The 144179-nt window shown below is 37.5% G+C and overlaps 5 protein-coding genes across 5 annotated transcripts; 4 read left to right on the top strand and 1 right to left on the bottom strand.

The window, feature by feature from the left end:
- Nucleotides 1-14885: 14885 nt before the first annotated feature.
- On the top strand, nucleotides 14886-21614 carry LOC127647677 (ATP synthase F(0) complex subunit C3, mitochondrial-like). The gene is made up of 5 exons (XM_052132079.1): nucleotides 14886-14990; nucleotides 17049-17096; nucleotides 18938-19015; nucleotides 20658-20845; nucleotides 21302-21614. The coding sequence occupies exons 2-5, from the start codon at nucleotides 17058-17060 to the stop codon at nucleotides 21414-21416; spliced, it is 420 nt and encodes a 139-aa protein (XP_051988039.1). The 5' UTR covers nucleotides 14886-14990; nucleotides 17049-17057; the 3' UTR covers nucleotides 21417-21614.
- Nucleotides 21615-25695: 4081 nt separating this feature from the next.
- On the top strand, nucleotides 25696-38750 carry LOC127648435 (ubiquitin-conjugating enzyme E2 Z). The gene is made up of 7 exons (XM_052133110.1): nucleotides 25696-26370; nucleotides 26853-26925; nucleotides 28921-29108; nucleotides 29366-29477; nucleotides 29670-29782; nucleotides 30193-30283; nucleotides 36794-38750. The coding sequence occupies exons 1-7, from the start codon at nucleotides 25979-25981 to the stop codon at nucleotides 36968-36970; spliced, it is 1146 nt and encodes a 381-aa protein (XP_051989070.1). The 5' UTR covers nucleotides 25696-25978; the 3' UTR covers nucleotides 36971-38750.
- Nucleotides 38751-50606: 11856 nt separating this feature from the next.
- Nucleotides 50607-95826, top strand: igf2bp1 (insulin-like growth factor 2 mRNA binding protein 1). Its single transcript, XM_052132426.1, has 15 exons — nucleotides 50607-50781; nucleotides 51939-51999; nucleotides 81397-81445; nucleotides 83273-83324; nucleotides 84056-84119; nucleotides 84901-85191; nucleotides 85464-85598; nucleotides 88903-89025; nucleotides 89187-89322; nucleotides 90128-90250; nucleotides 90416-90532; nucleotides 91963-92037; nucleotides 92230-92361; nucleotides 94496-94609; nucleotides 94853-95826. The coding sequence occupies exons 1-15, from the start codon at nucleotides 50607-50609 to the stop codon at nucleotides 94997-94999; spliced, it is 1794 nt and encodes a 597-aa protein (XP_051988386.1). The 3' UTR covers nucleotides 95000-95826.
- An 8530-nt stretch (nucleotides 95827-104356) lies between these two features.
- si:dkey-225f5.4 (ZW10 interactor) lies at nucleotides 104357-118155 on the top strand. The gene is made up of 10 exons (XM_052133064.1): nucleotides 104357-104398; nucleotides 105778-105874; nucleotides 105991-106114; nucleotides 106217-106374; nucleotides 109378-109434; nucleotides 109762-109904; nucleotides 111956-112121; nucleotides 114675-114814; nucleotides 116926-117088; nucleotides 117386-118155. The coding sequence occupies exons 1-10, from the start codon at nucleotides 104376-104378 to the stop codon at nucleotides 117449-117451; spliced, it is 1137 nt and encodes a 378-aa protein (XP_051989024.1). The 5' UTR covers nucleotides 104357-104375; the 3' UTR covers nucleotides 117452-118155.
- Nucleotides 118156-120434: 2279 nt separating this feature from the next.
- LOC127647646 (nuclear receptor subfamily 1 group D member 1-like) lies at nucleotides 120435-129388 on the bottom strand. Its single transcript, XM_052132021.1, has 8 exons — nucleotides 128929-129388; nucleotides 124092-124400; nucleotides 123907-123995; nucleotides 123321-123465; nucleotides 122471-123198; nucleotides 122143-122328; nucleotides 121803-122013; nucleotides 120435-121464 (listed from the first exon to the last, which is right to left on the bottom strand). The coding sequence occupies exons 1-8, from the start codon at nucleotides 128978-128980 to the stop codon at nucleotides 121268-121270; spliced, it is 1917 nt and encodes a 638-aa protein (XP_051987981.1). The 5' UTR covers nucleotides 128981-129388; the 3' UTR covers nucleotides 120435-121267.
- Between the last annotated feature and the right edge of the window lie 14791 nt (nucleotides 129389-144179).

The raw sequence follows: 144179 nt of genomic DNA, 5'->3' as shown, positions 1-144179 counted from the left end.
TGTCAACATCAAAAGGATGGCATGAGCCTATATTTACAGGAAGCTGTAACCAAGACTTTCCCTCCCCCATCTCTGTTTCTCTCCCTGTCTGTCCAGAAATGAGCAGCTGGTCAGTGGACTCAAAGGTTTTCTTTTCCAGAGTCAAAAAAACAGACACACGCACACACACACATGCACACACACTATGCCCTCCCACTACATCACCCCCTGTACAGAGCTGGTTATTGTCTGGCTGCACTGTGATCCATCAGAAGAGGTGGTGAGAACAACAACAGATATACAAAATCTGGTGTATTAGGTCTTTGTCTCTTTCTACAAGTGAAATAAAACATAACCTATCTCACATCTATGGAAGTACATCCTCAAAGGATATTAGTGGTAGAGGGAATTGTGCCTGTGGACATGATGCCACTTCATCTGTCAAAATTAAAGGGTCACAAATGACAGACATAAGGTTTGAGAGAGGTAATAAATAAGGATAACATAAGCTCACTGTTTATCAGTGTTGGGTGGAATCTGATTACATTTAGTCAAACATACGTGTACATTTAAATTCAGGTAATCAGTCTAGATTACAGTTACTGACTTGCAATTAAATTAATGACTTTTAAGTACATAACATGGGTAACACATATTTCTAAAAAATTTAGAATTAATTTAAATCATGAATTAGGTTCATATTGTCAATTTGCATTTCTGTGACAGCTAAAGATTCACTCATGAGTTATTGGGAGTAAAGGAAGAAATTATCATGGTGGTAATATACACATTATTTTGAATTTGTTGAGCGGAAGTAAGAAGCAAAAACAAAAGTGATTTAACTTAAAAGTAAAATTATTTTTTACCATGGAGTAATGAGTAGTGTAATAAAAGGATATCAACACATATTCAGGATTGGGTGGAACCAAATGTAATAATTTAATAATCAATCATGGGGGAAAAAACATATCAGTAGACCGCTACTATGAATTTTGGGAGGGGGGCATTTCCCCCGAAATGTCTATGGTGGTTACGGTCCTGGTGTAATCTGATTGCAATCTTAGAGAAGTAATAAATAAGTAGCAATTTATCAAAGTAAAGGGATAGTTCACCCAAAAATGAAAATTCTCTCGTAATTTACTCGTGTATGACTTTCTTTCTTTTGCAGAATACAAACAAAGACTTTTAGAAGAATACCTCAGCTCTTCAGTTTTCTACAACTCAAGGGAATGGTGACCAGGTCCAAAAAATTACAAAGTAGGCATGAAAGTAATCCATATGAATCCATAGTTTTAATCCATGTCTTCTGATGAAATATGATAGGTGTGGGTGAGAAACAGATCAATAATTAAATCCAGTTGTTTAACCAGCCCCAACCAGTAGGTGACTGAATGTGAAAGTGAAAGTGTAGATTTACAGTTAAAAAGGACTTAAAAATTGATTAAGACATTATGGATTTAACCATTGAGACTTATGGATTACTTTTATACTCCTTTTTGACCTTCAAAGTTCTGGTCACCATTCACTTGCATTGTGAGGACCAACAGAGCTAAAATGTTCTTTTAAAAATCTTCATTTGCATTCTGCAGAAGAAAGAAAGTCAGACACATCTGGGATGGCATGAGGGAGAGTAACTGATGTGAGAATTTTCATTTTTCTGCTTGAACTATCCCTTTAAGTAACTTTCTCAATACTGCTGTTTTTATAAAACGTAAATTGATTGTACTGTTTATACAGACAGCAGAACTGAAACATGTTCTATTACATTTACTTGTAATGTCAGCTCTGGGTGTAATAACTGTAGGACAATTTCTCCACATTTAGTACTCAACATAGATCCCATACACTCAGTTACAATTTGTCACATGGCATGGTTGCATTGCAGTGGATTCATTCACTGAGCAAAGACTTGTGCTTGAATTAGCTTCTGCATTTTCCTTCACCATTAATTCTGTCATAATGATCTCCCTCCCATATACTCTCGTGAGTATTGACAGTTTGCTCCATGAAGATGATTCATGGGTAGACCTATGATTTGATGTGCTAAGAGCTGGATCAATGCAGCAGATGTAGTGATCAACATGTTCACGGTCTGTGTTAAAGAACGGTTTGCGTATAGTACCATGGAGAGAACATCATGAAGGCTGTGGTGATCAATTAGCACACAGCCTCATTTGTCAAGGTTGAGGCAGGGAAATAAGCCTTGCTGGCCTGTTAAGAGCCCTATCGATTTTACACTTGCTACAGTTAGAGTAAATTGTGGATAGTGCAAGAACAGGTGAAAGAGGCAGAATGGAGGGTCGGCTGCAGACAGGACAGAGTTCTGTGTTCTATTGCAAAGGCGTAACTTGAAAATTGGACTGAAGAATCACTACTTTGCCATAGTAAATACAACATGATGGATTAGGTAAATACGTGTTTTATAAGAGATGATGCGACGTGAGCAGATATATACTCGAAAATCATATATTACATTTAAATATAAAATACTGTATAACAGTTCTGTGCAAAAGCGCTGTTTTTTTCTGCAGAAACATTTGTCTTAAAATGGCTATTTTAAATATTCTGCTTTTAGTGTATCAGTAGGAAATATCGATTTTAGATTTTAACGTTCCCTTTGCATATGAAATAGAAGCAGAACATGGAGTCCTGCAACAGATGGTATGGTCCCTATTTAGCCCGGATATCAACAACATTGAGTCAGTCTGGGATTACAGGACAGACAGAAGCAATCAAGACTAATTGTATCGAGTCTAAATACATAGACGAACTGTGGCAAGTGCTCCAAGAAGCTTGGAACATCCTATCTGCCAACAACCAATAAACACTGTCCAGGTGCACCTAGGAGAATTGGTGCTGATTTGAAGGCAAAGGTGGTCACACCAAAAATTTATTTAGATTTGTATGTTTACTGGACTTTGAATGACATTAATACATTTTATGATTTTATGATTTCTGAATTTTATTTACAATTTTATGGCATTATTTTTGAAGACATCCTCACTATTTTTCACATGTACCTAAAATTTGTGCACAGTACTGTATATATTTCTCAGTGCCCAAGTCATTTTTATGTTTCTTGATGACGTTGTAGAGCAGAACAAAGCACACATGTTTGCAGATGTGTGGACCAAATACACTATAAACATCTTAAAATAGTCCAGTGTGCAATTAAATATGTCTGGTGTAGACCTGATTCAGATTGGCACCAAATTAGTTTTTGTCTGGAATGAAATTGAGGCTGTAATGGATAGACAGTGCTGGTTAGTGGATTACATCTAATCTGATTAAATAATCTAATTACTACATTTACTACACGTAATTATATTCAATTAAATTAAAAAAAAAAAATTTGATTACAAGATTACATATTAATCAGGCAACAGCAGAATTATTTTTTAATTTTTTATTTATTGATCCCCCTAATCTTTCTTTTTTATATATATTTTAAATTGTTTTAATTATTATTCAGTCTACCTATGATGCCGATTAGTTACAAAACACTGCTGATGAAATATCTACCCCTACATCATCTTCAATTAACTTTACAAAATACACACAAATCAAATCAATTATTATATTTTGATCATGAATTATATATACATTTTATGCAACATTATGTCCAGATAGTTTTAATTATCCTATACTCAAATGCATGTGGCATCAAATAAACAAGAGTTAGGTTAGAAGTAATCCTAAACTAATCCCAAAATAATCAGATTAGATTACCTAAACAATATAATCCAAGAGATTATGTTACTGATTGCAATTTTAGTCATATCATTTGTAATCAGTACCGGATTGCATATCATAAATAATATGCCCAGCACTACGAATAGATTTACACTTTTTAGTGGCATGCTGCATGCATAAGCTTCTAAATCACACCTAATTTTGCCTATATTATTTTTTTGTTGTTGTTGTTGTTGTTGTTTGTTTGTTTTTATTTTTTGAAAGGAATATTTCTAATGTTTCACCAGCTGAATGTATTTGAAGAGACTGCTGGCCTACTTTTATTGCTCGCAGCCTCATTTACATTCCAGTCAAAATGTAATATGGTGCTTCTCTGAATAAAGTCCATTGTTGGTTAAATACAGCTGCACAGAACTTTTGGAGAAGACAAAGTGGAAGCTTTGAGTGGAAATTGGCCCACTCACTAATATGGATACTAATATGGAGTGAGTTGTTTTCTCAATAACCACACCACTAGCAGGATTAATTAATCTGTGACCATTAATTAATCCAGGCCACCTGGATTAAATAATGTGTTTTCAATAGGCCTTCAAATGATGGCGTTGACTTGAATTGTGTGAAGAACGCAATTCAGTTCACCCAATGTACCACTATTTAACCCAGCACTGTGTTATCTCTGTTTGTTACAGAAATATCCTTTTCATATATAGGCTGAATGATAGACTAATTTATACGTATACTAAATAGTTTTTATGTCAGCCATTCATTCATTAAAAGGCAATTATTTCAAAGGATTAAATGGAGAGATTTACAAACTGATAATAAATGGGTGATTAGTTCTTGCTTTATTGTGATGCATGGGCTCATTTTATATTACATATTACAAAAATAAGAAAGCCCTTTAAAATCTTATTGCAAAGAACCACACACTGTCAATGCACTTTACAGATGTACGCTGTCTGGTATGAATCTCATGCTGCTCAGCTTGGGTGCTGCTCCAGTTGCTTTTCAGTAAAGGTGTTCAGCAAGGGCCTCATTAGCTCAGTAGTTCCACATGAGTCACTGTCAGGGTGGGCTGAAGGGAACTTGACACCGGTTAACAAAGCTGGCACACCTTTTCCCCTCTTGGTTTATCAGAATGTCCAGCTAGTGTCAGCTGTCATTCATTTCAGAGCCACAAGAATGCACACATATTTAAACTCATTCATATTAACATGCCTTAGAATGCACAGTATAATAAGTAGGCTACTACAGTGCTTGATTAATGCAACCTATAATCTTATAAAATGAGCCCCAAAACCTGATGGGAAATGTTCCTTGTCATTTAGATTACACTTTTTCATCCAAAGTGATTTAGAGTCTAATAAATCCAGGAAAAAGCAGACAGGGGGATTGGGTACCTTCCTCAAGGACACAATGGTGATAGACTCTTTGATCTCAGTAACTCTCCATTCTCAGATCAGTCCTGCAATATTTGTGTTAGCAGAACATATACTTCAAAACCAGGCTTTACCATCCACATAACTGTAATAATCCACATGTGCATCCTAATATCTGCTGCATCCTAAAGGTTTTCTGAGCATTGAACAATCATGGAGTATCATGAAGGCGCCCCTTACTGGCAGAATTAGGGAATTGATCTCGTAATACATTTTATTATCAGCACCTGTTTCTCACAATATTAGACTAATTAAATACTAATATCACTATACTGATACATATAATCAGTGCATGATCATATTTAGTTGATTTAGCATGTGTGAATGTGTGTGCATTTGTGGGCATTCACATGTTCCTAAAGGAAACCAACACTGACCCATACACACACATATATATATATATATTAATGGGTCATTTTTAATCTCCGAAGAGTTGTTTAACATGTGTACATTATATGTAAGAGCATTGTATGTTTGTTGCTAGAGCTCTTGACATATGTGAAGCGTGTAATTGCAATCACTATGGATGTCATTCTGAATATGCCCAGTGGCAGATCTTGAACATAACTCCACGCCTGGGCCTCAGTTGCAGCTCTTCATGGAAAATCTTGCCAGCTTTAGCTTGTAAAGTGTTTAGAATTTATTGCCCCTGTCATCTGTAAAACTTATCAAATCTACCTCCTGCTGAGAGAGAGAGAGAGAGAGAGAGAGAGAGAGAGAGAGAAGGAGAGAGAGCAATAGCAAGAGAGAGAGAAAGAGAGAGAGAGAGAGAGAGAGAGAGAGAGAGAGAGAGAGAGAGAGAGAGAGAGAGAGAGAGAGAGTGTCTAAACTCTTAGAAAGGCCTGTTTCTGTAGAAGTGTGGTATGATATGTAGGCCTATTTCTACTTTATTTTTTTCTTCTTTTTTTCTCAAATAATACATTATAGCTCCTTAAAGACTAAATCTAGAGATGTTTCCCTGTTATCCTCTATGGTGTACATAGTTTTTCAAATTAATTAATTCCACAAGATCTCAGCACTATCATAGGTGTCATACTACAACAATCTAGATATACTGTATATACAGTATATTCAGTCATACACTGTAAACATTCTGTAATTTTAACAGTAAAACACTGTAAAAAATTATACAGTAAAAAAAATAAAAATTGGTTCAGTAGTTTTAAGTAGTTTTAAATTAGTTACTGTAAAATATATGCTAAAAAATTTAAAAGACAATACATGTAGTTTTACAGTAAAATATTGTAAAATGTTTAGATTTAAAAAGTGTGATTTTCCCATATAATTAACAGTTCAGATGTTTAACAAGAGAGTACATGTATACTTTTTACAGTAAATTATTGTTAACATTACAGTAAATAACTATAATCGGGGCATTCCCACAATTCCCTGTGTGGCCCATTACATTTCATTGTATTTTATGGGAATAGTTATGTTTCTTCTTATTTGTAATATCAGTTACGTACACTGGGGTGTTCTGTGTTATATTTGATGTAATTTAGTTCATGTTTACTGCATTATTTTAATTTCATATGTGTTACCCTGATGGTGTTTAGTGTTTGTGCGAGTGACTCTGAGCGCTGTCTCTGTGTTTATTGGTCATTGCTGCAGGAAGAGCAACTAATGATGAATTTCATGTCATCTTGTGCTCTTCTGTAATTGTTATGTGAATAAAAATACATTATAAAGTGAAAAGCAGATTTCTATGGATGTGATGCATTTATCATTTACTGATATATCGTAAAAACAACAGATTTAAACTGTAAAATTGGCATAACATTTATTACTGTATTTTTTATCATAATTATTCTGGCAACAACAGCTGTCATTTGTTTTTGTTTTTTTTTTTTTTTTACAGCAGGATATTTTTTTTCAGTGTATATATTGTAAATATATGTAAATCATTGCTCAGTTAATACAATAACAGAGGATACATTTTTGTGTTTATACTATGAGCATTGCAGTGCATTCAGGCTTTTATGAATAAGATGAAATGTGTCCCGTTTGAATGCTCTGAGGAAATACTTCTACAATCATTTTTTATCTCAAGCATCCTTTGATGAATTGTGAGCTGTATCTAATGTCTACAATGCATACTAAAAAGCTTTGGAAGCTTTAGATGAATTATAGTGAGCAACATAACACATTTAATTTAAATAAACATTTAATAAATCACACAAGGGATTCACATGGTGTGATTCTGAGACTATTTCACTTTTTAAAATGACACACAAGCGCATAATGGGACTAACAAGAATGGTGCAGAAAACACACTCTAATATGATATGAACTTATCACCAGAGCTGAAATTCATAACAGCTGTGGTGATGATAATGACATATTTAGATATTCATCATCAGTCATTAAACAGCTCTATTACATGTTTTGTGTGCTATAAACATATTTCTGATGGCAGGTTTCCAAGCAAACATGATTTAATCATTGGTGGAGTTCCGTACTGTGGGTACACAGGCACCATATGAAAAAATTGGGAGAACATTTTTTGTTTTCTTTTCCAGCTTTGAGACGGGATTTAGGAGTTGAGAGGAAAGATTTGAATTTGATTTATCGTGCCCATAATCCATAAAGGGCCTTGCTCAGACAGGCAGTTAAAATGATATAGACACACCGATAGAGAGTAAAAGAAACTTATAGAGAGAAAGGTGAAGTTCACACCAGCCAAAGAGGGGCAAGTCTTAACCACAAAAAAAAGTAGCTTTTAGATATACTGCACATCAAATGAATGGAGAAAGACTCACACACATGGCACATTCAGGGGGCATGACCAGGTCATATTCATATACAGGTAGAAAATATGTGTCTATAAATTTTATATTTCTTCAAAAAACAAACAAAACCCCAAAGTAGTTATTTTAGCTAACATCATGAAAACTCTGTATGTTGGGCTATGATAAATGATTGCACTGCTTATGACCAATAGCCTTCTCTATCATTATGCATCATTGTCCTGCATAAAAGCTAATTATATTCCACTCTTGCAAGTTATTAATTAGGTGTTGATTGATTGTATTCATGCAGAAATTGCAGAAATATACACAGTGTTACACGGTCTACCCTAAAAAAATGCTTGCCCCCCAAAAATTCAATATTAAGGATAAAGCAATGAATGATAAGGTAAATTAAATTAACGTATATTTGTACTGTCTGTATAAAGTATTACCACTTCCAAATTTCACACAAGAACGAGCTAGAGCTCTTTGGGAAAGAGAGCCCATGTCGCCCTCTAGAGATATAAAACAGCTATCGCTATTCAGTGGCATTTTAGATGTCTTCCATTGAAACGAATGCATTGATGAAGATATATATATTTTATATTGTTTTATTTATTGATACTTCACAATTATTATTTTTTTAGATGTGAGCTATTAATATATTTAATGTTTTGCTATTTTATTAATTATGAATTGTGTAATATAACACAATGTATGGTGATAAAACAAGTCTATATTAATGGTGCACTCAGTAACTTTTTGTTTGTGTCATCTTGGAGTTACAGTGACACCTGGTGGTGTGGATGCAGCATCATTCAAACTCAATAGTTTTCAGTTACAGATGCCATTGTAGAAATTCACTAATTAAAATCAGCCACGATTGATTAATCCAAGTATGAAAGCACCCAATAACAAGACAGTTACTGAGATTATGTGAGTAGTATTCAGCTGGTCAGTGATTCTAAAATGGCAGCCTCCATGAGGGCACCCCTGCCCCATGTAGAATAAAACAGCTTTTATAAGGTTACTGATATGACTACATTTCTCATCTCATGTGAATGGTCATGATTTTATACATATGTTTCAAAATGACAATTAATTTCTTTAGAAGTAAATCTTTTTAAAGGGGAACAAAATACTGATTGCACCTTTAAATAATGTACAAGTCAAGTCATTTTTGTATAGCGCTTTTCACAACATGCACCATTTCAGAAAATTATGCCATAACAAAAATTATTCTGCACTGCCTGTAATGTCTTACAGAGATAATTAAGACATTAATTAAATACCCACAAAAATTAATAATATACTCACCGTCATGCCATTTCAGCTCTGTAGGTCCTCACAATGTAATGAATGGTGACCAAAATATTGAAGCTCCAAAATGCACATATAGGCAGCTTAAAAGTAATCCATATGACTCCAGTGGTTAAATATATATATAAAGAAGTTTCATATATATATATATATATATATATATATATATATATATATATATATATATATATATATACAGATCAATATTTAAGTTATTTGTTTACTATAAATTCTCCCCTCTACCGTAGGTGGTGACATGCACAAAGAATGTGAACAAAAGAAGAAGAACATAGAAGTGAATGTGAAGATTGATAGTTAAAAAATACTTAAATATTCATCTGTTTCACATCCACACTTATCATATAGCTTCTGAAGACATGGATTAAACCACAGGAATCATATGGATTACTTTTATGCTGCATTTATGTGCTTTGCTTTTTTTCATGTTTTGGTCACCATTCACTTGCATTATATGGACCTACGGAGCTGAGAAATTCTTCTAAAAATATGATTTGTTTTCTGCTGAAGATATAAAGTCATGCACATCTGGGATGACATGAGGGCGAGTAAATGATTAGAGAATTTTCCTTTTTTGGGTGAACTATCCCTTTAAAGTCCTCATTGAAGTGAAAAATGAATTTGAAAATCAAACTTCAAAAATTAAATGCCTTTAGGCCCCCAGTGAGCAAGTCAAAGTCAACTGTGGCAAGGAACACAAAACTATAATACATTTACATTTACATATTTGGCAGACGCTTTTATCCAAAGCGACTTACAGTGCACTTATTACAGGGACAATCCCGCCAGAGCAACCTGGAGTTAAGTGCCTTGCTCAAGGACACAATGGTCGTGGCCTTGGGGATCAAACCAGCAACCTTCTGATTAACAGTTATGTGCTTTAACCCACTACACCACCAACACTCCAATAATATGTTAAGAAGAGAAGAAAAACCTTGGGAGAAACCACGCTCAGCTGGGGGAGCCAGATCCGCTCTGGTTATACCATATAGCCATTATACACACGTAGATAACTAATATTGTCATTATCGTTATGCTGTATAGACAAAAGACAGCATTAATATAATAAATCAATATTAGCAATCTATGTGCAATACAAGTCATACAGTATATTACATTTACATTTTTATTACATAATATTTACATTATAAGGAGAGAATACAATGAAAAGAAATCACCAATAAAAATATAAAAAATTAGGTTTCAGCAAGTTAATATAATAATAATAATACATTTGAAATTTATATTTTTAAGTCTCTTCTTGTAAACCGTTTCCTAATATAGGCGGGATTTCCACCTAGAGCAACCAATAGGTACCAGGGACATGGGATGTGCTTCCTGACTTTCCAGGGATTTGAGTTGTATGATCTTGCAATACTGGAGGCTGCATTTTCAGGACCGCAGTCCTAGGACCACATTTCTAGGACCCTAGGTTTTTATCGACAACGCCACCTACTGAATTAGAGGACCAGTGACCGCATTTTCTCTGGCAACATAGAAAATGGACAACAGAGTGTGAGTACCAAATGTGAATATATTTTTATATTTTTAACATTAAAAACAACTGTGATGCATTGAATTGGACAGCAAAGTTAACGTAGCTGAAGTGACAGAGAGTTGCTAACTATAGTCTTAAATGCACTATTATAGAAACCATCATATATTAGCTTATAATGCTGTAAAACAAACTGCATATTCGTTAATGAAACTGTAGTGCGACTGGCAAGCTCCAACTATGTGTGGACTTAATGACTATGATAATAAATTCTAGCCAGCACATTAAACTTAAAAATATGATAAAAGCATGTCGCTATGATGTGTCTGTCAGCTACAGTAAATGTTACTGTCTTCATTTTGAAAGCTTGTTTAATACTCACTGTTTTACCATTTTAATTAAGTTAGAATAATCTTAATATTGAAACTGTGCTGACTGCCAAATCCAAATTTAGTTTTAAGGTTGTTAGGAAAAATTTATTTTATTTTAACACCTTATTTAACTCTATTTTTAAATAACTAAACCTGGCTTCCGCTATGAATATAGACATAGAATCTGACATGGCATAAAATATGACACAAAAATCTTTTGGTCAAGTACTTCACTGCCCATTTTGCAGTTCAGCTTCGTTTCACCCAACAAAGTTGAGCAAAGTCAAAACCCATTTAGAGAGCCATTTCAACCGTGTAGTTTTCCATGAAGGTAAAGTTTGCAAGCATTTTCTCAGGAAATGCAAATGGAGTTATAATATGTCTATACATGAAAAGCAGCCTGAATGTTATGATCAGTTCCATTTGAGCAATTAATCCAAACAACTGCCTTTATGTTTTGTTTTTGATAACCAGATTCTTTATTCAGATTTTGGGTATTCATAATTTATACTGATGATCATCATCATAATAATCCATTCACAGTTGCAGATTAGATTGTCGACCACAGTGGCATTACCACTGCATCCACTGTCAGTCAATGCCGCTACGTAAACTGGACTTCATGAAGCATCTGTCTTTTTGCAAGGGTAAGCACCCTGCCATAACCACCACCATGCCAGCTCCAACAACTTCCACCATCCCTGCTCCAACAACTTCCACCATGCCAGCTCCAACAACTTCCACCATCCCAGCTCCAACAACTTCCATCATCCCAGCTCCAACAACTTCCACCATGCCAGCTCCAACAACTTCCACCATCCCAGCTCCAACAACTTCTACCATGCCAGCTCCAACGACTTCCACCATCCCAGCTCCAACAACTTCTACCATGCCAGCTCCAACGACTTCCACCATGCCAGCTCCAACAACTACCACCATCCCAGCTCCAACAACTTCCACCATGCCAGCTCCAACAACTTCCACCATCCCAGCTCCAACAACTTCCACCATGCCAGCTCCAACAACTTCCACCATCCCAGCTCCAACAACTTCCACCATGCCAGCTCCAACAACTACCACCATCCCAGCTCCAACAACTTCCACCATGCCAGCTCCAACAACTTCCACCATGCCAGCTCCAACAACTACCACCATCCCAGCTCCAACAACTTCCACCATGCCAGCTCCAACAACTTCCACCATGCCAGCTCCAACAACTTCCACCATGCCAGCTCCAACATCTTCCACCGTCCCAGCTCCAAAAACCTTCACTGTACCAGCCACCCCAAGAACACAAATGCAAAGGGTCTGTTTGAAGCCAGTACTGCATAAAAAATGTCCCATATGCCAGCATCATATGAACCGAATTCATTTAAAAAGGCACATAGAAAGGAAACACACAGAAAAACATAAGGACTTATGCAATTTCCCAGCTTCAGAGTGAATGCATAGATCCAGAGGATGGAGTATATACTGTTCACAAATCTTTTCACGGTTACGGTACACCTCTGCACGTTCAAATTAAAGTCTGGGGGGAAAATCTACACGTTTTCTGTGAATCTGCTGAGTGCCAGGTGAACATGGAGTTGGCATGGAGGAGTGGGTTGAAAGCATATCAATGCGTACACCTTAAATCGTTAACTTACTGCACATCCTATGCCTCCTCTCCTGTACTTAGTGAAGAAACACTTAATGAGATGGTGAACAGCCAGTGGTTTGGTAAGGATAAAAAGAAGGTCTGTCTTGGTCTGCAAAACCTTGCCAACGCCAACCATATACCTCTGTCTATATACTCCCAAACTGAAACACCTCAGTCCAAAAAATACATATCCATTTATGAGCCAACTGTTTCATATTACAGTCGTTTAGGAAGAGTCATGGTGTCGTATGACACAAAAAATAATTCGTGGCACTGTCCTTGTGCAAGGACAAAGAGATCATGCCAACACAAGTATAATGGAAAATGGCTGTTCAGGAATGTCTGGTGCACTGAGGAGGTGGAATCCCAAACATCAACAGGGGATCTTTACATTCCAACAGCAATCAATAAATCAAGTGCTCTGATAATGAAAAGAAAATACCATTATCTATGGCAGTCACAGGCCAATAAAAACTCCATCTGTGATCGGTCACTCACCTGCCTCTCTTAATACATACCTGCCTACCTGCACACACTCTGCCCGTGCACTCATTGATCTCCACCTGAGTCTTCCTCCAGCAGTACTCGGGCAGTGTATGTTCATTTGTTTTGGAGGTTTGGCTTTGAAAGAAGCCCTAAAGGTAGGGGGGTGGAATATTTTTGGTTAAAAATAATTGTGATAATTGTGGCAAAATAATTTGCCCATAGGGTGTACTCAATGGGAAGCCTTCAAAGTGGTTTCCTCAGAAATCCTCTTCCCTGGTGCCTGTCTACCTCGACAGTGAAGAACAACAGGACACCCTTTTTGCTTATCTGAAGTCAGCACTGCATAGAACACCAAAGCAACTGAACTTCACTGCGATCTATTTCCAGAGGTATGCCTAACAATATAATATATTTGTGCATGCTCCTGCACTTCCAAACCTACTGTAAACTATACCCTATGCCGCTTGTGTACAGACCTGTGTATATTTAAATGAACCATTTTCTTTTGATAGGCCATCATATATGTCATGGCAGTGCTTCAGAATTTGTCTTTGCAGGAGGCTGAGCAGGCCTTCTTCTCTGGTCCTGATTATCATCACAGGCAAGAGTAGAAAATGTTTGTTTTTTTTACACAATGTCCAATGTATCCTTTTTAAAGTGTTAACAGTATTTCTGTTAATCCAGCAGTGATAATGTTCTCCATTTAATATTTCAGTGAAGTGGAGGAGTGAGTGAGTGAGTGAGTGAGTGAGTGAGTGAGTGAGTGAGTGAGTGAGTGAGTGAGTGTTACTAAGTTCTTTTAAATATGAAATACAGAGTTGAACATGTTCAAGTAAATGTTCCTTATTTCATTCACTTCTCTTTCACATTCCGTCTTTCTGTCTCTCAGTAGTCGGTGAAGACAGAAGTTCTTTCCATGTGGCAGCTGATGATCAAATGGGTTTTTGTTTGTGTGTGTGTGTGTGTGTGTGTGTGTGTGTGTGTGTGTGTGTGTGTGTGTGTGTGTGTGTGTGTGTGTGTGTGTGTGTGTGTGTGTGTGTGTGTGTTAAATTTGTATTATTTTATCAAATATACACAATCTTGAATCTGCCCCCAGGGTCATCTTTGTGTCTTGATTTGTGGTTGAGATCTAGTGACTGAAAAGGCCATAGCATATTTTTCTTTATTTTACTTGAGTTAATTGTGTTAATTAGTCACACAAATTGCTCAACATGCAGCTCTTAGCAACCAAGTTGAATTGCAAGAAATAAGTATGTGGGTGTAATAAACCTTTAAAACTATAAGGAGTTAGTATTTGGTGGAAATACTGCCTTGGTTGCACTTTTTTCTGTCCTCCAAAGATTTGGTCCTAGAAATGCGGTCCTAGGACGTCGGTTCTCCAATTCGGTAGGTGGCGCTGTCACAAAAACAGGGCCCTAGAAATGTGGTCCTAGGACTGCGGTCCTGAAAATGCAGCCTCCGGAACATACTATTGCCTGGAAAAAAACTTTTTTTTTTTACTGTTCTTGTTCTGTAATTTTTTACACAATTTCATGTAAGACGTTTGGCATGAATAAAAAATAAAAACCTTATGCTCAAATCCTTTTCACCAATCAATGAGCTGCCGCCTTCTTGACAACGCGCACAATTGGGTATGTTTCATTTCTTGACATACCTTATAGCCAATCAGAGAACGACAACGTGACCCCATGTCCAATCAGCATTGAGGACGTTGTTCTAAAGCTGATAAATTACAAGGGAACAGGTTTCCACGGCGTACCACTCATTTCCTGCTGCAAGTTTGCCTCTGTTACCCCGGCCCTTTTGAGCTGCTTCCATTAGGTAAGTGAGGGTTTTTCTGCTTCATGTTTAGAGACATATATTGATGAAAAATCTTCTTTGAAACTAAAAATGTGCGAACGTTTCTGATCCAGCTCAGCTCTCGGCTGCCATTCAGAGAAGCGCATTGCTAAATCTCCGCTAGCCGCTTGTCAAAGTCATTTCATATGAATGAATGAGGGATTCATTCCACGAGCACGTCTCAGCACCCTGAAATGTCGAGTTACTGGTAAACAACGCAAACGGGTTTATAACTTGGTTTATTATTGCATTTTGTATGTACAGAAGTTTTAATCTCGTCTGGCTCGCAACCCGCCTTGGGTGACACTTGCAAAATGTCTGACACGCGCTGGGCCCAAAACGGTCTGGACGCTCGCGCTGCACCTGAACCCGTCTAGTGCATGTGTTATAATATTGCCAATGACACGCAAGTGCAACCCGTGTCATTGCTAGATATGCTATTAGACCGTTCATATGTTGGCTTTCAATAAAGCACCATTAGTTGCCATTGGTGACCTTCACTCTCGATCATGTCTATGCGAGGAGTGACATGCATAGGGCTGAGGTCGACCATTCAACGGGTTAGTGTTTTCTGAATGTCTTCTGGTGCTCCATTTAAGATTTTTGAAGTAAGCAAGATCTTTAAGCCCTGCCTGTTCAAAAGGTTGTGCAAAGGGCGTCCTGACATAGGATGTCTACATGCACAGGTCACTTAAAGGGATAGTTCACCCCAAATTGAAAATGCTCATCTTTTACTCCCCTTCAAGCCGTCCCAGATGTGGATGACTTTATTTCTTCTGCTTAACACAAGGATTTTTAGAAGAATATCTCCGTTCTGTAAGTTTGCTCAATGCTAGTGAATGGTGACCAAAACTTTGAAGCTAAAAAAAGCACATAAAAGCAGCTTAAAAGTAACACATACAAATCATTTTTAACGATCAATCTTGACATTCACTTTTATATATTTTGTTTTTAGCAATTTAAAGTTATTTGTGTATATCGCTACCTACATGAGGATTTACAGTAAAATAAATAATCTATTTATCTGTTTAATTCTCCCTACCCTGTAGGTGTTGATTTGCACAAATGTGAATTGACAAATGTTTGAACTTTAAGGAGAGAAAAATGTTTAGGGGGGGCTGTTTGAAAGTGGAGATTTATATTGAAGAAGAAAAAAGTGAAAAGTTAATATTGATCTTTTTCTCACCCACACCTATCATATCAATTCTTAAGACATGGATTTAACCACTGGAGTCTTTTGGTTTACTTCTATGCTGCCTTTATGTCCTTTTTTGAAGCTTCAAAGTTCTTGATGCATTAACTTGAATGGACCTACAGAGCTAAAATTCTTTACAAAAAAAATCAACATACCAACATTTGTTCTGCAAAAGAAAGTGATACACATCTGGGAGGACATGAGGGTGAGGAACTAGAATTTGTATTAATGGGTGAATTATTCCTTTTAAGTTTATTTTATTCAGTTAAGTGTCACTGTGAATATTTGTATGATTTTCCATCTTGTCCTGTAAAACCTCCTACAAAGATGGACTGAGACTCGCTGTCTTGGACTTGCTGGCTGAAACAATGAATTTTGCTAATTCTATATAGGCTGTATCCTGTTTCGGGAATACATTTGGATGAACGCATCTGTAACACTTTAATGTTAAAGTGGCCTTTATTCTGCCATGTGTTTGACCGCTGAACTGAAGGGGCTAATCGCTCTTCCTAAAGCAGTTTTGCAGCATTAGTGTCTCACTTGCTAAAGACTGATACTAGCCTCGTATGCACCTGCAGTGTAGATAAATAAATGCATGCTGAACAATAAGACAAAATGGCAGTTTATTTACTTTGAAGACTCTTGTGTTGTTGAGTTGTTGTAAATCTTTTCCCCCATCAATAACTTAAGGTCATGATGGCACAAACCTGCCAGAGTTCTGTCTTTGCCATGCTTATTGTCACTATGCACATTAATACCTGGGAATAAGATGCATTCCCAGCCTCTGTGTAGATGACATTGGTGATCTTTGTCTTTCATCTGTCTAATATCTATCTACTCCACAGGCTACAGACATGTATGCATGTGCAAAGTTTGTCACCTCACCTGCTGTGGTACGTATTAATACTGTCCCACTCCATTGGGGTTAAAGTACTTTTCAGGACGGGCATTCTTGTTAGATTGCACCTTGTTGCAATGACTGTTCTTAATTTTAAGTTGATTACTGTGGTCTACATCCATTATCAGGTCCTTTTCAACCCATTTGCCACCTGGTATTAAGATGCATCTCGGGCGATCCGCTCACATGTGGTCAAGTGAGACACATCGCTGTTAAATTCTAGTCATTTAAATAAGTCTTCTCTGACCACTTGGTGAGCGGAATTGGAGTGACTCAATTGCTGTGTTCCTGCATGATGATAAACGACAAATATAAAGTCAGAAAAGACAAAGTGCAAAAAAACAAACGGTGCACTTTTTCTCCCTGATGCAGCTGAAATTGAATCCAAGCACAAAAGCAACATTTGGAGCAGAATTGTCCATTATTTATATGGAGTAGTTGTATTAACTAGTGGTCGATCGATATATTGCGAAGCCGAATTTAATTATCGTCGGCGATTGGTTTAAGGCCTTGAGGCTGCAGAGAATTGCCTGCTTGCATATGGAGCAGCATCTGAGACATGTTAACAACCAAGCTCCATGTTAAAGTGCATCTATCTATCTATCTATCTATCTATCTATCTATCTATCTAATGTATATGTGAAGATCTCTCTATATTCTATGAACTAGGAGTAAATGCCATATTCACTGTGTACTGTATGTACAGTTGGTTTTATTGGGTCTTTAATGAGAATGCGATTTGGTAATGCGCAGATGCGATTTTATTCTAATATATTAACAATTTCGTCATGCAGAAATGGTACAAAAATGTTATAACTAAACAGAAATTGGAAGAGACTACTGTCTACCTTTTTAAAATGCAATTTTTTTTTTTTTTTTAAGAGAATTAAATATAAGTTTATTAATATAACTTTGTATAAGTGTTGTGAAATTAAGTAAATAAAGTGCTAAAGTTGTTGTTGGTTTTTTTTTTAAGCAATGTTACGTTTGATTTTTTATTTTATAAAATTGTGATATATCAGCATTGTATCGGCCACCCTGCAATCTGGATATTGCCATCAGCCATTTAAAAAAAAAGAAGATCTCAGTCGACTAGTATTAACCTGAGCTGCAGATGTTTGAGCTTCTCATAAGTGTCCGTGTATTGACACCAGACACGTTCTCACACACATTTTATTTAAAAAAAAAAAAAAAATTTAAAACCCACTCTTAACTAACAAAGTTTAAACTTGTTTTACCGCTGAAAATGCTTGACCGGCAACGGGTGGTGCTTCGCTGCTGCCGGGACGCATACAGGACAGATTAGTGTTTACACCTCTCATGTGATTCATTCAGATGCGTTTGACCAATTTCGCATGTGGTTTTTGTGATTCAATCGTTATTTAGCACGGACCATGTGATCCGATTACCAAAAACGCATCTTAATACCAGGCAGAAATGGTCTTATTCACTGTATTCACTGAAATGTATTTTTAACAGCTGACCTTTTTTTATAGATGTGCATTTAAATGCTTGTTTTTGTTCAAGTTAACAATTGTAAACCTGCGCCACATGCTTCGCTGCATAACTTTGACTTATACAATGCAAAATGCATGTAAGAAGCTTCTGTTTCTTTTAATCAAAGAAGCTTCAATTGAAGATTTAAAATGTTTATCTAATTAATGGGAAGATCTTGAGTAGTTTTTATTGCAATGTTGTAAGATGTTAGTTTTTGTTTTCTTAAACTACCTTGATCTTGCAATAAAAATAGCCTTTTATGGCATAAAAATGATAATTAAAATATATCATTATGGTCAGGCAGTGGTTGTGTTCTGAAAGGTTTTTCTTTTTCACCAGCTCCGCGGGGGGTCCAGGGTTTTGGCCCGGCCTGTTTCGGTGTCTGTGTTCAGTAGACCTGAAGCAAGAAGTGAACAGGTGAAAATGTCCTTTCCTGTAATTTCAGATGCATGCATTAGAGAGGTGTGGTAAAGTCCAAGCTAAATATTCCTTTAGATATGACATTTTTCCAGTACTATAGATTGTAATGATCAAACTTTGAAATAACCATGTAGTCTCCGGTTTCCTCCTGACAACCTGTGTTTTAGCCCATTGTTTTTTACAGTTACATTTAGTATAGATTATATTGACATGGGCATGCAAAATTACAAGAGCGTAAAGGTAATTTTTTTTTTTTAACTTCTGCACAATCAAACTAATCGCAATTACGATTACGGCTGCCACAATTATGTAATCGTGAAAATTGAATATTACAGCATTAAATTAAAGTATGCTCCTGTTGCATCAATGATTTCTATTTACAGCGTGTTTTTGCAGCGGTTGAGTATTCTAACCAATCACTAACATGTCCGTTGAGCAATGAAACTGCAATGTCTAATCGGAGCCGTTTAGATTAGTCCTCTGTCCTAACAGTAATGACAACTGATCCTAATGCGCAAGCTTTAACCTGTCTGAATGCCCAGATGCTTGCTTTATGGTCTAGCTCTGTTCGCTTGGCACACGAATAATGAAGAAACATCACCTGATACTTGAAAAGAAGCTGTAGAACAAGAGCGGAAAGAACTTTGGATTCATTGCATATTGAACCGCTCGCTTTGAACATGGATGTTAAATACACTGAAAATGAGCAACACGACAACTAAAGCGATCCCGTTCTACAAGGCACAGATGCGGTGTAAATAATTGATTTATTATCAATTGCGAGAGTGTAGAGCATTGTGTGGCGCGTCACTGCGCTCGCGTCGAAATGCAGATCTCAAACGGTGTAAACCTGCAGTGAGTGACCGCAGTCACTGTAATGGGAGAGTTTGTCGCGTTGCTCTATTTCTGTGTACAATTTATAAAAAATGTAAAGGCAGGTTTTTGTCATGTTAATAAGGCCAATGTGAAGTTGATTTGTACAAAATGGCAATAAAATAATCTTAACTGCTCTTAAGTGTGTTTTGGAGGTGTAGCCAACATAACGAATATGGCATATTTCAGGAATCGCCGTCATTGTTATCGCGTCTGCTCTAATAAGACCCATTTGCCACGCAGATTTGTAGATTTTAACATTTTCACGAATCGCAAAAACTCTGATCGCAAATGACTGTTTAATTTCCAAAGTGCATGTCCCATGTCTTGTCACTAAAGGTCTCACTGAACGCAGTAACTTGGTCGATTTAAATCAGCTGTTAATAAGTTTGAATATTGAATATGCCATGTTTACTGTATGTGGACTAATAATTTAAGCAGTAATTTAGCAATATTTTAATTGATTCTATACCATAGATATCAATTTGCAAATTAAAATTTTTCTTACCTTAAACATTAGTACAATATAAAATACAATACCATATAACGCTTAAAAGATGCTTAAAAGACACCGGAGCGCAGCTCATATCCACCATTGAACTCTGAAGAACCACACAGTTGCTTTGTGACATCAAAGTTATTTAATATTTTAATCTACATTTAATAATTGCGATTACAATAATCAACAATAATGCTTTTCCTATAATTGTGCAGCCCTACTTGGTTCTACTCTTGCATATAAACTTGACACATTTTTCCTTTTCAGGCAGCCCTGTTGCCAGTCAGTCAATCGTCCCATCTTAATGTAACCCGGGCATTCCAGACCAGCTCTGTATCCAGAGATATTGACACTGCAGCCAAGTTCATTGGTGCTGGTGCAGCCACAGTGGGTGTGGCCGGATCAGGAGCTGGAATCGGGACTGTGTTCGGCAGCCTCATTATTGGCTATGCCAGGTAATTAATGTTATTGAGGTAAAAATCAGGCATAAGGGAAATGCAGACCACAATGGCAGATGATCTATATACCAGACAATAAGTGTAAAATACAATGCAAAGGAGATGCCAAATTATTTGCATTGGTACAGCAGTTCTGTGTGGAAACTGATCATGGTCCACATGAACCTTTTTAATAAATTGGTGTTAAAAGGAAACAAGTACTGTTGGGTCACTGAGTCCCCTGCAGCTTTAGATGCATTTAAAGGCATTTCACATAAGTTTAACTATTTTACACTGATCTAAAATAAGCTTTCTTTTTGATTGTAAGGAAAATGGCTTTGTTGCACAATCCCAATGGCTGTTTCTTTGTCACTATTGATTTTTGTGCAGAAGGATGCAAGAAATGCATACAGTACAAACATACAGTACATACTTTGAATCTAATTGTTCTTCCTCTTACCTTTTCATTAACAGGAACCCCTCCCTGAAACAGCAGCTCTTCTCTTACGCCATTTTGGGCTTTGCTTTGTCGGAGGCCATGGGCCTGTTCTGTCTAATGGTGGCGTTCCTCATCCTGTTCGCCATGTAATTTTGACATCTGTTGTTCTCCCACACGGTGTCAACTCCCTTGATCTGGAGATCAGAACTCTAGCATGCAGCTTAGGCCATGACATCGCCATTTCAACAAACTCCATTTTTATGTTCCTCAGTACCATTTTTCTCTTTCCGAAAGTAGTATGTAAGAACTTGCTCCATGTGAGACCATCTGAATAAATGGTTGAAATCTGTTGCATTTGGCTCATGTTTTCCTTCTTTGTGGGTGCAGGGGGAGGGGAGATATGAGGGTAGATGGGGCTGATGTTACAGTGTTGGCATCCAAAATCAAACCTGCCGAAGTTGATCAGTGAGTTACACCTGTTCCACAACTTGCTTTATAAAAAAACACTTCCAAAATCTAAACAGGGCAGATCTCTTTGTAGGATATGGGCTTGTTTTAAAAAAAAACATTTTACAAATGTCTTTACAATCCTGGTGCTGACTTGTTTTACGCTTAATAGAAATTTCCCCAATTTTGTTTAGTCCATCAGTTACTTGCTTATCAAGTGCACAATACACTCACAAGAAGTGTCCCTTTTTGGTAACCAGTGTGCCTTGAGCGTATGATGATTGAGAGACCAGTTTCGGGGTTTGGAACTTCTGACCTTAAAATAATCAGCCCATATGAAGCACCAAGATACCATGAACACAACTTGACAATAATTGGGTAATAACATTTCTGACTTTTGGGAAGTTGATTAATCCTGTGTTGTGACATGCTATGTTCAATCTAAAACATTATTATAATTTATTTTTTATTTTTTTTTAAATCACACATTGGGAACTCCAGTCCTCAATTCTTTTTGATTTGGGAAATTTCCCACTCTCTGGGTTTAAGGGTGTTCCTCAATCAGCCACTTGAGTTCACCATGCAGCTACAGATAATGTTGAACTCGACAACCAAAGTAATTTAATGACTGAGGCATTTCTGAACTCAAGGTGTACACTTAAAGAAATTAATATATATATAAAACAACATATTCATGATTTATTTTGTTGAACATTACACTTCAATTTAGTGGAATTTATGAAATTTTAAAAAGTAGGACACCTTTGTTATAGTTTTTTCCTGGCACTTTCATTATGATCCAAATGCCATGTGACCTGAAACCGCACCTTTTATCAAAGGTTTATACCCCTTATACCGTCAAGCAAGACAGGGGCCTGCCCTTTACTTGAAGATAGTTTATTGTAAATATTTTGTTTGACTTCATTTTTAACCCATTTAAATGAAACTTTAAATGATTGAACTCACTTGTTAATACTCCTAACAATATCCAATATGATTGACTACTTATTTTTTATTTTTTACAATTTAAAATATTCAGTAAACATAGAAATTTCCTTCAGACAGTTTTTGAATATATTATAATTTTGTTTAAACATTAATATAAAAGGTAGAGAGCGTGCAGATCCACACAACAAATCATCAATTAAAAAAAAATAATAATGCTACATTAATTTGTATTTCATATTCATGCTACATAAAAATCAATATGATTAAAAACAAAATTCTCAATTTGCTTTCTCAATTACATATAGAGTAAATGCACTGCACTGTGGATGGACTAAACTGCACTACACTCCCATTTAATCACTAATATTGAAAAGTGCACTCAGTAAAAAAAAAAAAATGTGTGTGTTAAAGAAATTTATTGTAATTTTGAAAAATATGCACAGAAGACTCCAATCATATCAGTTACCTTATTTTACATCATAGGGTCCCCTCATGGGGGCTGCCATGCTAGGATCACATGACCAGCCAAATACTACTCTTAATCTCAGTAACTGTCTTGTTATTGGACACTTTCATTCATGGATTAAATTAATCATGGCCGATTGTGAATAGTGAATTTCTACAATGGCACCTGTAACTGAAAACTATTGATTTTGAACGATGCTGCATCCACACCACTAGGTGTCACTGTAACTCCAAAATGACATACACACAAAATTACTGATGGCAATTTGAATAATAAACTCATAACTTAAAATAAATAAAAAATAAATGGACTTATCAAATGAATTGTCAAACAAACTGTTCCTGAAATGTGAAATACTTAATTCCATCATGTACACAAAGGTATCAAAAATATTGATGTTAATAAAAAAACATTTGATTGTCTATTTGGAGAAAAAAATGTATGTTAACAGATACAATACACCAAACATAAAGGTGTGCTCTGCACATTTATAGAATTATAAATATAAATAATTGGTTTGTACATAATTCATGACTGAATCAGAGCAGAGCATAATATTAGGCCTACCCTTATACATTTAGATTTACATGATAACCGTAGGTTCTGACAAAATACCATAGTTATTATTAGCATAAATTATTGCTATTGTTAGTTATTGTTATTGCTGTAAAACTCTAGTAGCCCTATGGTGGCCCAGGAGTGCACAACACAACAAAATGGAAATAATAAATAACACAATGAATATAAGGCTGTGTCCACATTAATCTGGATATATTTGAAAACTAAATTTTTGTTTTTAAACGCTCTCCGTTCACACTGCTGTTTTTAAACTATTTCCAAAAGTTGCTCATCCACACTGAAACGAATAAAAACACTTAAATCCCATTACTGCGCATGCCGGACACCAATTCCTCGTAAACTTCCTGTCACCTTTGAAGGTTTAACAATGAAAAGCTCAAAAAAGCTTGAAAAGCTCATTTTTCACTGTATGAAAACACTGTCTCAGTTTGAACAGAAGGCCTAAACATAGAGGAAAAAGATGCGTATTTAAACTAAATAAATCCTAGCGGCACAACACAACAGAAAACAACAACACAATGGAAATAAACCACAACACAACAAAAGAGTTACTGTTTAAAGGGACAGTTCACCCAAAAACCAAAATTCTCTCATCATTTACTCAACCCTCATGCCATCCCAGATGTGTATGAATTTATTTCTGCTGCAGAACACAAATGAAGATTTTTAGAAGAATAACTTTCTGTCTGTTTGTCCTCACAATGCAAGTGAATGGAGACCAGAACTTTGAAAGTCCAAAAAGGATATAAAGGCAGCATAAACGCAATCCATATTACTCCAGTGGTTTAATCCATGTCTTCTGAAGTGATATGATAGGTGTGGGTGAGAAACAGATCAATATTTAGGTCCTTTTTTACTAGAAATCTCCACCTTTGACCAGCCCGACCAGTAGGTGATTGAATGTGAAAGTAAAAGTCCTTTTTTTGACTTTCAAAGTTCTGGTCACCATTCACTTAAACTCAATTTTGTTGTGTTACAGTTTATTTCATTGGGTTGTGGCTTATTTCAAAATAATCAACATGACTCCCGTTGATAAATAAACGTATTCTGAACTGAAACGATTGATCATTTAAAAAAAAATATATATACACTTTTTAACTACAGATTTTCACTTCCGTCCAGCTCTCGGAGGGGTGAGGCAACGACCTCTCGCGTGATGTAAATGCGTTGGCAAGGTCACACATGGAGGAGGAGGCAGGAAGCACATCATCGTTTACAAGAGACACATGCACAGACCAAGCACCGTCCAAACTAAAACAGTCCAAACAATTGTAAACAACAATGTCGGAGGATTTTGATGTTAGAGGAGAAGAGGAGATGGTGCCTCCTCAAGATGTCGTGGCCTCACCCCTCCCAGAGCTGGACGGAAGCGAAAATCTGTAGTTAAAAAGTTTATAAGTATTGTTTTGTTTCTAAAAATGATCACTCGTTTCGGTTCAGAAGAAGTTTAACAACCGGAGTCATGTGGAATATTTTGATTCTGCTTAAATATGCATTTTGGACCGTCAAAAAAATTGGAGTACATTCACTTGCATTGGTTGGAGACGGAAGCCCGGAATACTTTCCTAAAAATCTTAAATTCTGTTCTGATGAAGAAAGAAACTCAGATACATCTTGGATGGCCTGAGGGTGAGTAAATGATCAGCACATTTTCATTTATAGGTGAACTATCCCTTTAATTTCATTGTGCTATGGTTTCATTGTGTTTTCAACTTGCTGGTTTTGTTGTGTTGTGCACCCCTGGGTCACTGTGGTAGATACATATTTAAACAGCTTCTTATGCTGTTTTGAAGCACTGTATGCATTTTACAATAACAATAATCGTAGTATCCTAATTATTTTGTCAGACGCTATCATGGAAAAATGTCCTCAGAGTTGTGAGGGACTTTCCAAGCCAACCTGACCACCAACAACTCCCTTTTCTGGCTGACTTTCCTCCAGGAGTGCACGGCTAGATGGCAGTATTTCCTCCTAAACGAGGAGGAAGTGAAGAGAAATTAAACAACGTTTATAAACAGGTCAGGCCGAACGGGGAGAAACTACGTTAATGTGTTCTACGGAGTGAAATGCAGTTTAAGTTCAGTGAATACTGCGGTTAATACGTTGATATTGACACTGCGTTTGACATAGGTTGTCCAGCTGAGGTCGGAAGAGAGAAAAGGGAGAATATGTAGGAGTCATTTCTCTCTCCCTGTCCTCCTCCAGTTGCCTCCGTGAAAGGAGAAACAGAAACTGCGAAAATAAATTGATTGATCTTTCAGCTTGTTCGACGATGGCGGACAGCGTTGGAAATGAAGCCAACGGTCAGGACCACGGGACGCAGTTGTCCGCGAGTTTGGCTCATTCTATGCCGGGGCACTCGTCAGTCTCGCCGCCTCCGGCAGCAGCAGAGACCGGCCTGGCTGTGGTCGCTCCCTGGGTCGCGCATACCATCAGTCCCGCCGTAGAGAGCGGGTTCGGTGTGATGAGCCATGCGGCGGATTCCACCGGCCCCTCGGCCCTACCTCTGCCGCCCGGAATGGGCTCGTTGGTCCCGGGCGGTGCGCCGAATCTGGCTGGAGCGGCCCTCCTGTCCCAAATTCACGTCACCTCATGGGACCCCACGTTAAGCACCGACTGGGATAACGAAAAGGCGTCTCAGCAATGCATTCTCCGGATAAAAAGGTAATGTTGGTTCTGTATTTGGTTTCAGAAACGTAAGGCATCTTGTCACGTTATGCGAGCTATCTGTATTTTTAATAAACTTTCATGCCCAAACATATGGTGAGAGTCAGCTATGCATGTGTGTGTGCGCTGAAGCTGAAGAGTAGCCTATATCTTTATATCTGCATGGACGTGAGAATAATTTGACTTGATCATAGACAACTACATAGACAAGTTTTATTTAGCACTAATAATGGAGCTATGGATATTTGGACAGAACCCCCTCCCCAGCTTTGGGTCAGTCTGGGAATGTTTCTCTCCAGTTAAATCTCAGCTCCATGGTATGTATGTGATTGCCATTTCCTCCTTGGGGTTTTTATTTAATTGTTTTAAATATGCATAATATGATTATAACTGAGTTGTGTGTGTGTGTGTGTGTGTGTGTGTGTGTGTGTGTTTAACTAATTATATACTCTTATTCTCCTCTCTCATTGTCTATTCAGGGACATCATGTCCATCTATAAAGAACCTCCTCCGGGTATGTTTGTGGTTCCCGATCCTCACGATATGACCAAGGTAAGCATTGGGAGATTTTTTTTTCTGAAGCATGATGATATTTCTGTATATCCCCCTTCTATTCTGTGTAGGGCTGGGGATCGTTCAAAACATTTAGATACCGATACCTTGACTTTGATTCCGGTTCCTAAACAATACTTTTTTTGATACCAATTTTATGAAATCCGTTTTAACAAGATTTCAAACATTACCTATTTTTTTCAGTTTGTTGACCTTTTTTAGACTCAAAGACTCACCTCCTGAGACTTCTGGTCTCCTCATGCCAGGGTCGGCAGGGGCAGAGGCTATAACATAAGAAGAGGAAAAAACTAAAGCTAAACTGTTAATTCAACCAAACCTAAGGATAAGTACGGTTTAACAAGATAACTAGTTTAATGTGAGTTAAACTTGATCAGTTACTGTCAACCTTTAAGCATTTTTAGTATCGATTTAGCAAGCTATCTATAGCCATACATCCAAACATTATCTAATGTTACATAGGTCCCAGTTTATAGGACTATGTCACCGCACAGAGAAATGTTAATTTAACATGTACACAAACATGTATCACTACAAGTTTGTTAGTTTGTTGGTTTGTTTGCCAAACATTAACCTTACCTGTCGGAGTCCCAGTCATAGCGCCGCTGCATTCATGAGTAGTTTTGGAGGAGGATTCGTGTGGTGAGCATGTTCAAGGAAGCTCTGTGGCAGGACGCTGAGAGGATGACTGCACCGGCTCGGTCTTCTTGCAGTAGAAGACGGAGCAACTTTCTGATCTTAAGTTTATTCTGTGCACTGTCATGTGCTTCATCAGATTTGTCGTGTTGCCAGTCTTGGCAGCAATTATTTTGTCGCAAATATTGCATTGCATACGCTGTTGGCATCGAGCCTGGTGAAATGTAGCCACACTTTTGATCTTTTCCACATCTTTTAAATCTATGGGGGTTGGAACGCACAAACACTACAGCCTCACGTGTGAGCCGCATCTCTGGGTGTAACTGGCGTAAACTAGTGTTTTTCCTTGATGCCTAAACATAGCCAATCACCGGCACTTTTAGATTTGGGCACATCTAGCAATGCTACATGTATGCTTATCACTGACTTTGACGAGATTAACCCCATAGGTATCGAAATTTGGTACCGAACCACAATACATTTTTCGATACTCGATTGTTTGGAGACAAGTAGGTCGGTGCCTAAAATGTATCAAACTCGATACCCAGCCCTAATTCTGTGTTCTCCTTCCTTCTATTGTGATATTCCTACAAAACAATGAAGGTTTTGATTGGACATGCACAACAGTCAATTTGGAAATATTCCCACCAAACCACACAACAAATGAAAGGGATTTCTTTTATATTTTATTGGTATAGGCTAATATAGTCAGTCACACCACAGATGGATTGTCACTTTGCTAGCTACACTAGTTGGTTTGACTCATCCCCAGTGTCTTGTCTTTTGACTGAGTATATTAAATTATCATTGCATTTTTTTTATCATGTTCTTGATGATCATATGGGCTTATGAGGCTGAGCATGTGACTTGTGTTCTTTATTATAAGATGCACTGGTAATTGTTTTTATTCAATATGTACAGTTTCTAGTTACCGGTAGTTGCTTTAGGGGAGAAAGTGTATCTTAAAGGGATACTTCACCCAAAAATTTTAATTCTCTCATTGACATGGATTAAACCAATGGAGTTTTAGGCTGACTTTATGTGCTTTTTGGACCTTCAAAGTTCTGACCACCTTTCACTTGCATTGTATGGACCTACAGAGCTGAAATATTCTTCTAAAAAAATTTGTTTGGGTTCAGCAGAACAAAAAAAGTCAAACACAAACATTTTCAAATCCACTGTTCTAGAGGTTGTCTGTTTTATCCATATTGCAAGTCATCTCACAGTATCCTTACCACCACAAACTCCTGACAATCAAACCTTGCTGCTGCAGTAGTCCAGCTGAGTGAAAGATTTCTGGCATTGAGAAATAAGACCCTCCTCCTCCTCCTGCCTCCACAGATTCACGCCCTCATCACCGGCCCCTTCGACACACCATATGAGGGTGGCTTCTTCCTCTTCCTGTTCCGTTGTCCCCCTGACTATCCCATCCACCCTCCACGAGTCAAACTAATCACTACAGGGCACAACACTGTTCGTTTCAACCCCAACTTCTACCGCAATGGCAAAGTGTGCCTCAGCATCCTTGGGTAAGAGCGGGGAGACATCTGTCTGCAAGCTGATTTGTTTCTGTTTAATGCTGTAATTGGACTCTCACATGTTGCCAAGTTTGAAAAGAGAATTTGAGTTCCTTTGTTACGTAGTGAGCAGCAGTCACACAGTCATTTTGTGTTTAGGAATCTGGCCCTACAACTTGCAAACTATTTGTCATGAGAATTGTATTCTGTCTATTCAAATAGCATTCCTTTATGATCAGAATTTTGGTTGTTGTTTTTTTTCTCTACAGCACTTGGACTGGGCCAGCATGGAGTCCTGCGCAAAGCATCTCCTCCGTTCTTATATCTATACAGTCCCTGATGACAGAAAACCCTTACCACAATGAGCCAGGCTTTGAGCAGGTACTGCAACCTCTGAAAGGCTTTTTTTTTTTTTTTTTTTTAAATGATTAAATCATTGAAGAAAAAAGTATGTTAAATAATCTGCATGGTTTCTCCTTGTCCTGCTGAACAGTATGCTCTCCTGTAAATATTTAAAGTTTTTTTTCACAGTGGATAATGTAGTTTATTCTGCACTTTCATCTGTTCATCTAGGAAAGGCATCCAGGTGACAGCAAAAACTATAATGAGTGCATCCGCCATGAGACCATGCGAGTTGCTGTTTGTGATATGTTAGAGGGTAAAGTGCCATGTCCCGAGGCCTTGTGGTGAGTGACCGCTTCCCCTCCAAAAAGCACCCTAATGCAGCATCGTGGTCCTTTTTAAAGGACGTTAGCCTGTAGCATCAATGTCTCTTTGCTAAAGAAATACAATCCTGAATGTACTTCGTATTGGAGCTATTCTTGAAAAACTAATTTACAAACCGAATCCGCATAACAAGGTTCTGCTGTTATAGACTTAAAGGTATAATTCACCCAAAAATTGTAATTCTGTCATCATTTACTCACTCATGTTGTTCCAAATCTTTCTTTCCTCCGTGGATCACAAAAACAGATGTAAGGCAGAATGACGGTCATAGCCAACATTCACTTTCTTTCTATGGAAACCGATGCATTAGGCTCCTAATTTTCTATTTTGGGTGAACTATCCCTTTAAGAGCCTTGTTTTTGGTTCCTAGGAGTGTGATGGAGAAATCCTTCCTGGAGTACTATGATTTCTATGAGGGGGTTTGCAAAGAACGTCTGCATCTCCAAGGGCAAAACATGCAGGTAATGTTGTTTGTGAGTGTGATTAATTTTCACAATGCCTTCTGCTTCATTTCACATTGTCTTTGCGATTTGTCATCATAATGCTATGAACACAACCTTATGCAACCCTTTTATTTATCATTGTAACATTACAAATATACATATTAGCTGTGGTGAGTCATTCGTTTTAGTATTTGCAGAATACTAATAAGAACAAAGAATCTGACGTAGTACCACGCCTCTAAAGAGAATAGAGATCTTCAGTTGAATCATTCAGGACAGCTTCCATTTGCCTGGAGCTTCAGAGTTATTGTCAAGCCACAGTATGAATTGGTATTCAGGCATTTTGTAGTTGTGACGCACATGGTTAAAGGGAGCTGCTGTACAGATTGTGGTGATTTATTTATTTATTTAGTCTCTGTTTGGTTTGTTCTTTGTTAGTACTTGAATAGTATGTTGTGATCTTGAGTTCGAGTTGGAAGTATAAAGGAAAACATATAACTGCAAAACTCAAAATGCAAGTAGGAAGTGTGGCATATGTTATAATTAATGTTGCCGATTTAATACGTTAATTCTAAGCGATTATTTCTTTAAAATAACATGTTTAAAGTAACGCAATTAATCACGCCCCTTGACTATACGCACATTTTTTTTATAAGGAATTCTCCTACCATATGTGTAATTCAAGCTTTAAGAACCACCTTCATGTTTTTGCAGTCAGCAGGGGGCAGTCAGCACAACTCCACAAAAAACTTAAATGTTGAACAATGTTGAACTTGAACAAAATGAGTTAAGAAACCTTAAAGGGATAGTTTAACCCAAATTGAAAATTCTCATGATTTGCTCACCTTCCAGGCATGCCAGGGTGTATGACTTTCTTTTTCTGCAAAACACAAATGGAGAATCTTTCAGCTTTGTAGGTCCTTGCAATGCAAGTGAATGGATGCCAAACTATTGAAGCTCTAAAATCCACATGAAGGCATCATTAAAGTAATCCATAGTGTGAATGAGTTGGTTTGTTGGTTGTTTGTTTCAAGATGGTGCCGGTGTGTGGCGAGCCATCTGTTAATTGGTCTGTTTGTTTGTGTTTTTGTTATGTTTACGTCTCTTTTCGTTCAAAATGTATCTGCTCTGTTGGTTTATGACCACCAAACACTACTTAACATTAAAAACACTGTTGAAGAGCTTTTGAAACATGCCTCAATAGGACCGTGTATCTACTTTACTCCTGTTCTGTCAACTATTCTGGCAAGACTGCACTGGTTGCCCTGTGTTCTTCCCCTGGAGAAAATGTAGTAGAAGATGTGGAAAGCGATGCAGATTATCCGTTAAGATTAAGTCCTGTCTAGCGCCATCTTCGGTGATCCATCCTCTCCTTTTCCTACATGAACACGAACCGGACCATGGCCTCTTCTTCTCCTGACACTATTGAACCATGGTATCAGTGGATTCAGCCTATTGCTCCTGAATTCTTCGTTGAGCACCTGTATGCATCTTCGTAGAGGTGGAGTGGAACTGCAAAATCTACGCCCAATGTGTCGTGTATTACAGGTGGAATGCGACCCCATCTTTACCAGGTTGGCCTTGGTTAACGCGAGATCGCTACAAAATAAAACATTAATTTTGTATTAATTTTTCACTTCACAACACTTGGATTTTTTATTTGTGACTGATACTTGTTTGGTGATTTGACTCCTTTTCCTGAACTTGTTCCTCTGGATTGTAATTTCTTATGGTCTCCTTGGACAATGGGTAGGGGTGGGGTACTTTTAAAAAAATATTTTAAATATTTTTCATTGCCGGATTTTAACGACTGATGTTTTTTTTTTTCCAGTTTTGAATTACAACTGTTTCAAATAGATTTGCCTGAGTCAGTGTTGTGTGCTGTGGTTAATTGCCCACCTAAATCCAACAAGGATTTCATTCAAGAGTTTTTGGGAGGAATCATGCCCAAGTATGACAGACTTTTAATTCAAGGGGAATTTTAATATTCATGAGTGTTGCCAATCTGAAACTCTGGCTAAAGACTGCTTAAGATTTTTCTGACCATAAGCCTGTTATTTTTTGTGCCCCCTTCTGAAAAATTAAACCCTGTGCCCCTGCCCGCATGTCTCATAATATAAACCCTGACACTACTGAGCTTTTTGCAACTGCATTTAAAAAAGCTGCAATTATTTCCATTCTTGAAAGACCTCCTCACATGAGGGCAGAAGCTTTGCTCAATCTATTTCATTCTTCTTGCTTCAATATTTTAAAAGTTAAGCATGATAAACCCAAATCGGAGCCTTGGTTATATGATGTTACTTGTGGTCTTAAACAGACTTGCAGGAGGTCTGAGCGTAAATGGAAAAAGATATGTGTGATCATACACACCCGGTCCCTTATCAGGCTAATCGACCCGGCCCTGCCCTCTGCCCTGCCACAATATGTTGACAATATGTTGATTCTTGAGACTCTGTGATTCTTGTATTATTGGACCTCAGTGCAGCATTTGATACCATAGATCATGATATCCTTCTCTCCTGCATTGAGCAGTCAGTAGGTATCTAAGGATCTGCTCTGAAATGGTTTAAATCTAACTTGTCCAATAGAAGTTTTTCAGTTAACTTTTGGTCAAGTCTCATCTTCTTCTGCCTCCCTCACTGGAGGGGTTCCCCAAGGGTCCATCCTTGGTCCCACTTTGATTTCACTGTATATGCTGCCCTCAGGGTCCATTTTTAATAAACATGGCATCTCTTTTCATTATGCAGATGATGTGCAAATTCATCTGCCATTGAGAAAAATATTATGAGTACTATAGAATCCTTACTGGCTTGCTTGTATGATATTAAAATGTGTATGTCTATGAAATTCCTAAATCAGAATCTGCTTTATTGCAAGGTATGCTTACACATTTAAGTAATTTATCTTGGTGACAGGAGCTTCCAGTGCACAACAATACAAAACATCAACAAGGCATAGACAATACAAATTAATAAATACAAAATTAATAGAACATAAAGTATATATAGAATACACAACAAGACCATATACAGAATACATACATACACACATATATATATATATATATATAATTATTGCTGAATGGGGCAGTTTTAACTGTTCATGAGATGGATAGCCTGAGGGGAAAAAACTGTTCCTGTGCCTGATGGTTCTGGTGCTCTGAAGCTTCGGCCAGAAGGCAATAGTTCAAAAGGTAGTGGGCTGGGTGAGTGGGGGTAAATAAACAAGCATAAAATAGAATGAATAAAAAACAATTTCCAAACTAATGTGCAAAGTGCTCTCATATTAATAAAGCTGCATATTGCCAATTTTCTTCACGATAAGAAATGCACAGTGACGTATATTATGATTAAATAAGTCGCGAGCAATTGCGTTCTAATCTAGCTACATAAAGTGTCCGCGCTCGAGGCAACTCATAGAAGAGACACCGACCACACAGAGAAATGCCAGTTTCTGAGTTTATAGTTCTTAACATGAGCTGCTTCTGTATTATTTGAACTTTATTAAAGCTATAACACATTAAAATAACTGCATTTAAGATGTAACGCATGTTTCCTTTAAATAAGCTCCGCTTATTCCACAACGAGGCTGCTTCTGAATTTATTATAATAAAAAAAATTAGAATTCCCTAATACTTTGGGGTCTACATAAGATGAAGCTGTGAAAGTTTAGAGTGCATCTGGACTGATCTATCCAGAAGCACTCTTCTCCTCCGTCAGGCGTGAACCGCAGTGCTGCTCTCGCACTTCATTACATTTAATATGATTTCATGTTACGTTAAATGAGATCAAATGACTATTAGACAACGAAACATTTTCTCGACAATTTTGTATTTTCGACAATGTCGACTAAACGTTTCCGCCCTAATGCAAATGATAATATGCTTTTAAACTCACCTGCTTTATTTGCTTGAATAAATCCGGGTGTCTGTCTTTCAGGTGCTTTATTAAGTTTGATGTGTTTCCTCCTTTCGTCAGAAAATTGTGAAGGCAGCGTTTACAAATAGGTTTTTGCTGATCTATGATGTTTCCCTTTTCATCAGCCTCAAATACAAAGAATACAAGAAGTGGCTTTTTCCACTTTTCTTTTCGACAAGATTAAGTTGAGACTCCGCAGCAGCAGCTACTTTGCTTGTCGTCATTTTTTGCTTGTTGTGAGCGTTCGAAAGTTCCCGCCTCTGATTGGGAACCGGGTAGACCCGGTACTCGGTACTCCAATACCATCAGAAATTCTGGTATCATACATTTTGAGTACCGACTTGGTACCAGAGTACCGGTATTTTTGACAACACTAGATTGGGGTGTACCTCCTAAAGTCCACAATCATCTCCACCGTTTTGAGTGTGTTCAGCTCCAGGTTGTTTTGACTGCACCAGACAGACAGCTGTTTAACCTCCCTTCTGTATGCAGACTCATCATTATCTCAGATGAGGCCGATGACAGTGGTGTCATCTGCAAACTTCAGGAGCTTGACAGAGGGGTATTTGGCGATGCAGTTATTGGTGTAGCGGGAGAAGAGTAGTGGGCAGAGAACACATCCCTGGGGGCCACCAGTGCTGATTGTACAGGTGTTGGAAGTGAATTTCCCCTGTCTCACAAGCTATTGCCTGTCCGTCAGAAAGCTGGTAATCCACTGACAGATAGACGTGGGAACAGAGAGCTGGTGTAGTTTAATCTGGAGTATAGCAGGGATGATGATGTTGAAAGCCGAACTGAAGTCCACAAAATGTATCCTTGCATATGTCCCTGGTCTGTCCAAATATTGCAGGATATGATGCAATCCCATGTTGACTGCATCCTCCACAGATCTGTTTGCTCTACGCAAATTGAATGGGATCTAGAAAAGGTGCAGTGATGTCCTTCAGGTGGGTCAACACCAGTCTGTCAAATTATTTCATGACCTCAGATGTCAGGGTGACAGGTCTGTAGTCATTAAGTCCTGTGATTTTTGGTTTCTTTGGGACAGGAATGATGATTGAGCATTTGAAGCAGCATGAGACTTCACACTGCTTCAGTGATCTATTGAAGATCTGTGTGAAGATGAGGCGGATCTAATATACGCTGGTGAAACACCATCTGGGCCTCAAGCTTTCCTAGTTTTATTTATTTTTTTTTTCAAAAAGACAAGGCACACCTCCTCTTCACAGATCTTAAGTGCAGGTTGAGTAGCAGGAGTGGGGTTGCAGGAGGTGTTGGTGTTGGTGTGAAGTGAAGGTCAGGGCGGGTGAGGATGTGAGACTGGGCCTTTCAAATATACAGTAGAACTCGTTCAGGTTGTCAGCCATTTGTTGGTCCACCACAGGGTTGGGGGTAGGAGTCCTGTAATTTGGTAGCCACTCTGATTTCCTTAATTCAGTGTGTTCCTGGCCTGATTGTACAAGACTATATCCCCACCCCTGTAAGCATCCTCTTTGGCCTGAAAAGCTGCCTAAGTTCTGCTGTTTGTTGTTGTTGAAATGTAAATAAGTTCTAGTACTAGTTCTAGACATGGTTTTTGCAGTAGCCACCACAAAACTCTGGAACAGCTTAGCCTTGTACATAATAAATGCCCATTCTTTATACATTTTTAAGTCACTGCTGAAATAAATTGACATTGACATATATCTCCAGTGGTTAAATCCATGTGTTCAGACACTATATGATAGGTGTGGGTGAGAAACAGATCCGTATTTAAAAACTTTTTTTATATAAACATATAAACCACACATTCTGCGGGTTAATGCTAAAGTGCTTCGGTTGTCTGCGTTGCTAATTGATCTGTGCGCAGTAAGCGTGACGAAAATTTTGCATGTTTATCTGTCTGCAAGTGGCCCAGATTTTCTCGAGACATGGACTGTGCACGTCGTTGACACATGTGACTGCTGTTGAATGTACTAAGAGTATCGCATAGTAGTCTTGGTGCGCATGGGTCGAACGTATTCAAATTAGTTCACAGTCAGAAGAGTTTACTTAAAATGCAACACTGTTGACTGGGTACAATCTGATCCGGAACACACAAAAACGAAACATACCCAGGCCTATAGATTAAGCATGTTAGAAAAACTGGGCTGCAAGTGTTCAGTGTTTAAGCACTCTGCTGATGACAAAATTTGCATCATGCATTGCATCCTGTGCGCAGACGCATAGCGTTCGTGTCTAACCGAAGTATACTTTTAATATGAGAACGCATGCTGCTCTGTGTTAAGTTCAAAAAAAGCTGTAGGCCAGTGATGGTTTTATGTTTAACGATGTGGAAATAAATCAAGTAATACATTGACATCTAAAGCCACTTTTTGTATCATCAATGCTTCACTTGAATGCCACAATAATATAATGTTTTTGAATTATCTGAATAATCTCATGTAATTAAATGGCATTTTTAGTTAAAATTAAATATTATGCGTTTTCTGTTCATGGGAAAGCAACTGATTTTTCTTTTTAACTGTGGTGATGTCTTTTACAAGACCCAAGTTCAGCATAATATTCCGAAAAGTTTTGTTCCTCCTGTTTGTGAACTGTCGAATAGTGATATTATATCTGTTTCTTTCAGGATCCTTTTGGAGAGAAGAGAGGTCGTTTTGACTACCAGGGTTTGTTGACCCGACTCCGAGCCATCCAGAGGCGATTGCGGGAAAAGTGCCCACCAGAGGTGAATGACGGCGACTCTGACTCGGACACCAGCTCTTCCGGTACTGATCCGGACAGTCAGGGCAGCTCACAGCCTTAGAGCAACCTCTAGCGGTGCTAAGAGAGCGAGGTTAGATTGTTTCCCTTTAGCTGCAGTTCTGGACTCTCTAGCGAGCACAAATGCGAGGAGAGCCGAGTAAGCCTAGAGAATCTGCTCATGGAGAACTGGGGTTCTCTGAGTTTCTTTCTCTTCTGATTGGTTAAAATTTTCCCCCGTGCTCCCTGTGTGATGGCCAATGACTGCCTTTTTGTTTTGCCGTATTCCCTAATGAAGAAGAGTTTCAGTCAAAAGGGGAATGAAGGCCTTTGCAAATGGTGTGTGTTTATAAGAGAGCAATGTAGTTTCTCAGTAGGTCGACACAACCTCTGCCTTTCAACTCTGTGCTTCTTCATCCCCTGCCTCATCTAGTAGAGCTCCACAGAAAGAAGAAATATTCATACTAGTCAAAAAAAGGAAAAATTATGATAAAATCCCCCTTGAAAACAACCCAGTCTGCTTGCAAATACACAAATCTCACCTATAGTTTGCGAGTTTCCTGGTCTTTTTGTTCCACTGTTTGCTTGATGTTTAATAATTATCGAAACATGTATCTTGTTTCCTAATTGAGTCATTTAAAGGGATGGTTCACCCAATAATTACAATTCTCATATAGTTTGGCATGAGGGTGCGTAAATTAAAAATTCCCTCATCGTTTTGGGTGAACCCTCCCTTTAAAGAAATTAATATGATTATAAATTGTGTTGAATGAATTGAATACTACACTTTAAAGTAGGTTAGAAAAACTAACAGATGCAACTTTAAAAAAAATGTACATAGAATTGTCCATAGAGAAGTTTTATTTTAATGTTCAATGTTCTTGACATGGTATTGAACAGTAAAGTGAAAGTATCAGCAGCCTTCCGACTGATTCCCAAAAGCACTTATGGGAAAGGTTGCCTTTTGAGTGTTGTTGAGTCGTTAAAATTACAGTTTAGTTGGTTGAATTTAATTATATCTCTTAACTGTAAAGCTGTTGGTCAAGTGTGAAAAGATAAATGTGTTCTGGGAATAACCCTGGGGAACTGAAAAGGCAGAAACGTTTGTTGTGTTTGATAATTCCAGTCCTAATGCTTATACATCAATTTCACACCAGCTTCAGCACAGAATTCCCCTCAAACATTGCTACACATTTTCGATTTTGTTCTCTTTACCGGGGATACTGTGGTCACAGGTGTCCTCATATGCAACAGGATGAAGAGAGTACACCAACAATCTTATTGCAATCCTTCCCTTTAAAGAGCAGGTAGTTCCCCGCAGCATGCTAAACATGAATGTGTAAACATGCACTTGCATTTTATCCAAGGAAAAGCAGATGACTTGTCGGTTTAGAGCACTTGATTCTTTCCAAGCTTAGGACTGAATGACAGTTCATGTTCAGTTTAATGTGAACCTACATTAAAAAAAAAACATCTTCAACAAAGTTCTTTTGTTCACATTTTGACAAAACAACACTGTTGGGTTTCTTGATTGGTTGATCTGAATAAAACTTTCACAACATGCTTCTCTCATAGAATGCTCTGAAACAGGAAAGAGCTCCTTAGTTTGACCTTGTGATGTACTAATGCTTTTTTCCTTGTTTGGAAAATGAATTGAGAATGAATTATGTAAATAATAAATGTATCAATGAATTGCAACTAAGAAGATAAAATATATATATACAACTTCTGATTACTTTTCACTGTCTTTGATTAATTCTGTTCTAACAACCCATTGATTTATTTAATCATTTGAAAATTTGTTTCATATTTCACACATAATATTTTACCAAATTTCACGTTTAGAGGTTGACAAGTTTTCTTAATTTTTCTTTTTTCTAGAAGTTCTGGAAAATGTGTAATCCGTCTTTAATTGCATGAGTTTGAATGGAATTCTGATTATACATTTTGGATTACATTTTATTAAAAAATATTACTGAAACGTAATTGCATTACTATTTACTTTCTAAAACCCTTCTCAACCTCGACCAGATGAAAAGTAAAAGGATAGACACAAAACTGTTCTTTTAATTCTGTCAAATAAAACAAATTCATGAACTGGCCAAAGAATTTAAGGGGGCAGCGTTAAATTAGAAAACATACATTTTAACATTAGACGTTACATTTCTATTTTAAATTCACTATTGTTTTATATAGAATTGTTCTATAGTCTACACAGTATTTAACACAATTACATCAGAAGTATCTGTAATTAAATTACTGAAAAATTAAGATCCCTTTACTTTTTTCAATGAAAAAGTAATTTAATTACTGTAATTACTTAATAATGCATTACACCCAACACTGGTTAGAAGTTTAAAGTTCTAGTTAAACCATAGGTTGAATTGGGCATGAATTTAATATAGAAAAATATACTTAAAACACATTTCAATACATATTTTTGATGTTTAATCTGGTTCAAAACTTCTATGAACTTTACACGTTTTTCAAACTTGAAAACACTTAAAGACAAAAGACCTTATGACACATTGAAACATTTCTTAAGTTGAGTAACAAAAGGAATACATAAGTCTATGAAGGTAAATCAGTTGCAAAACTTGAGAGTTGCACATTTGGATTTGAGAAGGTGAATGTTGCAATCTGTGCTCACAGACAGTAAAAAAAACCTGTTTAGAATTCAGAATTGTAGACAAACAGTCACATAAATACAACGACAGACACAAACTTGTATTACATATTTACTTTTGTACTTTACTTTCTTAGTACAATGACAAATTGTAACTGACAACCTCTCAAATCTGCCACTGCAACTTCAAATCTTCCAGCCATGACTTTTGCATCTTTCGAGAATAAACCTGCATCAAAACTCACTTGTGCACTTGTAAACCCAGATGTGAGAGGAGAGAGCAGACTACCGGTGCTGGGCGGGGCCAACAAAGTTGTGACCTATCACAAGAGCTGGAACAACTGATGCCAGACCAATCAAAACTGATCATAGTACTTACTTGATGGCTGAATCTCCCTCCTGCTGCACCTGAACTTGAGAAACAGAAATGTGCATTTTCTGGTGTTTTTAGTATTTGATCATTTCATTCATTTAGATGTCAATATGTGATTTAAATTAAAAGTGCACATGACAACAGTAAACTCAAATAATCATGATTAAAGCAAGTCATTGCAATTAGATTTACGTTTATGCATTTGTCAGATGCTTTTATCCAAAGCGACTTACAGAGCCTTTATTACAGGGACAATCCCCCCGGAGCAACCTGGAGTTAAGTGCCTTGCTCAAGGACACAATGGTGGCTGTGGGGCTCGAACCAGCGACCTTCTGATTACCAGATTACCAGTTATGGTGCTTCGACCACTACACCACTCTGTCGTTGTATTTATGTGAATGTCATTTTACACATTTGTGACTGTTTGTCTACAACTCTGAATTCTAAACAGGTTTTTGCGTGTTGTCTGTGAGCGCAGATTGCAACATTCAACGTAACATTTTTTATTTAACAAGTTTTTACATCGTTGCTATGAGTGTAAAATTCGACTTACCAATACAAATATTTTAAAGTTTTATTATATTTTGAAATGTGTCCAATTAACAGTATAACTTTAGTTATTTTAAAACTATTTGGACTTTGAATTTAAATGTCACATGTTAAACACTAACACACTGGACGGGTCAACAGGACAGTACTAACTCGTTTAATTTGTGCAGTAGCACGTGGAGCTCAAAATGGAACACGACACCCATTTTTTGTCGGTGTGATGGACACTTCCAGTGTAGACAGCATCATTGATTATAATGGGGTTCTATTACTTTTGAAGCAACGCTCCAGTCTGGCTTAGACAGGGTGTTACAATGCATTTGCTCACTCCCTGGTTCGTTCTATTTTTGTGTATTTTTTTATACTAAATACCTTTACAAGATATAACATAGGCAACCTAAATAAACACAAAATCCAGTTTTCAAAGATATACAAAAAAGTTATCCAACACCTATATCACCCATGTGAAAAAATAACTGCCCCCTTAAACTTAATAGCTGGGTGTACCACCTTTAGCAACAACAACTGCAACCAAACGCTTCCAATAACTGGAGATTAGTCTTTCACCACGCTGTGGAATTTTGGCCCATTCTTCTTTGTAGAACTGCTGTAGAACTTAAGCCACATTGGGGGGTTTTCGAGCATGAATTGCTCATTTAAGGTCCTGCCACAGCCTCTCAGTTGGGTTAAAGTCAAGACTTCTGTCATTTTCAACTCATAAGTCCACAGAACATTTTCCCAAAAGGTTTGAGGATCATCAAAGTGATCAAAACAAAAGTCTTTTTTTTAAGGTTCTTCTGGGTTAGCGGTGGTTATCACTTCGCCACTCTTCCATTGATGTCATTTTTGACCAGTGTCTTTCTGAAAATGGAGTCATAAACAGTGATGAGAGCCTGCAGTTCCTTAGATGTTGTCCTTTGCTTTTTTGTGACTTTCTGGATGAGTCGTCACTGTGCTCTTGGAGGAATTTTGGAAGGTCAGACACTTCTGGGAAGGTTCACTACTGTGCCAAGTTTTCTACATTTGGAGATAATGGATCTTTGGAGCCCCAGAGCCTTTGAAATACCTTTGTAACCCTTCCCAGACTGATGTATTTTAGTCACCTTTTTCCTCATCATAATTATCATCATCATCATTTCTGGAATTTATTTCAACCTTGGCATAGTGTGCTACTGGGTGAGACCTTTTAGCCAACTTCGTGCTGCTGAAAAAGTTATATTTAGGTGTTGATTTGATAGAACATATATATATATATAGAGAGAGAGAGAGTTTTTTTTTTTTTTTTTATGTAGTATGAGATATCCACTAAAACACTGTGTTTATGATTCTTGTGGTGAGGGGTGCAGCGAAGACGTGGAATGGTCCATAGGGGGCAATAATTTGTAGATTATGTTACCAGAAAGCATGAGCCATCAATCTCGTAATGCCTGTGTTAATCGAAGCAGAATATTGGGATTGAACCCCAGAAAAAAGTTTTGAACTACCACCGTCACCAGTGCCCGACCATTTCGATTTCTACATTTTAAACACTCAGAAACTTGCATAAAAATATTAATTATTTTTCACAACCTTTCAAGCACATATCAACTAAAGTTTATATTTTTCTTGCCAGCTCCTTATAGGAAAATGAGAATTTAATCTTAACTGTGAAATTACAAATATGAAATAGTTAAATATTGTAAATACATTCACAGTTTAACAGAACTTATCCTTTTCAAAGTATATGATATGATGATACTGGGATTCATTTTTAGTAGATTCTTTGTACTGTAGATACAGGTCTTTAGAAGTTAGATTATATATATGAATAATGTTCAAAAGTTGTAGCACTATATTGAAACTTTGTAGAATAGTGTATGATACACATTTGTAAAACATACATGACAACAAGCATGTAAATTATTGTTACACAAATCATTTAGAAAGGACCATATCTTGCAACCATTCATGTTCTGTCTCAATTATATTCTCGGTTTATTCATTATATGTTAATTATTAACTGAGCAATTCAAAATGATCACCATTAAAACAAGATCAGTGGCAGATTTAAATGTGCAAGTAGTTTCATGATTGTCACTTCAGCTAAAAAGAATTATGAATTGTCATCATTATTATGAATGACCACAGTGTACTCATGGCAACCTTAAAGTTTAGGAAGTTAAAGGACCCAGATAAATAAAGCATTGATTTAATTTTGTTGGATATTTCCTGCTATGTAACTATAGCTTCCTCACTTTTAAGTACCAGTGACCTTTCAATTATTTACTAGTCAAAACAAACAAATTCTTCAGCACCACAGAACATGGCATGACATTTATCATGCTACTATGATATTTATATAACTACATTACATAACTTTTGAATTTACTAGCCTTCCTTTGGTATCTGTGTGATCTGTGAACTTGTTTGCTTCACTTGTTTAAAATTAAGCTGATATTATTGTCATCAAAAATAAAGCCTGGAAGTTTTAAATGAAATGAAAATGTCTCAAAAACACTAACATTTATTTCACTTTTTATGTGGTAATTGTGGTACAAAAAGGCCCAAAAGTAAGTTAGCTCTTTTTGAGAAATTGCCATAAATGTTCTGCATTATTTCAGGGACCATTTTCTTTTAAAGATTATTTTAATGTGTGATAGACAGAAATGATCTCCTTGGATAGGATTCAGTGGTCAGATTGTAATCATTTAAACTGGCAATGTAACTGAATTTAAACAATTCATTCGAATTCAGTTTAAACTGGGTTCCCCTATAAAAGTAAAACCACATTGGCTTTCATAATGACGTCACTATGCGCTCATTTTAAAAGCTTTATTTGTCAACATCTCAACACAAAATCTAATGGATCTGATACATATTTTGACCCATACTGCCCTGTGAATCGCGATTAACTGCGGGTTGTGCAGGAATTCGTTGACGACAACAGCACACCCGTGACAACATTTGAATTCCAGGACAGGGGCGGTGAAAGTTAACGTCTCCTGACGTCACTATAGCCATCCTGTATAATTAAGTTTAAATTCGAAACCGCCAAACTAACCAACAGAATATGGATATAACGACGGAACCCGCAGCGCGGCAACACAAACATTTAAATAACAACAAATCAACACAAAGAGCGGATAAACTACGAATTTATTACATTCAATATTTAAAGTTCCGTTAAAAAGGAATTGTCAGAGGAAGTTAAGAGTGAAAATTACATTAGCCCCCATATTTAGAAAATGGATATCGCGCATGCAATTATTTTTAAGCTTCATTAAAATAAGTGGGATTTTAATAGATTGGGCGATAAAAAATACGTTCATATAAGACATTGAAAACAGTAATTGTTCTGAAAACGTGCATTGAGTTCTGTTTGAGTTTCGCACCTAATGCATTCATTTATGAAAACGAATTATTGTCTCGGACAATTTGATCACTTCAGAACACTTATTGATTTGAATTCGTTCGTCTTTCGTTAAAGCAATTTATTTATCGAGTTCATATATTCATTTCGAAGAGGTTAATGTTTTGATAGTTATAACAGATCGAGTTTGTATTTCACATTTTAATCTAACAATTTTTAAGAACTCGTTAAATATCCGAAGAGCAATTATTAAACCATTTTGATCCATCTTTTTTTTTAACAGTCTGGACTAACATTGTCAATACAACTTCTTTAGCGTGCAACGTCTATAATTAAAGGTGCAATTTTTTGGGTTATGTTTTTGTTTTCTGAAACGTAAATGAAGTAAATAACAATTGCAATAACAGGGGAAATGTTCGGATCAGCTGTGTCGCTTTGCTGAGAATTTCACCGCGAATTAATGACACAATAGCAGCTGTAACACAATAATTAGTTAAAATTTGCATTAGTTCGTTTATTTGTCAGTTTTCGCTTTGTAAATCGTCAACAACAACAAAAATAGACCACACAACATATTTCAGGGATATATTTTTGCCAATTAACATTAGTACACAGGACTATCCACGAAAGTTGTTTCGAAAATGAATCAAGACACACGAAGTTTGTGCAACAATTGTGCAACAGACCTCACTGTCAAATCCAAGTTGCATGTTATGAATGAACCTCGTAAACAACAAAGTTTTCACATCGCACATCTGATCACCCTGGCATAACATTTAAGTCAACGAAATTCAAGAAATGTGACATCAGACCAGTACAAACTTAATCAGACGTTTTGGGAACTGTTTCCATAGTATGAAGAAATCATCACTAGTTCTCATACAATCGAAATATATAAATTGTCTCATCGTAAATTAATCACCACAGAGGCGCTTTGTACTGTAGGCTAAATGTAAAGGGTTAACATAAATATATGAGAACTATATGATCACTTAAAAACAAACATTTCTCTGTGCATCTCAGTTCTTGGGACATGCATTATCTCAAAATGCCCGCTTGGTGGAAGCAGCCACGTGCAAGTCGATGCCCTGATTGGCTATAGCTTAATTCAGATGCCAACAGCTTACTTATCGGTCTTGATTTGGACGATCTTTTGTGTATTTGGTGATACGGATAAGGAAAGTTTCCTCACAGTCTTTACGTTTGATTGTCGTGTAGTTTCCCTTGATCGGAGAGCCAACCGTACACGCTGGTTTTTCCATGCGTCTCTGTGGATTCGCGGGTAATTCAGTGGCATTGCTTTTGACATGGTTAAAAGGACAGAAGTGTCTCGACACAATACGGATATATTCAACAAATGGTGAGGATAATTGTTCGTAGTGCACGCGTGGGGGTGTGTTATATACGTCACTAGCTTTAGAGGCAAAAGGCTTTTCTGATTGGTCACCCCCTCCCCTCTCCATTTTCTGAGAAATCGCATAGTGGCCTCAAAGTTGGAGCTGGACATTAAAACTGTTGCTTTGTTGTTTCATAACGGACAGCGAATATTTAATGTAATATCTACGAGAAGTTCAAAATAATAGAGGACATGCTGATGTGAATCAGTCAGGTAGTTCAACAACAGCGTGTGCATTGAACGTAATTCCTTTCTTTCTTTCTTTCTTTCTTTCTTTCTTTCTTTCTTTCTTTCTTTCTTTCTCTTCTTTAGCTTATTTTATCTTTCTTTTTTACGCTTGTAAGTCACATTCTTTCATTCTGTGAACAAAACATTTGCTCGAAAATCTTGCATGATTAAATCTTGCAGTAATATTTCTTAATTGTTAGTGTCGTTTATTTCTTTTATTAAAATGGTTTAACGCGTGTAAATGGCATATTTAAAAACAAAATGACCACATTTGCTTTTATGTTACATGCTATAATAGCTACTTTGTTTTCTTTTTTTTTTTTTTAGATTTGTTGAAAATGACTATTTTATACTTCGAATATGTTACACATAACTTGTAGTCTGAAGATGTATTTGTTAAGAGAGAGAGAGAAACATGTTTTAGTAAAAATTTATTGGAAGATTGTCTAGAATATTTGTATTATATACGTGATTTTTTTTAACCATCTAAAGGTAATGTAAAATTAATAATTGTATGTAATGACAATGTAAATAAATTCTTCATTTATCACACATAATTTCAACCCAAAATATTTTTTTTGTACATCTACCCACATGCCATCCGGTGTAAAACTGCCAACATTTTTAGAAATGCATTTAACAATCTATATTTTGTAAATAATTTGAAACCATTAAATGTTTCCATATACTGCTGTGTTTTTCCATGTCTTACATGTTCTCATCATGGCTGACTGCGTAGATTAATAAAGCTGGATTTAGAGGGAAGGTTTTTAATTACCCTGATTATATTTTGTTATTGCTAAGACAGCAGAGAGGGGCTCATATCATTTGAGTGGCATCATGGGAAATGACAAAGAACTGCCAATCATTCTCAGCTTTCCTCAAGAGACCAGGGATGACATCACTCTCGACCAGTACTTAAATATTTCAAATATAGGCAAAGGTCAGAACTGCCTTTGCTCTAATTTAATGCCCAATACTGTCAGTAAGAAATTGAACATGTTGTTAAAATTGAGAAAATATTAATTAAAATGCTTGGTTGTAATTTCACAGAGAAAGCACTAAACAGTGGAATTGCATTCCTTTTCCCAAGGTAATCAGAATAGCAAGATAATTATGGTAGTTTAAAATACAATTTAAAAAATGTATAATCAGGTCTGATGCTTTTTTGTGTCCGCAGCAGATGACAATATAAGGCTAAGATCAACAGGCTTTTTAGCATTTCTGATTTCAAATTCAATTGCCAGTTTGCACAAATTATACCAGAGTTGAAGGGGATACAACTGTCTATTTTTAACTGATGAACTTAATAGTTAAAAGTGCAAATTAACTTTTTGCACCAGATCAGGAATTTACATCATTCACCATTATGTGGTATTTTTTTAGACTACAATTCTATTCACAATTGTTCTGAGCCAGGTATATATATATATATATATATATATATATATATATATATATATATATATATATATATATATATATATATATTCAGTTGTGTTTAAAATATATCTGAACCACAGTATGTAGCTTTTAACCCAAAACATTATACTGCAGGTCAGATCAGTAGCCATAATAAATTATTTTCTTTTTGAGATCCGGCTAGTAACTTGAATTTATTATTCAATAACTGTTAGAAATAAAACAAACTAGGAAAGCATTCAGTATAAGGCAGGAGGAAACCACAAGAACAATGAAATCTTCACCTCTTTTACTGTCTTCTGCAAAAGCCTTGAGGTGATCATGTGGGTTGTGCACATCTGCCCTACCTGTGATAGAATAAATCATGATTTCACCCCAAGGAAAACTAAACGAAAAAATGTGAGACTAATTTGATTCTATAGAGTTATAATTCTAATATGAAATGCAGGTAATTTATGCATTAGTAATGGTGTGTTACTATCACTAATGCATTTCATGACAAGCTGTCATGATTATAACTGGTTATGTAACTTTTTCTTACTTTTTCCTTTCCATATAAAAAGGCAGATTAAAAGTATTTCCCATTTTTACATAAATAGTGATTAACATCTAAAAATGTTCAGCTAGTTTTTAATTTACATTTTTATGACTGACTTTACTTGTGGTCTCTTGTATATAAATGGCTGTAGCTTTGTATTTATTTGCTGTTTTGAAAAGAGTTAAAATGCCTTGCAATAGCGCAATTACATACATAAGAATGTAAGTCAATAAACAGTCCTATGACATGTGGTCAGACCCTTACCTCACTTACCTCATTTTTTAAGCACTGTCTTTTCCACACATTGAGCTTTATATCTATCAGGGGTATTACATTATTATGTTGTGTCTTTCTGAACTTCCTTCCTGCCCACTGTAGCATGCTTTGTTGTTCCCCAGACCAAGATCCTGAGTTTTTCTGGTTAACTTCCATGGAACAAATTGAATTGATAAACAAAGCTGTAGTTCATACCTTATAGTGTCTAAAGCACCTGCTATCAATACAAGAATTATTTAATATAATAACAGTCATATACCAAGGGAACACCCAGGGATGATTTTCACTGAAGCACCATTAAAGTCTTAATTCCTTGTTTTCCTGGACAAGTTCCATTCCTGTGGTCCCCCTCACCCAGAAGAGATGCCCTACCCCCATACCAGCTATTCCCATCCCCCTCACAGTGTGTGGTCAGGTCGCAATCTCAAATCTGAGTTCCTCTTAAACTCACAGGGGGTTGTACTGACATGCCAATTCCTTCATAGGACCACAAAGTGCACCCCGTTGCAACACTGTTTATTGAGAGTAATAGGACTATAAAATGAAATGCATATCCCATGCAATGCAATGCAATACATGAAAACTGTATTGCATTCTGAACTGCATTCATGCCCATATGTTTGCCAATGGGAGGTTTATTGCTGCAATTAATATAATGTACATAGGCAACATGTTTGGCCTGGTGCCTTCAAAGCCCCTAAAACACCACTCAAACAAAGTACAACTTTTAGCCAGTTGAGTTTAGGCTCATGCCATCAAACCAGTAACCCCATCAGTGCTTTATGTCAATCATGACATCGACATGTATAAGCTGAGTAGCAGTAATATACAATGCATAGTCTGATCAAATTCACATTTCAAAAAAGTTAAATGGCATTATGCTTTAAAGCTACGTGTGGACTGAATCCCCATGAATGGCCCTGAGTCACGTCAACGATTATTGGTTTGTGAAGACTTGAATGCAAGCATTTTTTCAGGACACTTTTGGAGTAACTGCTTTACCCTCCTGGACCAGTCTACATGAGCACAGATCAGTCTTTATTGACATAAAACTTGCGAGAGAATCGCTATAGGCTTGCGAGCACAGTCTATTAGGACACACGTGAACATCCTTTGTTTGTGTTCACAAATCTAATAAAAACTACTGACAAGACGTGTATACAATAAATGGCGCCACGTTTGTCAACTCATCGTAATCGTTTTTGAAACAAGGCATCCTTGCGCCCAAGTTGTGCGCGTCTTCAGAGCGTGATATAAAACTCAGACCACGCGGATCAAATGTATTTCCTACAGCGTCTGCTTCTTATTTAAGTCAATATGTTGGCAAATATATCTCATCGCGGAATAATTTTAGAGTTCCTTGTATCTACGTGGCTGGTGCTGGGAGATCAACCCCCACTCTTACTACAATGTAGGGGAAGCCATTTTCTGACAGTCGCCACGTGTACACTTTGAAGATATGTGACAACATAACCGCTATAAATCTGCGATCAGACTTGCGTTGAACTGATTTGAATAGAATTTTAAGATTGTATATTTCGAAATCATTTGCAATGAAACATCCAAAAACAGTGTGTACACTCAAAAGGCAATGCAACAGTTGCTCGCTTCCTGTTGGGAGGCGGTATCCTTTATGCTAGGCCCCATGTCTCAAAACACCCCATTTTGATTTAGTTGTTGAATCTTCTCGTGACTCAGGTTCACGCGACATGGAGGTGAGTTTGAGAACTTCCGAGATGTCAGTGGAATTAGAAATTACTCACTATCTAGGAGACCGTGCGGCCAAGTTCCCAAGAGCCTAATAAAAACAGAAAGGTTTGCAGTGTTTCACTAAAACCAGCCATTGAATAAAAGCGTTGCTACGATTCACTCCACGTCAGAAAAATATATACCATATACTTAGTTGGCTGTAAAACTACACTATAAGGTAATATATTTTGCTACACTGCCCTGGTCGTGACCCACAGCTGATATCATGCCCACAAAAGCGATTGGTTTTAATGCTCGAAATACGTGATTCATTAGCAACTTTGGCCATTTGCGTAACTGGCAGCAGGCGAACCAACGTTAAACCAGGCTATAGAGAATACTTCCATCAGAGGGGGTTTGTTTACATATATAATCATATAAAATGTCAAATGACACCAATAAACTTCATTTTTTATTTTTGTCTATTGTGCCTCAGTGGAATCCGAAACATTGTATCCACTGTGGAAACAAAGGGTTGAAAGAAATTATTGCAAACGTGATTTATAGTACATGAGTTAAACTGAAGCATGTGTGGGCCTGTATGCATGCACGCATGCATGAAGAGTAGCCTATATACGTCGCAATATATAGAACATGTTCACGTCTTTCCACGCACAACCATCTAGAGAGAGAGAGAGAGAGAGAGAGAGGGAGGACCGGCCCCTTCTCTAGCTAGTCTGATACCACGTGGTTTCTTCTTTGCAAACACATTTTTTTTGTAAATTCGACTCGGTTTTAGAGGCGGTGCCATCGCCCAGCGGTAGGATCTGTGTGACAGTGCAGGGTACAGCTTTAGGTTGAGGGAAAGCGCAAGGAAATAATTTCTCCCGATCCCGCTTTACTCGTACCACTATTCCATCGTAACAAACATCAGATTAAAGTGATATCATTTCAACACCGTACTGGGAATTCGCGAGGGTTGCTACAGTGAAGAATATTTGCCACTCGTCTGCGGGACTTATTCAGACTACAACGTAACAGTTAGTCGAACTTTCCCTTTTTATTTTGCAGTGTCTTGCAATTTGATTTCCCCCCGTTTTTTTTTTTTATTTTTTTTTTTATTCCAACCGACTGGCATCAGATTATTTGGTAATCTGTGGGTGTTTTAGTCCCTTTTCGAGATTAACAAGGTTTTGACGAAAAGTTGTATTTTCATTTCTATTTTGGGGGGGGGGATCATTAGAGTTTTCCGCGATGAACAAGCTATATATTGGAAATTTGACTGAGAACGTGACCGCAGAGGACTTGGTTAAAACCTTTGAAGATTACAAGATTCCATACTCTGGGCAGTTTCTCATGAAAACTGGCTATGCGTTTGTTGATTGCCCGGACGACCAATGGGCAATGAAAGCGATTGAAGCATTTTCTGGTGAGTAAATTGGTTGTAATGGGCCTTTCGTGACCGGTTTACATCTTAGCCTGCTTTTCTTAAATAACTTACTTTGACTGACCTCCCATAACCGTTCTGCTCGTTTAGAATTCAATCTGCACTTTTTTTTATCTTCCTCTAAAAATGTGATGTGTTAAGGGAAAGTGAATCAATGTTTGTACTATTCCCATTTCATTCAGGGCAATGTAAAACTCTAGTGCAAAGGTGCTTGAGAAAGTGAACTTTTAAGAACAAGCACAGTAAGCATTCATGCACACATCACTCACGACTTTACTTTCGTTACCCTGGCAGGTTTAGCACGTGCATTGTATTCTCCTGTGATTAATAACTAAATGTACCGTCATTCTAGCGACATGAGACTGTAGGACGTGGTTCTCTAAGCTCAGTCTTTAGGTTTAGGCCATCCTACCCGGCACAGCTATAGAATCAGGTCCCACCCCTCCCCCTTTTGGCTAATAGGCCAGTACAGCTAAAATGAAACACTTTTCACGTAGCCTGTATTGAGTTAACAGGCATACTACAGGGGAATGTCTTTTTGCTTTTAATATAACTGGCCAAGTAGCATTCTGAAATACTGACTTAATGCAATTTCATCGCATCTGTCTTGCTGACCACAAAATATGTCTCTCCTCGGTTCTCCACATATGTAGCATGTGACGTGTGCTCTACATAGCACGAAGGTCGCCATGCCGATAAGGACCATGTTAAAACTATCCACCAAATGAAGTCACGGTCAAGATTAATTCATCTTCAGCTGTTCATTTGATCGCTGTTAGGTCTCAAGTGGACAGGCACAACAAATAATGCCCTACACCTATAGATTCTGTCATACAGTTGACTAAAATAGTTTGGAGCCCTGATCAGTGAACCAGAGATTGTCCTAAGCATTTTGCTGTTTTTAAAAAGACATGTCGTTTGTAAACAAGTTTTTGGGGATGCATTAAACACACGGTCACTTTTTACACAGGAAAGTAGTCAGTAACGAGGCATAGGCTATATATAATTTTGTGGGGCCAATTTGAAACGTATATTAATCTATTACGCGTGCTTACGTTATGGGGGCCAGTTAATGTAAGTTGGTGGTCATATTTGTGAGTGGGGAAGGGAAAAAAAAATCATTTGTTTCCTTTTTCCAGGTAAAGTGGAACTTCACGGCAAACGAATTGAGGTCGAACATTCTGTCCCTAAGAAGCAGAGGTATTTGGCTTTATCTTGAATAGTATAACAATTGTTTGCTTTCTGCATATAAAAGCTGAATGTATGTCGTGGCGGTGGTACAAATATGTATACTGCCACCAAGCCCTTGCTGTGTGTTCGCTTTGGTTCTGTTGGATTGAAAGAGTTGTGCAATTGTTACTTTTTCAGACGTTATTTTGTGTATGTTCACGGATATTCTACAGTTCTCTTCATGTGTGATTCTAATGACTGTTTTAGTTCTGGGTGTTCATGTGGCATAAGCAATAATCATTCCACCACGTGCTGTTACATTTATAGTTAGGCTTTATGGCCAGCTCTCTCCTCATATGTTAGAAATATTCTTGCGTATTTGTTTAAACATGTAGCAACGATGGTCTCCACGTCATTTCAATCACTTGTCCTCTGTTGGTCAGGCCTTGGCCTACTGCGAGGCCTAGGCCTCAATACTTTGTCCGTTTGAATGATTCATGCAATACAGATTTTGTTTTCTAGTTCGATGGTTAAAGCTGTTATTGCGTTGGGATATTATCGATGTCCGTACTTTTGTAGGGTATTGAGAGTTTTTGACTTTGTAAACAAAACGTACATGTATAGGATGTATGCTGTAAAGTTTTAAGAATTGTTGTCTGCCTTTCTAATGCCTGCGTTTATGGCGACAGCATTGTTTTAAACGATACATCAGTACACAACTTTGGCTCTGAAATGGAAATTAGCGCCAGAAATGCATTTGTGTGTGTGTGTGTGTGTGTGTGTGCATGCATTTGGGGGGCTCAGTTTGCATTGCGTGCAGCAGGCTGTTTGTGTGTCACAAAAAATATCATCCAATTCAAACTACTTTTTACCTCTTTATACTCGAAACATATTTTGAACGTCCACCAAAGTTTCACCTGGTTTGTGCATCGCTGATAGTGTTTTAAAAGGTTGCACCCTACGAAAAATCTATTTGACGGCAGGTGATCCTTTGTGTGCGCAGATATGTGTGCGCAGTAATTTAATTGATGTATTATGATGTTTGAATACTGTGTCCGGTACTGTTTTTAAATGTACCTGTACTGAGGGCCCTTTCATTGACTGGTTGAACCAATGCTTTGTGTTTGACCCGGTTTACGCGCTTTATCCATATGTGTGGTGCTGACGGGTTTTGTGAGGAACATTTTTAGAAAAACTGTATATTTTGCACACTTCTCGACGTAAATCTTAATGTTTCACTAGGCCAACGTACAATACATGTTTGCAATTCAGATACATTATATGTCAGTATTCAATGCATGCCATATTTACGTATAAAGCGCACTATGTTTAGTGTGATTTATTGTTTTGTTGTTGAAGATACACATTTTAAATTGACCACAATTACATTTTATACATTGGGATTCGTATTGGGAGGCCAGTGTTACACTGATAGTGTGGCACGTGGTCGCCATCAGTGTGAAGAGTAACCAACGTCAGCAATTGAGAAAATGGCGCACAATGTCGACCTCTGTCGAAGGCTCCATTTGAAAGCACTTCGGCATTAACGTGAATAGGAGGAGATACATTTTTTTTTACACACCCTTTTGATAACGTTGTAGCACCATGTACACATTTCACTAATCCCTGAGCTAATCCTCAATATAATGACTAGGTGAGGTATTATACTTGGATAGCAATATAGACGTTTTGCACTTTAACTCTAAAATGTTTGCCATTTCTATGTTTATGCTGCAAACACTTACTTGAGGGACTTCTTTTTCTCCCTATGTTCATTTTAGAAGTCCACTTTGGTGAGACGCTGTGGTTCTTTTGATTTGAAAATTCCATGTAACCAGCTTACATAAACACAAACAGAATTGTGGAAAATGCATTAGAAATGTTAATTAGAGTGAAACTGTTTCTGGTCGCCATTTTGATAAATGTCTTTGTGGGGCTGGCCTCTGAGGTGCAGGACGTTTAAAAGCAATGCACGCCTCCCAGGTTCTGCGTAAATGTTGTTTTGGCCCTTTGTTATACTGAATCCTTTGGAGCTACCGGTCACCCAGATAAAATCAGACTTTTTTTGTAAACAACACATATGTATGCCAGTAAGACACAGTAAGATATTTTGCAATTGCTTTAAATTTGCATTAGTTGTTTTGGAGAAGAAAAAAATAAAATATGAAGTTAGCTGCGGTCAATAGATTTGGAGGGTGTGGAGGACTCAGAGCAGCTCCTTTGCTATTGTGCACACCCCTTGCATTTGGTAACATGGCTCTGCTGTAAGTGTTCCTAACTAAAGTCAGACATGTGTTTTGATGAAGACATCTGATTGCTGAAATTAAGTCTTTGAAGGACACACAAAAAAAAAATTGGGTCAAAAAATCCAGGCTAAAAAAAGCTAGGGTTTAAGCATTTATTTACTTGGTAGTTTGGAGTAAAAGGTAGTTATTGGTAAAAACTGAGCTTATACATGTGCAAGGAATACAGTGAAAACCATATAGGGTGTAGTGAGTAAGCCATAATGTTTTGTGCATAGAACTGTGGGGCTGGCTTTGTCTCATGCCTTGAGTTTCTCTCTACTTTATATAATTTTGCATTTGTATGACAGGACAATTTGCGATGGCTTGATTGGCCTCTTTTGAAGTTGTGAGGCAGGAGACAAGGAGAAGGGCCGCACCTTTATGACAGCACTGGGTGATAAAGTGTAACAATGGCCCTTCCCCCCCTTCCTCCAGATGCTACTCTGCACGCTCCCTTTCCCTTGTTAGCACCTTTCAAAATCCAAATGCAACAGGGTCTTCGCTGCTTATACAAAATTCTTGTAGACAGTATGACGAATAATCTCAAAGGCAAAGTAATTGTGAACTAGCCTATATAATACAGCAGAGAAAATGAGAAAAGCTTGCGAATTTTGCAAATGGCTAGTGCTGTGCCATTTAAAAAATAGTTGGTTGGTGTAGAACCACAATAGAAATGTATTTATTTTAGAAGTAGGCTATTTGTGATTCTAGCCGCTTAAATACTTAAACTAGAGTAACTGTTACCTAACAGAAATATCATACTTCAACATTGAGGCAAACAGTAGCACATTAGTTGAATTGGAATTATAATTTCAATCCAAAATGATAGCCATTCATCTGAATGCATGTGTGTGGTCATGGATAGACTTGTTACTGTGCAAATTGGAAAAAAGTTTACTGATGTACAGAAAACCTGTTGTAAATGAGGAACTCTTGCCTTCTCGAAACTGACCAATAAAGGAATATGTGCAATTAAGAGGCAGTTTCACTGATCAATAACATTAAGTTATATTATGAGGACATACCAAGATGGAACGCCCACCAACACACTCAAACAGTAGCATATTGGTGGGCTTTCCCTCTTGGTATGTTCTCAAAATATGCCTTAATGTTAATGATCAGTGAAACTGCCTCATAATTGCACATATTCTTTAACTGGTAATTTTTGAGAAGCTAGAGATCCTCATTTACCCATGTTTGGTGTCACACGTATTGTGAATAAATTAGAGTAGAAGATCTTTAAAAAAAACTCTTGATGTATTTTTTTTATATTATATATATATATATATATATATATATATATATATGACATGGAAAGTACTGCAGACAATGTCCACCAAATAAAAGGGTTGCTTTGGCTGAAGGAATAACTTATTTTTGAAATAACTGCAATTTTGATGTTGACATTTAGTAAGGATCTGTGCATTCAAAGAAGCTGGTACTAATAATAAAAAATATATTTTAATAGTGTATTCAGTGAGAAATGGGGGGAAAAAAGAGCTTGGGTTTTATTTAAATTAATCCTAGCATTTTACTAGGTAAATAATTGTTGTGATTGCATGCTCAGGCACTCTGAAGCCACACATGCTTGCTCTGTCTTCTCTCCCATGGTATTTCTCTTGCTGGCTCCCTCCCTCCTTTTCTCTGTCATTTTCTCTCTTCTTGTGATCGTAGTACTACAAAAGGCAGGGGGAGGGGTCTTTATGGAGGAGGTGCGACCAATCAGAAGGCCAGGAACACCTGTGTGCAGTTTCTCAGAAGCCGTTGACTGTGCCGCACAAGAGGCAACCTCGTTCTCATTTTTCTCTTGTTCTATTTCACTAGCACGCTTGTTTGCTTGCTGTCACTCCCACCCACCCCGGCTTGCAATTTTACTCTTATCGCTGTGTTTTTCTCATCGCTTATCTCTTATCTCTTTTTCTTCCTTTGTCCCTCTGTACATTTGCTGTCCTTCTTTCATTTGCAGCAGGACACATGCATTGTTATTCATTTCCACATTCACAGGACTTTTCGGCAGGCTAGCAGAACATACAGGCATGTAAATTTGGTGATATGATGTTCTGCTCACTAGGCTTGCCTGAGCAGGAAGAGGGAGGAGAGTAGGGAAGAGGAGAGGAGGGGGGGTGGGGATTGAGGGGAACGCACAGCAGCACTTCCTTGTGGGCTTCCCTTTTCTCCCATTACGGAGGCAGATTTTCTCAAAACAATTCTTGTTTTGAAAAAGGCAAAAACAGATGGAAAAAGAGGGACCGAGTGAGTGAGGTACAAAGAAATATCGGCATGTCACGTAAAGATGCTGAAAATGTGAAGGTTCAATGTGCATTGTGCCTTTAAGAGAACCACTCCCATTTTAACCCCCTACCAATGTGTCTTCTCTCCCTTCCCTATTTTGAACCATCTGTGCTGTTTTTTTTAAAAGGATCGAAGTCCCTTTACCTCTACAAAGGAGGCGGCTTTAAGTACCACAAACACACATATGTTCATGCAGTTGTATCTTTACAAGGCTTTTAGTATAAAATGAGTTCATTTGGCATAAACTGAGGGGAAATATAGGCCCTGATAAGATAGAATTGTATGTTGTACTTTTGATTAAGGGGTTTCTCCTGCTAATAATCTTTGATGTAGAGAGTGCCTATGTTTGGGGAGGATTTTAATTAATAGAGTTAGCGAGAGCTGGTTGTTGTTCACTGGAAGGTCAAATAACTAGTAATAATCTAAGACCATTCTCTCTGTTACCGTCCATTGAGAGCTTTCAGAAACCCTCTTTCAAAGATGAATGTTGATGTCAATGGACAGGAGAACTACAGAGTCTTGCAACCACAAGGCATTATATGTGGGCATCATAAACAGGTTGGCATAGGACTTTGCTTGAAGTTCAGATCAACAGTTGGTGACATTTTGTAGCATGGTTGCCCAAGTAGTGGGACAGGGCTCAGAGTTTTCAGTCCAGGAAATCATGCCAAATTCAGATTCTTTCTATTAATCTTTGACAGCATATCTCTTAAATGGAAAATTTTTGCAAATTACATTGCTTCGGAAAGCTTATGTAATTGTATAACTTCTTGTTTCCCCCAAATTATTTTAAAATGTTCTTGTGATCAATTCACTCTACATGGAAGTTATTGAAGCTTTAACCCTCTGGTGTATCACAAAGTAGGCATACACTTGGTGACTGGCATCCATTTTAGTAAAGGGGTCAATTTGTCATGTATGATAAATACTGAAAATCAAAAGAAACAACTGATAGGAGTGTACATTTACTGGGTGTACACCAGGGTTTCCATAGGCATGGAAAACCTGAAAATATCTGAGAAGTTTGGTTACCAGGTGTGGAAATGTCATGGCAATTTCTGTAGTGAAATATATATTTTCTTATTTTATTTTATTTTTTTCTTCTGGCTGAAAATATCAACTAGTTATGAGATAAATGTTGCTCTTATTTAGATTAAAAAACGTACTCTCTTGCCATTGAAAATTAATCTGAACGATTACTTGGCACATCACTCTGAATCGACTTTTAAATCTGTATCCAAATGGCTGAAAAGTTTATGGAAAAGTCATAGAATTTCATTGGTCAAAAAAGAGTGGAAACTCGGGTACACGATTTTCATGTTACTATAGCGTACAGTTGGGTCCACACTACGATTTTTACGATTGTTGCTTGATAGACTGTACAATACAATCCCAGTGAGATTTTGTGTAAAATTCATGTACAACATTATTTCAGACTGTATCTTTTTCATTACATCTGGCCATCTTATGAGCAGTCACACTGCATGACAGCTAAGCAAAATGTCTGACACTGCCAGAGCCGGTGTAGAATTGGGGGAGACAGGGCACACCCCGTCTCCCCTTTTCATATGAGATATCTTGCAATTGTGTTGTTGTGAGTCTGTCATATCGAGAAAAAATCTATCCAGTGTAAAACGTCTCAATGGATTTAAATGCGGATGAATGTTGAATTCGGTTTTGAAGCGTCAAGCTCCCCCTGCAGGAATAAAACTCATGACAGTCAGTGGCTGACAATGTGCAATTTTGGTCTTTAGGTCTGTAACCCACACAAAATGTTCATAGGAATTTAGAAAACACGAAATCCATCACATGAGTTATATGTGGAGTCAGTGAAGATGTTAAAGGTGTCCATAGAAATGATCAGTTGTTTTTCATGGTGAGGAAAGCAGACAGGCATTTCAGATGATCAGGAAATAATTGTAATTTTCTGAAAGGGTAAATTATTTCTTAAACATTAACCTAATGCTTTTTCTGAATGTTTGATATGATGCAGTGTATAAATATTTAAGAGAATTCATTGAATTAGGGATGATGAGATTATACAGTTTTACTATTAACCGTGATTAAAAATATGGTTAACTCAACCATAAGAATTTACAATCCATGATTACAAACCGTGAAATGCATTATTTACACTTGACAAAAATGTTATATATAATTTATAAATGTATAATCTAAAATAATTTTTCGTAAGATTTTGTAAGCCTAAATGGAAAAACGATTGTGCCTGTGTAGGTTCTGGAGCTGTTGCTATGGTTATGGATGGTGGCGGCGTGGTGCTTAAATTGTCTGGTGCCCTGAACTGAACATGAACATTCATTTCACGTGAAACTGAAATTTAAACACACAAATTCCAAAATATAACAAGAGGTATTTGATCTAACAGATTCATATCCATCAAAAAGCAACTTAAATTGGCTGTTTTGCAGCATTTAAATGACTGACTGAAGACAACGGATGTAAAACAAGCAGACAGAAGTCCAAGAAAGACATATTCTACAAATGGGACAGGATGCTCCTCTAGTCATCCAAAAGTTTAATATTTTTAGCTGTGGTGATTTTAAAGTGGTGAACTAAAGATGCCACTTTTTGTAATGTTTAAGCATGCTGACAGCACACAGGGTATTTGCGTGCTGTCAGCGGGTGAACTTTGAAAAGTTGTGTCTTAAATCATTTTTTAAAGCAATGCTTCTCTACAAATTCACTGCATTCAACAATACATGTCAATTTTAGTCACGATCGGACTTTAAATTACCTGCTGTAAGCAATGTTCCCATTATTATGCATAGTCCAAAGGTTTATTTGTAAGGTGTTGTGGACAGTATTTAGAGTCTGTTGCCGATTCTTTATGTTGGGGTGTCTGACAGAACAACAGATTGCTTTAATAAACTGATGCAGAAGAAAAAAATGTTTAATGGCATGAACTACATGTTGTGCACCCACAATAATCTTACATTTTTGCACTCAGTTTACACTTATGAGCATCCTGAGCTCAGTTATGTGCTTAAGCAGTGTGGTGCCCTAGATTGGAACATCTCTTATTACCTCCTTTATGTGTGTGTTTGTATTTATCAGTTTTCTTATTATAGGGCTTCCCTTAGCGTCCACATATCCCCCAGAAATACGTCCACTTAGACGTTTAGCCAATTGTTAAATTATATTTATTTTTTGCATCAGTGCTGTTGCATGATAAGAAAATGTGCATATAATTGTAAAACCGGTTAACTATGTTTTTTATTATTATTTTTTTTTTCTCAGATGGTAATCTAAATGTCAAACTCAAACACAGCATCCCTACATTGAATATACCTTTTAAAAAATGTATCTGTGCATTCAATTGAGCTGTTATTATGCATTGTTGTAATGAAACATTGCAAATCCCCCATAACCCACATTTGGTCCCTCTCAATGTTCAAACCAAATCTACACCATTGGTCAGACCAATGACCAATCGGTGATAATTAGTTGCAATTATTCATGTTTTATACCTGAATCTTATATACCCAAAATTTCAGTAATGTAAAAAAATAAATAAAACAACATTTGAAATTGTTTTGTATTAAATTGGCTTTTGTCTCTCAGATCCCAAACAGAATATAACGGGAAATAGCAAATAAGTTAAGGTATTCACATTGGAAAGCTTATTGTTCTGGACAAATTGAAGAGTTTGAGTGATTTTTGAATGTTTAATTTGATATTGAATTAATATTTCATTTTGGCTTTAAAGATGAGGCGTGTGGGTATGTTGTGTGTGTGTGTGTTTTTTTTTTTTTCTCTGTGGAAGAGATGTGAGACTAGTGGAGTTCACTGTGGTTTACCCATCTGATGTATGGGCCCCTGTCTGCCCCATGCATGAAGGAAGGGAAAGGCCCCTTCAACTTAAAATTCTTTACATTTCTCTACCTCCTTTTTTCTCCTCCTTTTTTCCCCCCAAGTGGGCTAATGAACATATGGAGTGCCGAGGTCATGGCATTTAAGATGATGACACAAAGTAAGCATTGTTAGCAGCCCATCACAAGCAACATCTTGTTCTGAATACTATTACTTTATATTCATTACATATTTGACTATATGCTGCATGCATTTACAAAGAGCGAAACAATGAAGTGTGATTAAAACGTGTTTAGTTGCACTGTAAATAATAACGCTGCATAGTTCTTCCTCTGGATGTGTTAAAATGCTGCTGGCTAAGATTCCTGTTATTACCTGTACTCCTGATAGTTCTTGTGAGAAAAGAACTCAAGCAGCGCAAATAAAAAACAATTAAAGGAATAGTTCACCTAAAATTGAAAATTTTCTGATAATTTACTTGCCCTCGGGCCATCCAAGATGTATCGAGTTTCTTTCTTCATCAAAACAGAATTTAAGATTTTTAGGATTTCCTTTCAGGCCTCCTCCTTTAAACAATGCAAGTGAATGGTCTCCATTTTATTTGACTGTCCAAAATGGAAATTTACGGATAATCCACACGACTCCAGTTGAAAAATAATGTTCTTCTGAACCCAAACGATTGATTATTTTTAGAAACAAAACAATACTTATACTTTTCAACTACAAATGTTCGCTTCCGCACATCTCTGTGACGTGCGCTCGAGAGGGATGACGTAATCTTATTGGTAAGGGCACACGTCATGTGGAGGAGGAGGCAGTAAGCGTGTCATTGTTTACAAGAGAAACTTGCACAGACCAAACACCGTTCACAAACCAAAACAGTCAAAGACAATATAAAATAAAAAATAATTTCCAAATAATAATAGAAATGTAAGCAATGACATGCTTCCTAAGCTAGCACTAGTTCAACAATGCATGCAATTCACTTATTTTTGTCATTTAATTTCTGTGTCTACTTGTTGACTCATTCATTCCTCTTTTGCTTCTTTGCAAACAGATCCGCCCACCAGATCCAAGTCCCTAGGTGTCACCCAAAGCAATCCCATTTTCCAGATCACTTTTTTTTCTTCTCTCCCTCCCAGTGTAACTCAGACATGGCCAGTAGCTAACAGAATTATTTCAATGATTTGTGGAATTAAGTTACACTAGAATAAAACTGGACGTAAAATGGTAAGAAAATAGGTATTTTGGGATGTTTTAAACACAGTTTTGGTGTCATCTTCCACCACTAGAAAAAAAAGCTTTAAACCTATCTTCAGGAAATTCCCACAAGCTTGTCCCCATTTGTGAATGGACATCATACAGCAAATAATTGTTCCTTGCCGCTAGAATTAATGAATTAACAGATTTTGTACATTTGTTATATTTTAAAAGTTCTTTCACTTTTGCATTTATCATTTAAAACTAGAAAAATCTTAAAAAATTAGATTACTTCTCTGTATTTATCATCACAAGACCGTTAATGCGCACATTAGAACAGAGAAAATATATCAGATTATTTTTTTTTTTGTAACAATTTTTGTATGTCCTTTATAAAATGTGACCTCGTTTAGGAAGATGTTTTGATCCCTTTTGAACAACGTTTTAGTGTGTGTGTGACTAAATATCAATCTGAAATCATCTCACAATTGCTGCCTTAATTCAATCGTTGCTTGCATTGAGGTGGATTTTGATTGATTGTTTTTAGCTGAGGAAGGGTCCAAACATGTTCGTAGTGAAATCCACATGCCTTTGTTACTTCTCTTCTTATTCCATAGTTCTCCTGTGCAGACATACGTGCCATCAGCAGTAGAGGAGCAGGACATTTGTCCATATAAAGAAAAAAAAGTCCATGGTTTTGCCACAATTATGTGCATAGATTTAATTTTATGGTCACTCACGAAAATGTACCCCTTTACATTTTCACCATAGGTATGGACGCAATGAAAGTGACAGAGAATCTATCCGTTGCTTGTTTTCTTTACCCATTTCCCCTTCATGGGTCCATATAACCCCAGTAGAGATCATTCAACACTGTTCTTCTCTCTTATGCTATTTTCTCTCTCTATCCCTCCTCCTTCTCTTCCTTCACATTGCACCTCCCTCCTTCTGAGTCTAAATCACTTAAAATGGAGTCTCTAGATCACATGACCTCATAACAGGCATGTGCTGGTATGGTCATGCTAGCCCTCTTACACACACACAGACACACACACTCACATTCTAAAAGCATAGAGAGGGGGAAGGGGCTGCCAAACCTCCTAGACCTACATGGAGTCATTCCACCTTCCCCTTAACACACAGAGACTCCGGCACATGCAAGGAGCATGTAGGCCTTCTCAGGAGGAGGAGGGTCTTGTGCGTATACATATAGCATACATAGGACATTTTGGTTATGCCCATGATATTTTGGTTTTACACTACTCCCTGTACTGAAGTGATATTGCTTGTCATTTAAAACATTGATGTGATGGTGGTGGTATTCCTTTTGTTGCTGAAGCAGCCTTTTTTGTGGACTTGGTGCTATACTGGTAAATTTAGCATAATCGAACAGCGCACCCAAATAATGAGATACTTTATACATTTCAAAGAATGTGAGCTCAACTGGGTCTAGTTTCAGATTTAAAGATTGTATATATATATATATATATATATATATGTATATGTATATATGTATGTATGCGTGTATGTATATTATTTATTTTTACATCTGTGTGACGAAAAATGGCATTTACTTTAGTCTCAGAAATAATTGTTTTGTCTTGTTTGTGCATGATGGTATTCTAGTTTCATTTTTTAATTCTCTCTACAGAAAGGGTTGTTTAGAGATTTTTTTTTGTTGTAGTTTCTGGATTTCTTATGTAATCTTGTTTTATAAACCGTATTATTTGCCTTTGTATTTAGGAAAGGCATGCAATCCCGTTGTGACTTAAGACATTTGAAGCTCATTGTTTTGACTTATTACAATTTATTTTGGTCTTCCCAGCAGTATTATCTGTGTTTACTCAAGAGGCCTGTGTTCTGTGGACTACTAAGCATTTAAACTTAATTTTTAACTCTTTTGGCAGACAGAAGAACTCTCTTTACATTCCAAACCTGCTGTTTCTTTTAACGACAAATCACAGAATTTGTCTTGGACAAACATCAAAGGGTGATTTCTGATCATTAATGATTTTAAGCAGGGAAAGGTAAAGACAACGACATGAAGAGGTGGGACGGTTGTTGTTAGCAGCAGCAGTAGTGCTTCACATCTTTAACATTCTTTAGGTTCTTGGAGTTAGGTGATCAAAAAGTACTCCGAGTCTGACGTCACGTTCTGGAAGAATGAAGAGCACTCGTTTTGAAACTTTGGGCTGGGTCTTACATTTACATTTATGCATTTGGCAGACGCTTTTATCCAAAGCGACTTACAGTGCAATTATTACAGGGACAACCTGGAGTTAAGTGCCTTGCTCAAGGGCACAATGGTGGTGGCTGTGGGGTTCAAACCAAGGACCTTCTGATTAACAGCCCTGTGCTTTAGCCACTACGCCACCACCACTCCTGGTGTGGGTCTTCTTTCCCTTGAAGGGGAGATACTATGAGATCAAGAGACATTTGCTTGATTGTCTTGAGAATTTTTAAAGGACACCAAAGTGTTTCAGGGTAGTGACTTTGTGACTATAAGAAAAACAAAAAAAAACAAGGGACTGGTTTATTAGGCATTCACAAAGTAATTTACAAGGGTTCCAAGTGGTAAATACAAAAACACAGTTTTTTCCCCACTTAAAAAAGTCATTTTAAGATTTATCCATTTCAATTTCATTACAAAATTCCATCCAATTTAATTGAGAGGAATTTTTAATCAAATAATAATCTTTAAGTTTGATTCATTTTGTTAAACATACACAATTAAATTTGATGTCATTTTGTTATGAAATTGAAATGGGTCAATTTTAAAAATAGGCTAAAAGATAGTTTTATTAAGTTTTTTTTTTTTTATACACGTCTATTTAAAGTGAAGGATGAAAATATAAGATAAATTATTCAGAGAGAAAATGGGATCTTTCAGCTCTTAAATCCATATCTTAAAACTATTAAAAAATAACCTTTTAACCAGGCAACTTTTTAAAGAGACCTCCATTTGTTGTTTTTAAAATGAGTTAATGTCAAAAGTATTACTTAGTTTCATTAATTTAATTTAACTAAAATTAATTACTTAGTTTTTATTTAATGAGTCTCTTACATTTCATTTTAATAATAAACTGTTCACTGTAATGCTACGTTTGCAGAATACTCAAGGTCTTCCATTTTATTTTTAAGTTTTTTATACATTTATTTATATAAATATGTACAATGAATATTCTCATGAATCAAAAGATTTAATTTGTTGGAAAATGTCAGAATATGTGAATTGAACTGGAACCTTTTAATCAGTTCAAAATGTATAAATAATTTTTGAAAGACCCAAAAATTTATTTCACAGTCATTATAACTGTCTGACATCAAACACTGTAAGGTTGACCTGAGTGTTTTTTAAATGTTTGGTCTTGTACTTTTATTTTTAATGGTTTATAAAACCAGATAATTTGAATACAAGTCAATATAAATGTGCAAGAAGTTTTTCTGTATTCAGGATTTGTTTGTTCAGCTGTATCTGTGCATGCCAACATTTAATCGGGGTTTTAAAGATTATTTTTTTGTTTTTGTCTAGTATAGCCTATCATGATGACGTTGGCCTCATGATTTTGGACATATGGTGTTGTACTCTGTGTTCAGTGTAGACGTGAAGTGAATGCAAAGTTTACTTTTTCCTTGAGGTAATTTTTAGAATATAATTATTTGGGAGCAAGAAATTGAAACTACTCATGTTGACGATTTTACTAGTGATTTGAAACGTATTTTTACGAAGCACATAGTCAAAACAAATATGAAAACCTTGCATTATGTTCCTCGACAGTGTGTATGTTCACAAAGTGCATTTACCAAATACTTGTTAAAATGCACAAGATACTATCAGACTTTCTAAGAAGAAAAGGAACATGCTGATTTTTAGGATTTTCGATGCAATCCCAATTAAAGGATATTGCTGAAGTTAGTCTGTGCTTCAAATCTGACTTTTTAGTCCTCAAGAATGAGAGCCATATGATTGTTGAAAGATTTTGACACTTTAAGGGTGAAAAATGCTGTGTTTGGCCATAACAGTTTTAGTAGAGCTGTTCTTTGAGGCAGCGAATTATTTACGGTCGAATTAATATTCATGATCAGGTTCGAATGGAACGAAATAATTTATTTGAATTTTTTTAGAACGCGTTGTATGACCAGAACATGTCGTAACACGATGGAAACTATTCATTTGGCCGTGTCTTTGCTTGAAGAAAAATGCAAAGTTAAACCCATAGTCTACTTTCATTATCCACGAGGTTTGCTCCTCAGATAGACAGCAATTTGAAACGAAAGCAGAGCAAAATGACACAATCATTAAATAATTACCCCGGTAAGTATATGTAAATGGTGTGCTGCCATTGTAGCACTTCCAGTGTGGATGCTTGGTTGTGTATCTAAGACCGTTTCGGTTCCGTTCCACCCCCCATTTCCTCGTCAACTAGCAAACCTCCTCTTCTCGACCAACCCCCTCCGCTTCTCCGGTGTGGGCGGTGCATTGACAGCGCGCGCCGCCTCTTTCACGGCGCTATAGTACTCTCGATTAGCCCGGTGACTTTATGAATGAAGGCAGGTCTCCCCTCACTGCCTGCGAGAAGCTGAAGCCACAGCGTCGCGTGCGTAAAGAGGAGTGATCCAGAGTAGCACGAGAATCCGCTCGAGAGCATTTGCCTCTGCTGCACTGCAGGCGTTCATCTAAAGGCAAATCCTCACGTTCGACATCATTTGACTCAAACGTGACGATTTCCGTTTACAGTGGAATACAGTAGGCTACTTTATTGCTGTGAGAGTGCATTTAAATCGCATTGTGCACGTTGGATCTCATTGCATTTACAAAAGCATGATGGTACAAAACAAATACAGCCTAGTGTAAATAGGGAGAGATGTTATTAGCACTATGCACTACATCAAGCCATTGTGGTTTGTTTTCGGAGCGCGTGCCTTGAAATTAGGATTTTCTCTTTTGTGCATTTTTGCAACAGCCTTATGAAATGACAGCCCCACATTTCATCACACTTCGCTCTATGCTGACATGAACGCTTATCCGGCTCCTATATGTTGCCTATAGTGTTCTAGCACATTCTGCGCCTGCCCATGTGGCTGAGATTCATTGTGGTAATTGGGCGTTGTCTGTGGAAGATGACTGAACGTATAGGCTACTGGCCCACATGGTTGAGACGTATAGGCCCATGTTACTCACACAGGACAAGAATTTCCGGCTGGTTTTGTAGTGTGACGGGGAAATCGAACTATGTTCTGTCTGCAAGTGTTTGCACAAATAATGCTATTACAACTTGGCAAACTTAAATATGTAACCCACAACAAAAGGCGTAATCTATAGATACACAGCGGTACATTTCAGTGTATGTTGTGCTTTTTTTACCCATACTTATTCATGACACACATTTTGAGCTTTATTTTGGTCCTTTTTATAATGTTTGCTTTGTTTTAGTGTCACCCTCCGGTTGGTTCTAATTTGGGTATGATTCTCTTGTACACTATAACTCATATGCACTCAATAGGGAAGTCTTTTTTTATTAACAATTTAAAGAAGTTTTTTCCATTATCATTAAAATATATAATATAAATGTATATTTAAAAATGTACTGGGGGTTTGGAGGGTTACTTTTGTCATGTATTCCACTACAGATTACAGAATACATGCTGTAAAATGTAATTTGTAACATTCCATTAGATTACACAAGGTCAGTAACGTAATCTAAATACTTTGGATTACTTCTTCAGCACTGGTAGATTTTTTTCACTTGTTTTGACTATAAAAACTGCCAGTACAGTGAGACAAAGCACACATGTTAAAAATACATTCTCTGAAAAACCTGAATATATTATGCGGTGTTGCTTCTAAAACAAGATAAACAAATTAAGTTGTTTTAAGAATTTTTACATGAAAACAATACAAAAATTATCTTTTTAGCATAGATGAATATCTATATAATTGAACAAGATATACATTATATAATCTTTTAATATCAGTGAGTGCACTGTCTAGAAATGTATATTATACTGGAATAAAAAGGAAGTTTAAATTGTATAGCACAAGCAATAATAATAAAAATAAAAAATAATATATATATATATATATATATATATATATATATATATATATATATATATATATATATATATATATAGGCATGTTTAAAAAATGCTTTAAATAAATGTCTAGAGTATTTATTTTGCAAACTAATCAAAACGATTCAAAATTAGGCAAAACTTACAATACAGTGTTAAGAAGTTTCTAGTAAGACCTTTGATTTTTAGGGCAAAAATCGTATTCTTGATAATAATAATAATAATTATTATTATTTTATATATATTGTGTGATATTTTTACCACAATGCATAAATACGAACCATTACACAAATAGTCGAAATTAAATACATTTTCCACCACTGCAAGTCAGTGCCAGTAAAAACGCATTGACAGACACATTTAAAACACTTTTTTTTTTTAACATAAGTGTCAATTAAATTCAGTGAACACGTATGGAAATTATTATTATTTTTTTTAAATGTTTGTCCTCGAAGCATCTTAATAGGAATCTTGACTTTTGTGGCTGAACAAGTGTCTTCAAGTGCAAAGTGCCATTTTATTTCTCCACCCTTGGCTCTCGTGAAATGGCGAACAGGCGAGACGGGCGGAAGGAGATATAATTTTATAGAGATTTATTACATGCTTGCTGTCAGAAACTTCTTAACACTATAATGTTAGGGTAATTTATATCTTATTCATTAGTCTAGAAAATAAGTAGGCTACTCCAGACTTTTATTTAAAGCACGTTTAACTGACTTCATTGTAGCGCCAGTTGCCTTAATATAGCTTACCTCTCTTGATTGTTCTTTGTAATGGAACTTTAATGTGTGTGTGTGTGTGTGTGTGTGTGTGTGTGTGTGTGTGTGTCAAGTGATAAGTTTCATTATGTCCCTTGTTTTACTACTCAAAATGGAGGCGCACGAGCGCTCTTCCATGTTCTCCACGTTGAGTTGGGCAAAGCAGAGCGAAGGGTGAACTTTAACCCAAACTAAGGGCATATCGCCTTTGTAAACTAAATGCATCCCGGGTCGATACTCTCTCACATACCACCCGCCAAACCAACCCCACCCGAGGGGAAAATGCCACATATGGAATTTTAAGAAAGACGCAAACACGCTTGAGCGGCCTCTCTTATAGACCAGCACTGCGTTTAGTACATAACGTCCGACCTGACGATAGATGGGCGCGATAATGTGTGATACTAGTAAAACATTTAGACACTACTACCCACTATTGCTGATAAATTATAATTCAGACAACGCCCCTTTTTCCACCAACGTCATCACTTGCCTGAGGTCCTGTTTAGATGAACTATTGAGCTCCATTTTTTATCATGTGACCTCAAATATTTAGTCTATTCATTGCACCTCAAAAATTCAAGAACTTGTTGTATATTTTATTTTGATGCAATCCCTTCCCCCTTTTTAACTCAGTTGGCATAATCTTCAGCCTCTTTGAAAAGTTAAATTGTTTGCTAGCAACCCCTTGCAGTCCCTTGTCCTGCCCTGTCCTGGCTCTTTTAAAAATCCCTGCCAAAGCATCCTTATCCACATTGGGGTCAAATGTTGAGATGCAGGGTTGAGAACTACTTGCAGACAAAACTCTTTGTCCATGTGATGAATTGTCTCTCTCTCTCTCTCTCTCTCTCTCCCCATTCCCCATGGCTCCCTGTCTCACTCAAATGGTCAAGGGAGAGAGAAAGGGAGGATGACGGATGAGAGGGAGGGGTATTTCACATGATAATGCAGGAACAGACCTCAGGTTCTCTTCACCCACATTGGGGGTTTCAGAGGCTTTGCATTCCTCAGCTGAGCATGTCGCTCCCTGCAGACTTTGACATGCTTAAAAGAAGCAGAGGTTTCCCCACGCCCTACCCAGCATGGGCCCATATAAACACACTAATGCAAATCCAAATTCTTTTTTTTAGAAACTGAGACCATTCTGAAATATTTAGAGCATCTATTGTGTAAATAAACTGTTTGTATTATCGTTCAGATTTTAACAGATTTAATTGTGGTAGATTTTTTTTTTTTTTAACTCTTCATAAAGATTTTTTTATATCTGTTTTTCAAGCAACCTGGCCTACCTGTTCTTTGCTTAACGTGGTATTGAGTAAGTGCTTTTCCAGATAACTAACTGAAGTTTCTTTTAATTACAACTCTATGCTTTGCAGGCAAAAAATAAATACATAAAACTTTAGTATAATTTTTTATAAAACTTTGAACTTTTCCCATAAACTGTTAATCTTCAGTTCAATTTCATTCATCCGAGAAGCAGCTTCAGACTAAACTGTAAACCAAAAGTATTACATTGTTTACCTTTATTTATATATATATATATATATTAAACAATTGGCCACTCTACTACATCCTTTTCAAATGTAAAACTGTTTTAATGAATGTAAATGTTTGAGCTTGTTGCACAAATCTTTTAGAAAGACGTTTTGCAGTCACTGGCCACTTTTGCATGGACTATGAAATATTTACTCTGATTTTCCTGCTTGCCAGAATCATAAAAAATTTAAAGTGGCTCTATAGCACTGGCAGTCTATGAGCTTCACAATTTTTTTCTCAGTGTCAGTTTATCACATCTCCAACTGCCTGTTCTCTCCTGTTACATTTGAATTGTGACAATCATTTCTACTCTTTAATATGTCATCAAATTGTGCCGTTGAAGTGCTGTCATTTTATCCATGAAGAATGGTGATGATGTTATTAATTGTAATGAAGAATATGATTTTGCTTTGTGAATGTTTAATGTTTTATTGTACTTGTCTGCAGCAGTTCTAAAGAACCAGACATGTTCAGTTGCTTGTTTGAGGGCTCATCTTTTGATTTTAGATGTCCTGGTTACAAAAACTGGAGAACTTTACTGGACATTTTTCAAACCGTTGTGACACTGAGAAGCAGAAAAATGTATGTATAATGATATACTGTTGTCAAAAACTGTATGTCTTCTATTTTGTTCTGTGAAATACAAAAAGAGATGTTAAGAAGATTAGTCACCATTCACTTTTATTGAATGAAAAAAAATTATGCAATGAATGTGAATGGTGACTGAAATAACATCATCTTTAGAAGAAAGTCATGTAGGTTTGAAACAACAAGTGGGTAAGAGTAAATTACTATTTTTTTTTTAATATTCTATGAACAATAACTATTATGTAAAAAAAACAAAAACTCTTTCTCAAAGTTTCTGAGGCTCCGTTCGGTTGTGAATACCACTGCCATCAGTGTTCAGAGGCAAGAAGCAGCTTTTAGACAGAGTAGATTTATTTTTATTGGTTTCATTGTTGCACAATTGTATGACCAGGCAAGCAAAAAGCAATATATTGCCCCCTTTCTCTCACAATTTTTCTGATATGTTAAGAATTGCATCAACGTGTGTTGATTGCTGAGCTTGGGGAGTGACCTTTCACCTCTCAGAGGAATAGGGCAAGGAGAGAAAAGCCGAGCGGAGAGGGGGAGGGAAGGCCTATCAGGTAATGCAGAGCAGAAAACTCCGCAGGGAGGATTGTAGAAAGAGGGAGCGAGGAAAGAGAGTGAGAAGAAAGCAGGAAAGAAGGGGGATGGGACATCTGTTTTTTCTGGTAAAGTTGTCTTACCATTGCTCTGTATCAAAATGATTTATGGTTTAACTCTTGCTGTTCCATTCAGTGCCTGGAATCATAGCCTCTGATCCCGTAGGGCGAGAGGGTATCTCACGGCCACCAAACTGAACTGTGGCCTTTGGGTGTGTTTTCATTGACTTGAGGAACCTCCACGTCCATCTAGATCTAAGCAGCTTACAAGTTCTCTCCGTGGACTTGTTACGCAAAGAGCGGGAAAGGGAGGTGTGTGGAACTTAGGATCCACCCCTTTCCCCTCCCAGACGTGCCCGCCATTTTCAGTGTTGGCTGCACAGGCCTTGCTGTACGAAACTCGACAGTGCATCGCCACTGGCAGTTTGAAGTTGTTTCATGTTTCTATCTCTGTCTAACCACAGTTTGTCATGTTGAAAAGAAGCATATTGTTGATGTGATCTCATCCCTTAAATCAATTACTTTAGTGTTATTGAATTCTGTTTTGTGTTGTCAGGAGATTTATGGAAATAGATATGCTTTGGATTTCTATATGCTATCTATTTATAATAGTTTTTATATATACAGTATGTAAGTAACTGAACATATTTGCCCACTGCCCAGTGAAAAAATGCTACTCAGAAAAAGCAAACATTTTTGTTTAGCTGTAAAAAAATGATATTTTATGTAGTAACTACCATTGAAATAGTAGTAAGTCAGTATAATAGTTGAAAAAAAAGAGACCAGCATTTGGTCCTTGTGGTTCTTTTTTTATGTGCAAATGTGTGGCAAATATTGGTGAGCTTTGAAACAATTGTGGAACTATATAAATATACGTTTTGTCTGTGCTTAATAATTCCCTTTATCCTTTTTAGAGTCATGCAGAAAAATTGCTAACTGTTATTCATTTTTTTCCAGCATTTTTCTTATACAAATTCACAAAGAATATATTTTTGAAATGCTCTTGGTTTATTTAAGAAAGCAAATGCCCCACTTCTTTAAAAACAGGGTCATCATGGTCATTGAAAACCTGGAAAAATCTAAATTAAAATTAAAATGGTGATTTTTCTGGCCTGGGAAAGTTGTGGAAAATATTTCAATCTTAAAAGTCATGGAAAAGAGAATAAAATGTTTTCTGGTTGCATTGTAAAATATGTAATGTGCTAGAAACTGCTCTTTGTGAGGACAAGCACTATAAAATTATTTTAAAATGACTGGAAACGTAATGGAAATATCATGAAAATTAATTGGTCAAAAAGTGTGGAAAGCCTGTAAAAAAAGTTTAGCTAATTTACTAGCTAAAAAAGGAAGCTAGGAAAATATAAAGTTCAGTGCAGAGTGGTTATAGGGACTGACCCTTGTGTTTGTTGGTCTAGTGACACAAGTCTATTAATTTAGCTGTTGCTGTCCTCAAATACATTTTTGTTGTCAGTCAGACCAGTGACCGTCCATTTAGCCCAATTAAGAAGTTCCAAGTCTTTCACAAGTAATAAATACATTTGTTTATGTGTAATGTACATGTTGCAAAACTGGTAGAACAGTATCTGTAACTCTGCATGCGCTGGATTTGCTCTTGCAGGTCTGGTTCTTTTTAGATGCCCATGTGTTAAAACAAATGCATTTTTAACTCTATGCAAGTTGATTATCTAAATATATCACTATCTGAAGATGTGCAAAAATGAGGAGAATAACATAACTGTTATTATACAAGATATTAACATGCTGATATGCAACTTATACCATGCTCCTAGTTCTAACAATCTTCAAAAGTGAAAGGTCTTTCATTTAAAACAGGATTCAGTCAAGGTGGGAAAGGTTTTCTCTTGATCTGTACAAAAGGGCAGAGTGTAGACCCGCTCTGTTAATCAAAATCAGAAATGAGATCTCTAAAGATATGTTACAATCTGTTTGCCATCAGCCTGTGATTAATGCCGTTATTCAAGACCTTCTTATATGTAGGTTGGCTACCATGATCAGCTGGAGTTTGTGTGTAATGGCGCTTTCTCTGCAAAGAAGGGGTTTCACCTAAAGTCCATGCTACTTAAGGAGGTAGATCGGATACACTTAAAAATAAATAACTTTCACTATCATTAGGTTTACTTAATCTTTCCTTGTTCATGTTACATTTAACCAAATGAACTGAATTTAACCGAGTGGTTTCAATGGGAAAAAAGTGTACTTGAAACCATTTGTGTTGGGACAATGTACATTTTTTGTTTGTTTGGTTAACTGAAACGGGGCAGGGGATGTCTAGGTCCTAGCATGCTTTGCATGAGACTTGATAGGGAGAGTAAATGTTTAAATTAAGTGTTATTTTATTTGTTTTTGTGCAAGATGAATATAAAGAGGGAGAGTTGGTGTTTAATGTTCATGTTGAGATGTAGAAGAGTTTCTGTAATGTTGGAGTTTTGGGGGGTTACCTTTATGGTTGGAGTGAATCTTGAGTTTAGGATGAGGACAGGAACGTGTGATCTGTGATATTTGTTGTTCTCTTATTTAGCAATTGCTGTGCAAACTGTAGCAGTTAACAAGCTGCTTTCTGTAGTGCTTCACTTCATCATGTAGTCTATTTAGCATGTTAACATTCACCATCACTAGCTAGTATATAATGAAATAAAAGATTCATTTGAGTTACTTTGGTATGTCTAATTTTGTTGGGTTTACACAATTCAGTTAGGTTCCCTCTTCACAAAGCATTTGAGTTGAGATTACATAGTAAATTTATGTTAACAACTCTTTTAAACATGTGGAACCACTGTCCACAATTGAATCAAATTCAGCTAAAGAGTTATTGTTTTGAGCGATATTGTCAGCATATTGTTTTACGTTTTCCTTCATCTACTCATCCTCCCTTTGTTGTATCATTTCACCTCTGATTGGCTGAGGCAGAAATGGCTGCAAACAAGACAGGAAGATACTCAATGAGGGTTGCTTCTAAGAGATTTCTGACTTCCTGTGTGCCCAGATTCCTGTTGGATCTTTCATTGTACACTGTGGGTCTCATATTATTCGGGTTAGGCAGACACTGCATGTGAGAGATATTTTAGTTTCTGTAGTTCTTGATCAGTTAAGACTGTCTTTGTAGTGGCATTGATGTCTTTATTCTTTCCCTCTGTTTTTATCCAAGGTTATTCCATCAAGTTATCTGCCAGCGAAACTTGACTTGAGCAATGACTGTCCAACAAAGTGATTTGAAATCAGAGTTGTTGACCTAATCTACGATTCACATTAACTTAATGATCTTTATTATGACATAACAATAATTTGTATCATTTAAGTGCTTAACTCTTTTAGAAGGTCTCTGCACTGCAATCATACTCTTAACAAGTATATATTTGTCTTTATTTTCCAGTAATATATACAGTATATAAAGCCTTAAAACAAGATGGATTCACCAGAAAGTGGAACTGCACAGGATATAAAGACCTAATTTCTCCAGAGAATGCATCTTGAATGCAAGTGTACTTTGTTTTGTAGCACTATCATTTATTTTCTTGTTTTAAGCATAAACAATAATAAGAAAGAACAATTCCCACAGGACAAATACACTTATATTCAAGATATATAATCTGAAAATGAGACTTATTGTCTTAGAGTTTTGCAGTCGGGTAAATTAGTTTTTTTCTAGAAAAAAGAAACAAATCAAAATATCCTTAAAAGAAGAATTATCGCTAAAAAAATCTTTTTTTCAAGGTATTTCTTTCCACATATATAAACATGCAATTGACAGAAAAGGATTCCCAGCTTCTAATGCAATCGTAACGCTTGTAAAACAGACGTCATTTATTTTTTTCTTTATTACAGTGTATCCTTTGAGAGTAAATGGAGAGATTTGGGAAGCATGTTTAATATGCTGGACAACTCACACTTCCAGATACGTGTCTTTTCTTATTTGACGGTCTCCGTGTAAAACTCACGAGAATAGGTCGGGTGGATTTGTTTTCATAGAGACATAGATATACATTTGGATGCACCTGTGTGAGGCTGGTGGTGTGGTTTGACTGCATTTAATTTTGTCAGTGTCACACGTTTGTGCCCTGCATTCTTGAGACTGTTTTAAATGTGAACATTGTGGGTGTATTTGTGTATGTGCACGGCAGGAGCAGTTTTGCTGATATGACTTGATTTTCTTCTACAATGCATTCAAAGACCTTCCAGATGTCTAGTTAAATTGTTCATATTGTTGATCTTTCAAACCATGGCCCCATAATACTTTACTTAAGTCCAAATATGTTTTGTGGCCACTGTCTCCGTATAACACTGCAAACACTGTATGTCTATTGGTGTTAGTAATAGAATAGTGATAGAAATAGTTTATATTTCTTTATATTACATTAAGAGATAAATACATTTTCAGTGTTTGCTTTTGATGAAGTGGAAGTGTTTCTGTGAGTGTTTATGAATGTAAGGTATGGAATGTGTATCATTATGTCTTCATCAGATAGATGGAGTCCTGCTGGTTCTTCTAGACCAGCTAAGACTATTCCATCTTGTATCTGGAAATGCTGGAGGTCTTGCAAAGAGGGTAGGGGTGTACCTGCTTTATATATAAGAGTGAGAGAGAGAGGTATTGTGCTTGTTTGTGAGTGGAGTGTGTGTGTGTGTGTGTGTGTGTGTGTGTGTGCATGGTGTGGAGGAACTGAATGTTCTTATTTATTTAAAAAAAAAATTGCTCGTGATGTCAGCTGCTGTGTTGAACTGATACGGTTTCGCTAGATGTTTCAGCAAGTTTAGGATGAGATCTCTTCACTGAGAAATGTACAAATGTGTTTCATTGATTAACGCTTAAATGGGCGTTTCGCCAAACATTATTACATACTCTGGTCTTTAGCGACTCTGCACATATATCTATCACAAATGGATCTAGTTAATGCCCAGTTAGTGAGTATTAGAAAATATTAGAATAGGTAACATTTTTTTTTTATTTATTTTGAATTGTTTTATTTTTCATATATCAAAGTGATGATATTTTAGAACAAATATAGAACACGATTCAATAGTTTCACACTGAAATTTCATGAGATGCAACTGGCTGTCAAACATATTGAGCTACAAAGAACACATAAGCTACACATTACAGTAGATACACATAAGCTACACAAATGTATTTTCTCTGGCACTTATTGAGTCTAAATAGAAACATAATTTACATAATTGCAATAATATACCCAAATGACAATAGTCCATTCATACTGTTCATGTGTTATGCTTGCTATAGTTTACTTCCACATTGCTGCTTCCTCAAATAGCAATGTCAACTGTAAATCAAGTCAATCACTGAAACAACTGTGCCACCTTGAGGAACAAATATCATGCATAATGTGTACATGCATGTGGAATACTGATAATTTACCATTGTCACACAGAAAATCAATGTGATTTAGCAGTCATTTGAATGAATGTAGTACACATTTGTCTTGTAATAAACAAGTTAATATATATACCCAGTGATTGTAAACATCTAGATATGAAATAATGATAAAGTTATGATTTATGAAAGCATAAAGTGTCACTATTAAATATCTAGGGTCTTTCATGAAACATTTTTCTTTCTTTTTCTTTTTTGTGTGCAATTTTAGCTTTTTGTGTGTGGGCATGACATAAAAAAAAAAGAAAGGATGATGTACAAGGGGTGGAATGAGGTTCCAAGCTATTAAAGACCAGAGGTGTGCATTTAATGGTTAGAGGGATCCCAAAATGAAAATTCTGTTCTATTCATTCATTTTAACACTTGTGTCATTCCAAACCATATGTATTTCTTTCTTCCATGGAACACAAAAGGAGATGTGAAGCAGAATGTCAGCCTCAGTCACCATTCGCTTTCATTGCATATTTTTTCCATACAGTGAGGGTGAATGGTAACTTGTGGCTAACAATGTGCCTAACATCTCCTTTTGTGTTTCCTGGAAGAAAAGTAATAAGGGTTTGGAACAACATGAGGGTGAGAAAAAGATGATGAAACCTTACTATAGTCCCTGATGTATCTTATCTCAACTTATATAGGCCTAGTCATATCTACGTTTTTCTTTCACATTCACAAGTCCAAGATAGGAGTGCATTATTAATGCACCGGCTGACCTTTACCACTCCTATAGGACAAAATCGGATGCCCACCCTAACACACACACTCTCACATACCCACCCTCCCCCTAATGCTATTCATCCTTTGAGCTTGCCTATAGACTCTTCACCTTTGACCTCACCTTTTTAGTGGCTGAATCTACTCCCCCCCCCACTCTTTTCTGGTCACGTTTTATGTTTTGAGATTCCTGTTTTTACATTGATTTTATTTGCTAAGCCAAAAAAATATGGCAAAATACGGCATGTTAGCAGATTTTAACTCATCCTGTGTTCCATTAGCTAATAATACTCCATAGCTGGACTTGTGGCCCGCTACACAAGAATTCAGTTCAGATATTTAAATTTGAGAATGTTTTTCTGACATCATCCCCAAACAATAGAGGAAGAAATCCCGAAAGGGACGTCAGTCCTCTTTTCTAAATTCCATTCTTTCATCTTGCCACGTTTTCCATGGCATTGACCAACCAGAGTGGTCAGGGCCTTAGTGGGTCAGGGCCTTGGTGGGACGTGACATGGTGGATTCAGATGGGTTCAAAGGTGCCAAACAATAGGGATGATTTCCAGCTCTAGGGGGTGGGGATGAACCCTGTTGAGTTTGTGTGGTGAATGTGGGTGGGATGCAGAAACGTCAGGTTGGGGGATGGGTTTTGGAATGAGGTGACTGATCAATGGGAGAGTGGACAGATTGGTGGTCTCACCCAGTATGAATGAGACAATCATGTTTGTGAAGAATTGTCCTGTTTGTAATGGTTTGTTGTAACTTTTGGTCCATTGGTGGTCTTAATTTACACAGTAGATATTTTAAAGGATAGTTCACCCAATAAGGAAAATTCTGTCATCATTAGTACACACCCTTTTGATATTCCAAACCCATATGACTGACTTTCTTCACCTAAAGGAGATGTTAGGAGGACTATCTCAGTCCTAGTCTTAGTCACCCTTTACCTTTATTGAATGGGGAAAACAGACGCAAAGGAAGTTAACAGAGACAAAAATTCTGCCTAACATCTCCTTTTGTCTTCAATGAAGAAAGTAAGTCATATGGGTTTGGAACAACATGAAGTTGAGTAAATGACAGAAGTTTCATTTTTGGGTGAAATATCACTTTAATTTTCTTTTAAACTGTACCATGACATGGTAAACATGCCAAGTTTCTCATTAATTTTGACCGGATCTCCAACATTTAGAGTCCTCAAATGCAACTTCATATAACTGTGTTCCAACGGCCTCCATATCAGCACAGTCATTTTCTAAATCTGACAATCTGATCACACTGCATGATTTCAGGTGGGTTATTTTCACCTATCCATGCATGTATTGCTGACCTCTGTAGCGTGAAACACCCTTGCAGTATTCTTTGATGCCTGATTGGCCATTGGGTCCGCCATTTGCAAGTCTGGGTGGTTGAAAGCGGCCAAATGGCGCCATTTTCTCTACTAATCAGCCAGTGGGCGTTAACCTTCTGGAGTTCAGAGGTCTTTAGGATTCTCAATCACCAGAGAAGGGTTTCAGACCCCTCCCACATGACCCCTGCATCCATTTCCCTCCTTGATCCTAAATAGGTGCCCCTCACTGCATTAGATATTTGCTGATACGCCCTCTAGAGGTTCCAAGGTGCTACAGTTTTGTCTAGGTTTTTCAGGCTTGTGATTTTGTCATTTTTGATGATGGTCAATTTCTTTTGGTTTCATTATTACAGTGTCATCATTATGTTGATGGAGCAACTTCCTTTCTCGCGCTCTCTCTCTCTCTTTCTCTCTCCATGAATTTGGAAGGTTCAAGGGCAGCTGGCTTTAAACTACATCAGTGTTCAGTTTCAGTATACCCATTCAGTCTCCTCTCTCTCTCTCTCCTTTGCCCGTCCTCTCCGCCTCCACCAACAGTGTGTAGAATTGGTGCTCCACAGCATCTTTACAATGTTTAATCTACTTAACTATAAATCGTATGTGATTCCAGACTGCTATAAGATGTTAGAAACATTAACATATTCAGACTTTTCTCTCTCTCCCTTCATAAGGATGATTGTGAGAGCTGGAATTGTGCTTACTGTGATAGTAGATCTTCACAACTAAATAAAAGAATCTAGGTTTTGCCATTCTAGAATTATTTGAATCGATTTTGGAATGAATGGATTCTTTGTTGAAGTTTTAAATCTTCATTTACCTACATAGTTTGCATGTGCACACATACCAAGTTTTGGACAGACTCCGGGCTAATATTTCAATCTCAGAAGCGTCATGTCTATACAAACTGATTTTGATCCAAGTTGAACTTCCCACAAAATATATATATTTTTAAAGGGGTCATGACATGTTTTTTTTTATTGTATTATTATGTTCCCTTAGGTGCAATTATAGTATTAATATATTTTTTTTTAAGAAAAACTTTTAAAATCTAGTGATTTATGACCTTTTCCCACCCTGTTTCTCATCCTCTAATTCAAACAGTCTGTTTTGGGGGCGTTTTCCATTTAAGACTTCAGTGTTAACGCCCACTGTTATGATTGGCTAACGTCAGTGCCTATGTATCAATTATTGACGCCCCCAGCCAGAACAATATGCAAGTAAACTAAGTAAAAACACTGTGATTATTCATAATGAATGAAATTGCGCTTTAAAAAGTAGTTTAAAGTTTAAAATAGATTAGGCCTACTTACAGTTTGCGTCGTCGTTGTTCCCAGAATAGTCGGCACGGACTTATCTTTGAGCAACAGTTTTCTGGCAAAGAAAGCATTATATTGAGATTTGTTCTCAAAACAGTCATCCTTAAAATGTACAGAACAAACGCTTAAGTTAACACTGCCGTGACTGGAACGTCCGCAAAAAATAAACTGCATCCATTTTTCCCTGACGTCTGGATCTTTCGGCAGCTTATTCAGAGGTTTTGTTTGACCACAGCCAGGAACAGCACATCTGTGTGGCATCGTAATTTTCCTGTGCACAAGTAGTCTCTGTCAGAGCTCGCTGTCCATCGACTGAACACTTGTGAGGCGCACGGCGATACGAAATGAGCGTAGTTGTCTTGCGCTTAGAGCGTAGTTATCTTGTGCTGGAGGCGGTCATATGCAAACGCTGTTACGTCACTTCTAACCGACACGTCACTTCTAACCATGAATCCAGAACGAGCTGTATTTTGAGCTTGATTAAATAAATGATTCGTTTAGAATGGGGAGGACGTCTTAAAATATTAAACTTGCAGGACGTTTTAATGATACAAAGACCTCTTATATACCAAAAGATCAAGGCAAATTTGGTTTCTCATGTCATGACCCCTTTAAATTCATCTTTAATAAATCAATTTACACGTTTATTGTTGTTCAAAAATGGTCTAAAATGCTGTGGCAAAAATAGTCCATTTAACAAATCAGTCATCAATCAGGCATTCAAAGCTTGAGCAAATTTTGTGTGTGACTGTTTTCCCAAAGAAGGCAAAAGTAGTTCTCAAAATGTCAAAGCTGCTCTTTTCTATGCAGTGAACATGCTTGGTGATTACTGGCTGTTTCAATTTCAGTTTTGCTTTGTTTATTAAAAAAAAAAAAAAAGTATACATTAGGTCCGGATTTGAAGTCTCTTGCATGCTAAATGAAAGTCGTACCATTAACACATCTATAAGTAAGTACTAAGAGATCTGGTTCTGGTCTTTAGTTTTAAGATGTTGTTGTTTTTACTACTTCATTTATTAATTGGGAATTACACACTGCAGTGTCAGTGGAAATTTTCCTGAAGAATATGATTTGTATCTTCTCACGTCATGTTAGTGTTTTAACATCAGCGCTAAAATGAATTAACCGTTGTCATGAAAGTAAAACATTCTAGTGAACTGATTTATCCCTGTTCCGGCCTTGACTTTCACCTTTTTGTCTGCATCATTTTGACATAGCTGAGACTGAGACCTTTCTTAACACCTAGCTGTCAGCATACTTAAAAATCACCATCTGGATGACATTGACTCACCATAAGTCATCAGTGTATTTCATTTCTGTGTGATTGTGTTTGAGACATTGAGAGTAGATTTTGTTTCTATAAGCACACTATACAGTAAGCTTGAGTTTTGTATGCATATTTTGCCATACATAACACTTTTTCTAATGCAGTTGGTGAGGTAACCCTCTCTAAATCTAATTTCTCTTTATTTCTCCTACAGGACCAGAAAACTCCAGATCAGAAACATTCCGCCACACCTACAGTGGGAGGTGAGTCTGGGCGTGTCCATATCTGCACTGGCACAAAGTCTTCGATCATTGCTCAGCAACACAATTATGCAGTTTCACCCAAATGGTATGCCCAAGAGGCAGAACTCTAAAGGATGTTTTCCAGACATAGATTAAGCCTAATCCTAGAAAACTATGCTCATACCTTAATGTATTTTTTAATTTTTTTTCCAACCACATCTTTAAAGAAACCTGACAACAAAAAAGTGCTAAAATTGTAGTCCAAATGGAACTGAAATATAGTGACTGTTTTCAAACGGGTTTCTTGAACACTCCCACCATCTGCCATTGGGTGGATAAATAGGCAGTCCTGACCCAAACTTGAGCCTTTATTTGAGCCAATGTTGCTTTGTCAGGCTGTCTGGATGCTCAAACAAACAATGTTTTGTAGGGAAGTCAACTTAAAGATGGCTTTCTTCTTGTTCTTCTAGCATAAAAAAAATATACAAATGACCTATAAAATCAATAATTACATTATAATTTTTTTTTTTTTACCAGGGACATATCATGCCTTCATTAAATAATTTCAACATTTGTATTTAAAAAAAAAAAATTCTTGAGGTTAACGTTAATATTAGTAACGTTTTTTGCACACACAAAAAAAAACTAATATATTTGGAAACATGATAATTTTCCACCATCATTCTGACCCTCAGTCAGAAACGCTTGGTTTTGGTGCTGCTTCTCCTTTAAGACTTGACAGTAAACGCTCACTGGAAGTACATCGCGCAAAATTCTTGATCTCAGGCATTCCCATCGAGATGACTGAATTTTGCAGTGTGATGTTAAATGTGACCGCACCTTTAGTCAGTTCTGTGCAGCTGTCAATTTTGTGCAGAATGTTTACAATGCGTCCAGCATTGAATCTGTCTCATAGCAAAGATTGAACTTTACATGCCCTGGCAAGGGTAGTGTCCTGTGTTGATTGAAACTCGTGTGGATTGTTTTGTCAGTGTCAATCAGGTTAGGTGATCTGTGTGTGCTTATGAGATTACACCATCAACATACAGTTTCTGAATGTGCGGGTGTGGTACATACAGTGCGTGCTCTCCCATGGTTTTTAATCTGCCTGACTGTTCTTGTGGGGCGGGGTGTATCTTGGCACATTTCCAGCATGTCCATCCCACATCTGCCAACCAGTTGTTTTAACCTCAGCCATTAGGTGGCAACAGTGGCACAACTGTTGACAGCTGGCACCAAACCACTGATGCCAAAAACTAATTTAAAATACAGAGATATTTAAAACTTGAAAACTAGTAAACGTTTTTCTCTAAAAATCATTTTGAAATGATTAAATTCTTAGGGTTTTTTTTATAATGATCACTGTGCATGCAGCTTTTAGGATCTCATATTAATTCAGAGATTACATGGAATATTGAACTAGTAAAGGCAAAATGGTGAAATACATTAAGGAAATGGTGACCAGTTACAGGACCCAATATATACACAATTCCTTATACTTTCATATACATTTTTAACCTATCATCTTGATGTTGATTTAGAAAAACTCCATGGACATTGTCAGCAATTAAGCTCTCATGTATGAAACTGATTCAAAATTAGTTGGAGCATTGCCAGTTGATAATTTTGTATTAAAAATAAATAAGCTCAGTTGGATTAGTTTCTTTGGCGTATGATAGAGAAAAATCCACCCCTTCTTTTCCATATTAGCTTCCTGATGTTAGACACAATGGGTCCATTTAAAGCTTTCACACAAAGTATTATTTGAATGTAACTAAGAATATGTCCTGAAGCTCTTATAATCACAATTTCTATTTTACTTTCATTCTCTCTTTTATCCATTGTTAGGTTCTTGATGGTCTACTCGCCCAGTATGGAACTGTTGAAAACTGTGAACAAGGTAAATTACCACGAGTGCCGTTTTTGTTTTGAATTGCCTCACGTGCCGAATGTGCACTAATGTGACAGGATTGTGTCCAAATTAGAAATAATAATGAAAATAATAATAATTTTTATTTTGTTTTATTTTACTTGCAATTACTTTTATTGGTCTGATTGTTTATCACACCATATTTCCAAGATTTTTTTTTATTTTTGTCTGTTGTTTTACAGTTTTAAAGTTTTAAGTTAATTGCAGTTACTTTTATTGGCATGATTGTTAAGCAAACAAAAATCTATTGTTTTAAAGTTGAGTTAATTGCACTTAATTGGCATGAATGTTTCTCATAAATTACTTTCAAAAATATATACGATTTGTTTTTTCAGTTGCTTTACGGTTTTAAAGTTAAGTAAATTGCAATTACTTTTATTGGCATGATTGATTGGCATACAATATTTCTAAAAATGTATGCAGAAAAGAATACTTAATTTTTTCATCAGGTGTTTTAAAGTTGAGTTGATTGCAAGTACTTGGCATGATTGTTTAGCTTACAATATTACCAAAGCATTAATTCATACATGCACTCACACAAAAACAAAAAACAAAAAAGAGGAAATAAAACATGGTGTCATGTTCATAATAGAAGTATAGCAATAAAATATATATTAAACAAAACACAATATAATAATAATGAACTTTCAGCAACATATAAGTGGACATTGTCTCTCACGCTCTTTCTCTCATTTTCATAGTGAACACAGACAGTGAGACTGCAGTTGTGAACGTCACATATGGGACCCGGGAACAGGCTAGACAGTGAGTGAACTTTACCCTCCGACCTTAATTAAAAATAGCTTCTTATTTTGTCTTTCTGTTATATCAAACCAGACCTTCATCACCAAATCATCTTCTGGTTCGCAATGCAAAGAAGCACTTGAATCAGATCCACGTTTTTCATTGCTCACTCCTGACACCTTCTGGTGATTCAGTTTTTTGCTGCTTGACTAAATTTGAGATGTAACTGCTCATTTATCATCAGATTAGTCAGTAATGTTGCTTAATAACATTTAGGTACATCACTTTTGTTGAACTGTGAAATTATCCATCATTTTGACTTTGCAGTGTCAATGAATGCTAACTAATTATTTCCACAGTGACGTTTCCTCACGAGATATTTAGAGATCCAGACCTTATATTCAGAGTTCCAAAGTCTGGAAAATTAAAGGAAATTATTAAAATCTTAAGAGGTATTGAAGTTTTTTTGATGAATATGCATTGTACAAGTTAAGCTCTACTCCAGAATATTTAATCAGCAAGATGTTGATGTTGTGTATAGCTTGTGTGACGTAAAACTTGTTTGCAAGCCATAGTATTTTTCAAGTTGTGGGCAAATCTTTCTTTTGGGTCTCAATGAATTGTTCAAATTCATTCACAAATTGGTGAATAATACATTAGCAATTCAGTCTGAATTTTTTTGTAATCAGTATTCAGTAATCACAAATGACTGGAAAGGTAATGGAAAAGTAATGGAAGTTAATTAGCCATAAAGTGTGGAAGCACTGTATTAACCACATCATTTTAATGTTTCCTCCCAAAGAGCTGTCCAGAAACTCAATGGCTACCAGTTTGAGAACAATGCTCTGCGCGTGTCATACATCCCTGATGAGAACTCTGAGGTCGACTCTCAACAAGGCCCAGACAACGGCCGTCGCCCTGGATACGGTCCACGAGGCAACTCTCGCCAGATGTCGCCCGGTTCTGGAAATCCCTCCAAACACCAGCATGCAGACATCCCTCTCAGACTGCTGGTGCCAACGCAGTACGTGGGTGCCATCATCGGCAAAGAGGGTGCCACCATCCGCAACATCACCAAGCAAACTCAGAGCAAGTATGTGACTGACTGCACGTTTGAGATGAAAGGAAAAAATTATGTAATAATAAAAACAAATTTAATCAGAGTTCCCCCAAATATTAGAATTCTGTCAGTATTTACTTGTGCTCATTGTATTCAAAACCTGTATGGTTTGTCTTTTCCCATGGAACACAAAAAAGTCCAAACTGATCAGTAATTGGTTTTTCATTTTTAAATCATTGTATCTTTTATTCTCTGATCATCCATAACAATTTACCATACCTCACTCTCATTCTCTCCTCTCTTAGGATTGATGTGCATCGCAAAGAAAACGCCGGTGCTGCAGAAAAGCCCATCAGTATCCATTCGACCCCAGAGGGATGTTCAGCTGCCTGCCGTATGATCCTGGAAATCATGATCCAGGAGGCAAAGGACACCAAAACGTAAGAAACAGTCGGCCTGCCTGTCTGTCTGTCTGTCTGACTATCTGTCTATCTATTTGTCTGTCTGTCTATTCATCTGACTATCTGTCTGTCTATTAATCTGACTGTCTGCCTGTCTAACTATCCACCTGTCTGTCTATTCATCTGAAAAATAAAAAGAACATGAAGGTAGTTTATTGAAAGAGGCTAAAGACAGCTGCTCAGGTGGAATTAGACAGGTCATTCCACAAGCGGGGAACATTTAAGGTAAAGGTCCGTGACAGTGATTTTGTGCCTCAATGAGATGGCACCACGAGGCTCTATTCACCCACAGAATTCAGGCTTCTGGAGGGCACATAAGTCTGAAGTAGTGAGTTTAGATAGTGGTGTGTGTAGCTAGTGGTTATCCTGTAAGCAAGCATCAATGCCTTGATCTAGACGCGAGCAACCATTGGCAGCCAGTGCAATTTGATGAAGAGAGGCGTGACGTGTGCTCTCTTGGGCTCATTGAAGACCACTCTCGCTGCTGAATTCTGGATCAGTTGCAGAGGTCTGACAGTACATGCTGGAAGGCCTGCCAGAAGTACATTGCAATACTCCAGCCGGGATAGAACAAGAGCTTGGATGAGGTGTTGTGTAGCGTGCTCCGATAGGAAGGGCCTGATCTTCCTAATGATAAACAAGGCAAATCTCCACGATCGGGCAGTACTTGCGATGTGGTCAATGAAGTTCAACCGATCGTCAAACACAACTCAGATTTCTGGCTGTCCTGGATGGTGTAATCGTTGACCAGTTTAGCTGAATTGTGAAGTTGTGATGAATTGCTGGGCTCGCTGGAAGCATGAGTAGCTTTGTTTAAGCAAGGTTGAGTTGTAGGTGGTGATCTTTTATCCAACACGAAATGTCAGCTTGGCAGGCTGAGATTCCGGCCACTACTCTCAGATCCTCAGACTGGAATGAGAGGTAAAGATGTGTGTCATCAGCATAGCAGTAATAGGAAAAGCCACGTGCCTGAATGATGGATCCTATTGATGACATGTATATAGAGAAGAGGAGTGGTGCAAGCACTGAACACTAAGGCACTCTAAGCTAGTTGGTGAGACTTAGACACCTCTCCCCACAAAGACACCCCGAAAGACCTACCTGTTGACTGGTTTCTGTCAAGCAGGTTGTTATGTGTAAGAAAAGATGAGACTTGGTTGAACACTCGTTCATGTGATTTACCGATGAATGGGAGGAAGGATACTGGTCTGTAGTTTTCAAAAAGCGCAGGGATTAGGGTGGGTTTCTTAAGCAGTGGGGTTACCCGAGCCTGCTTATGTGCAATGTGAAAGGTACCAATGAGAAGAGATGTATTAATGATGTGAGTGAGTGCAGGTAAGATTGAAGGAGATGGAAGGGGCTAGGATCAAGAGGATTGCTGGAAAGGATAAGTTTGGAGACTTTCTCCTCCGAGAGGGGAGAGAAAGACGGAAGTTTGAGTGTGTGTGTGATGTTAACTTGGGTTTGTGGTGTGGAGACTTGACCGCTGATGGTTTATCTATGAAAAATGTGGCAAAGTCATCAGCTGTTAGAGATTATGCGGGAGGGTAGTAGGTGGGCAAAGGAGAGAGGAAAAGTTTTGAAAAGTGTGCAAATATCTGAAGAATTGTTCATTTTGTTGTGATAGTATAATGTTTTTGCATGTTAACAGATAAGGAATAGAGGAGTGACTGATACATACTTAGGTCAGCAAAATCTTTCGATTTACACAATTTCCTCTCCGCTGAGTTTAGAGCAATGTTCATGGAGAACGTCGGATAGCCAGGGGGTGGAGGGTGTATCTGTACCTTCGATAATTTCATTAAATAATTATTCCATGTAAAAAAGAATGTCTGTGGCAGGAATCTTTATTCACATGTTTGAATTTCATCAGTCCAAATCCAATCGAGTCACGTATGTTTTGCTTTATGCGACTTCCAGTCGCTGCTTCAGGGATCGCATTTACGGGAAAGGTCGGGCACCAAGGGAAAGTGTGGTGTTATGGTAATAAGAACAAATTATTGCATCACTAGAGTTCAGTTAACATTTGCCAACTGTCTGATTGCTGTGGTATGGTCAATCAGTGTTTTTATATAATCTAATATATTTTATGTTGATGTTTTTGATTGACCGGTCGCTGTTCATTTACTTCGGTGCTGAAATGCATTTAAAAGGTTTTGCTGCTTCTTTACATTCTTTTCTTCATGTTTAAAGAAAGCAGTGGCGTATTATTATTATTATTATTATTATTATTATTATTATTATTATCGTCTTTCAGTGTAAATCCTCTCCTTACCAGTTATTATAAAAACTTTAAGTATCAAAGGGCAGTTTTACACGGTTCCTCTGTATTTTCCATGGGAGAGAAGTGGTGGGCGGCTGAACAGATCAAAGCGGCACTGTTTGTGTTCATAAGAGTTTGTCACTGCGCAAGATACAAATATGACATTTTATTCATGGCTGCTGCGTGTCATTGACCATCTCGCAAATATAACTTTATTCAGCTGGCATTTGTCTTTTATTTATTTAGATCCCTTAAGCACAGTTTGATCTGATCGATCGCTCCCACTGATCTATAATATATCAGTGATCGCTCACTATTCCCATATAGTTTGTTTTCATTCTGTTGAGCTGAAGCAGTTGCGTTTATGTTGCCACTTTTTGCACCACCTGTTGTGTTGTGTATGCAAAATGCCTGCACACAAAGGTGACAAGATCGCAAAACAAAAAATGTAACCACCTGAAGATGTCAGACACCCACTCCACCTCAAATAATGTAGCCAAATGCAACCATCACTGATACGCATTTCTGACAAACACTTGTTAATTTATTTGTTGTATCAAATAGGTGATACTGTGTCTCGTGATTTATATTGGGGTTGCTGACCTTGGTGTCCCCTCAAAGAAATAGGTGTAAGACGTCCCTGGTCTGTCTATTCATCTGTCTATCTATTTGTCTGTCTGTCTGTCTGTTCATCTGACTATCTGTCTCTGTGTCTATTCATCTGTCTGTCTGTTAATTTTGACAACACAAAACAAAACAGACAAAAATTTTACAGACACTTACAAAATGTATATTTAATTAATAAAATTAGTGATTTCGAATGAAATGTATAGCATGGAAAACATGGGCAACATGTGCAGCTTATTGGGCTCAAAAATGTGCATACAAAGCCCAAGAATATATAAGCAAATGCAGTTGACAATACCCAGAATTCTGCTCATTTTTTTAGTCGTTCGATTTGTCAGTGCTGGGTCACGTCTATTCTCAGATCAGTATTAATAGATTCTTCATTTCTATTAGTGCTGATGAGGTGCCTCTGAAGGTTCTTGCTCACAACAACTTTGTTGGACGTTTGATTGGCAAAGAGGGACGCAACCTGAAGAAAGTGGAGCAAGACACTGATACCAAGATCACCATTTCACCGTAAGCAATGAAGTGCTTAAACTGCACTGCAACACCACATAATAAATAAGATACTTGACCCAATTTTATTCACAGTTTTCCTAATACATAAGTGGCAATCTACTTGATGTGTTTTTTTTTCTGTTGCGTGTTTTAATATCATGAATGTCGTTTGAATGCAGACTGCAGGATCTGTCCCTTTATAACCCAGAGAGAACCATAACAGTGAAGGGTTCCATTGAAGCGTGCTGCCTGGCGGAACAGGAGATCATGAAGAAAGTGCGAGAGGCGTATGACAACGACATCGCTGCCATGAATGTGAGTTTGACTTATCGAAAGCTGTAAGCACTTAAGTCTTTAGAATGTTCTCGACATATCTTAGATAAATTAAATTAAGGTCTGTTTACACGAGACGGTACACAGGGATTTCTTCAATTGTTGGTCCATTTACACATGCGTCTCACTGTTTTCCAGCACCTCGCCATGAACATTGAGTTTTTTAAGATGCTGTGTCATGTTCAAGTTAAATTGAGTTAAATAAATTGAATTCATTTGATAATCCCTGTGTTCTGTTCTATTACATTGTGCTCTGTCTAGCTGTTTTTAACACAAGAATACATACTGTAGCGATCCGCACACACTCCGCGATCCACGCACAACTTGACAAGTGTCCCATTGAGAGCGAGAACCATTAATTTTCGACCACGAGGAGGTTACCCCATGTGACTCTACCCTCCCTAGTAACCGCGCAAATATGGTTGCTTAGGAGACCTGGCTGGAGTCACTCAGCACACCCTGGATTTGAACTTGTGACTCCAGGATCTGGTGGTAGACTGCATCAATACTTTCTGAGCTACCCAGGCCCCCAAAGCTTAGTAGCTTTAATAGTAGCTTGGGTATACAAGCGTGGTGTCTTTGTATTTTATATTAGTGAGGTTCAAATGCAGAAAAAAATATAAACCCATTGAATAAACCGATCTATAACCAATATGTTCATCTCCTACTTCCCAATTTTTCCCAACAGCAGTTTTAACTGTACATTTTAAAAACAAAAGTGAGAATTGCTGTTATCCAAGTATCCAGCACTGACCACTGTCACTGTATTTCCTTTTTCCTTATCCAGCAACAGACTCATCTGATCCCTGGACTAAACCTAGGAGCCATTGGCCTCTTCCCACCAACCTCTGCCATGCCTCCGACCGCCCTCGGAAACTCAATGCCTGGCCCCCCTTATGGTCCTGTTGGCGTATGTACAATTTCCTTGCTATTCATTGTTTTTAAAAATCATAGTAACTGCAGTCACATAACTTGCCCTCAGTGGCATCGTTTCCTTTTTATAGTCTGTTATCTATAGTGAACTAGTGACATTTGTGATGTTCTTAACGGTTATTTGTTTTGTGTCTCCCAACAGGCCTCTGAACAGGAAACTGTCCATGTGTACATCCCAGCCCAAGCCGTGGGAGCCATTATTGGCAAGAAGGGACAGCATATCAAGCAGCTGAGCCGTTTTGCTGGGGCTTCTATTAAGGTAACTCTTCTGCTGAAATTGCACACACTGTGTGTAATGCCTGTGAACTGTAGGTTAAAGTCAGCACAAATGTATTTTAAATGTGTGTAAAAAAAGCCTGCAAAGCCGACACTGAAACAGAAAGGTTTCAGTTTTTGGATTGTGGATTATAAAATAGTCTCACTACATTTTTTCTGAATCTGAGCATAATTGAGTGAAACCTGTCGGTCACAGGACAAATCATAGTCTAAAGGCCCCTGCACACTTCCTGCAAAATCGAAGAACAAACGGGTGTGATGTCATTTTGAACAATCTGTATATTGATATGTTTTTGAGTTAGATTCGGCGGTTAGTAACAGACATCTTACTGGCTGCTAAAGACTTTCTAACTGCCATTGGTCGTGACCTGGATCTCCACCTACTTTGAGGCCGACAGCTAATTCCTGTTCAGTCAGTTAAGATCCTTCGCGATCGTTCGCATAGAGACGTTTTCCAAGAACATGTCATGCGGTTTTTATTAAAATTTTTTTTTAGACTACAAAAGTAAACAAATATACTCAAATACTTCTAAGTGCCCATTAACTTAAATGCTGTCTGCAGAATAAGCCATTCACACATTTGTCTATCATTGTTTTTTGTCTGTATTCTACCAATTTACACTCTTTTATACACCCATCTTTTGCAGTAGTATCAGTGTCATCTCAAATTGCAGTGTAATCAGTGCATATTATGGCTGCGTAGGGCTTTAACACCATGATTGCAAAATGATAAGCATTCCAATTTACAGATTATATAGTGCATATCATAATTTAAATAATAGAGTAGTTAAAACGGCTTCTTATATTGAGCTTTTGTGAATTCTACTCATAGGCATGAAGTCATTGATAACACATTTGAATGTTACATTAGTTGATGTTTTACATGTAGTCTTGAGTGTCCGCATTACTCAGCTGTTTCAAACTATTTGGCTGAGTGAATTTCATTAGAGCCAATTTAAGTTCTGACTTTGACAAAATGTGTTACTGTGTTCTGCATTTGCAGGAGGTGTAGTTTCCTCAAGGAAGCATTTTGTTGGTTGTCCATTGCCCTGCAATGTTTAAAATATAACCATAAACTGGATTTTGACTTTTAAGGTGCAGTGAGTCACCACCTTGAGTTGTTCCTTTGGTACCAGAAGAATTGTGTTTACTATTAAACTGTAACCAGTTCCTGCTATACTTATTATATTATGGCTTATAGCTGAAATAAGCCATATTTTTGATTTCAAGATAGTCTGGACAAACATATCCATTGCTGAACTAAACCAATAGATCATCTTTGATCAAATATTGTGTTGTTATTATTGTTTAATGTCACCAAATATTATAAAGAGGTTTATGTGCCTCATCGCTGATGGGCAACGCTGGTTGTGTCAAAGGCTCACCTGAACAACTCCAATTCATTTTCTTCAGATTGCACCTGCAGAGGCGCCAGACTCAAAAATGCGAATGGTCATTGTTACAGGACCACCTGAGGCCCAGTTCAAGGTTAGATGGTTTCCTAACCGCATTCTTTTTTTTTTTCAGCATTTTGATTAATATTATGTACTCTATGTAGTGTCAGATTGATCATCCACAAAGAGAAGCCAATGACAAACTTTTAATATGTGACAAGAAATGTCAAAGACTGATGGCCTCAACAGTGAAGCAAGTGTTTTAAGACTTTCACTTGTATTTTAGGCTCAAGGCAGAATATACGGTAAGCTGAAGGAAGAGAACTTCTTTGGGCCCAAAGAGGAGGTGAAGTTAGAAACTCACATTAAAGTAGCAGCTGCTGCAGCAGGAAGAGTCATCGGAAAGGGTGGGAAAACCGTAAGTCAGGCTGGTTGATATTATTCTCATATTGGTATTACTAGATGAGTTTCTTAAAGTCACTGAATAAAATGTAGGGGACAGATGGGAATGTTACTCGCCGTGGAAATACTGCACTGTATATCAGAACCTTTTCATTAACAGCCATAATAAACATTTTCAATACTTTTTCTGATTAGAGTGATATTGGAAGCAGATAATATTATAGCTTATTTCTTTTCCCCAATTTAAACTGTGTACTCTTGCTTGGTTTCAATCAGACACTAAAATAAATGTTTTTTATTTCGATTAGTTCTGAGCAAAAACTGTATTTTTTGTTCCAGTTCAGAAGGTCCGCAGCCTCCTTTCCAATTGTGTACCGGTTAGAATAAAATAAAAGAACGGTTAATAATGATATTTTTAAAATGACAGTACTCTGTGCTAAGGGGTGAGTGAAATACCAATTTCAGTGTTGCCAGATCTCGCAAGAGGAACAAGCAACCTGGTCTGAGAAAAAACAAGCTCAAAATAAGCAATTAAATTTGTTCCTGTGTGGTCAATTAATCAGCATAGAAATCATAACAAGCATACTTTTAATTAATTAACAATTAAGTACAATTTTAATTACAGATCTGCTTCTCAGTCAAAGCCTGACAGCATCAAATCTGTATTAATGCATCATATCTAATAACAATTCAGTGATGAAACAACTGAGAAATTTACTTTTTACTTCTAATAATGTTTTCCTTGTATCTGGATGTGCATGTACAGTATATGCAGTAATTATACATAGTTATTAAAAAGTTCTTCATACAGAGAATATGACATCCACAACAACTGTGTGATGCAGTGTGATACACGCTTATCCTACTCAAATGCTTGTGATTAAATGGAGGAAACACATCAGAAGTAATAATTTCAGGTTTAAAGCTCATGTTTCATTTTTTCTGGCAACATGATGTGATGTAGTTCCAAAATATACTGTGATAAACCCATTGGCCTTTAGTTTCATGAAAAAATGATCGGAAATAAATTAACCAGTTATAACCGGCTACCAGCATTTAAATATAATGTTTTTACTCCGGAACAATTGAAAATCACTTTATTCCCGTTTTCGGTTACATTCTGCAAAACAATTAATTATTTTTGGGTTTCATTCCTTGAACCGTTTTTAGTCCCTTGTTTCAAAAGCACAAAATAGGTATTTTGTATATTTATGTTTTCCTCTTTACATTTAGATGATTTAATGCCTAATTTGATTTATTTGACATTTTAGACATTAAAGACGCAGTATAATTTTATGTAAAGTAATGTGTACTGTTAAAAGTCTTATACAAATAAATATGTCTTGAGTTGACTTGTTTAAAAACAGGCAAAACAATGTAGACAGTGCTGGATAGATTACTTTTGAATTGTAAACTGGTAATGATTACAAATTGCATGACAAAAATTGTAGTCAGTAATTTAATCTCTTGGATTACATATTTTTTGGAATCTAATCTGATATTTTTGCATTACTTGGATTACTTCTGATGTGTTTGAATCAACATCACAGAAACGATGTCAAAAAGCACATTCCTGTACAATTTTGAAGTGGAGTACAAAAGCAATTTGCAAAACTAAAACTAACTTTACTGCACTAATGCAATCGGTTCAGCATATATGTGTGGACTACCGCTCCAAATTCAGTGTTATTAAAATTATGAACGGTTTACTGCCTTGGCCTGATTAATATGTAAAAGTAACTGTAATCTGATAACAAGTATTTTAAAAACAAGTTATTGATTTTTGTAATCTGATTATGTAATCCAGAGTACATGTAATATGTTACAACCAGTAGCGGTTAACCACCATGCAAACCACACAATCGTGTGGGGCCCCGAACTTCAGGGATGCCCCGCCCCAGTAGGAAAGCTCCGCAAAAAATATAATGCTTGAGGGGTGACATGTTGTTCTGGGTACATGCGCAAATACGCTGTTGTCATAACAATGATTGGCTATCTATATCAGACTAATTATTGTTCTTTGTACTCACATTTTGAACTTGAAATCTCCTTTCATAACCCTTCAAATCAATCAATTGTGAAATGAATTGAGCAAGACTGTCCTGTTGATGTTTAAAGGGTAGCATTGTGCTTCGACCGCCCCCTCTTAGGTGAATGAGCTGCAGAACCTCACTGCTGCTGAAGTTGTGGTTCCCAGAGAGCAGACCCCTGATGAACATGAACAGGTTATCGTCAAAATCATCGGACACTTTTACGCAAGTCAGGTTAGTTGATTTGGAAAGGAGTGCTTTGATCAAGCATCGTCTTTTCCCCCTTACTGCTTTCTTCAGTGTTGCCTACAAGTCATCTAAAATGTGCATGGTTTGTAATGGACGAGCAAAACATTTTATTTTATTTATTTTTTTGCCTCGCATTTTGATTGAAATTTGTGAAATTATAACAGTAAACTTGACTTAAAACTCTTCCTGAATAACTAAAATGCTGTTTTTTTTTGTTCCCTCTTTTAGCTGGCACAGAGGAAGATCAGGGATATTTTGACACAAGTTAAGCAGCAGCAGAAAGGAGGAATGGGAGGTCCACCGGGACCCCAACCACAGGGCGTGTCTGAGATGGAGCCCCCACAGGGGCTGGAACAAGAACCCAAGAGGAAGTGAGAGGCCGGGGCCCTTAGCCAGTCAGACGGACAGACAAATGGAGGACAAACGAGAGGACTGACTGAGAGAGTGACACACAGACCCAGCGGTAGAAAGGGAGAAATGAGCATCAAACTGAGAGGGAATTAAAAAGAAAAACGAAAAGAAAAAAAAAATGCCTGAGAGAGGACAAAAGTCTAGAGAAAATGAAAAGGAACAAGAAATTAGAGTGATTTAAAAAAAAAAAAAAAAGAAGAGAAGAGAGATAACTAGAAAACAGAAACCAGATGCCAGGCCAGGTGGAGTGACTGAGGATGACAAGGAGGTGGGACGCCCTCTAGTGAGAGCTTTTTAGATAGCAGCATATTAGGAAAGCGCAGATCCCTCAGAAGGGATGTGTGCAACTTGGGATCCTCCGCCATCAACAGTCACTTCAAAATGTTTAACTATGTTTTAAGATAGAGATATATGTATAGAAATGTTTATTCAGAGGTATTATTAATGAAATGCAGTTAGGTAGAGATGGGAGAGAGAGAGAGAGAGTGGAGAAACCAATAATTCGGTGGGCGGAGTCACCAATCAGGTGACTTTAACCTACCTATCAGAGACAATAGGAGGGGCCAAAGTTGTTAACACTGCTCTTGAAGTCCCTCACAGTAAAATGTGGGGGTTAGAAGATGAAAAAAAAAGATGAGGTTGTAAATATAATCTTCATGACTTGAAATGCTGCACGTTTAGCTGCCTGCAATCATGCACCTGGCTTGAGAGGATGTTTTGAGTGGTTAGTGGCAATTTTTGAGGCTTGCCTTTCAAGCTGGTTACTGATTGGCTGGCAGGGCATGCAGTGAGAGTTCAGTAAGTGTGTGGGCTTAAGATGACCTCTGCAGTTGTATTGCAGTGGCTCAGCTTTGAGATGCGGAAACACACCCATCCCGCCTTAAACCACGCCAGCGATGATCGCTGCTGCGTTGCCTGCACCCAAACGGCATATTTTATATATATTATATATATATGATATGTGAGTTAACCTGGCCCCTCATTGCATTGGAGCAGGCAGGAGGAAATCGATGATGTGGAGTGTGGGGCATACCAGTAGGCCCAGGCCATCTTATTGTAGAAGTGTATTAAATTTTAGGAACGTGTGATTTACATATTTGCGATTTTTAAATGGCAAGAATTGTCATCTGTAAACCTGGCCTTCAAACTGTTTGCCGTTAAAGGTTTCCCCTGAGAATAACTTTTTAAATATGTTAAAACAGTCGGAAAGCCAACTTTGGCTTTACTGGGATCATTGAGGCCACAGTATACTTCAGTTTTCTGTGTGCTGGTATGTCTTGCGAACAGTGCCTGTGGCGCAAATTTTGTGGGGGAATATGGTAAAACTTGTTATTATCTTCAAGTAGGAGGTGGGAAAATGAAAAGTTCAGAGTTGTCTGGATCTTATCACGTGGTTGTCTCTTTATCGTGGTCACCTCTTTTGACACCCACCTCTTGGTCAGATAAAGAGACAACCACGTGCCCACCCTAAAGATCAAAATGCTAAGATCCAGACAACTCTGAACTTTTCATTTTCCCACCTCCTACTTGAAGATAATAATTGGAACACCGCTCAAAGTCAGACATCCGACTTGTGAAATCAGGGTTGAGCGAATGACCCCATCTTTGGAGTCAAGAAGCGTCATTTGATGCCATTTCCATGATGGCGGCGACCAATGAACATAACCCGGTACTGGGTTTTGTGAGACGTAAAAACAAACTCTTACATTTTTTTACTGCATGAAATGTATCCAAATGCAATATACAAGAACACAAGCATTTTGTGTTCATGACTTTTTTTTTTGTTGTTGCTATAATTGGCATAAGAACACGAAATGTTCTGGTTGAGTCATGGCGCCATCTTGTGGTATGTAAATGTGACAGTCACTTGTGTTTGACTGGAACGCACTGAGGTTGGAAGTGGGAAATTTCAACTCGGATATTCACAACTCTGACTTTGCGGCAGAATTTTTTGCGCAGGCAGTCGTAGTGCGCATGTGCTGAATGTGTCCATATGGGCACGCGATTTAAAGAGTATAATTTGAAAGACTAGAGCGCGAAGTATGCTTTGGTTTTTTACAAGATGGATACAGCCCCCTCTCTCCCAAACCTGCCTTTTATGTCATTGGTTAACAACAGTTTGACAGCGAAGTGGTTTCTGTGCTCTCTCTCCCCGCTTTGTTCGACTTTTGTCGGTGAGGTTTCCAGAATGCTGGCCTTTCTCACTGAACCTAGAACAGATTAGATAAAAAATGAAATTAAGAAAAAACTAAAAACCTACCTCAGGGTATTGTTACCTCAGTATTCCTAGTTTCTTTTTTCTTTCTTTCCTTTTTCTTTTTTGCTTGCTGGTGTTTTATATGAAAGCTGATAGTCTTGAATAATTATTTTTTTAAGGAAGAAATATTTGTCTTTTTTTTTTTTTTTTTTTGGTTGCATTTTTTCCCTTTATTTTCAGTATGAGTGTGAGTGTAATTGTGAGGTTTCTTCCTTACCTTAGCTCAAAAGGACCTCCAGAAAAAGCAATGAATTGTTTGGTGGTTTCAGGGCCTTTAAGCCCACCTGGGGGTCCTTAGGGAGCTGCACTTGAAATCAATGGTCAATGGGAAGTAGGACAATTCATGCCATCTTTTACTGGTGCATGAATGATGTTGTAATACCACAGATTTCTAAGAATGAATTATGATCACGTATGTTTGTCATACAAGCTGTTTAGTCAAACGCCTGACCATAGAAGGCTAAAAATGGTCTATGTGCCATCATTTTTGCACCTGTGGTGTGATCTTGATCATTTTGCAAAGAAGGTTTAGACTCTGATTCCATAAGCAATTACTTGAACAGCATTGGTTGACTTATTTGAGTGGGATTTATAGATGAGGTCTCCTGGTACCTACCTTGCCAAATAGCTTTTTCCACAACGAAACTGAAAAACTAAAATATTTTGACCTCGTCTGCCCTAAGGCACTGAATGTAAAACCTAAAAAAAAAACATTTGGTTGGAGTCTTCTTCCCCATTGTCCTGTGCAAGTGTGCGTGACTGTGTTTTCTAATTGAGTTTAAGTGTTAAATCTTTTGTTGGGGAAGTGGTTTGTGTGTTTAAAAAAGGCAGAAAAAATAGAAAAACACACTATGGCCTCGGTCATACTCATTTTTAAAAGGTACCATTTGAAAAACGGGAGCCAAAAAAATAAAGGAAAAAAACACAATCATAAATTATTCTTATTTTTTTTTTATAAAATACTAATTGGATAAAGAATGGAAAGTCTTAACTGTTAAAAGATGGATGGACACTGCCAGACTGCATATTTTTCAGGTTCTCTGAACTCTGTGAAGAGTTTTCCCAAATGTTCAGGTGCTTTAAAGGGATAGTTCACCCCAAAATAAAATTCTGTCTTTATTTACACATTCTCATTTTGTTCCAAACATGTATGACTTTCTTTCTGTCCTGGAACACATAAGCAGATAAAGTTATTCAGATTTTGGAGCAACATGACTGAATCTTCATTTTTGGGTGAACTATCCCATTAACAGTTTAAGGTCTTTGTTTTTTAAGCTTCCCTTTTTCACAATAGATTGCAGGCTTTTATTGCTTGAGGGTAAATTTGTCAATGACTCATCAATTGTCTCCATGGAGACGCTATACATACTACTCTTCAGGCAGGAAATAAGTGTCTGTCCTGTTCCTTCCCATAGATTTCTGTCAGGCACCAATACACACTCACACACACTTTTGCTCTGTTCAGACTGCAGCAGCCATTTTATTTTAACTTTACCTTTTTGTTTTTCTTAGACAGCAAGCTTTATTTGGACGACATCTGGTTGCAACCTGTTTCGTCAATAAAAGACAAAAAATATGTGAAAAATTAACATAAACAGCAGTTCTGCATTGAACTTACACAATTGTGGCAAAAATTGAAAAAGTAGATGTGTTATTGTAATTGCATTTTTGTGTTTTGATCATTTTTTCTGTAATATAAGGGTGAAAGGTATAAGCGATGAGAGGGAGATGGTCTGGACAGTTTTAATGGGGATATGGACATTCTTTCAAAAGCTAGTTTGCAAAGAGACCTTAATGTATTTGCTTAAAGTGGTAGTTCACCCAAAAATGAAAATTCTCTCGTCATTTACTCACCCTCATGCCATCCAAGATTTGAATGACTTTCTTATGCAAAACACAAATTACTATTTTTAGAAGAATATCTCTGTACGTCCACGCAATGCAAGTGAATGGTTGCCAGAACATTGAATTTTCGAAGAGCACATAAATGCACCATAAAAGTAATCCATATGAATCCAGTGGTTAAATACATATTGTCAGAAGCAATACGATAGGTGTGCGTAAGAAACAGATCAATATATGTCCTTTTATACTATGAATCGCCACTTTAACTTATGCATTCTTTTGTTTTTGGCGATTCAAATTCTTCAAGCATATCGCCACCTACTGGGCAGGGAGGAGAATTTATAATAAAAAAGGACTTCAATATTAACCTGTTTCTCACCCACACTTAACACATCGCTTTTAAAGAAAAGGATTTAACCGCTGGAGTCGTATGAATTACTTTTATGCTGCCTTTATGTGCTTTTTGGAGCTTCAAAGTTCTGACCACCATTCACTTGCATTGCGTGGACCAAAAGAGCTGAACTATTCTTTTAAAAATCACAATTTGTGTTCTACAGAAAAAGTAAGTCATACACATCTGGGATGGCATGAGGATGCGTAAATGATGAGAGAATTTTCACATTGGGTGAACTTTCCCTTTAATTTAGATGAATTTTAGATGCCTCATACATGATCCCCATCCCGTTTCCATGTTGTTCCTTTCTCCTTTCATTACTATTACGCCATTCGCGACCTTCATCTGCATTTTTGTTTTCCTTAAATTGTGTTATTTAGCATTCATATCGTATCAGTTCTGGAGTAAAACCTCCTCTCTCACGCTGGCCTTGTTTGTGACTGTTTTCTCAGTTCAGTTCAGTCGTTTGATGATTAGTTTCTTCTTGTTTTATTTGAATTTTTCTCTGGCTTAAATGATTTCCATTTCATTTAGTTTGGATTATTGCTATTTTTCTCCGTCTTGACACACACTGCTACTAGTTCATTTAAAATACTAACAAAGAAATCCTCCTTCATGTAATACCTGTGCCCAACTGGGGTTCTCTTTTTGTCTCTCCTGTATTGTGCTTCAGGAAAAGGAACTAAGATTTGTACACCGTTAGGTATTAGGCTGATTGGCTGATACATTGTTCCCTAAGTACTACGAGTTCAGCCTCCTGTTTGGCACTTGTTTTGTTTTCTTTTCTTTCTTCTTTTTTCCTCCAAGGTCCTCCACACTCGTTGTCTGTGGCAAGGGCTTGAACAAATAGTATAACAGTTTCGTTAGCATACTTGAGCTTAAAAAAAAAGACAGTATGTTTTTACTTATGCAAATCTGTGACAAGTCAAATGAATGGCTGTCGTTTGTCGCAAGGACTGTTTATTGTCCACTGGGAAACCCATAAGGAGGACGTGATCACCCTATCTGTTGCATTGCAGTGCATAGATTTACATGTAGACGGCAGATTGAATGAACCTCAGCTTAGTTGGGTGTGATCATCGTATTGACGTTGCATGCCACTGTTGTATCTCACTGTGCTAGTTTCTGCCCTCTCCTTAAAGAAAAAAACATTTGGGTGCTACAAAGATGACTCAAACCTCACATAACTAGGAACGCTACCTCAGGACTTAGCCATAAGTTTGTTTTATCAACCAGACGAGAGTGAAAGTGCATGTTACATTACTTTTGACTTTTAATTTATTTTAGCTTCTCTTTAGACGTTTGATTAGAATTTACTACTCCAGCTTAGACTCAAATTAACAGTGATGGCTGAACTTTTGGGAGGGGGGCAGGACAGTAAATGGATGTGCGGTGTGATGGTTTGCACAGTGCGAGGAGGAGGAAAGTGATTTAGGACCATAATTAAAGTGATAGTTCACCCAAAAATGACAATTCTCTCATCATTTACTCACACTCATGCCATCCCAAATATGTATGTCTGTCTTTCAACTGCTGAACACAAATGGAGATTTTTAGAAGAATATTTCAGCTCTGTACATCCATAGAAAGCACATGAATGTTGACCGAATCTTTGAATCTCCAAAAAGGAGATAAAGTCAGCATAAAGGTAATCTATACGACTCCAGTGGTTAAATCCATATCTTCAGAAGTGATCCAGTTGGTTTTGGGTGAGAAACAGAACAAAATATAACTCAGTTTTCATTATACATCTTGCCATTGCAGTCTCTAGGCACGATCATGATTTCAAGCATGATTACACTTCCTAGCGTTTGACACACTTAGAGCTCTAATTAAACTAGTAATCGAACTTGAAATCATGATCACCTAGGAGACTGTTGATATCAAGATTTATAGTGAATAAGGTCTTTTTTTTTTTTTGTCTGTTTCCTACCCCAAACCATTTTGGATTGCTTCAGAAAACCAATGGAGTCTTATGGATTACATTTCTGCTGCTTCTATGTGCTTTTTGGAGCTTCAGATTTTGGTCACAATTCACTTGCATTGCATGGATCTACAGAGCTAAAATATTCTTCTATATATATTTGTTTGTGTTCAGTAGAAGAAAGTCATACACATCTGGGATGGCATGAGGGCGAGTAAATGATAAGATAATTTAAATTTAATTCTACCCACTTGATGAAGTCTTACTCAAACCCTAAATAAGAACCTCTGTCCATGTAGCTAACTATTAGGATACATACGGCACAAACTTAAATAACTGTCGGCATCAGATTTTTTTTGATACCTCAGTGGACGAAACACACAATTGTGCCTGTTCTGTTGTCCTCTGTGTCTTTTCCCACCTTGATGGCGCTACACTTCCTCCATGCCTTGCAGCCTTGACCTACCATTTCTTGGATGTACCCATTACAATTCTCCCATGGAAGCTGCCCTTTTCATGCTGATCTCAAAACCAGTTTCACCATTTCTTTTTCGATAGCTGTGGGTAGGATGAGTGAATCTAGATTTAAGTAGGCAATAAAATGGCACGTTCTGCCTAGAGCTTCTACTAACATTCTGTCCTCGACTTGTAATCCCCTTTTATGATTCACACCCTGAATCAAAGGGCACAAAACCTGTAACCATGTTTTGTTTTTTTTTTTTGTTGATCTACCTCCTTAGAAGAAAAGAAATCAAACAAATAGGACGATCATAAAACGTAAGGACACAAAAATATCTACAATTTTAAAACTTAATAAATCAATAATAATAAAAAAAACTTAAGCAACTGAGTAGCAGCATCTCCATATACTGTAGTGAATAGAAAACCTTTACTTCCAAAGACGAAGTTTTTCTTTTTTCAGTTGTTTTGAAATTGTTCTGGAAGACTTTGGAAATGAGAGAAATTAAAACTGGGAGGGGCAATATAAAGAAAATGTCAATTTCACTATCCAATCTTTATTCCCCCCATTATTATTCAACTGACTTTCATTTTTAACTTACAAATTCGCCATCTTTTTATTTGACTTATATTTCTGATGGCTTTTAAAAAATGACATAGGATTGTATCTCTTATGTTTGCAATAGAATTCGCTCTCTCTGTGAACCGTGACATAATAGTATCTTTTCAGGCTACACAGAGCAGTATGATGTTGGAATCATTTTCATTTTTATTGTTTCATTTCACCTGTAATGATAGGACAGGAGAGTGAAGGTCTGTTTAATTGAATAGGGCACATTTTTAGGAGGATGAGAAATGAAGACTACCTTATCCCTTCACCCTTCTTACTGCAAGTGCCACTGACATTATCAGGACTTTCAGCCTCTGCCTGACTGATTTTCTTTGATTCTCGTCCACAGTTGTTTTAAACTCCTTGTAAAGAATACAGAGCATAGATATGAATGTGACAATAAAAGATGAGTAAACCGGTGACCTGTGTTTTGTCTGGGTTGTTTTTGTATGTTTGTCTCCATTTAGAATGTGTATCTGCCTTCATCTTTATAGTAATTAAACACTTTGAGATGCAATAAAGATGAACTGGCTACATAACAGGTTTAGAGACATTTTCATGCAATAAGCACCTTAAATTACTTGACACTTAAATTAGAGGAATAAATGAAATCCATGGAAATTTACTGGTAATTCTGATGGGAGTAAATTGGAAAAATGATATGAGTAAACTGATGGTAGATTTATCTAAATGTATTAGTTGTGGGTTTGTTCAAGCCAATATTAATGTAGGCACAGAATCAGTTTCATCCAATCATTTGTAGAAAACAACAAACTTTACCAAGATAAACTAAAAAGAGATGTAGGCTGACCGTCAACACTAAAACATTCTTAAAACACACAATATATTCTCTGAAGAATGTTTGGCATCAAAGGAATATAAGAAAACCTAAACTATAGGCAACTCCTCACAAAAACTGCAAAACAAAAGTTTTCTGAGCTATGTATTTTGTCTTTCCCCTGCATGTTTCATTACAGAGGAGCTGGTATAACAAATATAATTGGTTAATAGATAGGCTACATGTAATTAATTATACATCTAAATCATCAGGAATTAATCAATGAACAAACTATGTATTTATTTGTTCACTTGCATACTGCTAGTTTCATTTCAGGATATCTTTTGTTGGAACATCTAATTGTTTTTGTCTCTATGCACGTCTATTCCTACTTAATATTTGAGTTAAAGTGCTAAATTAAGCAACTGAAATACTGTTTCAATCGTGCTTGGTATAGGCTACTCAATAGCAACGATATAGATAGATTTGTATACGTAAAATAATATCCTTCATCTAAATGTATAGCTACAAGTTTAATTTATTGGATGTTATTCACAACCTACCAAATTTTCGCCATTTTTAATTGTAAATAAAATTATAAACAAAAATATTGTTTTTAATAATTATCTTAATATAGTGGTAATAAAAATAACGATAGTATATAGCCTAGTTTAAAAAAGGCCTCATTCACGCGAGCGCCATTTTTAATGGGAATGACAATGAGGCTGTGAGGAATAAACTTGACATCTCTTCAATGGGCTGTAATGCAGTTTAAAGTGTTTTTGGATCGTCCCGTGGACAAAACATTGAAAAAATATATGTCCAAGAACGTTAAGTACACACAGAATTCCAGACCACGTGAGTTGTGGATCCGATGTGATCAAGGGGCATTTCGTGCCATTGAAGAGATGTCAAGTATATCCCTCACAGCCTCGTTCTCATTAAAAATACAAAACGGAACTAGCGTGAATAATATCAGTGATTGGTTGACGCTTATGACGTAAACACAGGCTTCCGTCTATTAGTCACAGTTTTGACCAATCAGCGACGGGCGGGTAAGTTTCAAAACAGAAATGGCGACGGAGAGAATCGAGGCGTAAGTATTGTCTATGAAACCGTGAAGAAAATCAAACATTTACATTCAAAATACGTTTAAGTACCTGTTATAGACGTACGCTTAAAATGTTCTGTTACTTTGTTCAATTTTTTGTTGGCAGTTAACGAAGCACTTAAAACGTTTCCACCCTTTGAAAAATTCACCATGGCAACCATAGTTTCCGCGAAAATATCATCGTTAATACAGTTATTGTTACTTGAGTGGTAAGTGGTATTTTAGTATGAGTCACCACTGTTATCACATTAAACAAAACGAAATAAATATTGCGAAGTCCTTTTACTGCTATTAAAGGAGATAAGCTGCGTCCTCCGGAGGTCGCATTTGTCGGCCGCATACGTCATCGATGCCGTCTCGTTTCAGAAAAGCGAGTAGGATACTTCGAATGCGACCTTCTTTCAGGGGAATTCGGTGAATGGGTGTTTCCTTCGTTGGTACTCACAACCCACAATTCTTTGCTTCAACGGAAATGTCTAAAAAATAATGACGCCAATTTGCCTGTAAATATGATTTTCAAACGCAAGGGATGTTAATTCCCAAGTTGAAGTACCTCAGTAGATGGGTGCAGAGTATATAATATGCATAATATATATATTACCTCATTATAACTCCTAAAATGTATTTCATACATTCCATTTCAGAGGGACTTCTCACTCAAAGCGCAAGCGCTTGTTAAAGAGTGGCGTGTTGTCATAGCAACCATGTACCTTCCGTTTCCTTTTGTCCTACGAAGGCCGTCGCGTTTAAAGGAGGGCACTCGGTATACTGCAGCCTTCAAAGGACGCATCCTTCGAAACGAGACACAGCCTACATCATTTATGTTGATTTTACAGCAGTAACAATAACTTGAAACTCTGGAATGGAGTTAGTGGGAACTGTGGTTGTCACTGTAATTTTTATGCACATTAATTAACATAATGAGATTTAAAGGTGTACTTGGAAGCTTTTTCTTCATTTAAGAAGTTTAACTTCTAAAGAATTTAAATGTAATTTTAAAATGTATGTATAAAATCATGAACACTCATGTGAGATGAAGAGTTCAGTCATATATAAGCTATATAAGCTGTTTTATTCTACATTTAGATGGTCCCCCCATGGGGGCTGCCGTGTTAGGATCACAAAACCAGCCAAATACTACTCGCTTAATCTCAATAACTGCCCTGTTATTGAATATTTTTAACTCTGGATTAAATTCATTATGGCTGACTATAATTAATACATTTCTATAAAGGCATCTGTACCTAAAAACAATTGCGTTTGAATGACGCTGCATCCATGTCAGTGTAAGTCCAAAACGACATGCTCAAAAAAAAATAATATTAAGTGTACCTTTTAATATACACTGAATTATCACATTTCAGACTGCTGGAAAGGACTGCCCCTTCCTTCTTGAAATCATGCAACACCACCGAACTGCAGGAAACGGGAGAGGGAGAAATGATGGCCCCTTATCTAATGGTAAAATTTAGTTCTGTTTTATGTAACTTTAGTTAATGTCAGGGTCTATATTGACTTGTTGTAAATAATTGACCTTACTGGTCAATTACATTAATAAAATCTGTCTGTCTGTGTAGGACTGCAGACGCAAACAGAAGCATATATTCAGGCAGCTATGTGTGGTGGATGATATGATAAAGCTGCTGGCAAGCCTGGAGTCAGTGGATCAACTGCTGAATGAGCCATGTCCTCAAAACCCAGGTAACACATATACACTACATTGATAACTGTGTATCATTGTTTGATAATAAATTTTTGCAAACCAGTGAAACGATGCATTGATTTGGGTGTGTGGGCACACAGGCAATGAAGCTCGTTCTGCATGGAAGGCTTTAAAAGCAGAATATCAGGACAGAGTTCAGGAGGTGGAGGGATTGATCAGCTCTCTCCAGGTCCGCATGGAGGAGCTTCAGGGCAAACGACAGAAACTGGAGACTCTGCTTTCTACTCTGCAGATAAAGGTAGCTCAGACTCAGACTCTTTTCAACTGTGGGTGACCATATTTTTTGTTTTGAAATGATGGACCTCTGTTATGAATAATTTTAATGTCATTTCTTGATGTGGTCAACATATATGGGTTTTTCTGATGCAACATCTAAAGTGGCTGATGATATAACGTCATTTGATGATCGCAAAGTTGCTATAAAAAAAATGCACACACATATTTCTCAATTCTATTTAAAGGAATAGTTCAAATGAAAATTATCATCATTTACTCACCCTCATGCCATCCCAAATGTGGATGAATTTCTTCTGGGGAACACAAAGATTTTTAGAAGAATATTTCAGCTCTGTAGGTCCATTCAATGCAAAATAATTGTGGTCAGAAATTGTAAGCTCCAAAAAACACAAAGACAGCCTGAAAGAAGTCCATATTACTCCAGTGGTCAAATCCATGTCTTCAGAAGTGTTATGATAGGTGTGGGTGAGAAACAGATCAATATTTAAGTCCTTTTTTACAATAAATTCTCCCCACACAGTAGTTGGCAACATGCATAATGAATGCAAATCGCCAAAAAACCAAAAGTTTAATGTGGAAATGAAAGTGGAGATTTATAGTAAAAAAGCTTCTGAAGACATGTATCTAACAATTGGAGTCTTATGGAATACTTTTATGCTGCCTTTATGTGCTTTTTGGACCTTCAAAATTCTGGCAACCATTAACATGCATTGTGAAGACCTGCAGTGCATAGATATTCTTCTAAAAATCTTAGTTTGTGTTATGCAGAAGAAAGAGAGTCATAAACATCTGGGATGGCCGGTGTGTGTGTAAATGATGAATACAAATTTTTTAGGGTGAAGTATTCCTTTAACAATTGTAATATTGGAAAATTTCAAGTGACTACAGTTATTGGCCAATGCTGCTAATTTCAAAATGGTCAGATATTGGCCAATTAATTGAGAAGGGTCTGTCTGCATCCTGCAAAACTACTAAAAGGTATGCCCATTACAAGTAAGGCCCCCTTCAAATAACCAGTGAAATGCTGAAGTCTTGCAACAATTGAATGTTACATTCATACACAATATTTGTTGTGTATATTTGTTGAGTCCCATAGCACCCCTAAACCCATCTCTACACCTAACACTAACCCCCAAAAAAGAAAACAGTCCTACCGTTGTAAGACTAGGTGGTTACAGTGAGGATGAATATGATGAAAATAAAGAGAAGAGGAGGATGTAACACTGTGTAGCTAGAAGGATAATTGGCTAGTGGTACAGTGGGTACTGAAAGTATTCAGACCCCCTTAAATTTTTCACTCTTTGTTATATTGCAGCCATTTGCTAAAATCATTTAAGTTCATTTTTTTTCCTCATTATTGTACACACAGCACCCCATATTGACAGAAAAACACAGAATTGTTGACATTTTTGCACATTTATTAAAAAAGAAAAACTGAAATATCACATGGTCCTAAGTATTCAGACCCTTTGTTCAGTATTTAGTAGAAGCACCCTTTTGATCTAATACAGCCATGAGTCTTTTTGGGAAAGATGCAACAAGTTTTTCACATCTGGATTTGGGTATCCTCTGCCATTCCTCCTTGCAGATCCTCTCCAGTTCTGTCAGGTTGGATGGTAAACGTAGAGTGGACAGCCATTTTCAGGTCTCTCCATAGATGCTCAATTGGGTTTAAGTCAGGGCTCTGGCTGGGCCATTCAAGAACAGTCACGGAGTTGTTGTGAAGCCACTCCTTCGATTATTTTAGCGGTGTGCTTAGGGTCATTGTCTTGTTGGAAGGTGAACCTTGGCCCAGTCTGAGGTCCAGAGCACTCTGGAGAAGGTTTTCGTCCAGGATATCCCTGTACTTGGCCGCATTCATCTTTCCCTTGATTGCAACCAGTCGTCCTGTCCCTGCAGCTGAAAAACACCCCCACAGCATGATGCTGCCACCACCATGCTTCACTGTTGAGACTGTATTGGACAGGTGATGAGCAGTGCCTGGTTTTCTCCACACATACCGCTTAGAATAAAGGCCAAAAAGTTCAGACCAGAGAATCTTATTTATCACCATCTTGGAGTCCTTCAGGTGTTTTTTTAGCAAACTCCATGCAGGCTTTCATGTGTCTTGCACTGAGGAGAAGCTTCCGTCGGGCCACTCTGCCATAAAGCCCCGACTGGTGGATGGCTGCAGTGATGGTTGACTTACTACAACTTTCTCCCATCTCCCGACTGCATCTCTGGAGCTCAGCCACAGTGATCTTTGGGTTCTTCTTTACCTCTCTCACCAAGGCTCTTCTCCCTCGATAGCTCAGTTTGGCCGGACGGCCAGCTCTAGGAAGGGTTCTGGTCGTCCCAAACATCTTCCATTTAAGGATTATGGAGGCCACTGTGCTCTTATGAACCTTAAGGGCAGCAGACATTTTTTTTGTAACCTTGGCCAGATCTGTGCCTTGCCACAATTCTGTCTCTGAGCTCTTCAGGCAGTTCCTTTGACCTCATGATTCTCATTTGCTCTGACATGCACTGTGAGTTGTAAGGTCTTATATAGACAGGTGTGTGGCTTTCCTAATCAAGTCCAATCAGTATAATCAAACACAGCTGGACTAAATTGAAGGTGTAGAACCATCTCAAGGATGATCAGAAGAAATGGACAGCACCTGAGTTAAATATATGAGTGTCACATCAAAGAGTCTGAATACTTAGGACCATGTGATATTTCAGTTTTTCTTTTTTAATAAATGTGCAAAAATGTCAACAATTCTGTGTTTTTCTGTCAATATGGGGTGCTGTGTGTACAATAATGAGGAAAAAAAATGAACTTAAATGATTTTAGCAAATGGCTGCAATATAACAAAGAGTGAAAAATTTAAGGGGGTCTGAATACTTTCCGTACCCACTGTATGCTAAGATAATAGGCAATACATTGGTTTATTACTGAAAGTCCTAGCTTTACAGCTCAACATGGAGCTTTACAATGTCTGATTCCTTCTTTTTCACATAAACTTACTAATCTCTTTTTCAGAAGGAAGAGTGTAAAGAGAAAGAGAGAATCACAGCTAAACTAAATCGGAGAGCTGAGGTAAGATGTCTAATCTAAAAATGCTCCAAAAACTTGGAGAAGGATATTGCTGCAAGCCAAGCTCCTAACAGGGGTGGGAGCTCTAGCAAAGATATACAGACCCCATAACCTAACCCTAACTGTGTGTGGATGTTTTACCCCCTTTTGGAGTTGGCCTAACCCCTAATGAAGTAACCCTGCCCCATTCTGGATTTACCACACATTCTTTTGTAGTTTCCACCCCCCTTTGGAGATCTCTGTGCTGCAACAATACCTACTTGAAATGTCCGCCTTTTTCAGCTGTGGGACAAACCTAGTTTGAATTTTCACTTTTTGTACAATACACAGAAACAAATCAGCTTTCAGCTGGAAGACTCCCTGCAGGCAGCCCAGAACGCCTTGAATGTGTGTGATTTGCAACTGACTAAACTCAAGGATGAGGTTAATAAACAAAGGGCCCATATCAGCGACTGGACACAATTAAGGGAGGGGTGAGTCTGTACATAAACACATATACACTTATAACCCAACCAATGTTAAGTAATCTGGCAGATGCTTTTATCCAAAGTGACTTACAAAAGAGGAATAAATTATAAGTAAATCATCTTAAGGACCCAGTGGCATGAAAAGTGCTGCATTACAAAGTTTCACTAACATCAGAATAGTAGTACCGGTATTCAAGACAGATTAAAGTGCAGCAAGACTAGTATATATAATGTTTTTTTTTTTATGGGTGAATCATTAAGTGCTCATGGAAAAGATGTATTTTGGCTGTTTTTTGAAGACTGAGAGTGAATTTTAGAATTCTGCTTCATGGATCGAGTTGGGAAGATAATTCGTGGTACAGTGAAAACAAAAGTTCTGGAAGGTGTTTTGGTGCCCCTTTGTGTTGGTACAACAAGGCGTCACTCATTAGCTGACCGTAGGCTTCTGGTGGGAACGTAGCTCTGCAGAAATTATTTTAGGTATGCTGGAGCAGACCCAGTGACCTTTCTGTATGCCAGCATCAGAGCCTTGAATTTGAAACCTGTAGTAATCCAGTCTAGTTATGACAAGTGACTGAACAAGACGTTTTGTGGCATGTTCAGAGAGGAAGGGTCTTCCTGATATTGTAGAGTGTAAATCTACATGATCATGCTGTCTTTGAGATATGTGAAATTTAATTGGTTATCGATGGTTACCCCTAGATTTCTGACCATTTTGGAAGGCGTTACTGTAGTTGAACCCATCTGCATGGTGATGTTGTGTTCAACAGCAGGGTTTGCTGGAAAGACAAGGTGCTCAGTCTTCACTAATATGTGCACCAGTATTAATCTTTGCTGCCTAAACGTACCATGTAAAACAGTCCTTTATAGTTTCAATTTGTATATATGGTGGAAATGATTTTAGATTTCTCTGATTAAAAACGAATCAAATGTTTTTAAAGTTGTAAAACTTTAAGAGAATTACTAGGCGGCCACCTCCGTCAAATTTCGTGCCGCCTCCGGCTGTCTACAAAACTCTGGTGGGTGTCTTCATGGAAAACACTAACAAGCATTGCACTCGGTGGATTGTCATTTGTAATTGCAAATCCCAGCAATAATAATAACAAAAATGATGTTGTCGAATAGTCGCTTGATGTCATTTAATGTAACTTGAGATCATATAAAACTATAATGATGACACGCGACATGAGATGAGTGCTGCAGCTCGAGTGTCTGATAGAAACATAGATCACAGCTTGGCGATATATCTTTATTTCATCCTTAATTAAAGCCATGTAAATAAACAAACTCCAAAACTGTCATTTTCTGTGCGGTCAGAGCTGCTTCAACCAGTCGTTGAAGAGACCCAATCTGAGCGGGAGTCGAGACTGGGAGAGATGTAATGTTCCTCCGGCTGATGCACACTCTTACACTGAGATGCTTGTCTCTCACCCCTGCTGTCTGCAGCTCGATACGTCATCATCATGAGATCATCATGATAATATCAATCTTATGTGAAAAATAACGCTAAAATGACAACAACAATACAATGTGTGTGTGTGTATGTATGTATGTGTGTGTGTGTGTGTGTGTGTGTTTGTGTTTTGGATAGACTAGATTGACAAATGCTTATCAATAATACTCTTATGGCTAAAAATGTTTACAGTGTTCAGTGACTTAAATATCAATATGACTAATTTTTACTAAAATATGACTAAAATGTCAACAGTTTTCATTGACTAAAACCACATTAAAATGCCCAGACTTTGTCAACTAAAACTTGACTAAATAAAAAATGATAAATAAATATGATAATAACTAAAAAAGGACATTTGACACAGGACTAAGACTAATTTAAAAAACAGATGACAAAATTAACACTATTATTCAGTTGCCAGGTCATTAGTTGTGTATTAATGCAAAGCCAATATTTACGTGTTCTTAATGTCACTTTTTTGATCCGTATGGTACCACCTCCGCCTCATTTTGAGCAAGGAAAAACCCTGACTTGGAATTTGCAGAGAACACTAAACTCTCCTCTTTTTTTTTTTTTCATCTGCATTTCTTTTGTCTCTCAGACTAGAGACCTTGGTCACAGTGACTCAGAAGAATATGCAGTACAGACTGTTGTCTGTCAGTCCCTCTGAGCTGTGCCTTGAGCTCTTGCCTCGTGCTGCTGAAAAATCTCTTGAACCGCTGCGTGTCTCCATCACCATGACAACCAGCGATCACTTCCATCTTCAGGTAATATGTCCCAGTGTATATATTTCTTTGTAGTGGTTCTTGGTGATGTTGAGAGCAAATAATTGCCTGATTTTAATGAGGAAATGCAAGGAAGGAACAGACACAGCAGCAGCACATACATAGCATGGACATTGACCATAAATGCCCCTTTACATCTATTTCATGCACACATATACAGTAGTTAGCAAAACCTTTAGGCATTTGGAAAAAAAATTGCATAGTGAGGATGTCTTCAAAAATAATGACATAATTAGTTTTCAATTATCTATTAATGTCCTACAAAGTCCAGTAAACAAAAAAAAAGCTAAATCAGTATTTGGTGTTACCACCTTTGCCTTCAAAAGAGCACCAATTGTTCTTGGTTGTTGGCAGATAGGATGTTCCAAGCTTCTTGGAGAATTTGCGAGACAGTGAGAGACAGTGCAGCACCGACCAGTACACATTTGTAATCGAGTAGTGCAAAAAGATGACAGTTTCTAAAATGCTAAATGTAAACATAACATACTATGAAATAGTGTTCTATGGCTGTTATTGAGGTAGCAGCCAGGTATAAAGTGACAATGAATTAAAGTGCAACTCTAGACATGTAATCTCAGACTGACTCAATATTCAGTGGGGGGCTCTGTGGGGACCATGCCATCTGTTGCCAGGCTCCCTGTTATTCTATTCTATTTGCAAAATAAATGTTTGGGAGTCTAAAATGTATATTTCCTACTGACACACTCAAGCTGAAAATATAAATACTATGTGCCTAAGTCTTTTGCACAGTACTGTACATATTTACATTTATTCATGCTTCATATACAACCCCTATTCTGAAAGGGTTTAGACACTAAAGGAAATGCTAATAAAAACAATATGTATATATAATATATATATATATATATATATATATATATATATATATATATATATATATATACCTACCTATCAGCCACAACATTAAAACCACCTGCCTAAAATTGTGTAGGTCCCCCTCGTGCCACCAAAACAGCGCCAACCTGCATCTCAGAATAGCATTCTGAAATGATATTCTTCTCACCACAATTGTACAGAGCGGCTATCTGAGTTACTGTAGAGTTTGTCAGTTTGAGCCAGTCTGGCCACTCGTTGGATGTTTTTTGATTTGGCAATATTCTGAGTAAATTCTAGAGACTGTTGTGAGTGAAAATCCCAGGAGATTACAGTTGCAGAAATACTCTAATAAGCCCGTCTGGCACCAACAATCATCCATGCGATTATCTAAGCAGCCAATCGTGTGGCTGCAGTACATAAAATCATGCAGAAACTGGTCAGGAGCTTCAATTAAAGTCCACATCAACCATCAGAATGGGGTAATATGTGATCTCAGTGATTTGGAGCACGGCATGATTGTTGGGGCCAGATGGGCTGGTTTGAGTATTTCTGTAACCTCTGATATCCTGGGATTTTCATACACAGCAATCTCTACAATTTACTCAGAATGATGCCAAAAATAAAAACGTCCAGTGAGCGTTACTCACATGCTGAGAGTAAAAGTTTGGTTTGGTTTCCAAAGATGAGATCCACACAATCCATTTGTAATTAAATAATGTCTCTTTTAATATCCTCTCTGTTCTTTACAGTAAAAACAACAATAACTTTTATAAACATTTAATTCTAATTATGCATAGCACGGATGTAGTCAAGAAATCATTAAACTCCACTCTTGTTCATTTGCGTGCGCTCTTAAAGAGACAGTACCGGTTTTTGGCACTTGTTCTAGAAATCAAGGTAAATACTTAATAAATAAAGTATTTATAAAGTACTTTGGCTGCAGTGAATAAAATCATGCAGATATGGATCAGGAGCTTCAATTAATGTTCACATCAACCATCAGAATGGGGGAAATATGTGATCTCGGTGATTGGGAGCACGGCATGATTGTTGGTGCCAGATGGGCTGGTTTGAGTATTTCTGTAACCTCTGATATCCTGGGATTTTCATACACAGCAGTCTCTAGAATTTACTCAGAATGATGCCAAAAATAAAAACATCCAGTGAGTGGCAGTTCTACAGGTGAAAATGCCTTGTTGATGAGAGAGGTGAACAGAGAATGGCCAGACTGTTTCAAACTGACAAAGTCTACGGCTAATTGGTGTATGTGTATATAATAATTATATATATTTTACATTTACAAGGTAAAACATCAAATAACGTGATATTTGTAGTGCTTTTAATATCGCACAGTGTGAATAGAATTTTCAAATCACTCCTTTTTGTTTTTATTAGCATTTTCTTTAGCATCCAAACTTTCCAAATCTCAGTATAAATGTCACTTTGTACATATATAAAATATGTATTTACTGTCACAGTTGCATTATATACACATCAGAATTATTATGATGCGTACCTACCTTCTGCCTAATCACTCTACATGTCTCATATTTCCTATTTGATTTCTGTCACCGAGTCTTTCTGGATGGAAGGATGTGTTAGTGACAAACGTGGCACAAAAAGTTGATATGTAAACTTTTCTTATTATGTCTGTCACCTCTCTACATTTCTCCATCCCTTTCTTTCTCTCCTCTGCAGGTGTTTCAGGGGACCGCAGGTCTTGTAGAGGAGGCTGTGGATGGCCCTCTTAGGCAATTGAGCGCCGCCCTGGTGGAGGTGATGGAGCGGTACATTAGTCAAGGAGAGATGCTTTCTGAGATTCAGACCCTGCACTCCAGGTAGATGTTCTTAACATATAAGCAACATACATTTGAAAATGTAACATATATATATGGTACACTTAAAGGAATACTTCACCCATTAAGGAAAATGTTGTCATAATGTTGTCCTAGTCCCGTATGACTTTCTTCTGCTGAACAGAAAAGGTGGAACTTCAATTAATATTCTGGTCCATCTTTTCAATACATTGCCGGTTTCTAGGAACTCACATTTAAACATTTAATTCTAATTACGCATAGCACGGATGTAGTCAAGAAATCATTAAACTCCACTCTTGTTCATGTGCGCTCTTAAAGTGACAGTAACGGTTTTTGGCACTTGTTCTAGAAATCAATGTAAATACTTAATAAATAAAGTGTTTATAAAGTACTTCGTAACTAAAATAAATAGCATAAATTATAAATATAAACAATTCAATTGTAACAAAATACATATGCATTATATGCATCAAAATGGATTTGTACATTTTTAAAAAGCTAAAATATGACCAATCCGATGAAAAATTAATGATAAATATAATTTTCATACAATTTTTTTTTTTTTTTTTTTTTATATTTTCACAATATACTTAGTTAGAAGGTTCCCATTATAATTAAAAGCATTAGCTGGTAGAGAATAGCTTTCATATGTAAGCACAATGGACATTATAACTGAAATAAACCCATGTGAATCGGAATCAAATCAATTCGGGAAATCCATTTCAACATCCAGCCCTATTAATAAATGACCCCAAATTATTCTAAAAGCAGTATGCAATGCAAGTTTCATATTCCAAGTCTTCTGGGGCCATATTACAAAAAACTTTCCTATCTTAAGTTAAATCCTAACTTAACTGATCAGATTATTTACAAATTCATATTACAAAAGTAAATCCTAACTGTAGTTAAAATAATGCACTTGGGAATTTTATTCTGTAATAGATTTTGTCCTAAAGGAGATATAACCTGAAATTGCCATGATTACCAAGCAGATAAGATAGGATTCTAAAGTTATGATCTGAACTATACGATAACATTTTGTATGCTTATGAGTGCTGTGAGAACCTCATTCATAGTGCCTCACATAAGGGGCACCACTAGTAATCTTCTGGTTGGCAGCACTGAGCTTTCGCCACTACACCCATATATGCATCCATTTATAATGAGTAATGTTCTGGAGAATCATTTAAGATTAAATTTTGACTACTTGTTTATTGCTTTATTGCTCCTCAGCAGCTGAGGACATTTCTTTCGGTTATATTGACAACATTGTAACTGACCTACTTTTTTTTTTCTTTTACATGTAAGGCGTTTTGAAAATGACCCCCCAGAGAATACATGTTCACCCATGTTGCATGTCTTAAAGAGATCACCCATAATTAAACTTCTCTCATCATTTACTCACCCTCATGCCTTCCCAGATGTGTATGACTTTCTTTATTCAGCAGAACACAAATTAAGATATCTAGAAAAATATCTCAGCTCTGTAGGTCCATACAATGCAAGTGAACGTGTGCCAAAAGCCCCAAATCCACAAAAAGGCAGCATAAAAGTAATCCATACGACTCCAGTGGTTAAATCCATGTTCAGACATGATATGATAGCTATGGGTGAGAAACAGATCAATATTCAAGTCCTTTTTTTGTCTCAAATTCTCCTCCATGCCTATTAGGAGGTGATATGCAAGAAGGGTGTGAATCACCAAAGACACAAGAAGGAGAATGAGACCGAGAAAGTAAAGTGTAGATTGACTTAGCAGGAAGGAGAATTTATATATATAAAAAAGGGACTTAAATATTGATCTGTTTCTCAACCACACCTGTCATATTGCTTCAGAATATATGGATTTAACCACCAGAGTACTTTTATTTTGCCCTTATGCTGATTTTGGAGCTTCAAAATGTTGGCACCCATTGACTTGCATTGTATGGACCAAAAGAGCTTAGAAATACTTTTAAAAAGATTTGATTGTGTTCAGCCGATGAAAGAAAGTCATACACATCTGGGATGGCATGAGGGTGAGTAAATAATAAGAGAATTTTCATTTTTGGGTGAACTATCCCTTTAAGATATGATAGAATGTGCACCCTGTCTGAGTCACTATTGTTTGGTTTGAAATTGTTTTCCCTCAGTTTTGCAATTGACTGGTGCCCAGCTGAAAGGCTTCTGATCTTCCTGAAGACTGCGACCACAGTGTGTCACCTCAGGGTTGAAGAGGGTTATCCATCACATGGCCGAGCGACTCTTTTGTCTGTACGAAAAGATGGCAATCTGCTTGATATTGCCGATATGCAGGTGAGCAGGGTTTTTCACTTTCTCGTAGGAAATTCATGCAAGAAATTTGCTGGAAAAGTGAGGTATGTATTTGAGATTATTGGTGAGGTCAGGCTAGTTATTGGCTATTTACAGTATCTGATGATTTTTAATCTAAACTATTAACATCAAACTTGTCTTCCACAATGGTGATTGTCCTTACATTCAGATAATCCAGGGATCAAAATGGATCACCCTCAATTTTAGTTTTTACCATCCCAGATTATTATACTTTTGAATGCCAAATAAATGTATTCATTCATAAATCACTGCTTTCAGCCCACAGTAAAACATCCAGTCCTGACAGAGTGGCTTGAATTTCTCTCCACCAATCCCAACATCTGATGATTGTCACAAAAGTCACCCTAGAGTCAGAGGGAAATCAGGAGTGTCCACTGCGTTTGTCATGAACTGAATGAGAGTATTACATATTAGGCATCTGGTTTGTATTCTGTTGATGCTGATTTATGAATAAATGTTTGTATTTTGTCTGTGTTTATTATGTGTCAACATATTTTCTCAGTTGAGTGATAAATTCAGTCTTTATCTTACAAAAATTAGTGTATCATTACTATTGTTGTTAATATTATTTGCATTAAATGCAATGTCTAGGCAAATAAGCATTTCTTCATTTTCATTTGAAGCTCATTAAAAGTATAGTTGAATGAAAATTCTGCCATTTACTCCTGTTGTACTTTTCTTTTCTTTTTTTTTTGTGGAACACAAAATGTTGGGCCGAATATTTGCCTCAGTCACAATTGAATGGGGAAAAAAGATGCAATGAAAGTGAATGGTGACTGAGTCTAACATTCTTCCTAACATCTCATTTTGTATTTCACTGAAGAAAGAAAGTCATGCGGGATTGGAAAAACGAGAGAGTATGTAAATTATGAGAGTATTTTCATTTTTGGGTGAACAGTCCCTTTAAATATTTTCAAACGTAAAGACCTCTGCATTGTACATTCAGTGATTGCAGGAAGATCAATATTCTTTTTTGTAAATTTCATGTTTGTGTCTTCAAAACAAAAATGTCAATAAAAGTGATCTAAAATCTGCATTGCACATGCCACTAACTGTATACTTTTACCGTCAACTCTTTTTTTTTTTCCACACTAGAGGGCAGCACGTATTCCTGCCAGTAGTGGCACATGCATTTTGTTGCATCTGATGTTCTGTACTACATAACATGTTAGGTAACATTTAAACTAGACTGTGTTTGAAGCCTCAGGCTAGTTCACATGCAGCCTAGATATTAATCCTCCTTTTTTACTATATAAAATATCCCCCACCCTGTATCCAGACACCAAACTTATGAAACAAGAAAAATAAATCCTTTCAATGGTTGATCTAACATACTCTACTTGGCACTTGGAGCATGACTCTATTTTCTGTACCACTTATCTACCCTCTAGTGCTGCACGGCAGTATGCTCTTATTGGCCAAAAGAGATGTGAGGTTTGTTCTGTTCTTGGCCAATGGGATACAGTAAAGCACTGATTATGCGAGCACAATGACCCAGTTCTTGGTCCATGTGTGTAGAGGGCTCTTAACATATTGTCTGTGACTACTTCTGATCTCTGCAATGAGGAGTTTGAAGTTTATGTGGCATGCTTTGATAATTGTTTTCATAATTCAGACTTCATGTCCTGGGGAGGGGGGATGCTTGGCAAATGATGGCTTTTTACTTTTTGAGATAATCTATTGCTTACTGTGCCTCAGCTTATATTGATAAAACATTTGTTTTATATTTATGGCATGCCTTAAATTACTTGTACAGAATATTTGTTATTTTTCAAGCATTGATGATCGAACTTGCCAATGTTGACATTTTCTTTTCTTTCTTTCTTTCCACATTGCTGCATCCTATATAAGCTCAAATCTGCACATTTTTCAAGACTGCATAATGAGTTGATGTATAATGAATCATCAATTTTTATAACTTCTTGATGTATTTTTTGTCTTATTTTTGTATTGGTATATATTATGGTATTTCATTTATTTTTTTCCTTATTGAGTTCCTTTAGATTTGCAGTAACATTTGTGGTTGGAAATTTCCAGTACGTAGGTATATCTGTATTTAGTTTTATTTTACTTTTGTTGTGTACATGGCATGCGATACTTTGCGGTCATATTTAACAGCAGAGCTTATAATATACTGTATATGCCATAATTTCCTTTCTTAGCAGACATATAGTACATGTGAGCTCCCACTAGAGGACACAACCTTGACTTAAGAGAGATAACACATTTCACTAGTACAGGGGTCTTCAACCATTTTCAGGCCAAGGACCCCTTGGTGGGTAGAGAGATGGAGCCAGGACCCTCATTGCATATTGTATAACATTGAGTGTTTGAGTGTATAAAAACATGAATACCATATTATTGTATGTACATACTTCATGATGTTTACATTGCAAAGGGTGGTCTTAGTTGTTCCTCTTAGCTGGTCAGGGTGGTCTTAGTTGTTCCTCTTAGCTGGTCAGGGTGGTCTTAGTTGTTCAGACTGATCTTAGCTGGTCAGGGTGGTCTTAGTTGTTCAGACTGATCTTAGCTGGTCAGGGTGGTCTTAGTTGTTCAGGCTGGTCTTAGCTGGTCAGGGTGGTCTTAGTTGTTCAGACTGATCTTAGCTGGTCAGGGTGGTCTTAGTTGTTCAGGCTGGTCTTAGCTGGTCAGGGTGGTCTTAGTTGTTCAGGCTGGTCAGGGTGGTCTTAGTTGTTCAGGCTGGTCTTAGCTAGTCAGGGTGGTCTTAGCTGGTCTCCGAGCCTGACCAGCTGAAATGTGTTCAAACCCCCTTTGAAACCTGCTAACTGACCAGCCTGGCTATGTTGGGCGGAACCTAAAATCAACCAAATAGCTTAAGCTAGTTTTAGCTTATCTTTTCAGCAGGCGTCTGCAACAGTTTTGACATGAAGTGACATTTTCAAATAATCCTGTTGTGTGACTGTTGATTTAATTGAGTAAAAAAATGTAATGAGGAAAACAATGACTGAGTGCACCTTTAATTATGGTGATATGAGAGTCACCGTCTTGTGTGTCTGGAACGTCAAGGACCCTGTGTGCCAGCTTGATAATCTCAGCGGTTACTTTATTTACACCAGGCAAGTAAACTATTGTTCTGAATGCAGGCTGTCATCTGTTCAACCGCACAGCGCGACCAACGCAAAGCTGACGCGTTTACTCACGCGACACTCCACTGCAGAGCTGCCGAACCTGATGTGTGTCGCGCTTTTATACAACTTGAATTTAATCAAGACAAACACAAAATTGAAAAATGCTGATTGTTATCTATGTACTTAAAAAAGACAACACACTTCACACGTTTCGTAGAATACCTTTATGAAGTAAAAGACATTTGAAATACATGGCTGCATATTCAATAATATTCATACACTCTACTTATATGTTTGTGCCCAGATATATATATACATACATACTTTATATATATATATAGTTTGCATTGAGCATGTGAAGTTTACAAAAAAAAATATATATTATACATTTTAAAACAGTTTAAGTATATTTATATATCATATTTACACTTATTTTACAAAGTCACAGGGATGTAAAAATGTCCGGAGGATAATACCACATAGACTGTAAATTGTCATTTGCATTTTATTTTAAATGATCATTTAATCTCTGAGCATGTGTGTAGCAGGATCCCAGGCCTGACTGGGTATGAGGAGACATCTGGTGTAATCTGCATATTCTGCAGCTGGTGTCTTCTATCCCCTCTCTGGAAGTGGCATGGAGATCCTTGCAAGAGGCATTTTGCACTTGTTCCCTATGGTTTGTCCTCTCTGACGAGGGTCCCATACTGTATATTTAAAGTTCTCGAAGACAGAATCATAATATGTCTCTGCTATGGAGCTGTGGCTTTGTTCTTCTTTTAGTATTAACCTAATTTTGCCACCCATTTCAAGTATGTCTGATAAAACAAGTGGTACAAGAACCCTTTTAATTGCCCTGACCATGAAGGCTATTAAGTGGCCATTAGAGCCTTTTTTCACTTCATTCTAAAGTGTCCCTTCAAATGTGTCAAGTGCTTTGAAGTCATCAGTTTTCTTTCTGATGGGTTCTCTTGGAAAGGGTACCAGTGTTGGTATCATTTTTGTCTTTCAGCCAAACTTATTGTGCTTCTTATGGCAGCAGTCTTTGAGCTCATGCATCAATGCGGAAGGATAGCAACTTCTCAGAGTGCATGTTATTCAGTGTGCGCAGGTCAGGAAGTTTGAGCAGCAGCTTTGTGAATCGGGAGCCGTCTTCAGGGGCACTCTTGCTGATGAGGGATCGAAGGGCCCGGATTAGACTTTCCTGAAGCGTCTCCACTGAATTCACATTTTCAATACCAGAGCGATCTGGACAGAAATGGATGAATTGAGTAGGAATTACAAAATGGGCACATTTTTTGGATTTTAAAAGGATAGATCACCCAAAAATGAACATTCTGTCATAATTTACTTTCCCTCATTCCTCAACACATAAGGAGATGTTAGGAAGCCTATGAAACCATTCGCTCTCATTGAATGTAAAAATCCAGTGAAAATAAATGGTGATACGAGGTTAACATTCAGCATAAATTGCTTTTTGTGTTTGTGTGTTCCAGAGAGGAAAGAATGTCATGCAGGTTGAACTATCCTTTTAAGTTACTGGTAAATGATGATCCTCAAGTCATTGATGCTTATTTGTTACTCACCTGCAGATACAAGCACCACAGCAGTGAAGAGTCCCAGCTCTTCTGATGAGAGTTCTAATGCATTGAGTTTTTCACTGAAGTCGAACATGGTGCCCAGCAGAATTCCCATGCCCATGCTTTTCAGTGCATCCAGGCTGTAGGTGGTGCCAGAGATGAATGTTACAGTCCTCTCTTTTACATTGAAAAGAGAGCAGAAGCGTACCATGAGGACCTGCGGGGAATATTCAAAGATAAAAAACTGTTACTCCATCCAACGTGTACAATACGGTGAGGTAGGAGACTAAAGGGATAGTTCAATAAAGCAAAGTAAGATTTTTAAAGTAAGGCACCAATCTCTTACCTCAAATGTTCCAGCCTTCAGCAAAGTGACCTGGTCATTTTGGGATAATGTGCTGAACCCTGGGATGTGTTTGGCAAACTCCACCACCTCTCGAACTGCTGGTGTGAAGCTCAGAGAGAAGTCTTCCCAAATTTGCTGGGGTGTTTTGTTGGGGTCTGCATAAGGATGCATATTCATTGGACAAGCCTGGGAAAAAAGCACCAGAAAAGGTTGAGGTTACTTCCAAGAACTTTGTTTTTTAAGGATATACTGAAACTACTTGAGATGCTAGCCTAACAAAGAATTCTGTGCTTTACCAAAATCTGAAAATATCAATATAGCTTCTTACCAATAAAATCTCTTTGTGTGTTTTCCATGGACAGTTTTGACCCTGGGAACTGCTGTTTATCTCCTGACCATTGTGGACTCCGTAGAGATTACTGTTTGGAGGCCACTGCCCATTTTTATTTTGCACCATTCCATGCTGATGCTGTCCAGGTGCTGGGGAGGCCTGAAAATGGTGGCCATTTTCTGGTGGTGACTCAAAGTTATTATGATGATGAGCGACATTATTATCATGGTGGTAGATGGTGTTATGGCCATTAAGGTGGAAACCAGCCATGCACCGATTGCTGCTTCGGTTGTCTAGCTCAGTATTGTGAGGCAGCAGTGCTGGACCTAATTTATCATGGGCATAGACGAAGGTCTCACGGTGTGCCCTGGTTATGGCAGCAATGGTTGTGTCTACATCTGGGCTGGCGCACAAAGGTGGAGAATAGGAAAGGGGTGGAGGACTCTGAGCTTGCTGCTCTGATGGGGAGGCTGGTGCAGTGTGGGAAGGTGATGTTGCTACAAGCACTGCAGATGGTTGGGGCCCTATTGTAAGACCAGGGCACGGAGATGAAGAAGAGGAGGAAGTGGATGGAGAATCAGAAGAAGAACAGTGGGTGTTGGATGTGATGCTCGCCAGCTGAAATTCGTTCTGCAGCTGATTGTTCACCATGTTATTCATTGCGTTCTGCATCTCGGCCAGCATGCGCTGCTTCTCACGTTTTGGGATACGGCCAAAACGAACAGCTGGGGATAAAGAAAGGACATACAATTTATCACATGTCCATTTCCATGACAATATTATGTTTAAAAACTTTTCTATTAACATTTCAATGTATTTCTCAATGGTTGGTTGAAAAGATGCTTACCATCGCGGGACATGCCCACAGACAGACACTTCTTGAAACGGCACTGTTGGCACCTGTTCCGGTTGATCCTCATAATAGTACAAGTTTCATTCTTTAGGCACTTTTTGTACTGGATGTTCTGCTGGATGCTGCGTCGAAAGAAACCCTGTGGACAATGGTGACAATGTAAACATTAGCCATTTTAAAAATGATGTCCTACAATCAAGATCATTAGGTGCTTTTCCACCATCGGGCCGAACAGTTCTCACTGCGTCTGTCCTGAGAACATTTAGCTAACCATGTAGAGAATTTCGGTCCGGTTTGTAATCGTACCATACCAAATTAAGTGGAAATGCTACCGGAACCATTACTCATTGAGCTAAGAACTGTTTGGCCCGATGGTGGAAAAGTCCTTTTATTCATTTATCTTGTGACATTACGGATGCCACTTCTACTCCATTTAAAGTGGTCAAAAAAGTCCATTGAACTTATCACTGCATGTTATAATTTTGGTACCGCTTTGAGTTTTTTTATTTCAAAATGTGAGCCAAAACTTGCATTTTAAATTTTAGTGGGTTGAACATGTAAAAAGATGCAACTTTCATACCTTGCATCCCTCACAGGCATGGACACCATAGTGAAATCCAGACGCCACATCCCCACACACCTTGCACAGCAACACCATTCCATTCAGCTCTGAATGGAGATAAAGACAAGCATTGTAGTCATTCCAAAGGCTACTTTCCTATACAGATCAGACAACACAAGTGAACTACTGATATTTGTACTTACTAGTAAGGGTGGCAACTGATTTGTTGGGTGAATTGCGTGCACTTCCACCATCATCACGACCTCTTGGGGATCCACTGGAGCATGATGAGTTTCCGTCCTCACCTGATCCTGAACTTGAGCTGCTGCTACTGCTGCTGGTGTACATATATGAGGAATCTTGGGATCCATTGGGGGAAGGTGGGAATGAAGAGCCGAAGCAGGTTTGGGTAAGGGAGTGCATACTGCCATTGGAATTTTCACTGTACATGGACACAGGACTGGTGCGGCTGGGAGAGCCCCCACATGATCCAATGTATGATATTACCCCACCTAGTGATGAGAAAGAAAAGCACAGGGAAAATTGGTTTAGAAAAAATAAATAAATAAAGATACTTTATATAACAGCAACTGGATTCTTTCCTCTCTGATGCACTGGGGGAGCACTTGAAAACAGAAAGTGAGGCCCACTGAGAGGGAGTTAAAAAATTTACTATGATATTTTAAAGGCTCTAGTTCTTTGGCTTAGAGATTCACTATGGTACTGTGCTAAGCCATGTGAGCAAGGAACATCTCCCTGATGTTATTTACTTGCTAGCTCACATGCACAGGCATGTGCCATTTACAACAGTGTTTGTTTTGATTAGATCCTGTTTATTAGTGCCTGTATGCTCAAACCAGATAAGATCAGTCAACTTTGCTCTTGAGGAACTACACAGAGTGCTACAGTTTACACCTTTGGCATTGACTGTGGTACGTATTCTGTTCCTTAGTGTCCAGTACTTCCTTCGCTCTCTTTTGACCATTACCAGCAACATGCTTCATTGAGTTTGATGAAAACCACAGATTTATGATTATCTTGTCCTCTATACTATTCCATCTTTCAAGTTAGAAAAGTGAGATATGCTTGAAGATATTTATAGATGTCTTTTGCTGTTTATTATTTAATTCTTAATCACCTTTTTAAATGTTAAGAATAATGTTTTGCAGCAATACTCCATTCCAAATGCCAGAGGCAAAGAACACTAGCGATGACATAACTACCGTTCACTACCGTTCACTAGTACACAAGTTCAAAAAGTCACTGTGTCAGGTGGAGCCACAACAGGGAAACGTGCTGTTGCTTTGCTTCCCCGCATTCTGCCTCAAATGCCCCTGAACAACTTACATTTATCAAACTTTTATACAGGTTTGGGGAGTAACGGAATACATGTAATGGGATTACATATTTAAAATACAAAATATAAGTAATTGTATTCCACTACAGTTACAATTCTAATCATTGGCATTTAGAATACAGTTACATTCAAAAAGTATTTTGATTACTGAAGGGATTACTTTGCATTTTATTGTCATTTGTTTCATTTAATATTTAGTCCTTTCAGATGGAAAACATTTATACATATAAATGATGTGATCCAAAGTGCATTTGAACAGCGGTGAAACACTTTTAATATGATGTGTTACATTCATACGAGCAGACAGAGAAGTACGTTTGAAGTTTGGAGCACAAGAAATCCACTTTACGCTAAGCTAAAATGCTTAGCGTAAAGCTATTTTGCATGAACTTTACGATCAAATATTTTTAACAACAAAATCAAGTTGGATCACAATTTAATTTTCTAGTAAGACCTTTGATATTAGAGCAAAAATCATATTCTTGATAATATTTTTTTTATTGTTTTCCTGTATAAATATCTAAAAATCCTTAAAACAAGATCAGTTTGATTTATCTAGTTTTAGAAGCAACACTGCATAAGATATTCAGGTTTTTCAGAGAATGTATTTTTAACATGTGTGTTTTGTCTTACTGTACTGACAGAGTTTTTATAGCCAAAACAACTGAAAAAATCTCCCAGTGCTGAAGAAGTAATCCAAAGTATTTAGATTACGTTACTGACCTTGAGTAATCTAATGGAATACGTTACAAATTACATTTAACAGCATGTTTTCTGTAATCTGTAGTGGAATACATGTCAAAAGTAACCCTCCAAACCCTGCCTTTATGTCATGCTCTACTCTTTCTAAATGCACCAAGAATCCTCAACAAGTTATTGGAAAATTGCACAAACTGCATCAAACAGTGAGTTCTCATCCTGGCTGCTGACAGATTTTTGTGTTAATTAACCACTTAGACTTCCCCTGAGTCCATTATTAAACATTCTGTCAAAAGCAAATAGGCTACTTGTATAAGCACAACAGGGGTGCGTGTGAGCTGTTCAAGCCTATCATTGGGAGAGCACGCCTCTCTTCCACGTGCGCCACACATAGACAGCCCTTCAACGAGACTCATTGCATTCAAAACACATCCAATTTTTGTTTTAAAATTTTCCACCATTCATTCTCCTTTTCACACAAACCCTTACACTACATAGAAATAAATACTATCAACTTTTACCTAGTGGAATATAAACAGTTACATTTATTTATTTATTTGTTTTAAATTATAAGATTAAACATTTCTATTGCTGTAGCTGTAGACTGCAGATTGTTGTCAAGCAACCACATAACACTAATGCAGTAATGTGTGGTCACAAAAGCTGAATTTTTACAGTGCTAATATGATCACATTAATATAGTATGTGCTATCACAAAACAATGCGCATGTTTACCACGTGAAAATAATTGCAATAATGTAGTGTGTGCAGTGACAAATGAGCATTTTTTACAATGAAAATATAGTTGCATTACTATAGCGTTTGCGGTCACAAAATCGGATTTGTTCGACACTAATATAGTCGCATTACTATAATGTCTGCAGTCGCAAAATCGCATTTATGCAACGCTAATATAATCACATTAATATAGCGAGTGCGGTCACAAAATCGCATTTGTTCAACACTAATATAGTCGCATTAATATAGTGTCAGCGGTCGCAAAATCGCATTTATGCAACGCTAATATAGTCGCATTAATATAGCGTGTGCGGTCCCAAAATCGCATTTGTTCAACGCTAATATAGTCGCATTAATATAGCGTTTGCGGTCCCAAAATCGCATTTGTGCAACGCTAATATAGTCGCATTAATATAGCGTGTGCGGTCACAAAATTGCATTTGTTCAACACTAATATAGTCGCATTAATATAGCGTTTGCGGTCCCAAAATCGCATTTGTGCAACGCTAATATAGTCGCATTAATATAGTGTGTGCGGTCACAAAATTGCATTTGTTCAACGCTAATATAGTCGCATTAATATAGCGTTTCCGGTCCCAAAATCGCATTTGTGCAACGTTAATATAGTCGCATTAAAATAGCGTGTGCGGTCACAAAATCGGATTTGTTCAACGCTAATATAGTCGCATTAATATAGCGTGTGTGGTCACAAAATCGGATTTGTTCAACACTAATATAGACGTATTAATAAAGCGTGTGCGGTCACAAAATCGCATTTTTACAACACTAACATAGACGCATTAATTTAGTGTGTGCGGTCACAAAATATTTTAGCCTATATGTACTTTCACAAAGTACCAGTTTTTACAACGCTATTATAGTCGCATTAACATTGGGTGTGCGGCAAGGGCGTAGCCAGGAAACTAATTTTGGGTGGGCCTCAATAAAAATGGATAGTCCAAGTTTTCGCCCTAATTTTTAAAAAATGTCATAAATATATATTTCAAATATATATATATATATATATATATATATATTTATATAGAATAAAGTATAATCTCTATTGTGCGCCAGGGTCGGGTGGACGCCACAAAATCCTATTTTTACTTTTTAAATGTTTTTGTTTATTATTATTATTATTATATACAAAGGCGTCGAACTCGGCACATTGAATTTTGTAATGACAATCATTTACACTAATGACAATAAATCAGTGATTAACGTGTAAATTTTGAAATGTAGGCTGCCAGTTTCTTCTCTTCTTTGTGTCATAAATTCAGGTTAGGCACCATATTCGGTTTAAAATCCAAGACAATTCTGCATGTTTGATAACAATAACTTAAAAAGATATAAGCTGGGGTGGAGATATTTGGTGACGCAGTATTCATGCCAAGAAAAAAAAAAACTGTTACGTTAAACTGGATCAGTTTCATGTCCCACTTTTAAAGTGAACACGAGTTAACGTGACGTTCAGCCCCGCGTCTCAATATTCGGTCCAATCGCAGCGCGCACATGGCTCAGCCTGCATCGTCACACACGGGTTCGCGCTGGGAGGGCAGACACGGGAACGAGGCGGTATTATGTAATGAGCGCCTGTGCTTACCAATAGATGTAGGCGGAGAGGGGAGAATGAAAACAAAAGCACATGGCTAGGCTCGGCTGTCCATGTGAAACGACGCTCGCCTGCATCATAGGGATGTCCGTACACCTGACTTTTCTGTTATGACCTAGTTCGTCCTTAACCCGTGACGTCCTTGCCCTAGTCCGGCATCCAGATTCGATCTATATCTTTAACTTTTCTCATTGGAAATAAGCTACAATATGAAATTGCAAATTAAACGGCGTTCTTCCTCATTTCTATATGTCGCAATCAATCGTGCCGTTAGTCACGCGCATATAGGTCTACAGATGTTATAAAGCATTTGCACACGAAAATGTAATTTACACACCATTAGAAAACAACGAGACAATTCGACGAGCATGAACGCCTCTTGATAGGCTACTACAAAATGTCATTTAACCATGTAATGTTTGATAGGATACGTAAGAACATATGTCCTATTTGACTACACCAATCAATGGTTTTATATCAACTTTACGGATCCGTGTCTTCAAACCACAGTAGCGCGCAATGCAAACAACTCAATGGCATGTCAACGCTATTAATTCTGTTAAAGCAAGCAAAAGACAGAAATAGCTAGTGACACTGATAAACAAGACTGTTCTAAAATGATCATGTGTCTTACCTGTGTTGTTCGTGTCTACTGCTGTCGTCATATTGAGTCCCAATAAAGTCATGCAGATATTGATCAGAGAATCTCGAATGCAACACCAAGAGGAGATGTTCTCGCTCTAGATGCACTGCTGTTTTTTTTTTTCTCAGAGATCGATGCTTCTTTAGTATATAGTCATAACTGTCAAGTAATGACCCTTCTAAAATCGCAAAAAGTAATTAAGCATCTGATAGATGCATGCAGAAATAAAATGACGAAGGCTGAGTTACGCGTAATGTGTCAGTGAAATGTGGTTCATTCAATGAAAGTGTATCATACGCCGGTGCGACTGTCCTTTCTCTCGCCCAATCTGTGTCGATCTGAACAGTTCTGTCAAGTCGACCCGGTTTTGCTTCGGCTGCCTCGTTCCAAAGCACATGCATAGGTGAGATGAGCGCAGGCGCACCGGATCCGCCGCCGCTGCACGAGGCTAGAAATGTGTCCATGTGACCCCGGCAACAGCCTCGTGGCCCAGTGACACAGTTTCTCCCGAACACATTTTAGGTCCGAATTCTAAACCTCCCCGCGCACGTGGCTGAGTCAGTACTGGGAAATATAGCCTAGTTTATATCGAAAAGTTTGAAATGGTCTGATTGGAAGATGAAGTGTTTGTACGTCTGTACCTGGTGTCTGTGCTTGAGTTACACGCGTAAAAGGTGCTTTTGGATAAGGGGAAGTTGTAAGTCAGGGCAGCGCAAGTGGTGTTGTTAGCCTACAAACTAGTCGGTAGATGTGAAACTATTCAGCCCACATTACATACTCAGAATGTGTCAGTTTCTATGAAAGACCTTTACTGTAACTTGCCTTCAGTAATTGTCAATGTGGTAATTCATTATAAATACGCGTAAATTACAATGCAAAGAAAAGTGCATTGGCCAGTTGTTACTTTAAAGAGCTATTTCTACCTGATATGATTATTTAAAGATATTGGTGTAACTTATGTAATCAAGCTGATTCAGACCTATTAAATCAGAGCAATATAGAAAAATAGAGCAATTCTATAGAAAACAATAGTGAATTTAAAATCTAATTGCAACATCCAATGTTAAAATGTATGTTTTCTAATTTAATGCTGCCCCCTTAAATTATTTGGCCAGTTCATGAATAACCTATTGGATTTTATATGGTTTATTTGAAAGAATTAAAAGAACAATTTCATGTCTACCCTTGTATTTTTCATCTGGTCGAGGTTGATAAGGGTTTTAGGTGGAGGTGGTGTAGTGGTCTAAACCACAGTACTGGTAAATTGGTAATCAGAAGGTTGTTGGTTTGATCCCCACAGTCACCACCATTGTGTCCTTGAGCAAGGCACTTAACTCCAGGTTGCTCCGGGGGGATTGTCCCTGTAATAAGTGCACTGTAAGTCACTTTGGATAAAAGCGTCTGCCAAATGCATAAATGTAAATGTAATAAGTAATGCAATTACTTTTCAGACAGAGTAATTAGTACAGTAATCTAATTACACTGTAGAAGATGTATTTAGTAGTTAGTAATTCATTACTTTTTAGAGTAACTTACCCAACACTGGATACCACCACTTTTTGACTGTCACAGAAGCATCAAGAAAATGAAACTATAATGTTTCTTTTTGAAAATTGATGAAAAAATCACATGTTTATTCATATGGATTAAAATATGACATTTGTGGCTATTTGACTGCTTGATGAAAGCTTCAGTCTCCAGCTAAAGTGTGCATAAGATGCTTTTATATGTGTCTGTTTTTCTTTTCGAACAGTTTTTTGTTGCTATTTTCAGGCTTTCATATTTTCAAATCAATTCACTCCCAACATAAGTTTTCACTGTGCCCCAGATCCAGCATAGTCCTTGGAGATAACTGTCCATCTCCAAAGCAGGCACGTGCCTAAGAACAAAACCATGCTACAGGGGTAAACTAGAGATATCGTAAATGTACATGGATTATTCGCTGTTTGAATAATCCTTGAGAAGCTGTTTGCCCGACATGTTGCCTGATGATGTGAATGGACAACACCATTTTTCTAACCGTCTCGTTTATTGAGCTGACACGTTTCTGCAGCGAATGTATTTTTGTGCCAGTTGTTTAGACTATCAAGGACGTGGGATAATAACTAAGCCTTTGGATAAGTGAAGCGAAAAAGTTTTCATCACGTTTGAACATCACGTTATCTGGATCAAGAGACCGGGCGAGTGGTCTTAAAGCAGCACGCCTCGCGATTTGTAGCAAGGGCAGTGTGTGTGTGTGCACGCCTATATTTATCACATGCAAAACACCTCCACCCGCATTACAAGGACCGTGCCTTATGTGACCGCACATGTCACGCGCACCGGTGTGTACTGTAATCTCACAAGCAGGTCTCTTAACACCAAACGAACTCGCTGTATCTTGGTCAGGGTTAGGTTACAGAGGCAAAGCAAACTGACCCGATAATCTGAAAACGATTAACTATTAACATCTTATATATATATATATATATATATATATATATATATATATATATATATATATATATATATATATATATATATACACACACACACACATTTCAGTCATTATTTTCAAATCACAACAGCTTTGTGTTGTCTGGCGCAACAGCGCCCGTGCTCGACAACGTGAGGAAGTATTTGCATGGTGACCGCTCATTAGCCTCTCACTGCTGCTTTCGTCTCTATAGCAACGCCAAAGATGACAGAGGAGCCAAGATCATCCAAATGTATTCGTGAAATATTGACTACACTCTTTTCTGTTCAACATTGTTAAAAATAGCAGTTTACAGCTTTGAGCCACAATTGTAGGAATGAATGACAACAACAATGCAAATACAGAACATTCCCTTAACGTTAGTGTAGGGTTCGCATTTTGTTATTTTTTTTGGGGAACCATGCCCTAACGTTCCGTGAACGTTGTTTTTAGGTTTTCTATTGGCTAACCATGAACTAATCTTCCCAGAACGTTGAAGTGAGTTTGTGTGAAAACCTAATAAGAATGTATAAAGAACATTTCTTCATGGTTATTGTTAGGTTTTATGTCGCAGAATCATGTAATTTTGTAATTTTATAAGGTCATATTTTCCACAAACGTTGCAGAGATGTGTTTGATAGACAACAATGACTGACATTAGTAAAGCATTTTATTAAAAGTAATTGAAATCAAAGTGATTTGCAGTCAAAATGCATTATAACGATACTGTTCACAGCTGAAAATATGAAACCAGAGTTAAGCGTTGTGTGAAAAGCATGCAATAATCATACATGCTTTTCCTTTACAGAATGACTATTTGGACAAGCACCAAAAAAGGTCAGGATTCGTATGACTTTTCTCAATTTGGCTAATTTGTATGATAATGTGTGCCTGCACTCATTTGAATTCCTACGACTTTCACTACAGCCAATGACGTCACTGGACATCGTTTCCATCTAATATACCACAATTACATGCTTCTGTTACACACAACAGCTTCCGATCATGTTTACACACAATACTGATCGGTTAAGGTTAGATATAGATTTGGGTAAGGGCAAAATATTAATAAGTATGTACGCCTCAGGCGCGGAACTCACGATTACTTACGCATTAGACATCCGGGAATTTGAACGTGATGAAGTCGTACGAGACCATATGAAATAGCCAACTCGTAAATTATGTATGAATTTCCATGAGATCGGGTTTATTTGCACTAGTTGTAAATAGCAACTGCCACACAGCGTGGCTATTTGCTCTCCAATAGTCAGGTGGAAACAGAAATCGAAGATAAAAGGGGCTTTTAACTGCAAAGTACAACTCAACTCGACTCTGCTCGTTTTTGGGGGGGGGTTTCCACTGTGGATATTACCTGGTACCTGACTTTTTTTTAGTACCGCCTCAGTCCATGTTCCAAGCGAGCCGAGCCAATACTAAATGTGACGGCAAAATCTTGCAGATCACTGATTGGTCAGGGAGAATCGTCACTACCAGCGTCACTGGATTTCTGACACGCAACATCAACCCGCTAGTTTTAAAGTTAGCAACTGCGATAGCAGTATAATTTGTTCACGCGATATTCGAATTGTGAAAAAAGAAATGGCTGTGCGCAAAACCACGCCATGGTCAATAAATGAGCTGCAGACGGTCCACTCGTTAGCGATGAGCGAAACGAAATAGTCTCTCAGGAAGTGTCTCAGCTGTTGGCCGCATACGGCTACCACTGGACCTACCAACAGTGTAGGGAAAAGTAAAAAAAAAAATTAAGTGACAACAGAACCATCAAGGAAAAGTGGAAGAGGTTCGTGGGAGAGACTCAGTCTGTACTCAGACAAGATGGAGGATGGTATGTTTTGTTATGTTAACTCTATACTCTGCTTGAAAGCTTATTTAGTTGACCAGCTACTGGAAGCTTGCTTCTAAAACAACCAATTTAACTGTTACACTTGTGTAAAATCACCATGCAACAACTGCTTTATGCAGCACAATGAGCTAGTAGCTAACAGCTAGCGGTCATGTTATTGTTTTGGTCAGTTTAATTGTGTCATGTTTAAGATGATGTCATGGCAGTAGAGGCAGCACAACAATGACGATCATCCTATAATCCCACCCACGCTGATGAAGCACTAATCTGCAGTGGAAATGCAAGCTCGGAAAAGTACCATACCGTAACGTGCAGTGGAAAAGTGCCAAAACTGCACCCATTGAGTCGCTGCACATGCGGACAACACAGATTCAACACTGCTTTTATGTCCAACTTTTTTCAATCCTGTTTCCTGTCACCGCTCTAAATATTTCCTTAAATACGACTTATAATAATAAATACAAATGAATGTAAAGGTTGCTTTCCTTGCAGTGATTTGGTCACTGTGAACGTTGGGGAGTTGAGAGAAACGTTTGATCCGGGTAAAATTAACCATGGTTTTACTATATGGTATAAAATTGTAGTAACCATGTTTTTTGGTGAAAGCCATTATTTTAATGGAATTAACCATGTTTTTACTACAGTGCAGATAAACGATGGGCACGAAGGAGGCGGGAACCGGGTAAACAGTAAACAGCGTTTAGTGATAAAACACAACATAAATCTTAAACGAAAAGACACACATGCAGCGTGACCGCGTGCATTCCCCTCTCTCGAACCGGCGTCTCCAGGCGCCCTTTATCTCGCTCTCCCACTGATCATCTGATTAAGCACCGGCCATGCTTCATCACGGACCAGCCATGCCCTACTCCTCGTCACACTCCTCCCCTGCCCAATTCAGGCCGGGGCACCACCGGTCGACCAACTCCCCCACCCATCTCTGAATTGTGGATGCTGCCCTTCTGGGCGTTCTGTCAGCCGGTGGCCCACCCTGCCTCCTGCGAACATGAGGGAGAGACGAGGGGAGGCGAGAGGACAAGCAAAAACACAAAGTGAGTGAGAAGAACTTGCTCGCTGGCTCCCGGGCGCACTGTTGCCCGGTCCTCAACCGCTCCTCCAGCCCCTGGTGGATGGAACCGCTCCTCCCCATCTCGGAAGACGGCCGTGGTTCCTCCGGCTCTCGTGGCCAGAAGTGACCCCTCAGTCCGCAGGCAGACACTGCGGCTGCTCCCCTGCTGGATGGCAGCGCATCCCTCCTCCCTCCCGGGTATCGGCACCACTGTAACAAGTAAACGACAGGAAGGGAAAAGGCGGGAACAGGCTGAACAGTAAACAACGTTTACTGATAAAACACAACATAAAACATAAAAAAACATACAGACATGCAGCGCAAACCGGCGTCTCCAGCTGCCCTTTATTTTCGCTCTCCCGCTCAATAATCGCTAGCCATGCTCCATTATGGCCCGGCCACTCTCCATCATGGCCTGGCCACGCCCTCCTACTTGTCACATACAGTAATATGGTGTTAAAGTAACCATGTTTTATTTTGTGGTTACTATGATTTACTACAAAATAACATGGTGATACTATGGTTACTTTTAAAGATAGGTTAGGTTTAGGGTTATAGGTTGGTGTAGGGTGTCTTTGGGACTCAAAAAACACAATAAACATGCTGCAGTAGCCTAATGTTCTTATATTGACATTTTAAATAGGGATGCAAATAGTCTATTTTGCATTTTTTGCAAAGAAGAATCCTTTTTTGCTATTTACACTTAGTGCAAATAGCCTCTGCCTTTGCTTTATATTGGTTGCTTTCTCGCTGCGTCTGATGTGCACGTGCATTCGAAACGTACCCGCTCTCCGCGACTCTTTAATTAATTAAATAGCCAATAATATTTATTGGTGGTGAAAAGGGATACATACATCACCCCCCTTGTTCTATACTGCTGTCACATTAGCAAGCAAACACGCCATAATTAGCAAATCAGCGAAAGGAAAAGTATTAATAGATGTTTATTTAACAGGAATTATCAACACAGAGCTGTTTCATCAATAATAGTCTCTAACGAGGCTCTTTAACTGGTCAAATTAAAAGTTTTAAGATGGGAAGACAACTTCAGCATTGAGAATGTATTGACTTGAGTCGCCTCCTAACCCACTATCCGCGTGACTTAATAAGACACACTGAACGCATTGAGGCGCTCGATTTTTCTGCACTGCTGCTGTATTAATCACATATTTATTAAATAATAATTTCAAACTATCCGGTTAATCCTTTTCTCACCGGCTCATTTCATGACTGAGGTTCTTTGCTTCCATCAACATGCTACAAAGATTACACTAATATACCCTAGGCTGTAAGTATGAGAATGTTCCAGCCTTGTTTATGAAATTATAGCATGCTTCTAATATAGCTATTTTAAGCCCTTGTGGCAGTAAACACAAAAGTCTTTTGTCAGTATATCCAATAGCGACCATTCAAATATAACAGGCTGAACGTTAATAGAGACATGTTTAATTGCATCGATGCGGTACAGAGATATATGCCTCCCTGTGTTCCTGTTCGCGTGTGTCGCAGGGTACCCGTGTGCCATGTGAGCTGTCCCGCACCCAGGACAGTGTACTGCACGCACAGGAGCGTGATAGGGGTGTGTCGTCCGCGAGTGTGCTGCTGCGGATGCGCGCGGTCACCAGGCTCGTCCACGTGCTGTTACGACTTTAGCTGTGTAGTGGAGCAGTGAAGTGGGCGTCGACCCGGCGCTCTATTTTCGTGGATCGGTCAGCCAGTAATGCAAACATCTCGAAACGAAACCCGTGAAATGGGTGTTTGCTTGTCGTTCTAATTAAACGTGAATCACTGGCATGGATATTATTAAACTATTATCGTTATTATTATATTATTATTTTTGTATTATTAGTAGTATTTTTGAGCACGTCATTTTATTTATATCGTTCTTATTGTTTTACTGTATTATTTTTCTTCTTTTCTTGTCTGCTTTTGTCTGTTTATTGGTGCTTTGGCAATATTAGGGGAAGATGCCCCACTTAAAGGAACATTTTTGGTTCAATATAAATTTAAGCTCAATCAACAGCATTTGTGGCATGATATTGATTACCGCAAAAATGTATTTAGCCTCGTCCCTCCTTTAAAAAAAAAAAAGAAAAATAATCACTTACAATGGAAGTGAATGGGGCCAAATTATTTAGGGTTTAAACAGAGAAATGTGAAGCTTAATTTTATAAAAGCACTTAAATTACTTCTTCTGTTAAAACTTGTGTTTTATTTGAGCTATATGTATATATACACTAACCTAAAGGATTATTAGGAACACCTGTTCAATTTCTCATTAATGCAATTATCTAATCAACCAATCACATGGCAGTTGCTTCAATGCATTTAGGGGTGTGGTCCTGGTCAAGACAATCTCCTGAACTCCAAACTGAATGTCAGAATGGGAAAGAAAGGTGATTTAAGCAATTTTGAGCGTGGCATGGTTGTTGGTGCCAGATGGGCCGGTCTGAGTATTTCACAATCTGCTCAGTTACTGAGATTTTCACGCACAACCATTTCTAGGGTTTACAAAGAATGGTGTGAAAAGGGAAAAACATCCAGTATCGCGGCAGTCCTGTGGGCTGAAAATGCCTTGTTGATGCTAGAGGTCAGAGGAGAATGGGCTGACTGATTCAAGCTGATAGAAGAGCAACTTTGCCTGAAATAACCACTCGTTACAACCGAGGTATGCAGCAAAGCATTTGTGAAGCCACAACACGCACAGTGTGGATTTCTTTAAGACTGCAAGGGAAGCTCAGCTTCCCCTATAATGTAAAAAAAATAATGGTCAAATATGTACTATTGTGTAAACAATTTATTGATTAAAAATGCGTTAGAACACGTTCATCTCGAAGACGAGTTCGTTCAGAATCAGCTACATTACATATAGCAGGTCGGCTGACTCGATTTACTTCTCATACATTCCCGTAGCGTCAGTGCATTTCCCTGTTGAAGCCGAGCGTCCATTGACTTCAATGGGGCTGCTCTGAACAGTTTTTTTCAGTGCTCGAAAATAGACGGTCATTGGATAAATGCTGCGATTATGTCCCGCCCACGGACGCTCAGCGTCTCTGGGGGTGAATGAAGAGTGGGCTGGCCAGGACTCCGGGCTTCAGCGTGATGATTGGAGGATCTGTCGAAAGACTGCATCTCCTTTTGATTGACAGCGAATCTGTACTATAAGAAGTCACTGAAGCTATTTCGAGCTCAGTCCCATCGCGGATTTCTCAAGTGTAGTCGAAAGACAAACTGCTGCAACCTATTTCTTTATATTTGTTTGGCGAAATTGCTAGTCAATTTGCATAATACATTTCACACAATTATACACCACATTCCTTGTTTCAGTTTTACCAAGTTTAATATATTTTGTTTTAGAGCGTTCGTTCGTTCGTTGGTTCGTTCGTTCATTCATTCATACAGTAGGCTAGGCTAGCGTCGTACGGGTGAAACTGCGCACGATGGCAGACGGTGCTAATATTGTCGACCTGATTTTGGCGAAGCCATTTGAAAGTCTTCCTTACGAGGAAAAAATTAGAATTAAACAGCAGGGCAGATCAACACCTAAGATTGGTTTAGTGCAAAAAATAGGGTAAATAAGTTTATAATGTAGGCCGAAAATGAGCTCCCCCTCTTTGAAAGACCAGCAGCCGCCACTGAACACGCACAACCTTGAGGCGGATGGGCTACAACAGCAGAAGACCCCACCGGGTACCACTCATCTCCACTACAAATAGGAAAAAGAGGCTACAATTTGCAAGAGCTCACCAAAATTGGACAGTTGAAGACTGGAAAAATGTTGCCTGGTCTGATGAGTCTCGATTTCTGTTGAGACATTCAGATGGTAGAGTCAGAATTTGGCGTAAACAGAATGAGAACATGGATCCATCATGCCTTGTTACCACTGTGCAGGCTGGTGGTGGTGGTGTAATGGTGTGGGGGATGTTTTCTTGGCACACTTTAGGCCCCTTAGTGCCAATTGGACATCATTTAAATGCCACAGCCTACCTGAGCATTGTTTCTGACCATGTCCATCCCTTTATGGCCACCATGTACCCATCCTCTGATGGCTACTTCCAGCAGGATAATGCACCATGTCACAAAGCTCGAATCATTTCAAATTGGTTTCTTGAACATGACAATGAGTTCACTGTCCTAAAATGGCCCCCACAGTCACCAGATCTCAACCCAATAGAGCATCTTTGGGATGTGGTGGAACGGGAGCTTCGTGCCCTGGATGTGCATCCCACAAATCTCCATCAACTGCAAGATGCTATCCTATCAATATGGGCCAACATTTCTAAAGAATGCTTTCAGCACCTTGTTGAATCAATGCCACGTAGAATTAAGGCAGTTCTGAAGGCGAAAGGGGGTCAAACACAGTATTAGTATGGTGTTCCTAATAATCCTTTAGGTGAGTGTATACCTATATATCTTTGAGTATTTTAACGTTTACAGATTGGCTCCATTGACTTTCATTGTATGTGGCTCACTGTAACCCAGATTTGTGCTTTTTTTTTTTTTTTAAAGAAAAGGAGAGCGAGTCAAAATAAGTTTTTGTGGTAATCAATATTATGCCACAATGCTGTTGATTGAGCTTAATTTGTATTAAAGCCGTATTGTATATATTTGTATTAAAGATTAGTTTAGCATGTACAGGATCATGATGCATCAGCCAACATATTATTAGGGGAAATAAATGGAAACATTTGTAAAAGTAATTTTTAATAGCAACAAATTAAAAATCATGAAAATGCTTATATCTAAGCACAATCAAACCTATAAGTTACTTTGAAATTGAAATGACTGAGACATTCTGAAATATATGATAAGTAATGAGAGAACTACACTCAAATTGTTACACTGTTCACTAATTTACACCTGCTATGGACAGTTTGCCTTCTAGTTTCCCTACTTTACATTCTCCTCATCTATTCTCACATCTACTGCTGTCTTATTTCCTTAGCTGATCATATTAGGGCCATGTGTCTGATCATGGAAGCTTCATGTCTCATCCAGTAACATGAAGTTTAGAGGTAGTATATGCACATCTATAAGGGTCATGACCATAAACCTTTCTTTTACATTTTTATGCAGCTTCTGGGTGTTGTACATAGAGTATCATGTTATGCTTCACGCATTGAAATTAGTATTTTAGTATATATATATATATATATATATATATATATATATATATATATATATATGTGTCTTTTTTCTGTGAAGCTGTTGGATATTCCAGGGACTGAAGGACTAAAATGAATGTGCCAACTCAAAACATGGTAGTTCATATACATGACCCATATATGAACTACTGAGTCACCTCTTAAATCAAAATCGTAATAAAGAAATATAAAAACACATGACTGCTGTTTCTCATTGTAGTTCACTGATGTTATTTATGTCACACACTAAACCCTTACACACCCTGACCTGGCCTGTTCCACATGATACAACGGTATAAAAGTGTTAAGTCTTATCATGCTATATTATATGACCTAGCTCCTATTACTGAGGCTCTCATCCACTCCCATATTGACTTAATTACCCACGTTGCTTGAGAGAAGTTACAAATTAACATGGTCCAACCACTATAAGGCAAAAATACCAAGCTTAATTATAAGGTTGCATGTCAAACTTTCAAAATCTTTATCTTTACCTATCTTTTCACTTTATCGTAAATATCACAAATCATAAGGTGACTATTAACAATTTTCCACGATACAACAGATCTTTTTCACAGTAATGCCATCTTTGGCTGCCAGCGATGGACTGGTCTCTTCAATGACATGCATATCAACTCAACAGATCCATGTGCAGCTAAATTTAGTTTTGCATAGCCACTCGGAAATGGTTAGTTGCACCCCTGTCATAGCCTACTTCCAGTACTTCATGTTTTCACCGAATGTGAATTAGAAGAGCTTAAACCCGTGGTGGCTGGTGGACAATTCTCTAGGTAGGGCTGCCCACATACAACAATTTCAGCAACCATCCCAGCATGATTTAATGCAATTTTTTTTTAAAGAAAAACAGTTAAAAGGGATAATTCACCCAAAAATAACAATTCTGACATCATTCACTACCCCTCATTATTGTTCCTAATCTGTATGTCTTTCTTTCTTCTGTGGAACACAAAAGAAGATATTTTGAAGAATGTTGGTAACCAAACAACACTGGTTCCCATCGACTTCCATTACATGGACAAAAAACTAAATAACAACAACAACATTGAGACATTTCTCAAAATAACTTATTTTGTGTTTTGCAGAAGAAAGAAAGTCATACAGGTTTGGAACAACATGAGGGTGAGTGAATGCTGACAGAATTGTCATTTTTGGGTGAACTGTCCCTTTAAGAGAAGGAAATATTCAAAATAACAAACAATCTTGTAAATGTCAGCTGACCTCTTACACATGGAATTATTTGAGATTTATTTTAAAATGTCAACTATACACAATATCACCACACTGGGGCTCAACATGAACAAATGTACACTACCAGTCAAAGTTTGAGTGCATCTGCTTGACATCTGGTTATTCATTAAACAGCTATGAGGAATTAATGTCTCAATAAAATGGTGACGCCTCTATAACCAAGTTAAACAAATGAAACTGAGGACAACTGTACGAGAAAACTCAACATCCTGCATATTTTCCTGACAACTTTTATTTGTGCAGGAATTTTGCTCTCCTCTCATTCTGAATGGCAAACTTCTCAATGAGTTTCTTATTGAAGTCAGGAATGTCCCTGACAAGTTTCTTCTCCATGGATAGCATAGCCAGAGCATTAAGGCCATAAACTTAGCATAGAGTGGACTCTAGTGGAGAAGACTGCTAAGTACAGTTTTATGGTTTCTTACATTTTTCAAACCTCAGTTTGGGATTTAACCTACATCCCTAGTATTGATTGTCTCAAAAGTGATGTTTGTTCGTCAGTGTTCAATGATAGGCGTGAATAGATGATTTTGTTGCTCTGAATTGTTTCCAGATGAAAATGACTGCCCAGACGAGAGCAAAAAAGATGCTTTTAATAAGAGACAACACAGTAGACCTACCTTAGATTTAAAAAAATGACACACACAAAAAAAAACATTTTTAACACACACACATAGAATCATACATTCCAAGTCTTCTGAAGTGATAAAATCACTTTAAATATTTTTATTTTTTTTTTAGGGTAAAGTATTTCTTAAACATCACGAATCCACAACTCCAACCAACGAGTTGTAACGGCAATAATTACAATAATGCAAGAAGCAGTTTCATTGTTGTCCACGGCAGGCAAAGTCACAAAGGAAAATCTAATTGCAATATTCAAGAGGTGTTTTACTAGTCAGATTTTTAAAGCAGAATGATTATTCGATTAAGCGATTACTTCACATCCCTAATACCAACATCCACATTGGTTATTTATTTGCTTATGTTGCATTCAAATCTGTTCATTATGTACATGAGTACCAGTAGATCCTGTATACAGGGTCAGTTATTTTAGCATGTGGGTAGCAAAATTTGGTTAAATTTTTTTATGGTTGAATTTTTTTTGCACACATTTAACAAGAGGGTACCTGTGACAAGTGTAGCAGGTATAAGCAGGTATTGTGATATAACCTTAAAGCAACAGTTCATCCCAAAATGAAAATTCTCTCATCATTCACTCACCCTCATGCCATCATATGTGTATGACTTTTCTTCTTCTGCAGAACACACACAAACATTTTTAGAAGACAGTTTTAGCTCTGTAGGTCATCACAATGCAAGTGAATGGGTGCTGAAAATGTGAAAGTTCCAAAAGCACATAAAGGCAGCATAAAAGTAATCCAAGACTCCAGCAGATCTTTAGAAATGATAAGTGTGGGTGAAAATGAGATATATTTTTAAAACATTTTTATTATAAATACTCTTTTATTATAAATGCCTTGAGCAGGGCATTGACCCTGGATGCTTCTGTGTGTCTCCCTTAATGGGAATCTTTTTGATGACTGGTGTGATGTGGTTGTTGCGCGGCTTCACTGCAAGTATATTGTATGTTTCGAATATTAAATAAAAGGAAAAAAAGCTATGTGCAATTTCACATATGACTGTTTTTATACATCAAACACATCTCTTTCAATGCCAAGTGTTTGTTACTGAATACCAAATGTACAGTTATGTGTATATCTACTGAATGGGAATGATGTACATTACCATAACAGGGTTAGTTCCCCAAAAATGCTCTCAATATTGACTCACCCTCATGTCATCCCAGATGTGTATGACTTATTTTCTTCTGTAGAACCCAAAGATTTGTCGAAGAATGTATCTCAGCTCTGTTGATCCATACAATGCAAGTGAATGGTGGCCAGAACTCTGAAGCACATAAAGACATGCATAAAATAATCCAAAATGTCTCCAGTGTTTAATCCATGTCTTCAGAAGCGCTATGATAGGTGTGGGTGAGAACAATATTTAAGTACTTTTTACTATAACTTCTCCTTGCCAAGTAGGTGGCGATATGCAAGAAGAATGCAAATCACCATAAACACAAGAAGAATGTGAAAGCGAAAGTGGAAATTTATAGTAAAAAATGACATGAAAATGTATCTGTTTTTCACCCACACCTATCATATTGCTTCTGAAGACATGGATTAAACACTGGAGCCGTATGGATGCTGCCTTTATATGCTTTTTAGAGCATATGGTCACCATTCAGTTGCATTGTATGGGCTTAAAGAGCTGAGATAGTCTTCTAAATGTCTTTGTTTGTGTTCAGGAGACAAAATTAAGTCATTCACATCCTGCTTAAAAATACATGAGTTGGTTTAAAATGGTCAACCACAGTTGAAGTCAGAAGTTTACATACACTTGACAAATTTTTTAACCACTCTACAGTATATATTTAATATTAGCAAACTATAGTTTTGGCAAGTAATTTAGCGACAGCAGCTCCATCGCTCTAGGAGGTCGGGGAATCCAATCCCCGCTCGCTCGGTAGTGTCGAGGACTCTGCGACGGGCATCCCTCCTCCTTCCCAGGTTTTCGGCACCAATGTAAGGGGGTTAGGATGGGCAAGGAGGAGGCGAGAACCGGCTTGTCAATATAAATAATAATTTTATGGATACTTAAACCAAAAGCGCACGCACGCACGCACGATCCTCTGCAGTTGACCTTTATCCCTCTCGGAGGCTTGATTAGCCTAATACTGGACCGGGTGTGTAGGATCACGACCCGGACCCGCCCTCAGCCCTGCCACAGCATACGAGCAAGGAGGCCTAAAAACTTGACTCAGTTACACTCCTGTCTGGAGGAACAGGCCAAAATTCAAGCAACTTATTGTGAGATGCTTGTGGAAGGCTACCCAAAATGTTTGACCCAAGTTAAACAATTTAAAGGCAATGTTACCAAATACTAACAAAGTGTATGTAAACCTCTGACCCACTGGGAATGTGATGAAAGTAATAAAAGCTGAAATAAATAATTCTCTCTACTATTATTCTGACATTTCACATTCTTAAAATAATGCAATGTAGTGATCCTAAGACAGGAAATGTTTTCTTTGAATAATTTCAGGAATTGTGAAAGTCTTGATGTATTTGGCTAAGATGTGTGTAAACATTTGATTTCAACTGCAGCTTGGACCAACTCATGACCAGCTTGGATCAGCAAAGAACCAGACATTTTTCAACAGGGTATTGGATGAGGGTGGGTAAATGATGAGAGAAATTATAATTTTTGGGTGAACTATTCCTTTAACATTTCCATTGTTTCGACGGCAAATCGGCCAGTAGAACTTCTTAGTAGTTATTTATATTTATGTAGTTGTAGACTGTTTGAACTATGAATATTTGAACTAATAAAAACATATCTTTGTTATTTGATTGGTTTGTGAACCCGGATTAT

The sequence above is a fragment of the Xyrauchen texanus genome, chromosome 8 (assembly GCF_025860055.1).
Source record: "Xyrauchen texanus isolate HMW12.3.18 chromosome 8, RBS_HiC_50CHRs, whole genome shotgun sequence".
Taxonomy (NCBI): Eukaryota; Metazoa; Chordata; class Actinopteri; order Cypriniformes; family Catostomidae; genus Xyrauchen; species Xyrauchen texanus.
Note: the sequence above shows the minus strand (reverse complement) of the source record. Positions and strands in the feature narration are given on the sequence as shown.

Coding starts and splice junctions, on each gene's coding strand:
- LOC127647646 (XM_052132021.1), bottom strand. CDS start 128,980: ATGACTTTATTGGGACTCAATATGACGACAGCAGTAGACACGAACAAC. Junction 124,401..128,928: donor AGTAGACACGAACAACACAG/GTAAGACACATG, acceptor TCTCATCACTAG/GTGGGGTAATATCATACATT. Junction 121,465..121,802: donor TGTGGTGCTTGTATCTGCAG/GTGAGTAACAAA, acceptor ATTTCTGTCCAG/ATCGCTCTGGTATTGAAAAT.
- LOC127647677 (XM_052132079.1), top strand. CDS start 17,058: ATGTATGCATGTGCAAAGTTTGTCACCTCACCTGCTGTG. Junction 17,097..18,937: donor TTGTCACCTCACCTGCTGTG/GTACGTATTAAT, acceptor CTTTTTCACCAG/CTCCGCGGGGGGTCCAGGGT. Junction 19,016..20,657: donor CTGAAGCAAGAAGTGAACAG/GTGAAAATGTCC, acceptor TTTCCTTTTCAG/GCAGCCCTGTTGCCAGTCAG.
- igf2bp1 (XM_052132426.1), top strand. CDS start 50,607: ATGAACAAGCTATATATTGGAAATTTGACTGAGAACGTGACCGCAGAG. Junction 83,325..84,055: donor TGTTGAAAACTGTGAACAAG/GTAAATTACCAC, acceptor TCATTTTCATAG/TGAACACAGACAGTGAGACT. Junction 90,251..90,415: donor CCCCTTATGGTCCTGTTGGC/GTATGTACAATT, acceptor GTCTCCCAACAG/GCCTCTGAACAGGAAACTGT.
- LOC127648435 (XM_052133110.1), top strand. CDS start 25,979: ATGGCGGACAGCGTTGGAAATGAAGCCAACGGTCAGGACCACGGGACG. Junction 29,109..29,365: donor GTGTGCCTCAGCATCCTTGG/GTAAGAGCGGGG, acceptor TTTTCTCTACAG/CACTTGGACTGGGCCAGCAT. Junction 30,284..36,793: donor TCCAAGGGCAAAACATGCAG/GTAATGTTGTTT, acceptor TGTTTCTTTCAG/GATCCTTTTGGAGAGAAGAG.
- si:dkey-225f5.4 (XM_052133064.1), top strand. CDS start 104,376: ATGGCGACGGAGAGAATCGAGGC. Junction 112,122..114,674: donor GCGATCACTTCCATCTTCAG/GTAATATGTCCC, acceptor TCTCCTCTGCAG/GTGTTTCAGGGGACCGCAGG. Junction 117,089..117,385: donor TTGATATTGCCGATATGCAG/GTGAGCAGGGTT, acceptor CACTGCTTTCAG/CCCACAGTAAAACATCCAGT.